The 144,179-nt window shown below is 36.6% G+C and overlaps 9 protein-coding genes across 22 annotated transcripts; 6 read left to right on the top strand and 3 right to left on the bottom strand.

Moving 5' to 3' along the window:
- On the top strand, positions 101-1,934 carry LOC18766967 (probable aspartyl protease At4g16563). The gene has a single exon (XM_007200084.2). It carries the CDS (start codon positions 237-239, stop codon positions 1,617-1,619), a length of 1,383 nt encoding a protein of 460 aa, XP_007200146.1. The 5' UTR covers positions 101-236; the 3' UTR covers positions 1,620-1,934.
- On the top strand, positions 25,252-28,031 carry LOC18766416 (transcription factor GTE9). 2 transcript variants are annotated; one of them, XR_002273021.1, is made up of 3 exons: positions 25,252-26,927; positions 27,527-27,746; positions 27,851-28,031. XR_002273021.1 is itself a non-coding variant. In XM_007199588.2 (2 exons), exon 1 carries the CDS (start codon positions 25,301-25,303, stop codon positions 26,918-26,920), a length of 1,620 nt encoding a protein of 539 aa, XP_007199650.1. In that variant the 5' UTR covers positions 25,252-25,300; the 3' UTR covers positions 26,921-26,927; positions 27,527-28,031. The 2 variants fall into 2 exon arrangements, 1 of the variants encoding a protein (XP_007199650.1); XM_007199588.2 differs by having other exon boundaries at positions 27,527-28,031.
- LOC18767790 (GDSL esterase/lipase At1g29670) lies at positions 33,689-37,768 on the bottom strand. Of its 2 annotated transcripts, XM_020569712.1 has the most exons (5): positions 37,329-37,768; positions 36,226-36,459; positions 35,056-35,103; positions 34,650-34,902; positions 33,780-34,214 (listed from the first exon to the last, which is right to left on the bottom strand). In XM_020569712.1, exons 1-5 carry the CDS (start codon positions 37,734-37,736, stop codon positions 33,976-33,978), a joined length of 1,182 nt encoding a protein of 393 aa, XP_020425301.1. In that variant the 5' UTR covers positions 37,737-37,768; the 3' UTR covers positions 33,780-33,975. The 2 variants fall into 2 exon arrangements, with proteins under 2 accessions (XP_007201511.1, XP_020425301.1); XM_007201449.2 differs by lacking the exon at positions 35,056-35,103 and having other exon boundaries at positions 33,689-34,214.
- Positions 59,580-64,841, top strand: LOC18767797. The gene is made up of 4 exons (XM_020569682.1): positions 59,580-59,684; positions 59,773-59,876; positions 61,295-61,386; positions 64,267-64,841. Exon 4 carries the CDS (start codon positions 64,309-64,311, stop codon positions 64,606-64,608), a length of 300 nt encoding a protein of 99 aa, XP_020425271.1. The 5' UTR covers positions 59,580-59,684; positions 59,773-59,876; positions 61,295-61,386; positions 64,267-64,308; the 3' UTR covers positions 64,609-64,841.
- On the top strand, positions 72,476-79,811 carry LOC18768427 (bromodomain-containing factor 1). 4 transcript variants are annotated; one of them, XM_020569673.1, is made up of 4 exons: positions 72,476-74,264; positions 74,877-75,442; positions 75,608-75,684; positions 76,410-79,811. In XM_020569673.1, the coding sequence occupies exons 1-2, from the start codon at positions 72,695-72,697 to the stop codon at positions 74,885-74,887; spliced, it is 1,581 nt and encodes a 526-aa protein (XP_020425262.1). In that variant the 5' UTR covers positions 72,476-72,694; the 3' UTR covers positions 74,888-75,442; positions 75,608-75,684; positions 76,410-79,811. The 4 variants fall into 4 exon arrangements, with proteins under 4 accessions (XP_020425262.1, XP_020425259.1, XP_020425258.1 ...); XM_020569670.1 differs by having other exon boundaries at positions 72,476-75,282; positions 76,740-79,811; XM_020569669.1 differs by having other exon boundaries at positions 72,476-75,282.
- On the top strand, positions 107,399-113,317 carry LOC18767477 (ankyrin repeat, bromo and BTB domain-containing protein DDB_G0293800). Of its 9 annotated transcripts, none has more exons than XM_020569679.1 (5): positions 107,399-108,995; positions 109,551-109,770; positions 109,874-109,956; positions 110,283-110,359; positions 111,082-113,317. In XM_020569679.1, the coding sequence occupies exon 1, from the start codon at positions 107,564-107,566 to the stop codon at positions 108,986-108,988; it is 1,425 nt and encodes a 474-aa protein (XP_020425268.1). In that variant the 5' UTR covers positions 107,399-107,563; the 3' UTR covers positions 108,989-108,995; positions 109,551-109,770; positions 109,874-109,956; positions 110,283-110,359; positions 111,082-113,317. The 9 variants fall into 9 exon arrangements, with proteins under 9 accessions (XP_020425268.1, XP_020425269.1, XP_020425265.1 ...); XM_020569680.1 differs by having other exon boundaries at positions 109,866-109,956; XM_020569676.1 differs by having other exon boundaries at positions 109,551-109,956; positions 111,082-111,160; positions 111,412-113,317.
- LOC18766298 (probable arabinosyltransferase ARAD2) lies at positions 125,946-128,578 on the top strand. The gene is made up of 3 exons (XM_007200925.2): positions 125,946-126,660; positions 127,231-127,484; positions 127,904-128,578. Exons 1-3 carry the CDS (start codon positions 126,006-126,008, stop codon positions 128,453-128,455), a joined length of 1,461 nt encoding a protein of 486 aa, XP_007200987.1. The 5' UTR covers positions 125,946-126,005; the 3' UTR covers positions 128,456-128,578.
- Positions 128,781-129,648, bottom strand: LOC18766830. The gene has a single exon (XM_007198960.2). It carries the CDS (start codon positions 129,609-129,611, stop codon positions 128,964-128,966), a length of 648 nt encoding a protein of 215 aa, XP_007199022.1. The 5' UTR covers positions 129,612-129,648; the 3' UTR covers positions 128,781-128,963.
- LOC18767912 (putative 1-phosphatidylinositol-3-phosphate 5-kinase FAB1D) lies at positions 130,403-140,391 on the bottom strand. Its single transcript, XM_007201707.2, has 13 exons — positions 140,142-140,391; positions 138,792-139,025; positions 138,652-138,682; positions 137,854-138,558; positions 137,128-137,272; positions 136,715-137,053; positions 135,418-136,278; positions 134,783-135,114; positions 134,251-134,377; positions 133,947-134,102; positions 131,813-133,291; positions 131,468-131,734; positions 130,403-131,120 (listed from the first exon to the last, which is right to left on the bottom strand). The coding sequence occupies exons 2-13, from the start codon at positions 138,850-138,852 to the stop codon at positions 130,821-130,823; spliced, it is 4,803 nt and encodes a 1,600-aa protein (XP_007201769.1). The 5' UTR covers positions 138,853-139,025; positions 140,142-140,391; the 3' UTR covers positions 130,403-130,820.

Raw genomic sequence — 144,179 nt, 5'->3', positions numbered from 1 at the left:
CTGCCAAACAAAATTGTTGTTTTGCAGAGGTCAAGTAGAAACCAAAACTCATCTATCCTTTTGGTTTGGACATGTAAGCCTTTCTTTCTATGCTCAAACACATGCACAAAGACACCTGTTTGGTATCAAACATTGAACCTTGCAAAATTCATCATCCAACCTAACTAGCACTGACATTTTCTATCCTTAAGAACCACAATAAAAATTAAGCTTCCTCTATCCAATCTATCAAAACCATGGCTTCTTCGTCATCATCATCTTCATCTTCTTTGCTGCTCTTTCTCTCTCTACTTCTCCATCTACCTTATATAACTTCTTCCAATATTATCACCATACCCATCTCACATTTACCTAAAAACCCACATCCAGATCCTTACCAGCACCTCAGCTACTTAGCAAATTCCTCTTTAAAAAGAGCCCACCACCTCAAAAATCCCCAAACTACCCCTCCCCATACCAACACCAAAACCCCACTCTTCTCCAACAGCTATGGAGGCTACTCTATACCCCTGAGCTTTGGCACCCCTCCCCAAACCCTCCCCTTCATCATGGACACTGGCAGTGATTTAATTTGGTTCCCTTGCAGCAAAAACTACCAGTGCATCAATTGCTCCACTTACTACAACACCGCCAAAATCAAATCTTTTATTCCCAACTTCTCCTCATCTTCCAAACTCCTTGCCTGCTTGAACCCCAAATGCGCTCTGCTTCACCAAAAAATTCAGTGCCCAGATTGCAAACTTGGTTCGAAAAACTGTACCCGGGGCTGCCCTTTGTACAAAATCGTCTACGGCTCTGGCACAACAATTGGAATTCCACTCTCTGAAACGCTGCACCTCCCGACCCGACGCGTACCTGATTTCCTTGTGGGCTGCTCCATTCGCTCTACCCACCAACCCGCCGCTGGCATTGCTGGGTTGGGCCGCGGCCCAACTTCTCTCTCTTCCCAATTAGCCGTCAAAAAATTCTCCTACTGCCTTCTCTCTCGCCTCTTCGACGACACTAACAAAAGCAGCTCATTGGTCCTCGTCGGCGGCAAAGACTCCGTCAAGAAAACTAAAGGCGTCAGCTACACGCCGTTTGTGAAAAACCCAGAAGTCCCCAAGAAGCCTTTCTCCACCTATTACTACGTCGGCCTCCGCCGCATCAATGTGGGAGGGCGGCGCGTGAAGATTCCGTACAGATACCTGAGGCCTGACAAGAACGGCTCCGGCGGGACCATGGTCGATTCCGGGACCACATTCACGCTGATGGCGCATGAAGTGTTCGAGCGCGTGACGGGAGAGTTGGAGAAGCAGATGAAGGGCTACAAGAGGGCGGAGGAAGCGGAGACTTTGACTACGTTAAGGCCGTGCTATAATTTTTCTGGGATCGAAACGCCGGAGTTTCCAAGCGTGACGTTTCACTTCAAGGGAAGGGCTGAGATGGTGCTGCCGTTGGAGAATTATGTGGCCCCGGTCGGTGGGAAGGTGCTGTGCTTCACGATTCTGAGTGATAATGGGCCTATAATCTCGTCTGGGCCTTCTATTGTTCTGGGGAGTTTCCAAATGCAGAATTATCATGTGGAGTATGATTTGCAGAATGAGAGGTTTGGGTTCAAGCAACAGGAATGCAACTGATGTCTTTTCTTCTTTCTTTTTTTTTTTCATTTTTTTTTTCTATCAAAGAATAAATCTGTGCAAAATGAGAGAATCAAACCTCTGGGTGAAAGCATGGAGGGAAGATAGAATATCACTGCTGTTGCCGTATGATATCATCAACATCTGGGTGAAAGTTTGGAGGGATATTCCATTCATGTGAAGATAAAAGTTGTCAAACTCCATGTGGTTTGACTTTGGTATGCTCATCTCTCTCTACCATACCTTTCACAAATTTAGCTCTAAATATTTGCATATGTTGGCACCAATATAGCCGTAATTACATTTAGTTTTTTACATACACAACCAATAAACATGGCTCTTAATTTCTTGCAGGAGCTAAAAAAAAATTGAGACCCACATTTGCTACGTAAGAATTAACAGATTTATTAATGATTTGAGTAACGGAGAGTCTCATTTGTAGAGTTTCTATAAATTTGGGTACCAATTGAACGAGTCTTTAAATTGAATAAGAGTTTGTAATAACCCCGTCATTTGGGGAATTTACTATAGTTGATATAATAAATGCTAACGGAAATGTTGCTCCTTCTATAACTTATATGTTATTGGTTACATAGTAGAAGTACTACTTGTTTGTATATGAAAGATGAACGGAGCTAAATTAAATGCATCAAGTATTACATCTAATTAAATCTGTTTACATTATCGCACTCCCAATAAATCTAATTAAATATGTGGTTATCCAAGTCTGAGTGGGTGTTGACCAGCTTATTGAAAAAATGCGTAAGTGAAAACGACTTGGAAAATTTGTAACCCAACAAACAAGAACCCCAAATCCACTGGAACAAAGCCTTAAAATTGGTAAAACATAAAACTAAAAAATCCCCAATAACGAACTCCACTGCTCGCACTTCGCACTCATCGAACCCAAACTCCCATCCAAGGGAACAACAACCACACATTAGATGAAACCGAATGTGGGTAAAATGAGACTGATTCCACAGCTAAATCTGACATATAAAAAGGTAGTTCGATCTGTCTGATGTGCGGAATAGGGGTACTTTAAATGAAACAAAAAATCGGATTTGGCAAAGCACCGAGTCGAAACTCTACCAATCTTCCGATTAGAATTAAGATGCGAACACGCGTGTTGAGGATGAATAGCTGCAAGCTTGGATTGAGGTTAGAATTATTGAGGAAGGAGAAGAGAGGAGTAAAGCAAGTGATATGGGCGAGAGTGGTGGGAATCTGGGGTATGAGGACCATGGAGGTGAAAAAGGATGAAAAACCAATATAAGGCCCCATTTGGTTCTTGAGAAATGAGACTTGGGAATGGGAATTCAATTGCTTTCCCATGTTTGGTAAGTACAAGCATGAGAAATGGTTGCCTGGCACATGGGAAAGTAGGGGGGAAAGTGAAACCCTCCTCTCAACTTGGGTTTTGTTTTCCCTCCTCATGGGAAAGTTTGGGAAAATGAGCCAACATTCAATGCACAATTTTCATGACTATTTTGTCCCCATGAACAATTTAGAATTACAATATATCATTAAATGCATTCTTTTTTTATTTAATTTAACATGGGTATAATTGGAAAATTATACAAAATTTGTTTTCCATTCCTACTCAAAACAAATATGGGAAAGGAAACAAAATGAAATCTCCCGGTTTCTTTCCCGACATTATCAAACGTAGGAAAGGAATCTTTCATTCCCATTCTTTAGGAAATGACATGAGAATTGATTTCCCCTGAAATCCATTCCGTGAACCAAATGGGGCCTAAAGGTTGGAGATTTCTGTGAAATCCAGGGCTAAAAGGGGTTGGAGAGGAAAGAGAAAACAAAAACAACATAAATGAAATGGCATAAAGCCCTGCACTACTGAGATAGAGCTCAGAGAAACACCCACTATGGGTGGAAAATTGCCACCGACTCTCAAAACTGGGAGAGCGACAGAGCACATGGGATCGTCTAATCATCCGTCAAGTGGTTCCGCCATTAATGCCAAATTGGAGGTAGGATTTCAATCATTCCCACCAACTCCAACAACACAAAAGTAGCTTAGAAGTGATTGAAAGCTTTTGCACCTGAGCTTAGCTTCTAGCTCTGGTAATGTCACCTCCTCAAAGTCTCAGATTTGCTGATTCAAATTGATAACATTTCCATAAAATATTAACTAGCTTAATGCTCATTGATTAACATATAATCAATGAGTAGCAATATAGAAATACATCTACTGCTTTTTCAAGATATATCGATTAAGCATGCATTTTAATGAATCTTATATAAATTCCCCTTCCCTTCCTAAGTACAAATTCTAAGCATCATACATGAAAAAGATTATTTAACTATAAAGGATCAAAGAAATTTGTATACTAGTAATACAAAACGATGAATGCATTAATAGATTAACTTAAATTCTTAACTACCACAAATACATTATAGAAGTGGTGAAAATAAAATTAACCTATTGATCATGTGAAGTGGAAATTATATACATTGAAGAATATAATAGTTGAGAATTGAAAGATAAAACCTAGAACTTTATTTCATAATGGTGTTTCCTCCTCAACATAATTTAACTAGACATAAATAAAATAGCAAACTAAATAAAAGATAAGAACGAAAAATAAAGAGGAGAATGAAAAATTGCATCATCAACCCCTTAGTTCCTTGCCTCACGGCTCCCAAGGTTCTCTCCAATTATATTGCCATTTTTCCTCCCTCTACAAACTAGATAAAACTAATGACAACATGAAAACTAAAAGAAGAAAAACTAAAATGGAAAGTGCCCCTGGATCCTTGCCTCTCGGCTCCCCAGGGTCTTTTCTCTACTGGTCTATACCTACTTTATTTGGTGCCCAAGAATTGCAGTCTTTCTCCCTTTGCGTTGCTCTCTATTTATCAAGGCTGAAGTCCTTTGCTGAAGCTCTTAATTCCTCACACCCCATGGCTTCTGGTGTGCATTCCCACGCCTAATTCTTTAAACCAATTCAGACAAAAAAAAAAAAATTTATTTAAACCAATTGTCCATTGCTTTTCAGTCCTTGTTGCTGGAGATTCAAGCGGGTTTTCTTTAATTCCTGCAGCTGCAGCCACTTCTTTTGCTCATCACGTGCACGCCCATATGCACACGCAACTTGCCACGCAAGAAGGTCAAAACGAACCCGTAAAACGTACTGGCTCTATGAACCCACGCTTACTGACCTGTTAAGTGCCATCTAGCCCAGCCATAGCCTATTATAACGCAGTAGAACTCAAGCATAAGCACGCCAAATAAGCATGCAACGCCAAGCGAAACACCGCTATTTTGATACCAAGCAATGCTACAAACTTAAGTATGCCCAAGCCACGCGAAAGCCTGGGCCTTGCTGAGCAGGTTGTGGTATAGATGGTTACAAGTATTCACGAGGCCTATTGAGGGTTCAAGGGATGGAAGTTTTGGGCTACTTCGGAGCACCAAAACTCAAGCCCGTTTCTTGAAGCCCAAACACATGGGTAAGCAAGAGAGAGAGAAAAGTGGCCCAATGCCTTAGGAGAATATCCAATGGTCTGCAACACTTAGAAAAGTCCCACATCAGCTAAGACATCCAACACCTTGTCAAAAAACAAAGCAAATAAGCTACTTCCAGCAGCTTGCCAAGGCAAGCTCGTAGGCCACTGGAAATAAAATGCCTATGACCCAATACCTTAGGAAAAAGCCCAGCCCAGCACCTTATAAGATATCTAGTATCATATTTAGCATTGTTGTCAAAAGTCACAGAACCAAGTCAAATGGTTAGCCACTACAAAAACCAAAGGAAATTCACAAGTGCAGGAGGAATACCCATCAGATTAACGCCCCTGCCCATTTTTATTTATTTTGCAAGATCAAATAGGAAAACTAGGAAGAAAAGTGGTTGGCGCCTCACCCACATGAAGAAGTCCAGCTTTGTTAAGATCTTGGAACTCCAAAAAGCTCCGTGCCTATGAGCTCGGGCTAGGAAAGTTTCACCAAATAAGGTCGAATGGAAGAAAATGAAGGAAAATGGGAGAGGGAGACTGATAAAATTGAGGGTTTCAGTGCCTATAAAAGGAGGCACCTTCAACCAAGCAAACACACGATATAGGAGTGCAACCAAGCTTTTGTCAAGCAACTAAAAATTTACTCAAGACACCCCATTCTATATTTCCATCTCTCCCTCTCTTCCTTAGTCAAAATCCCCCCTAAATCTCTCTCTCCCCTTGGTCTAAACTTTCATTTCCATAAGAAATTCAATCTCTTTCTCTCTGCTGCTAAACTCGTAAAAGCTTAGCTCTCATGCCACAAGCTTCTCAAGCCAAGCCATATTGCTAATCCGTCACAATCTTTTGATTTATTGGTTACAAAGTGTTTTCTAAAGCTCCACGAACCTTTCAAAACACTCTTGGGGCATGGTTCCCAAACTCGGGCGCGGGGGCAACTTTATCTGTCTTTTCTTTATGGCAGCCCAAGCCCATTCGTCAGATGCTGGAACAAAAAGACCCCTATATAATTGGCGACTTCACTGGGGACCAGGCTGCTATCTTCACTAATGCCTCCAAGAAAAAAGACCAAAAGCAATACCATGGCATCCCAAGATGAGCCGGACCATGGTGACTTGGAATCAAGGCAAAATGCCTAACATAGAGAGGAAGAACATGTAAGTGCGGGAGCTTTCACCCTCATAGACCTCATTGCAGCCATCTATGCTATAGGGGAAACCCAGAGGGAGACAGTGGACACAATCAAGGAATTGAAAAGTTTAGTCTCCAAGCCAAGCAAAGAACACGAAGGACCTCCCCAAGAGGAGTCTGTTGCTGCCGGAAAGGGCTCTGAACAAAAGGGGTCAACTTTTGTCACTCAGGAAGATGTCATTGCCATGTTGGGAAAAGAACTAAGCTGAAACTAGGAAGATTGGAAGTATGTCCCTTAGCCACCATATCCGTCAAGCCTACATCAGCAGCCGTACCCCAAAGGCTATTAGGCCCCAGGCTTTGTCCTGTTCGACAGAAGGAAAGGAACCCTGAAAGAGCATATCAACTGCTTCATTGACGCTTTAGGACCACATGCCGGTGATCATAACCTTCATCTCTGGGAGTTTTCGAAAAGCCTCACTGATCGTGCTTATACGTGGTACACAACACTGGCACCAAGCTCTATTCGCTCCTGGGAGGATTTGGTAGGCAGGTTATGTAAGAGCACCTCCACTGCTAGACCCAAATCCTTGCAATAGGCCCCCCAAGCCAGGTTCCCCCTTTCCAGCGTGCAGCCTAAAGCCTGGGCAAGCCCTGGGGCCTACCAGCCTTGGCACCCAAGGGCAATTCTTGACTGGGCTCTAGCCCAAAGTTGTTAGCGTGATGTCACACATGACGTCAGCGCTGATAGCTCCTAATGGGAAGATGCCACATGCCGCTTTTTAGACGCTCTAATATTTTTTACTCTTCGCTCATATTTTTCCACTATTTTCCATTTGTATCAAAAAACAAATGGCCTCTTCTATCGAAGCTGGAGGCGCATGGACAACTGAGGAAGATATTGTGTTGTGTGAGTGTTGGGTGAAAGTTAGGGCTCGTTTGGGAGTGCTTCTTCCCAAAGCGCTTATGTCAGTAGCGCTTATGACATAAGCGCTTCTACAAAGAAGTAGTTTGTCATTTGGATGTCACATTTAAAAGTGCTTTTACACTACATAAAAGCACTTTTGAAATTTTGTTGAGTGTTTGGCTGACATAATAAAAGTGCTTTTAAAAGTACTTTAAAAAAAAATTAGAACGAGATCTCTCATGGTGCAACTTCAAAATTTTGAAAAAGCCAATAAACAAATGATTGCAGCACATTTACATGCTCAATCTGCTGATTGCAGCAAATCAATTTAGGCAAAGATAAGAAGCTACAAACTTAAGGAGATAAGGGATATTGAGACTCTAAACTTTAAACACTTTTGGAGGCAGCCCAGTTGTCCTATCTTCTACACAACATCGTTAACCATATGATTGTGAATGCCGACAAGGTAAGAGAGGTTGACCGCACCAGCCGCACTTGTAACTAATTGGTACCTCTTCCTATTTATAACAAGGCGTTCAATGCTAATCGGGTTCATAGTTGAATCTCCGATGATGGGCAAGGATTTAAAGGAAGAGGAAGTCTGAGAAAAGAGGAGAGGATAATATATATTGGAATTTGGAATATGGGTAGCTGATCAAGCAATGCTCATCCAAATCTGGAAAAAAAAATAAATAATAAAAAATAAAGAAAGAAAGAAAGGGTATTTTGGCATTTAAAAAAAATTAAATATGGGTATTTTTGGCATTTTAAAAGTTTCATTAAAGGGAGCCAAGTGCTTCACGTGTTTTTGTCCTGCAGCGCTTTTAAGAAGAAGCACCTCTCAAGTGCTTCTTCCAAAACCACTCCAAGTGCTTTTGGATCTCACCCAAAGCACTTTTGCAATTTTTGCCAAACACCATTTTTAAAAGACAAAAGCGCTTTCACCCATTTAGAAGCGCTTTTGGCTGCTCCAAAAGCACTCCCAAATGAGCCCTTAGTCATTGCCCAGTCACGGGCAATGAGATGAAGTTCTGTCATATGAAAGAGTTTAAATCCTCCTTCAAATAATCTGGGTAGTTCAAATCCTCCTTCGAATAATCTGTCTAGTTCCAACCCTTCTTCAAATAATCTGGCTAGTTTCAACCCTCCTTCAAATAATCTGGCTAGTTCCAACCCTCTTTCAAATAATCCGGCTAGTTCCAACCCTCTTTCAAATAATCCGGCTAGTTCCAACCCTCTTTCAAATAATCCGGCTAGTTCAAATCAACCTTCAAATATTCCGCCTACTTCACATCCTCCCTTGAATAATTCGGGTAGTCCAAAACGATCGGAGGTCACTAAGTTGGATGAGATATTGTCTAATCTTCCTGCGGACCCTGGACTTAGACCTCCAATGACTTATTATAATCCCAATTTTCGAGAACAAATCCGAAGAGCCTATCTGCAAAGGGGTCCTTGTCAGCCTAAAAGCCAAAACGACATGCCTCATACACTTATGGGGGAGAGTAATCGACGTTTTCTTGTGAAATGGTTTGATTCATTTGTTTGGTTGGAGTATAGTAAAGAGAAAGATGCTGCATTTTGTCTTCATTGTTATCTTTTTAAATGCGACTTTGATAAACAAGGAAAGGCTGGAAGCGATGTCTTCACTAAGAAAGGGTTTAAAAATTGGAGGAAGGGACTTGAGAATTTTAGGGACCATGTTGGACAAGTTGGAAGTCTTCACAATAAAGCTACACAACATTGTATAGATTTAATGAATCAGAAGCAACACGTTGAAACCATTGTGATCAAGCAGACAGACCAAGCTTGTATTAATTATCGTATTCTATTAACTGCCGCACTTGATTGCACTAGATATTTATTGCGACAAGGTCTTCCTTTTCGTGGCTATGATGAAAGCGAAACATCTAGCAATAAGGGTAATTATGTGGAGCTTTTGCAATTTCTTGCCGAACATGATGAGAAAGTTCGTGCTGTTGTGTTAGAGAATGCTCCAGGGAATCTCAATTATATTGCTCCTAAAATTCAAAAAGATCTTGTCAATTCTTGTGCCGCTGAAACCATTGATGCAATTATTAGTGATATAGATGATGCATTGTTTTCTATATTGGTAGATGAATCACATGATGTTTCAATAAGAGAGCAAATGACGGTGGTATTGCGTTATGTGAACAAAAAAGGGCAAGTTATTGAAAGATTTGTGGGTGTCCAATATGTCTCTGATACGACTAGTAGCAAATTGAAAGAGGCAATTGAGTAGTTGATTTCTTCAACAAATTTAAGCATGTCTAGGCTACGAGGACAGGGGTATGATGGTACTAGTAATATGAGAGGTAAGCTCAATGGTCTTAAAACACAAATTTTGAGAGAATATCATCAAGCATATTATGTCCATTGTTTTGCACATCAACTACAACTAGTTCTTGTAGCTGTGGCAAAGGGAAATGAAAACATTTCTACTTTCTTCACAACGGCTAGTAGTATCGTTAACATTATCAGAGCATCATGCAAGCGTCGTGATGCACTTAGAGAGCAACAACAAAAAGAAATTTTGAAGCTCTTGAAATTGATGATCTTGAAACAGAGCAAGGGTTAAATCAAAAGACTACTCTCAAACGTCCGTGTGATACACGTTAGAACTCACATTATGATACTTTACTTAGTATTAATACTATGTTTCATCCCGTGGTGAAGGTGCTTGAATGGATTGTTGATGATGTCAACCAAGATAATTTAGGTGAAACAAATAGGTTATTGAAAGAAATACAAACTTTTGACTTTGTGTTTCACCTATATTTGATTAGATTTATATTGGGAATCACAAATGATTTGTCAAAGGCATTACAAAAGAAAGATCAAGATATTGTGAATGCAATGATGTTGGTCCAAATATGTAAGCAAAAGCTACAATCCGTGAGGGATGATGACTTTGATGATCTGCTTGGCAAAGTATCAATATTTTGTGGCAACAGTGATATTGACTTTCCTAACATGGATGATTTGTTTGTACCACAAGGGAGATCACAAGGTAAAGCTCAGAAAATCATAAACCACCATTATTATCGTGTGGACCTATTTCTTACTATCATTGATAAGCAACTAGTGGAATTGAATAATCGCTTCACTGAGGTAAATACTGAATTGCTTCTTTTTATGGCATGTTTGAGTCTAATTTTACAACTTTTGACAAACAAAAAATACTTCGTTTTGCTCAATTTTACCGTCAAGAATTTAATGACCGAGACCTCATGAAGCTTGAAGATCAACTTGGGCTTTATATTGTTGATATGCAGAGCAGCATTGAGTTTTCATCATTGAACGGAATTACTGATCTGGTGGAAAAATTGGTGAATACAGGAAGGAGTAGAATATACAACTATGTATATTTACTTCTTACATTGGCTTTAGTTTTACCCGTTGCAACAGCTTCGGTTGAGAGAGCTTTTCAGCTATGAATATTGTGAAAACACCATTGCGTAACAAAATAGGGAATCAATGGTTAAGTGATAGCTTGGTTGTTTACATTGAGAAAGATGTTTTTTCTTGTAATAGTAATATAAATATAATGCAACTTTTTCAAGATATGAAACCTCGTCGGCAACAATTGCAGGTTAATTGTAATGTTATTTTTTTAATTTATTATGAATAACATTAGTATTGTTTAAATTATAAGGATGTTTAGTTGTCTCTTTTTTTTTTTTTTTTTTTTGGGAGCTCTTAGCTTTTGAAAATTGTACATCTGCTAAAAAATTCCTGAGTCCGTAGCTGGGGTCCATGGTTCCTTCTCCATAGCAATGGCAACCATTTCCGGCAGCTCTCCCAGAAATTCTTTGGAGAGAGTGGACTCCTCTGCTTCAGGAAATAGGGCTATCATATCGATCATAGCTTGTCCCTTGTTAGCTCTAGGAGTTATGCATGTGATATCAAACTCGGATAGTTGTAGCAACCAATGTGCGAGGCATCCTAACAACACCAGTTTGGTGAGCAAATACCTTACGTATGAGCTGCAGCTTGTAAGCATGGAAGTAATGTCGCTGTGCAGCATAGACAAGGACAAGGCATAAGAGCTCGATTTTCGGGTACCTCATTTCAGCTCCCTTTAACTATTTACTCACATAATAATAGGGTTTTCTTCCCTGTCTTGGTTATCTTGGGCAAGCAAAGCCCCAACCGCGACATTTGTTGTAGCCAAAGAAAGCTTGAGTGGAAGTCCCGGAATGGGTGCCCTCATGGTGGGTAGCTTGGTGATCAATTGTTGCACTTGCTGATAGGCTTCTTGGCACTCATTGCTCCACACATACGGCTTGCCCTTCTTGAGTAAAAAAGTGAAGACACTCATTGTGGCAGCAAGGCCTGGGATGAAGAGTCGAATGTATGACAGTCTTTCCATGAAACTTTTCAATTCCTTCGGATTCCTAGGTGGTGCGAGAGAATTTATGGCTCTGGTTTTTTTTTTTTTTTTTTTTTTAAGGATTCACATCTATGCCGTGTTGGTGTACTTGGAACCCCAAGAATTTGCCGGATGAAACTCCGAACGCGCAATTTTTTGGGTTCATTTTCAATCCGTGCAGCCGACACCTTTGCAACACCCTCCTTAGAACTTCTTAATGGCCTTCTCTAGTTTTTGATTTCACTAAAAGATCATCCGCGTAGTCTTCCACCTCTTTTCCCGTCATATCATGGAATACAGCTGTCATAGGCCTTTGGTGGGTAGCTCCAGCATTTTTAAGACCAAATGGCATGACCGTGTAGTAGAAATTCTCGTATGGTGTTCCAAAAGCTGTCTTATCGACATCCTTGATAGACATTTTTATTTGATTGTAGCTACTAAATCCATCCATGAATGACAGTAAACCTTGCCTCGAGGTCGAGCGATCAAAATATCCATGTTGGGCAATGAGAATTCATCTTTTGGGCAGGCTCTATTGAGGTCTTAATAATCAGTGCATATTCTTATCAAGCCGGTCTTTTTCTTTACTGGGACTATATTTGCTAGTCAGGTTGGATGCATGATCGGTTTGATGAATCCAACGGCTAAAAGCTTCTCAATTTCCACTTTGATCTGCATTTCAACTTCAGGATGGAAATTCCTTCTTAGTTGCACAACAGGTTTCGTACCTAGCTCAATATTCAAAGTGTGACTCACTAAGTTTGGATCCAAACCAAACATTTCTTCGTAGCTCCAAGCAAACACATCTTTGAACTCCTTTAATAGACAAGTCAAATCTTCCTTTTCTTTGCCTGTCAAGTGAACGCTGATGGAGATGGGCCTTTGGGTAGAGGGGTCATCACTTAAGTCGATCGTTTCCAGTTGCTCCGCTACTACCGTTGAACGATTTTGCATATGCCTAGGTGCCCTCATAGCCTCTTGGAAAGCACAAGGCGTGGTTCTTGTCATCTGCACTTTCATGGTTGTCAGCTTGCATTACTTCTCCTCCGTACTCACGGCTTTCCCGTAAAACACGGTTGGGCCCCTAAACCCTTCATAAGCGGTACACCGTACGTCCGTCAGGTAGCGTAACCTTTGATCATTAGGGTTGGGCGTAGGCATGGTTGTTGACCTATGAGTGCCTCTTCCTTTCTCGATCAACAATTGTTATGAGTTCTGCATTGCTAAGGTCACAAATTTCGATTCAGGAAGGTAGATATGCTCCAAAGCTCTTGGAAGGGTTACTTCCAGCACCTATGCATTCGGTGTAAAGTTCCGCCTTCGAATAATGGGCCTCGTTTTGATTGAAAGGCTCTTGATTTCCTGGTATACAAATTGGCCTCAGCCCAATCCTTCCTTTCACTTATTGGTGGTAGGTGGAGACTACAAGCTTGTGCTTGTTAAGCATGGTAGGCTACGTCTACATCTACCACGTAGAATTTAGTAAGCGACCGGATTGGCCCCATTTTCAAGTTTATCTGGATGTAGCCGACTGTAACCTCGCTTTTATTCCCGAAACCGCTGATGCTTGTTTGAGACTACACTATCTTAGATAACAGGATGCTAGCTGCCGTGAGTACAGATAGAGGCAGTATGTTGACAGAAGAGCCCATGTCTACCAAAGCTTTCCTTATGAATATATCATTAATTTGACCCTCCAAATAAAGTGGCTTTCTGTGATCTGGATACAAAACTTCTAAATCTTCGTCAGTGAAGACAATAGCATTATCATTTTCCAAGAACGACCTTTGTGGTTGAGCCATGAAGCAATGAGGACTAGACTCTGCTGAGATGTTCATAAGGGCTACAGTAGCTGCTTCTCTTGCTTGTGGTCCAAAGCCATGTTGATCAAAGAGTGACTTGAACTTTGGATTCCTTTGGAGGACCTGCGAGGCAGTAGGCCCTTGTTTCAGAACTAGGTAACACTCCATCACAATCATTTTGGCTTCTAAGAGATTATGAAATGTTACGACGACTGTTTCTTGCTGGCCAAACAAAGTCCCCAAGTGACGTTCTTCCAACATGTCTAACGCGAATACTTCTCTGTTTGAACCATCCTCTCATCCATTAACAAGTGGCCACGAGGTGTTATAGCTTGAAGATTTTGAATATTTACACCAGTAGGCCTTCTCCATGTTTCCGCAAAGTTCCCAAATAGCCTATGGCAGCTTCTGGTCATTCTTCCATAGGTGACACAATTCATCATCGTTAAGCAAGTTATCAGGGCATGTGATAACAGTGGCTATCTCTTTTCCCCTTCGCTTTGGCAAAAGGTCCTCATCAATAGCTTGCTTCCTGGAAGGCCGCTTAAGAATTCCTTCATGTATCTTGTCATGCAAGATTCTCCTCAAAGTTTAACAAGTAGTGGTTGGATGCCCCACAAACTGATGATAACAATAGTACCTAGGATCGCCCTTTTCCTCTATGGTAGGGACTTTGTAAGGCCTGAGAGGTTTGATTACGCCATCGGCAAACATTGTGTTAAGAATGGCGTGGAACTCTTAATCTTTACACGACAGTGGAGGATACATTTCCCTGTCCTTCCGTTTGCGTGAATTATAATCACCAGATGACTTGTCATCCACAACTAACTCTTGGTGTGCTTCATTCTTCTCACTCCTACATGTTCTCTGTCACGTTGGTTTGACTAACATACTTGTCTTCCTTACTGCTTCTAGCAGCCGGAAAAATTGGTTGATACCAATATTTTTCAGATAGACTTTGTAGTCTACCACAGTGTTACTTATGCAGATCTTTACAAGCACTTCCTCATCTTTCTCATCTTAATAGTCTAGAGCCAGGTCTCGGAATCAGCGCACAAAGTCCACAGGGTCCTCCCCGTGCTTTTGACGGGTGTTGTTGAGCTGAGTCGTAGTGACTCTTTCCTCATACTGGAAATACTTCTTAGAGCACCTCTACCCCAAAAGGCAAGAGCAAGGCAAAGGCAAGGCAATGTTTGACACTATTCATGTGAATAGTGGTAGCTTTGCCTTTTTTGGTTCCATCCGAAAGGGCAAGGGGAAGGGCAAACACTATTCACTTTACTTTATTTTCTATTTTTTTTACTTAACCATTAATTTTGATAATCTTTTCAGATAATATTTTCAGTTGCCATGTGTCACTATTTATTATAAAATTCTCACCTAAAATTTTAGATAACATTTTCGAATAAAATTCTAAATCCCTCTATAAAACTACACCCTCAACTCATACCTCTCACACCATATCTTCTCTATTCTTTCATTTCTCAGATTTTACAAAACACATTCTACTCTCAATGTCTAACCTGAGGAGGCCGTTGGAGAGGCAAGAGCAAGAAAAGGAAGAAATCAGGTGCAGACGTGCTGAAGAAGATCGTGAGGCCGATGAAAAGGAGGAAGAAATGGTTGTAGCGGTGTGTATGCTCAATGAATCAAGGAAACACCACCATCGTCGTGCCCCGAATGTGGATAGACATAGGCAGTCTCGGGATAAGAATCTCTTGGAAGATTACTTTATCCCAAATTCATTATATACTGTTTCTTATTTTCAAGAGAGATATAGAATGCAGCGTTATTTGTTCTAAAAAATTATGCATGATATTTGTAATTACGACACATACTTCATTCAGAAGTATGATGTTGTTGGGATTTTGGGTCTTCTTCCGGAGTAAAAATTTACAACTGCTTTGCGAATGCTTGCTTATGAGGCATCTGCAAAGCAAATGGATGAGATTGCGCGGATAGGAAAATCAACTTTACTAGAGTGCTTGGTGAGATTCTGTGATGCAGTAGAAAATCTCTACAAGAGGGAGTACCTTCGCAAACCTACGGCTAGGGACCTCCGAAGGCTTGTACAAAAAGCTGAGGCTCGAGGTTTCCCAGGACTGATTGGAAGCATTGATTGCATGCACTGGCAGTAGAAGAATTGCCCAATTGCTTGGCAAGGAGATTATGGGAATCAAAGGGGCCAAGAAAATATAATTCTGAAGGCCGTAGCTTCATTCGACACTTGGGTTTGGCATGCCTTCTTCAAAGTTGCCGGATCTCAGAATGACCTCAATGTGCTTGGTCAATCCCTGGTGTTCAACGATGTATTGCGAGGTCATTCCCCATAGATCACGTACCGAATCAACAATACCGTATATTCGGGTGTGTACTACCTCGCCGACGGAATTTATCCTTGGTGGACCACATTCTTGAAAACAATTCCGAATCCCCAATCTGAGAAGGAAAAAGCTTTGTTGCCTATCAAGAAGGTTATAGGAAAGACGTGGAAAGGTGTTTCGGTATCTTGCATGCTCGTTGGACAATTATTAGGGGTACTGCTCGGATGCTTGATGAGGAGGTACTGCAAAGCATTATAATGACTTTCATCATCCTTCATAACATGATTGTGGAGGATGAGTATGATTATGATGCTCTAAAGGTGTTCGAACCCGATCCCATGAACATGGCGTTGACAAGAATTTATGAAAGGCCGATGGGACCAAATGGACAACCAATGGAGCACGAACCGTTAATTTGGGATGGTCGATACAACAATCCCATGATTGATCGTTATTAGGAAATGCAATCTTCCTATGTTCACGAGAAACGTCAAGTTAACTTGATCGAGCACTTGTGGGAGATGAAAGACAATCACAGTGGATGAAGTCAAGATTAATGCTTTGTTTGGAATTATGCTTTGTTTTTAATTATGCTTTATTTTGTGTTGGGGGTGTTTGGAATTATGCTTTGTTTTGTGTGTTGTTTGTAATAAATTAAGGATTGTTTTTAATTAAAATTTGTTTTGATGTGCAAATATTTTTAATAAATAGTCATATTATTTAATGCTTTCTTTATTGAATAAAAGGGAAACAATACAACAAATTAATACATATGGCAAATCTTTCAATACAATCTAATAGTTTTGATCATTTAACCAATCTGTATTGCTAGGTTCGTCGTTGTGGAAAAGTTTTCTTCTCATCACTTCCCTTAGTTTTAGCTTCCAATAGCACTTTGTTTCAGGAGACTTATGGCTTGTATCCATGGCCATGATTTTCATCTCTCTATCCTCCATGTCTTGTTCTTGTGCCTACTGCCTTTGAATTGCAAATGCTTCATGTCGTGCCTTGTCTGCTTTTTCTCTTTTCAAGTCTCTCGAGAATTTGCTGAAAGATTGGGTTCTTCTCGGACGGAAATGGCCTTGGCTAGTCGGTGGAAAATTTTGAATAAAGAGTTAGGGAAATGGAGAGATGCCTTGGCAAAAGCGAGGGACACCATTCGAAGTGTTCAAAATCTTGTCGATGTGGTAAAATATTTATAATTGTCGTTTTATTCAATTTAATGTAACTTTTTTTGTTCTTGCATATTTAATTTTTTTCTTGCATTTCCAATTTATTTATATTTTGTTGCATAATCTTTTTTTTTTCTTGCATTTCCAAATTGTTTATATTTTCTTCCATATTCATTTTTTTTCTTGCATTTCCAATTTGTTTTTATTTTCTTGTATAATCATTTTATTCTCTTACATTTCCAAATTGTTTATATTTTCTTCCATATTCATTTTTTTTCCTTGCATTTCCAATTTGTTCATATTTTCTTGCATATTCAATTTTTTTTTCTTGCATTTCCAATTATTTATTTTTAATAGATCCTACAAGTACAAATGTGGTTCGGTGCCATGGCCCATGGGGTAAGGCAAAAAAAGTTTCCTAAGTCACCAGTATTGGGAAGTTGTGAAGAATTGTTCGAGATTCAAAATTATTTTCAGTGGTCGGCCGGTTGTGTTGAATGAGACGCTGCTCCACGATTTGCCGGCAACCGATTCACCATTGGACTCCCCAATGGATCAAGACTCACCACTCCCACGTGTGCCGAGACCTATTGGGAGAAAGGTGGCAAAGGCTAAGAGAGGGAGCACTTCGACTATAATTTATCAATTAAATAAATAAATCAATATCAAATTATCAATTAAATAAACAAATAAAAATTAATTATACCTCGAATAACATGTCACGTAGCCTCTTCCTCCTCCAGTTTGCTACTGATCTTACTAATACAGAGAGAGCTAAATAAGAAAAAAAAAATTATTAAAAAAAGATTAAATAAAATTGGAGTTTGCTCAAGAAAAAAAAAAAATGCATTCGACTTACTTTGGATTGACGTACTCAAGAAGGAAAAACAAATACGCAGGATTCTTGTGATGCACACACACTTTGATGAAATTGGGTGATGTTATTGGTCTTTTATAAAGAGGATTCCCAATTCTACTTAATTAAGGAATTCCCAAAACCCAATTGAATAAAAAGAACTCCCAATTAAAACCCAATTAAGTAAGGAAATAGAATCCCCTTTGAAAAGCTCACGTGATACAGCAGCAGTTTCCCTTTTTTTTATTTTTTATTTTTTAATTAAAAAACTCTGGTCCAAAACGACGTCATTTTGGCCAGGTTTTAAAATAAAAAAATTAAAAAAAAAAAAGCAACTTATTTTAAAAAGCCTGGTCCAAAACGACGTTGTTTTGGCCAAGCTTCGTTAAAAAAAAAAAAAAAAAAAAAGCACAGCGCACACCAGCAGCTGCGCAGCGCCCAGTGGTTTGCGCATTTCATCGAACACATTATGTGCATCGCTGGTCTGAAGCAGAGGTGCAACTCCAATATCTGTAATGGAGATTTCCGGCGACCGGAGGTGCAGGCGCACCTCCTTGCGCCTGCGCAAGTCCGCCACTAATGGACCCTCTACTTTGATGGTTCTTATACATCGAATAGTGGAGGAGCAGGTGTGGTACTCATTAATCCCAAGGGGTAAGCCACGACCCTCTCGTTCAAGCTAAATTTTCCATGTACGAATAATCTGGCGAAGTACGAAGCTTTTGTTATTGGATTGTCTCTAGCAAAGGAGATAGGCATAGAAAAGATTAAGATCATTGGTGATTCAAACTTAGTGCTAAGTCAATTTGCAAGGGAGCTTTGCTGTGAAATACGCAACCTTGGCCCCATATCGTACAGCTGCCGAAAAGCTTATTAGTTCTTTCATGCAAATTGTGCTGGAGCACATTTCAGGGATCACTAATAGATATGCTGATGCTTTGGCTACATTGGGGTCAAAGCTCTCATTTGTCAAAGACCAACCCAATATTACTGTAATAAAGAAAGACATGCCAGGAGGTATTTTGACCTATTGCATAGGGATAACAGAAGCACAAAGAAGGCTGCAAGAGGTGCATGAGGCCACTTGCAACTTGGAGCCAGTAATAAACTTGTATCAGCGCCTGCAACACAAAGGTTACTATTAGCCAGAAATGATGAAACAAGCAGCTGGAATTCAAGCGAATTGCCCCAAGTGTTCTATGATACCCTCCACCGAAGAATATTTCACTATCTCTTTCGCAGAAGATTGGAGAGCTCCATTCTTAACATTCTTCATCAAAGGAACTCTACAACTAACTCCAAACACGCTCACAAGCTTAAGAAGACAATAAAAAGGTACTTCATAGATGGATCGCCTCTCTACCGTAAAGGGTTTAATGGTGAGCCGTTAAAGTGCTTGAGAGAATTAGACGCACATCAAGTCATGCAAGAAATACATACTGGAGAATGCGATGAGCACAAGGGAATAAAGAGGCTTCACCAGCAGCTGCTGAGTTTTGGGTACTACTGGCCTACCATGAAGAATGACGCACACAACTTTGTGAAGAAGTGCCACACATGCCAAATCCACGCAAATCTAAGCCACAAGCCTCCCACACTATTGCAAGACATGCGCACTTCTTGGCCTTTTTATACCTGGGGACTTGACTTAATTGGGACTATACATCCACCTTCTGACGGCTATATATGGATCCTCTCCGCCACTGAGTATTTCACAAAATGGGTCGAGGTAGTTCTGATTCGAAAGGCCACAGGGGCTGCTATCTCAAATTTCATTCATGAATACATCGTGTGTAGGTTTGGAATCTCATACAAAATTGTCACTGACAATGGCACGCCTTTTGTTAACAAGCAAGTGAACTCGACACTTAGTGGCTACAGTATCAAGCATCGTCGCTCCATGCCTCATTATCCACAAGGAAATGATCAAGTGGAGGCCACCAACAAGACTTTACTGCGAATTCTAAGCAAAATGGTGTATGAGTATGAAGTGGGTTGGAGTGTTCATCTGCCAGATGCCTTATGGGCTTACCGCACTTCCCCAAGAAGTGTCAAGCTTTTCATCTTATTCACTCATATACAGGTCCGACGCCATCTCACCTGTTGAGATCACCATCGCCACTATTAGAGTATCAACCGTTAACGACCTTAAATGGAATATGAGGTCATGCTCGAGCTGGCGCTTGTTGGACCTCAAAGCCTTAGATGAAAAAAGAGCAGAAGCTGAAAGGAGGACGGCACGACACTTTACCACAAAACTATTGCCCAAGTTTATAATAGGACAGTCAAGCCTAGAACCTTTAATCAAGGAGATCTCGTGCTAAAAGTTGCTGAGCACATGAGAAGGCAAGTGTCAGGACCCTCCAAGTTTACCCTCGTAATGGGAAGGCCCGTTTGCAGTCAAAGAAATTTACAGCGGTGGCTACTATCGCTTGGTCTTTATCAAGGAAGGCACACTAACGAATCCCATCAACGGGAAGTGGCGCAAGACTTACTACTGCTAAGTTAACCCTGTGTGTCACCCTTTTGTTATTGCATTTCTTTCCGTTTTAGATATGAACTCCTTCTATATTCTTACCTTATGTTTTTAGAAAAACTTTTGTAAAATGCACCATTATGGTAGCATGGACTTTGCAATAAAAATGAAGGAGTATTTTGACAAAAAAATCTACCCTTGGAGTTGTTCCTTTCTATATTTCAAAATCCCATTTGCGCTATAAAAAAAAAAAAAGCAACACAAGTACATGCGGGTATGCATATAAAATTTAAAAGAAAGAAAAACACTACTTAGCAGTAAGCATGCCAAGCAAAGTAACTTGGATATGATCCCGAACTGTTAACAAGCACCATGCCTAACCAAAATTACGTAGGGTGTGCAAAGCCAAGCCACGTGCAATAGAATGTGTCTATCATGAAGCGCTGGAATAACGGGGCCATTGGTTCCTATTAATAGCTAAGATGACTAGGATGCCCATGAACCTTTTCAAAAATCATACACATATTGGTTTGACCCCCTTTAAGGCATGACAAGAGGGTGCACTTTAGGCTAAACAACTAGACAAGCCATGCAAATATATATATATATTTGTTAAAGCAATATATAGAGGATTTTGTGTTAAGATCCTGCCAAAATTTCGGCAGCATATACCTTGATTTAAGGCTACCTAACTAGTCAGAAAATTTCAAACAGTTCACAAGGATAAAACCCGCCAGCCAAGCAACATATATATATATGAGGCAAGTGGGATTACAACATGTCTCTAGTATTCCAAAAATTAATACAAGTTCCAGCAGTTTAGACATAACAGCACCACATTACAGATTCATGACAGTATGAGTTTTAGGGTATCCAAAAAGAAATACAGCCGGAGCAAAATAAAGTTACACATGCCAAAGGTGAATATGCCTTTCAGTTTCAAAAAAATTTACTACATGCCAAGCCAATTAGCCCCTCACACCAAGCAAATGCAACCTACAAGGCGAATAAGAATAAGTGTTAGAACGGACTGACATTGGAAGATGTTACCTCCCAAGAAAAAGAAAAAAGTAAAATGGGAAAGAATGAAGAGTCACAAACCTCAAGACCACAAGGTGTAAGCATTGTGAGATGACCTAGCTGCTTTCACCACGCATTCGGCACCACTGGCAGAAGCCCCTTTGGCCAAAAGAAGAGCATGCAATTCAAGGCAATAATCCTCTAATTCTCATTGCTTGAGGCTCAAAGTATCAACTGCAGCCTTTATCCCATCAAAACCAATCAACAACTTCATATTATGGACGGCCCTAGCCCCGAAAACAGTACATGCTAAATCCTTCAGCAAGTTAAGAAGAAAATCCGCTCGAAATCCCAAAGGCACGGCTTCGCAGATCACATCCCACCAGCAAAGGAGTTTATAATCTGTAATGTCCAAGAGATGCATTGTATCCATGCCATAATGCACCAAGTCGAGAGCCCAAAAGGCAGCACTCCTTGAGAAAGCAGGGAGAGTACACCTACTCTCCATACTCATACCTGTCAAAGAATCTGCTCAAAGCTTCAATTGTTTTCGGATACACAAAGGCACCCCAAAATGTCGCATAACCTTCGAACCTATGGAAAAACGGAAGAAGTTCAGCAATAGACATGAGAACCTTGACGTTACCATTGAAAAAGGCCTTGAATGCAGCAAAAGAATCCTCCCAATCTGGCCAAGACATGCTGGACGGACACTCTACAGAAATATTTCTGGCAGAAGTATCACCAACCTGACCATCATCATCAATAACTCTGCCACATTATGAAATTGCTGGAAGGGATGCTATGGTGCAAGGCTCCAAGCTTCTCCGAAGAAGTAAGAGAATGTGGGGCCGAAGAGGCAACATCCCTTGCAATATGAGGGTCTCGATTCGGAGAGTTGTTGGAAGATATGGTGAAATGGAAAGCTCAAGGCTCCTTTAAAGAAGGCAGCAAATGATAAGTAGGAGAGGAGATGTCCCTTTAGATGTAAACGTCTCATCCCAGAGGGTTGCTAGCGCTACAGGTTGAGGTGGCACAGCAAGGGCCATCTCAGCTAGTGTGTTGGGTGTTTCGAAAAAGAGAGGTACAGCGAGCATGATCTCCACGCCTTGTGCGACACGCCCAATCTATAAATATATATATATATACATGTACGAAATGATTAACAAGCTGCAATGAAAAGCGTGTTCAAAGACAAGTTAATAAATAAATAAAAAATTTAACTAGGCGGACGCAAGCAAAAACAAGAGGACTTGTCGTACGTGCTTGTACAAGTTGTGGGCCACATGCCACACCAAGCGCACACTTAACCTGCCACACAGAAAGGTTAAAACGAGCCCATAAAACGTATTGGCTCTATGAACCCAAGCTTACTGACCTGTTAAGTGTCATCTAGCCCAGCCATAGCCTATTACAACGTGGTAGAACTCAAGCATAAGCATGCCAAATAAGCACGCAACGCTAAGCGAAAGACCTTTATTTGACACCAAGTCACGTTACAAGCTTAAATTGACCCAAGCCATGTGAATACCTGGGGCTTGCTGAGCAGGTTGTGGTATGGATGGTTACGAGTATTCACGAGACCCATTGAGGGTTCAAAGGATGGAAGTCTTGGGCTACTTGGGAGCACAAAAACTCAAGCCCATTTATTGAAGCCCAAACACATGGGTAAACAAGAAAGAGAGAAAGAGAGAGAGAAGTGGCCCAATGCCTTAGGAGAATATCCAATGGTTTGCAACACTTAGAAAAGTCTCACATCAGCTAAGACATACAACACCTTGTCAAAAAATAAAGCAAATAAGCTACTTCAGCAGCTTGACGAAACCAGGGCAAGCTCGTAGGCCGCTGGAAATAAAATGCCCATATCCCAATACCTTATGAAAAAGCCCAGCCCAGCACCTTATAAAATATCTAGCATCGTATTTAGCGTTGTCAAAAGTCTTAGAACCAAGTGCAATGGTAAGCCACTGCAAAAACCAAAGGAAATTCACATGTGCAGGAGGAATACCCATTAGATTGACGCCCTTACCCATTTTTATTTCTTTTGCAGGATCAAATAAGAAAACCAAGAAGAAAAGTGGGTGGCACCTCACCCACATGAAAAAGTCCAGCTACGTGAAGATCTTGGAACTCAAAAAGCTTTGTGCATATGCACACGAGCTGGGAAAGTTTCACCAAATAAGGTTGAATGGAAGAAAGTGAAGGAAAAGGGGAGAGGGAGACTTGATAAAATTGAGGGTTCCAGTGCCTATAAAAGGAGGCACCTTCAACCCAGCAAACACACGATCCAAGAGTGCGACCAAGCTTTTGTCAGCAATTGGAAATTTACTCAAGACACCCCATTCTCTATTTCCATCTCTCCCTCTCTTCCTTAGTCAAAGGCCCCCCTATATCTCTCTCTCCCCCTTGCTCTAAACCTTCGTTTCCATAAGAAATTCAAGCTCTTTCTCTCTATTGCTAGACTCTTTAAGGCTTAGCTCATATGCCATAAGCTTCTCAAGCCAAGCCATATTGCTAATCCTTCACAACCGTTTGATATATTGGTGAAAGGAATCCAAAGTGTTTTCTAAGGCTCCACGAATCTTTCAAAACACTCTTGCGGCCTGGTTCTTAAACTCAGGCACATGGGCAACTTTATTTGTCTTTTCTTTACGGCAGCCCAAGCCCATTCGTTAGGCTGTTGGGACAAAAAAAAACCCTACATAAATTAACAAGCATAAGTTAATTATTAATAATATTCCAATGTTAGATGAGGTTTCAAGGTCGAATCTCCCCTCATTATTGAAAAAAAAAAAAGTATCATGTCATTGAAAAAAATATCACAATTTTATACTAGAATGGACATGATTCGATTTAATTCGTTCTAGACATTAACCTAATTATATCATTGAATAAAACCAATTCATTTAGTGACTGGTTTGGTTCAGTTATTTTCTGGTTATAGTTGAGAAAAAAATTTCCCTTTGAAAATTGTGAAATTTTGCGAGATATAACACCAAATTTGAATGACGTTGAGATTTTATTTTTGCTACTAAATGGTTGATATCAATGTATGACATGAAACATAAAAGTGAAATATTATAAACCAATTAATTGCATTTTGGTTCATTTCAAATCGAAAGTACACATTTTTGTGTGTGTGTAAAAATTGAACTAGACCGTAGTTTTGGTTCAAAATTAAAAATTTTACACACAAAATGAATATTGTCATGTTGATTCTATTTTTATTTACTTATCTTTCAATAATTCATAAAAATCAAAAATAAAATTAACCCCATGTCTCTGCGTGTGAAAATATTTTTCTATTGTAGGTAGTGTAAATCAAATTCTTTCATTTTGTGTCTTCTTATTTTACCTTTTAACCAATAGGAAATGAAAGGAAAGGAAAGGAAAGGAAAGGAAATGAAAAATATTTAGAGTGAGTTGAGACAAATTAATTTGACAATAGGAAAGGAAAGGAAAAATATTTTTTTTTAAACTTTGCATCATGGGTAAAATATATTTATTCATTTGTATACATCTGAAATTTATTTAGTACTTGAGTAACTGAGTTATGCATTTACTTAAAAGTAAATTTAGGTTTTAGCCACAAAAAAACTTTTATTTTTAGAAAAAGCCAAAGCTTTTTTAAAAAAGACAGAAAAATCTCTGAACTTTCAAATTAAAGACATACAAATGTAAATGATTCCTTAGGAAATCCAAAAATAAATAAGGGCAATTTTGTCTATTTTGACTTCTTTTAAAAAATTTATCTCTCTTTTGGATTTTTTCAAAATTTCCTCTGTTTAAGCTGGTGTTTCTGCGTGTTTTTTACTTTTTATTTTTTGCTTTTTTACGCGCAACAACTCAGCAACTGAGTCACCGAGTTATCACACCGACCTTTCATTTTACGTTTTGAAAACCAAAATAGCGCCACAACAATACATTCCCTCTTCTTTTCGTCTGTCTGTCTGTCTCTCTATCTCTCTGTTTCTCTTCAACAAGTAAGCGAAAGCGATCGAGTGAGAGTATTGAGTTCAACGATTGAGCGAGTGATTTTCTCTGCAACGATTGAGCGAGTGATTTTCTGGGTTTTCTCTCTGTAACGACTGTGTGAATTTTTGGGTTTCTGAAATAAAAAATGGCGTGGTCTGCTATAAAGCGCAGACAATTGGAGGATGGTTTTGGTTCCTTTGAGTTTCAGTTTCAGACCCAGAAGAGGATAAGGTCTTCTAGGGTTTCTGAGACCCAACGGAATGTAGCCGTTGAGGAAAAGTCGACCGTTGGTCTTCCTCTGCGCAAGGGTTTGGCTTCGTCTGCTACAAAAAATGCTGACCCAGAATCAGAAGATCTGGGTTTTGATGAAATCTGTCAGAACCAGAAGAGGAAGAGGTCTTCTAGGGTCTCTGAGACCCAACGGAATGTAGCCGTTGAAAAAAAGTCGACTGTTGGTCTTCCTCTGTGCATGGGTTTGGCTTCGTCTGCTACAAAAAATGCCAACCCGGAATCAGAAGAGGGTTTTGATGAAATCTGTCTAACCCAGAAGAGGAAGAGGTCTTCTGGGGTTTCTGAGACCCAACGGAATGTGGCCGTTGAGGAAAAGTCGACTGTTGGTCTTCCGCTGTGCAAGGGCTTGGCTTCGTCTGCTACAAAAAATGCCAACCCGGAATCAGAAGAGGGTTTTGATGAAATCTGTCAAACTCAGAAGAGGAAGAGGTCTTCTAGGGTTTCTAAGACCCAACGGAAGGAAAAGTCGACTGTTTGTCTTCCTCTGCTCAAAGTCAAAGGTTTGGCTTCGTCTGCTTCAAAAGAGACGTTGGATTGTTCTAAGGTATTGGATTCTCTGATGAACCTCGGCCATGCGAGCTACTTCAACAAGCCTGTTGTTGATCCTGTGGCTGAGAATCTGCCGGGTTATTTCGACGAAATCTGGAGGCCGATGGATTTGGGTACTGTGAAATCGAAATTGGAGAGGGGTGTCTACTCCAGCGCTGATGACTTTGCTGCTGATATCAGGCTTATCTTCTCAAACGCTTTCAGATATTTCCCCCTTGGGAGTAGAAATCGTGCAGCAGCCAAGCATCTCAGTGGGGTTTTTGAGACCCAATGGAAAGAAGCCGAGGAGAAAATGTCAAATGCTTGTCCTCCTCCTACTCCTCCTCTGCCCAAACGGAGACCAAATGGCAAGAGCTCTTCTGCTTGTAGGGTTCTTATGCAAAGTCAAGGGGTTGTTGGGGTTTCTGATTCTCACTCAGTTAAGTCAACCAAAGATGATGATTCTCACTCAGTTAAGTCAACCAAAGATGATGACTTGGGCACCCTTGTTCATCATGCCATGTATCAGGCCACAGACAATCTTTCTCCATGTAAGGCTAGGCGAATTCAGTCGCTCAAGATGCGATTTTCAGGTACAATACGGAAAGCAAACAAGATACTTAAGGGTCTACCTGATTCTCCACCAAGGAGAAAATTGATGCATCGGATGGAGCAAAGGCAATCGGCTCGCCTTGCTATTTTGAACATGGAGAAGTCAGTCCAATTTGAGGACCCTTTAAAGGATCTCAAACAACTTGAGATTCTGTGTGGCTGTGGCAGTGAAAAGGTCTACCTTGGATTGCCCCTTAAGCATTTGGGTTTGTACCTCAAGGAAGATGACGAGTTGCAGGGTCAGGACGAGGAGGCGTTTCTGAATGGAGATTGGGAGGAAGGCGAGATCTGCTGGCAGAAAGGCGATTGGGAGGAAGGTGAGATCCGCTCATGAAGTACAGGTTAGAGTTTACACGGAAAATGAGGCGTAGGTTACAAGCCACCTTGCCTCTGTTATTTGTTGTATATCGTAGTTGATTATATATTATAGTAATTCTGATTTTTTATTGTTGAGATGCCAGATTTGGAATATAACCCACTGCTCGACAAGATAGATGACTTAGAATCTTGCTATTAGGGAATCTCTTTAAGTTTTACTTTCTAATTTGTTATAGATAAGGTTTCCAATGTGGATATAGTTGTATCTGCCTGATGCAATCCTACACATCCAGATATCTTGGAAACAGTAGCAAAGTATGCACTGTTATGATGCATATAAGATAACATGTGTGTATGTTCCACAATATAATTTGTTATAGATGAGGTTTCCAATGTGGATATCGTTTCTAAAATGTTTTACTTCATGGAACTTTTTCCAGGATACAAAAGAAGATAAAGTGTGTATGTTCTGTTGTGTGTGTTTGTGTATACTATCCATGTTCATTGACCATATACATTATACATATCATATCATACATTGTACATGTCAGATGAAGTGGACCATTGTGCTCTCTCTCTCTACTTTTTGTATTGTTTATTTTTTTTATTTTTTTTGTGCCAGTTTTTGTGTGATTGCTATTTGATGGCTAATGCAACTGAGAGCGAATGGTTTGGGCATGAGGGACAAAAGCATGTAAGTTTGCAATAAAACTGAAATCAAATTCCACGGAAGCTTATCAAGAACTTGGAGACAATCCCCCATCTTCGCAGGTGCATCAGCTGCAGCTTTTCTGTCCCTATGAACGTAAACCATAGAAAAATTCCAAACTCCAGCTAATCAGGTTTCTGCATCTTTAAGTCTGTTTTGATTTATTAAAGGAATGAAATGATGAATAAGTGTTTCGCATCTGTACAAATAAAATGATTTCTTGTATAAGCTGTTCAGTTGCAAAGGTTGTTGCTATGGAGTGTGTGCCCCACTCATCTAATCCCAGCATTGGCATTTGCTTTAGTAACCCTGATAATCAGGTACCCCATCTCCGTTTCACCTCTAAATTTATGCTTTAAAGATGAATGACATTTCATGCAACAATTTACAGAGCTGCTACTGTTTAGGAAATCTATGCTACCAATTTGTGCTCGTTGTTTGATCTTGTCAGGTGTTTATGCCTTGTTTAGGAAATCTAGGTAAATAAAATTTGTGTTTGTTAATACACACTTTGTGCCCTGTGGAGTTTTCAGTTTGCTATTCCCTGCACTTATCCAAATTTCGTTTGAGCTAGTACAGAAGCTTGGGATTGCTCCTTATAATGGTTTTTTCTTTCAATTTCTTTTGGCTTGGTGGCTGCTACAGTGTGCAGTTTGCATTGCTGTTGGAGTTGTGTTTCCTTCATCATCTCTTCAATAAGGGTTATATCATGGCTATTTCAGGTAAAATTGCTAAAGATTTTATATTACAGATACTATTTGTTTTTGTTAAATTGAAAAGGAAAATGGAGTGTGAAAATTCCATTATTGATTGTTCTAATAGGTTTTCTTGTGACCTTCCATACAGTAAATGATTTGTTATCTTTTCTTTAGGCTTAGCTAACATTGTTCTTAAGAAAAAGCTAATTTCAATAACATAATGTATCACAATCATTTCTAAAGGTGCTATAAAAAGGTTTGTGCAGTGATCTTTTTGCAATAGCTTCTATAGTGATGTCTTGATGCTATAATCCTTTTTTGTTTTTTTGTTTTCAAATACTTCCTACTTGGCTTAGAGGGATCTATATATGCCACTCGAAGACGATGAGATCTTTGAGCATGTGCATGGGAGGTGACGATAAGTTAAATTTCTTGGCTATAGACCATGGGTTGATAAGTTAGTACTTTTATAATGCTGTGAAGATACAAAGGACCCATTGGCTTAGATTCACATTTTAAGATCAATAGGAACCTTTGAGAAGGTTGGTGTGCAAGGGCCTCAGTTGCATTCTTTTAAATGAGAGATCTCAAAGTGTTTGTGGAATTCATATCCCACAAATTGATGCTTTCATTGAGAGCCACCTCAACAGGATTTTCTAATTTGTTATAGATAACTTAGAATCTTGCTATTATTAGGGAATCTTATTGAAGTTTTACTTTCTAATTTGTTATAGATGAGGTTTCCAATGTGGATATAGTTGTCTCTGCCTGATGCAATCCTAGACATCCAGATATCTTGGAAACATTAGCGAAGTATATGCTTGTTCATAAAGTTTTTTTTTTTCTTTGTTCCGAGTACATTGCTTTCTGAGTTTATCATTGTGCTAGTTTTTCTTTCTTCTTCTTGGTTTAATAAAGAATGATAATGATGCAAGCCAGAATATTTAGCATCTTGAGCAACAAATTATTCCTTGTAAAAGAATGTTTCTGCATCTTTATGTTGATTTTGATTTAATAAGGATTTCTTGTCAAAGATGTTCAGTTGCAACGGTTGTTGGCTGGTCAGGTCCCCCCAATTTTTTTTTCACTCTTGTACTGTCTCTTCACGTCAATAATGCCATAATATGAAGGAAAACTATGGAGTGTGCCCCCTTCTTTTAAACCCTGCAGTGGCATTTGCGTCAGCGACTCTGATAATCAGGTACACCATCTTCATTTCTCCCCAATATTTATGAAATAACCCAATCAGTGTTTTCTTTGTTTTTCTTTTGTGGCTTAGATTTCTCCCTCCTTTTTTGTTTCTTTTTCTGGGGTCTCATTTATGTTGCTGTCACCATGGTTATGTTTTAAAGATCAATGACATTTCATGCGACAATTTGCAGAGCTGCTACTGTTTAGGAAATCTATGCTACCAATTTGTGTTCTTTGGTTTCGTCTTATCAGATGTTTTGAGCCTTGTTTAGGAAATCTATGGTAAATAAAATTTAGGTTTGTTTCATACTAGTATGATTTTCACTGAGAACTTGGGTTGATGAAGAAGAAAGGTCGGAAGTAAGTTTTAAAGTATACTATCTGCATTATGATATCTTGAGGTAGTTTGAGCATTATATATAGATTAGAATGCCCAGCAAGCAGTAGTGAACCTTTTCAAACATTTTCTGTCAATGTACATGAGCACAAATTAAGTCCACTCAAATTTTCTTTTATCAATGACTGAAAATCAAATAAACAGAAACCTTAGAAGTGCCACGTTTTAAACAATTGCCAGAGCTGATGAGGGCACTCCAAATAATAAAAATAGGAAACCATTTTTATTTGGACATGTTAAACAGGATCCTTGGTTCTCATCATTTACAAAAAAAAACATGGTACTTTCTGATGTGCCTAAGCCTGCAGTGGGGCAGAGTTTCTAATGGGGAGCATAAGCAGTTTCTCTTACTGTTTGGTCTCTAATTATACTATCCCTGCTCTATAGTTTCTAACTGTTATGTGTATCAGAGTGGAATAACTAGTAAGGTTGGCTTGGCGCACCATAAATTTGACTTGTTTTACCCTTCTACAGTTTAAAAACGTATACATTAAGCTTATTTTTGAAAATGTATGGACTTTTGGGTTGTGTGTAGATTGTTCTGATATTAGCGTTGTGGTAATCAATTATGGTCAGTATATGTCCTGGGCCCTTTTTCAGGTGACAGAAGCAAGTGAGGCATTTTAAGAGCTTCTTTTTCTGTAGCCTTTAATAGAATTTTCTTTTGTTAACTACTGCTGTCAACTCTTTGGGTTCTGATTTTCTGATTGTCATTGTAAGTCTTCTAATTGAGCATGATATTGACTTTGTGGTATGATTTTCTGTGTTTACTCTATCTTCTTTTCTTTTTACTATATCTTTTGTGCCTTAAACATATCTTGCTCTCTTTTCCTCGTTGTTGGGTTAGTTTGCGACCTAGGTTTGTTTTCACAAGTATTATGTATAAGATCATTTAAAAATTTGTTTAAAGATATCTTTGGTTCCAATTCTTCATTGCTTGTTTGTCTTGTTTGATGTTTGAGCTTTATTTTCGGGTACTTAGATGTTTGAGCCGTATTTTCGGGTACTGAGATGTTTGAGCTTTATTTTCGAGTACTAAGATGTTTGAGCCTTATTTTCGGGTACTGAGATGTTTGAGCCTTATTTTCATGTGTTGAGATGTTTGAGATTTATTTTCAGGTACTATGATGTTTGAACAATATATTAAGGTTACCATCCAAATGTTTGCGTTTTCCTGAAATATACTCTTGAAGAAATCTTTGGTCCCAATTCTTCATTGCTTGTTTTATCTTGTATGATGGTGGCCTTATTTTCAGGTGCAAGGATGTTTGAGCTCCCAGGTTTTCTTTTTCAATTTTTTGTTTTTGCATGATTTAAATATTGGTCGTATTAAAATAAAAGAATTGATATATTGGCAGAAAATATGGGGATAAATGGACAGATGTTCTGAAAATTTACAGATGTCATTTTCTTTTTCCTGACCAATTCTATAATAATCTTGATATGTTTCCGTTTCCTGACGTTCTTCAGGGAAATTGAAGTATTTCTCATAATATGTCCCTCTAACTCTGTTCTCCCTCCCCCGCCGCCCGCGCCCCCCCCCCCCCTTTTTTTTTCTTTTGAGGTCTCATATATGTTGTTGTCACTATGGTTATGTTTAAAGACGAATGACATTTCATGCAACAATTTTCGGAGTTGTTACCTGTTTTAGGAAATCTATGCTACCAATTTGTGTTCGATGGTTTCATCTTGTCAGGTGTTTGAGCTTTGTTTAGGAAATCCGTGTTAAATAAAATTTGTGTTTGTTAATACGGACTTTGTGCTTTGTTGTCGAGTCTTATCCAAATTTTATGCTAGTATGATTTTCACTGAGAACTTGGGTTGATGAAGAAGACAGGTTATAATTTTTGAAGTATACTATCTGCATCTTATGAGATCTTGAGGTAATGTGAGCATTATATGTAAGATTGGAAAGCCCAACAGGCAGCAGCTCTGGTTAGAGTTGATTTAGTATTGTATTTGTTCACCCCAAAAAGTATGGCTTTGTATTTATTTATTATTTTTTTGATACAAACGATATTATACTTTAATCTAATCTAAATTTTATGAATGATTTTAAATATTCAAAGCCCGTTAGTGGTCTGGTATATGTTTTGTATGATGTGCATGCACAAGCATGTTGCTATTAATATTGTTAAGCCCAATAGAAAGAGGTAATTCAGATAAAATTGTAATAGAAATCTTGCGCGTTATGAAATCTTACTTCTTTTCATGCCCAGACTGATTAAGGACTTTAAAATTCCACTTGCATGATGTGAGAACTCAATGAACAAATTGCTGAAATTGTAAAGGACCGAAAAAACTTTTATTAAAGGAGATAGAAATGTGTCCGAATGGACAATACAAATTAAAGAAATTGATAAAGAGCCCAATCGACCAGAATACAAGTGAGAAAAGATGACAAGGGAATTAAAATATCTCCAAATTGGACAAACTTAATTAGGAATGCACTGGTACTTAAATCATCACAGTTTGATTCAGACATCAATTTGATATCATTTTATCTTAGGAAGGAAACATAGCAAAATAAAGAGTTTCAACATGGTTTTTTTAGCCTCCATCGGTTATAAGGGTCTTGGTTTACCCTTGATGAATATGCAAAAATTTTCCTAATTTGGATGAAACCAAACATCTTTAGGAATGCATTGTGCATAAAAAATTTGAACTATCAAAATATTTTAGTACGACAAGCAAGTTAACTCATCAAAACCAGCATTAATTCTTTCTCATGATCCTTCAACTTTACTACCCTAGTCTCGACAACTACTTTCCATGCGTAGTTAGTCTAACCTGGACCACCTAGACATTACTTTGGACGGAATTATCTTAACACTTGTATTCGAAGTCAAATCCAACAACCTCAGATTGGCCAAGTTTCCTATTTGCTTTTGGTATTTCCTCAAAAGAATATTTTTCATGCTAAAAATCTCAACTTTCGTTAGTTCTCTGAGCGCAGAGATGTTCTTTCATCTAGTTGCAATGTTTAGATGAAGTTGAATTGTTCATGAAAGTTAATACAATTATGTCTAGTATAACATAGCTAAATTTTGAAGCATTCAAACTCGTATAGCCTTATCTAACTCTCACACACTGAAGCATGCTCGGAGAAAACATTAATGGGTGTGTTGCTGACCACTTTTATTGGTTTTGGGGAGCGTACCAAAGGAGAGAAAGCGAGTGGTAGCATGGTGAGGTTGACTGAGACTGACTTGTACATGAGAAATGGGATTCAGAGGTGTGGCGTGCTCCACACCATTTGTTCCTCACTCAAAATTTAATAGGCAGGTTCTTGTGCAGCAGCGTCCAATCATCAAACAAAGTGGACTCTCAACCAAAACAAAAATATTCTGATTTGATAAACACATCGCTTTCCTTTGGGATTTCCAGTTGGTAACTCATGACAAAGTTCTTTATTTTTCTTGCTCTGCCACACATTTTGCTGGTATGATCTCCTGTTGACGAGCAATCTCTCAACTGTGATTCTTGTTGTTCGATCTGAGTTCAAGTTACCTGAATCAAGAAATCTTCATCACTTTATCTACTGTTTATTTATTTTTTAGCTCTTTGTTTGTTCAAGCTTGGTTTGGTTTCTACCTTTTGTACTAGAGAAATATTGAAGTCCTTATTCTACTTGAGGAAAAAAACTTACCTATAACGGGAATAACACTGTTTTGCTATCCTCGATCAATAACACAATGACACGTGGAAAAGTTATCCTACATGTCACTGCGTTATTGGTTGGAGATAGCAAAAAGTGTTATCCCCGTTACATGAGAGTTTCTCTCCTACTTGAGGCATAGAAAAGAACTCGTATTGGGTCAGTTCCCCACTCAATTTCGGTTGTTTGATTATTAGTCAGTTCTTGGCCCACGCGCACTATAATCTAAAATATAGCCAACCTTACAAACGCATGATCGATACATTTTTATTGCAAACATACCAGAAAACAACCTACACAAGTACACATTACAAAGCCATTGGACTCATCAGTTCTAACTAAGTTCCGAAGCCAACTTGATAGACTATATTTTAGAGTTCAAACCTAAGTGTAGCAAACAGAGGTCATACCAAGAACCCTAGATTTTGGATTTGGTCATTCGTGCAATATTAGTGGGATAAACTTCGGTTTTAAGAGAAGAGACATAGGCCTTTGTTGCTATTTGAACGTTTACAGCTTCCGTTGGATGCAAGCCATCGAAGTACACATGACTGCTTCTGTTTGCACACACTTCACCTCCCCTCTTGCATAAAATTCCATTTCCACCTTCAGATATTGATGCCACTTCACAACAGGTAGTGCTAGAATCATTGAATCCTGTAACCCATGGAATTTTCAATTATAATTTACACGCTTTCGATTCACAAGGCATATATGCTTTTGCACTGAATTGGAATCTTCATGTGTTTGTGTATGTGCACTAATATATTTGACATGAAAACTTACATTGTCACACGAACGTTGTTAAATTTATAATTATCTAGACAATTTGGTAAGAGAACACTATAATTAATGAAGATTTGCAATCATGCAGCCCAAAAAAGCAACCACCTCAGCCCGGGTGACGGAGCCATGCCTAGGCCATAAGTGGGCCCCCCTATGGCCCCGGTGAAATGTACTTTATATATGCATGCAAAACTATATTTTGGACCACCCTATTATTCGGGGATACACTGTTAAAGTAGATAATTAAGAATTCTCTTCTTCTTTATTGTTTAATGTGAAGGGGCCAAGAGAGATCTGCATATATACCTTTGGAGATAGGGTTTTTTATAATGTCCCTGATGATCTTGTAGGAGTTGACAAATACAAGAGCAGAGCCAGGCATCTCTGCCCTAATCACATCCACCAAAGACTTCAAGTGAGAATTGAAAAGGTGAGCTGCCCAGTTCATATTTTGTACACAGCCATTGTGTGTTGGTCTGTTCATCCTCACCACTGGACTGCACCCAAGTGGATTTACTGACATCACAACAAATTTTCGAGCTCCCAAACTGTGCAACTTCTGTATCATCATAAATTTTAAATGAATTAATTAAGATTGGCACTTAACTTAAGTGACTTGAGCCACACACAGAGAAAAAGGATTAAAATTATTTTATTCTTTTTTAATACAAGTGATAGTCTAATTTAGAAGAGGAGGAGCCGGGTTTCTCACACACGCACTAATATGATGCCACGGAGATTCGAACTTGAGTCTTCTAATCTGCAAATCAATACTATTTTTCATTGAACTAGATCCCATTAGCACATGTCATGCTTTTAATTTGTCAAATATATGGTCAAATCTTTTCTTTCCAAAAGATCTTGCATATATTATGTCGGATTTCTAATCAGGAACGTTAGTTAGGTCAAATCTTTTATTCAATTCCTGTTTCTGATGTTCTATGTGTATTTTGCATAAAAGACTTTGTCCTGTAATCAACCTTTATTACATGTGTGTGGAGTGGGATGGGTTCATTACTGAATTTTATGTATGTCTGCATATCTACCAACAGCTATTAATTGTTTCGAACTGTAGCTCTATCTGAGCCGTCCATTTGGCAGGCCATGGACACGTATGACCTAAAGCAGTGGCATGTCAGCCTCGTCATAAATGAACATGTCTTTCTACCATCAAAGGAAAAGTCGTAAAACATTTACATTAATTTACATGGAACCATGTTCGTCCAGCAGGTTCAGGTTGTATTTTATATTCATACAAAACTCAAGCAAATCGTTGAAAGATTTAATTTGTGTGGTGTGTGTTGTTTGCTCTTGTTGACTCAGTCGTTGTTCCCGGCATTGGAACAGACATATGATAATAAATACCACCATTTACTGATCAAATCATTTACTACCTTCTGAACAGGGAGTCCATACACAAAATGATATACTCGAGTTATAAATATAAGTAGATGGCATAGTTGACGAGAGTTATATCACACAGTACTATATTACAATTACCTATATTCTACATGCATATTCTTTTTCGTATTTAGCATGTTATATTGTTATATTATTTTTTTAAATAAATATCATGAGGTGTTCGGGTCAACTTATGCACACCTTGACTAATCTCCACTCGTAGAACTGAGTCTGTCGCTAGCCACCAGGTATTGCAACTGCTGAGACTCGAATTAGGGAGCAAACCCAGCTAAACCCCAGAGTCTTACCCAAATGACAGACAAACCACTGAGCCACTCTTGGTGGTTTATATTGTCATATTATTATTTTCAATTATATTTTACTTAATTTTCTTGCATAATTGAATTTGTGTGAAATTTTTTTTATTATAAAAAAATACAGCAATTTTATGAAAATCACTTGGGATGTTGAAAATACAAACCTTTAGTTGTCTGGACAAAGAGGCAGTTAGATTGGCAGTAAACACTTCCAGACTGACATTTTGGTTGGAGCTCCTCAGAAAGTAGTTGAATGAGTAATCGTTTCCACCAGTTCCCACCACAAACAAGTAGTTGGGAAGTGACTGAGGGCTTCTGCACCCCAGTTGGGTTTCTAACTCTGGCAACGTTATCTCCTCAAAGTTTCTAATTTGCTGGTTCATATTGATCACATGGCCCTGAAAATTGCAAACCCCATTTCAACAAATTGAATTTAGACATGGCTAGCTTACACATGGTCAGATCAGATGTTAGCCATCAGTTTCTGCTTACTTTGGGTTCATGAAAACATAATATATTAAAAAATATATAACAACTAGAATTCAAATCCCCTGCTGCTTTTTTAAAATAATAATAATATCATAATTAAAAAATACATATATTGTCAGACTGTAAATCTACCGATAAATCTAGAACTTTGAACATTATTAACCCATGTATAAAATTTAAAATAGTATTATGCATGTAAAAGGTTGGCTCATAGAGTATATAGGATCCCTAGCTTTTGTGATACAACACTTGCATATCCAACAACTACGACCAAAAAAATGTAGCTTTCACATATCACTTTCGAAGGAATAAGTAACCCAAAAATTAAGCTTCACAGCTGGAATAGAGATCATTATTGTCATTAACTCAGTCACATCACTTTTTATTTTCTAAGGAAGATGTCTGTGTTTTTGTTTTTTCCTTTTGCTAATATAGAATGTTTCTGGGTTAATAATAGCAAAATTTGGCCGGTTATTGCTAAAGAGGGTTTTTTTCTCCTAGTGGATCCGGTTTACATTGTATTTCACTCAAATTCGAAATTATTTAACTATTTAAATAAGCATTTCTCGTTTTAGTGTTTTCTTAAAGCACTATTTTATTAATAATAATTACATGTTCTAATCTAGATTTTTCGGACTGTTGAAATATAATATATATAACGGTCATCATGAACTCAAGGTGATATGTGTAGTCCAAGAGGAAGAAGTAGAAACTAATAATAATAAAAAAAAAGAGAAGAAGATGATGATAATGATAAAGATGAAGTAAATTGGCATACCGCCAAGGAGCCAGTATCATCCAGTATACCAGAAGCACCAGAAGCGAAGTTGACACCATGAACAATCTTGCTTCCTCTAGTTTTGGGGTCAGCAAAAGCTGGGATCAAGGAAGGTAGCTTAAGATGGCCACCAAGAAGGTCAATAACATTTCTGCCATTTGTGAACCTTCCAGAAGGCCCAAGAGGAAAATCAATTCCATAGGGAAAGTAATCAGCTCTGGCCAGAGAGTTTGGCAAGAAGTTATTGTTGCCATTGTCAACCAAGGAACTTCCAAACACAAACATCCCTTTCATCATCCCACCCTCTGCATTTTTATTACTTACACTGCAATGGCAACTGCAGAAGGGAAAACAAGCAAGGAGGGAGAGGGCTAAGAAGAAAAGTCTGGAAGATGAGGTTGCAGCCATTTCAGTTTTGGTAGTATGGGCTTGTTGGTTGATACATTTATATTCAGCTATAATAAATAATGGATTTTATTTAACCTAAATACAGCGGTTTTAATGTGTAGTCATTTTTGGTGAAAAATGGGCCCCCATCACCAATCGTAAATAGAAACGAGTATATGTGGAACTTGTTTTACATAAAAACCTTAAATTTATTATTAATACTTTTTTTAGTACAAGTAATAGTCTAAATTAGAGGAGATGAGAGTTTCTCACACACACACAATCAAGTTACTATGACATTTGAACTTGAGACCTCTGATATGTAAGTCAAGGGCCTTTTTGGTGTATTTGAAGACTCTATAAACTATAGACAAAGTCATCATAAGTAGTAAGCTCATCCGTAGAATGATCACTGGGAAAAATTGAGTATTTCTTAGGAGAATACTTACGTGCAATCTTGTCCATCCAATGTGATTAATGAATCTGTGCGATACACATGTCATGATCGAAACACTTAATTTGATTTATTTTTTGTTTATTTTGCAGATATAATCATTTAGATTATGATGTAGGAAATAAATAATTATGATTCTCATGTGTGTGAAGAAAATTTGTTAACCACAATGGGGTGAACAAGTTGAATGCACCTAAGTATTGCACCTAAGAGCACCTCCAGTGCAAATCCAAACCGGGCCAAATGGTAGCCCTAGGCCCCAAACCCTCCCTCCAGTGCGCAATGTCCAGTTCGGGCAGGGATAGGACCCACCAACTCGAACAAGCTCACGTGCAAGAATTGATTGGACTGTTGTCCAAAGGCTGGTGATGTCAGCATGACGTCACGCTGACGTCAACTGCTGATTTTCAAAACAAAAACAAAAATTACTGTTGGCGTGTGGAATACAGGCGCCAACAGTAAAAAAAAATTTGAAAATTAGCGGCTAACGTCAGCGCTCATCTGCTAGAAACCAACGGCTACAAGCCACGTGGCTTCTCATGGAGCCTCTGATCCAAAAATCTTATCCAATCCAACGGCTCTCCAATTTTTGACTAAAAAAAATCGAAAATGTTTGTAAAAAATATCAAAAAAATTCTGAATTTTTTTTCTATAAATGCCTACCAATATTATTCACTTTTCACACTAAATCTTTATACGAATTCATCTCCTTCCAAAAAATTTCACTTTTCACCCCAAATATTCTACTACAAAATTTCATTTGTGCAAAAATACAAATGGCTTCTTCCATCAAGCGGAAAGGTCATGGACAAACATTCAAAGAGGTCAAAATCTTGGCAAGAAGGTAAAAAAAAAAAAAAAAAAATTCCCTTTTATTCAATTTAATGTCTTTTTTTAAATTTATATATTTATTGCATTTCCACTTTTATTTTTTTAATAGATTATTCAAGGCAAAACAAAACAGAGGAAAACCATTACCCATGGCTCCTCAAGTGAACAATGCCCGCAGTCAGTTCCAGTGGTGCGTTCCATGTCTGAAATAATGGCACTATTACGTCCTCCGAAGGAAAATACTCCCCCAATCGTGATCCAATGGAACCACCTCAGCCAATGATTGAGTCGTCCTTGTACTCGATTGTGTCGGACTATGAGAACCGGGAGTATTTCAATTGTATGATGAGTGAGTAGGTATTTCAATTGTATGATGAGTGTGATTACAAATATGGACATGTGGCAACTGAAAATCTTATCCTAAAATTTTATCCGAAAATCTTGTTTGAAGTTTGAGATGAGAATTTTATCATAAATAGTGAGACATGCCAACCAAAAATTTTATCCGAAAATCTTACCAAAATTAATGGTTTAAGTTAGGGGTGGCAATTTCGAACACTACTCGAAACCTGCACGAGAAATTAGCGGGTTCAACCCGCATGATAAAAAAACAGGTCAATTTCGGGTCAACCCGTTCTAACCCGTTTAATAAAGGGGTGGGTTTCAGGTCAACCCGTCAACCCGCTATAATACTTGTCTAACTCGTTTATTAAACGGGTCGTGTCAACCTACATCAAACCCGTTAACCCGTTTTATTTGCAAACTCTAGGGTCGTTTGGTACACAGGCTTGGCTTGGACTGGCTTGGATTAAATTTAGTACCACGTTTGTTTCATTTAATTCTAGTCTTAGATGGGATTGCTAATACCGGGCCCACCAAAAACACCTCCTTAGGAGGGGACTACTAATCCCATGTAAAAAGTGAGGATTAGCTAGTCCTATGTTTACCAATGTATGAGATGCATATATTATATTGTAATACTAATAACATATATTACTATTATTATTATTATTACATACACATATACTATAATATACATATATACATGTATATACACATATACAAGTATATATATACACATATATACATATATAATATATATAAATACATATAGATATATACACATATATTATTATTATAATATACTCATATACACATACATAGTAATATTATAATAATAGCATACATGTATACATGTATATATGTAATATATATTATATTATATATTAATGTACATATATACACGTATATACATGTATATATAAACACATATATATACATATATAATATATAAATACATATAGATATATACACGTATATTATTATTATAATATACCCATATACACATGCATATTAATATTATAATAATAGCATACATGTATATATGTAATATATATTATTATAATACATATATATATAAGTATATATACATATATGTGTATATATTATACCCATGTATGTATTATAATATACATATACACACGTATATAGACATATACATTATATATTTATACTATATGTATATATATTATAATATACATATATACACGTATATACATGTATATTATTATTATAACATACCCATATATATTATCTATTATAATATACATATGTATATGTATATGTATTATACCCATGTATATATTATAATATATAGATACACCTATATACACATATATTATATACATGTATATACGTATATATATACGTATATTATAATATATAATATATATACATATATTATATATACATATGTATTTTGTAATATATATATAATATATATGTATATATACATACATATATAATATACATATATACACATATATACATGTATATTATTATTATTATTATTATTATAACATACCCATATATATATTATATATTATAATATACATACATATATATAAATATATGTATATATGTATTATACCCATGTATATTATAATATACATATATACACCTATATACACTTATATATATGTATGTACGTTTATATTATTTAAAATATATAATATTATTATAATATACTTATATACATGTATATACATATATATATTATATATATTATAAAATACATATATACATATATATATATATTTTTGAAAAAATAAAAAAATTATAGTCCTAGTCCAAGCATACACCAAACGCAGGATAAGTGTTATCCAACTTAGACCAAGCCAAGCCAAGCCAAGTCAGTCCCTAAGCATAGTCCATGCCAAGACAGTCCTGTGTACCAAACGAGCCCTAAAAGACTAAAACCCAAGCAGAATACATATAAATAATTTAATACCCTCTTTTTAAAAAAAAAATATTAACACGCATATATATGCATAAGTTCATAACCTTAGCCTCTCACTTATACGCTCTGATACAAATGACCTTTTCACACAGCCACCTAGCCTCAGTCTGTTCAGTGCTCACCAAACCAGTTCTCTCCTCTCCAAGTCCAATCCAAGCCTCATCTCTTTACTCCCTCTGCTTTGGTCTCATTTCCTTATACCTCTCGACTCTCTCTCGTCCACCTCTCAACAAATAACCAGAGGGTTGGTCTCGATACCCAAATCAGATTCAAAGGTTGGTTCTTTTTCCTGTGCTTAGTTTGCATTTGACGGAATTCCTTTTCCAGTTTTCGTTTATTCTATTGGTTTCTGATTATTTTGTTTGCGTTGTCTTAGAATCTTAGATTGGTGGTGGTTTTCTGAATTTTTTTTTTTTTTTGGGTTGTTAAAGAGAAACTAATTATTATAATATTAGATTGTGAATGTGATGATAGTGGTGAAATAAAGCCAGTGAAACCCATCAATAATGTACTGGCAGACAACAGCATCAAGATTAATAGTGTTGTTTTGTTGTTGTTCTATTTCTAATTTATTTATGGTATTGGACTTTTTTTTTTTTTATTTCATTTCAGGTTGATTGGAGGTGTTGGAATTTATAATTTTGTAAGTGTTTTTTTTGTTAAATTCATTGTTGTTTTATTGCACAGATTCTGCTTGATTTTTTTTTTTAAATATAAAATTATTATGTTTCATATAGGTGGATCGTGGAATGGATGCTTTTGAAGGTGCATCCGAAAGTGCTAAAGGTGGAGTTGGAGAAGTTAGAAACAATGTGGTTGATTCATATCCATCAAACAACAACAATGCAGTTGTAACTCAGAATGGTAAGCAGTGTAGAAAACTCACATCAGTGGTATGGACTCAATTCCTATAGATGAAAATAATGAGCAAAGAGCAAAGTGTTTGAAAGGTGGTCAAAAATATTTGTGTGATAGTAGATATGGTACTGGGAATTTGAAGCGTCATATTGAATCTTGAGTGAAAACTGATACTCGTGATTTAGGCCAGTTATTATTATCTAAATCTGATGGAGCTATCTTAACAAGGTCTTCCAAGTTTGATCCTATCAAGTTTCGTGAATTATTAGTGATGGCAATTATCATGCATGACCTACCCTTTCAGTTTGTTGAGTATGCTGGAATTAGGCAAACTGTTTAATTATGTTTGTGCTGATATTAAGTTGGTATCTCGTAATACTGCAAAGGCTGATGTGTTGAGTCTTTATGATAGAGAAATAGCTAAGCTTAAGGAAATTTTGGATTCAGTTCCTGGAAGAGTTTGTTTGACATCTGATTTATAGACATCTATAACCACAGATGGTTATCTTTGTCTCACTGTCTATTTTATTGATGTTAATTGGAAATTGCAGAAAAGAATATTAAATTTTAGTTTTATGCCTCCTCTTCATACTGGCGTTGCTTTGTGTGAGAAAATTTATAGGTTGTTGACTAATTGGGGGGTGGAAAAGAAACTTTTTTCATTGACTTTAGACAATGCATCTTCAAATGATACTTTTGTTGAGTTACTGAAGGGGCAACTTAATTTAAAGGATGCATTATTAATGAATGGAAAGTTTTTTCATGTTCGATGTTGTGCTCACATTCTTAACTTAATAGTGCAAGATGGGTTGAAACACATTGATGATTATGTAGGGAAAATTAGGGAAAGCATTAAGTATGTTAGAGGTTCACAAGGGACGAAACAAAAATTCCTAGATTGTGCTGCACAAGTTTCTTTAGAATGTAAAAGGGGATTGCGTCAAGATGTACCCACTAGATGGAACTCCACGTTTCTTATGATTAACAGTGCACTTTATTATCAACGTGCGTTTCTGCATTTACAATTGAGTGATTCTAATTACAAACATTCTCTTTCTCAAGATGAATGGGGAAAATTGGAAAAACTTAGCAAGTTTCTTAAGGTGTTTTATGATGTGACTTGTTTGTTTTTTGGAACTAAATACCCAACAGCAAATCTGTATTTTCCTCAAGTTTTTGTGGTGGAAGATACGTTGAAAAAGGCGAAGGTTGATTCAGATAGTTTCATGAAATCTATGGCAACTCAAATGATGGAAAAGTTCGAAGTATTGGAAAGAGTATAGTTTGATCCTTGCAATTGCTGTAATATTGGATCCTAGATACAAAATTCAGTTTGTGAAATTTTGTTATAAAAGGTTGTATGGTTACAACTCCAAAGAAATGACTAAAGTTCGTGATATGTTGTTTTCTCTCTTTGATTTATATGTTCGGATATATACTTCTTCTGAATCTGTTTCTGGTACTTCAAGTGTCTCAATTGGTGCTCGTTCTCATGTTGATGACATGGTTTCTAAAGAATGCTTGGATGTTATGAAGGTAAATAACTATTTATTTTCATAGGAATACATAAAAGTTTAATATACATTTGACTGTTTGTGCTCATATTAATGTTATAATTTTTTTTTTTATAGGAATTTGATAACTTTGAAAGTGAGGAGTTTACACTTCTGCCCAAAAGACTCAGTTACAATTGTATTTGGATGAGCCCAAAATTGATAGGAAGACAAAGTTGAATTTTCTTGATTTCTGAAAAGTGAACCAATTTCGATATCCTGAACTATCAATTTTGGTACGTGATTTACTATCTATTCCAATATCCACAGTTGCATCTGAGTCAGCATTTAGTGTTGGTGGTAGAATGCTTGATCAGTATCGTAGTGCTCTTAAGCCTAAAAATGTTGAGGTACTAGTTTGTACGCGTGATTGGATATTTGGCAAAGGTATATTTGCTCAAACTTTGATTCTTATTTCTTGTATCTGTTTCTTTTCGACATCAGCTTAATCCTTATTATTTGATTTGTAGAAAATTATACTTTAGCACCCAACCTAGAAGAATTGACTGAGGATATTAGCAAGATGGAAATAAATGCTACAGATTCTGCAGAGGGCTCTAATACAGTCACTGTTGGTGGACAAAGTTGATGTGGTTGAATGAAAGATGAAGACTGATTGTTATTAAGTTGGTTTTTATTTGTATTTTGTGTTGTAATTATTTCACTTTTGTAACTTGATTTGAACTTTTCTGTTCAATTTGGAGTTGAACTTGAACTTTTCTATTCAATTTGGAGTTGAACTTGAACTGATGAATATGTATTTGTATTTAATTATTTACTTAGGTTGTATTTGGGGGAAGTTTTATCAAACTATTAAAATTATTGATTTAGTTATTAAAAAAAAATGAAAAGGTGACGCGTTACATGGGTTGGGTCGTGTCAACCCGTTTATAAACGGGTTGTGTTCGGGTTGATAATTTCTGACCCGTTTATTAAACGGGTCGTGTTCAGGTTGATCATTTCTAACTTATTTAAAATCTCGACACGACACGAACCCAACACGACATGACCCATTGCCAGGCCTAGTTTAAGTATAAAAAATAGAAAATAAATTAAAGTGAATAGTGTTGGCCCTTGCCCTTACTCTTTGGGGTAAAGGTGCTCTAAGAGCATTTCCACCCATTTACCATGGCAAAGGCTAAGGGAAAGCAAGGGTTGTTACTATTCATGTGAATAGTGCCATCCCTTGCAAAAGGCAAGTTGTGTTTCCACTCATTGCCATGGAAAAGGGCAATTACTATTCACTTATATATATATATATATATATATATACTTAAATGATTAATTTGGTTAAGATTTTCAGTTGCCACATGTCGATATTTATTATAAAATTCACATATGATATTTCGGATAAAATTTTCGAATAAGATTTTCGATTGTCACATGTCCATATTTATTATAAAATTGACATTTCAAATTCAGATAAGATTCTCAGTTGTCACGTGTCGATATTTATTATAAAATACAAATCTCATATTTCAGATAAAATTTTCACCCTCTAAAATTGCACCACGTGTCATCTCTATCTTCTAAATCCCTCTATAAAATCACAGCCTCAACTCAGACCTCTCACATCATATCCTCTTTATCCTTTCATTTATCATATTTTAGAAAACACATTATACTCTCAATGTCTTACACAAGGAGGTTGTTGGAGAGGCAAGAGTGAGAAAATGAAGAAAGAATGCGCAAACGAGCTAAAGAAGAAAGGGAGAAGGAAGAAGGAAGAAGATTATGATCAAGTTGCCATGGCATGCTCCATTAATCAAGGCAAGGCCACAGTGGTTCACAAGTCTGTTGTGGCCCAAATATGGACAGACATAGGCATTCTCGGGAGTAAGAATCTCTTGGAAGATTACTTTATCCCAAATTGATTATACTCTAATTTTGATTTTCGAGAGTAATATAGAATGCAACCCCATTTATTCAATAAAATCATGCATGATGTTTGCAATTACGATGCATACTTTGTTCAGAAGTATAATGCTACTAGGGTTTTGGGTATTCTTCTGGAGCAAAAACTTACAGCTTCTTTATGGATGTTGGCATTTGGCACATTTGCAGACCAAGTAAATGAGATTGCTAGAATGGGGAAATCCATTATCCTAGAGAGCTTGATCAGATTCTGTGATGCAATTGAAACTTTCTACTCCAGGGATTATCTCCGTAAACCTACGCCTAGGGACCCCTAAAGGCTTCTACAAAAATCCAAGGCTCGGGGTTTTCCAAGCATGATTGGAAGCATCGACTATATGTATTGGCAATAGAAGAATTGTCCAACTGCCGTACGAGCCGAACCTGATCTTCCACAAAATTCGGCATGAATTTTTCTCCATATATGAGAGAACTTCATCTCATTGCCCGTGATCGGACAATGACCAACTTGGACCCAACAATCACGCAACAAAACATCTTCCGTGGTTGTCCACGACCCTCCGACTTTGATAGAAGAGGTCATTTGTATTTTTACACAAATGAAATTAAGTAATAGAAATTTTAGTGTGGAAATGAATAATATTGGAAGGAGAAGAATTTGTATGAAGATTTGGTGTGAAAAGTGAAGAATATTGATAGATATTTATAGAAGAAAAAAAAAATCAGAATTTTTTGGTTTTTTTTTTATAAATGTTCGAATTTTTTTTACACAAAAATTGGCAGTCTTTGGATTAGAGGAGAAATTAGGATCGAACACACCAGGACGTGCCATGTGGCTTGTAGCTGTTGGCGGAAAGCAGGGCTGTTCAAACCCTTGCGCTAACGTCATTAGCCTTTGGGCACGAGCTCGGGCTCAATCTGCCTTTGGGCTTGCCCGATTTGGTGGCCCCCACCATTTGCCTAGGCTGTGAAAGCCCCCTGGAATCGCGCAAAGGGCCTCAGGCCCTCTCTTACCCGGGCTAGCCTGCTGCGCTAGAGTTTCTCTAAGCATACCCTTTTTTTACCAACCTACCTTGTATCTTTAAGTTGTACCATCTAGTTTAAGCTTTACAGTGGAGACCCATCTATGCACCTACAGTTTGAAAAAATCAAACGACTCGGACCGCTAATTTAGTTTGGATGGTCCGATCGGGTTTCCAGTCCAAATGCCCAGTTCTAGTGGAGACCCATCTAAGCCTTACAGTTTGTTTGCCTCTTTCGAACATAGACAAGTTCTCATGTAGCATTATTACGGAACGCTTGCATTTCTTCATTTATTGCATTCTTCCACTTGTGACAATTTTTAAAATTTTCCCATTTGTAAAATGGTGTAGAAATGAAGGAGGTTTGCCTATTTACAAGTTGAAGTGTGCAATCGAATAATTAAAATTGTGTTACGTGTGAATCGAATAAACAAGTATGATGGCAACACATGAGTCAGGCAAACAGATCGAGACGTGAGTAAAAGTTCGAGGTCCGACATGTGTTGCCATTATTGTGTTGACATTGTTGAGATGATGACCACGTGTTAAGATCACACAATGTAAACAACATATATATCGTTCCAGCAATGCAAATGCCCGAATTTTTCTTTTCGTGGATCTCACAACTTGGCAGGTTAGGGTAAGTGTTCAACTTGGGTGTCTAGACACAGATTTTGGGTGCAAGTATGAAATTCATGATGGTGAAACAACAATTAATATTACACTAATAATGTAATTCAACAATTAATTTAAACAGTAAACAAAATCGCGAAATTAAATAAAACAGTAAAACAAAACTGACTGGTTTTCCGGATAGAGGCTTGCAAATCGCAATGTCCTTGAAACAGAATTTCACCCCTACTCAGTGCTTGTAGTTGTGCAGGCATCTACTCCACCAAGATACAACTATCTTGAAACAAAGTCCTAGCACTAGGGCTTTGATTTCTGGCGAATTTTGTATGTTTATCTCTCAAGCTACAGACTTAGAATGAACTCTGCATTTTTTATGTATTTTAAACAGAGCCCGAGGCCCATCTTTTGACTAATTAAATATATATTATTTATATATACTAATTAACCATTGACCCAACTAATTGGGCATTGACCCAAAGGCCAAACCCAACAAGCCACTCAATTGGGCCACTTGTATAGCCCAATCCTAACTATTCTATTTCCAAGAGTAGATCTTATAAAGACCTTCAAGGAACTATAGTTTTCCAACTCAAAACATATCTGCAATGCCTTGCAAAAACCAACAATACCCCACATTTGAGTTGAAATTTGTATTCAAACACCTAACATGCCCCACATTTGAATGGAAATTTAAATGCAAATGATGCCTGGATCACATGAGAGGTAGTAGAAATTATATGCATCAGGAGAAGTGTCTTTCAGACTTGAACTTACCCTAGTGAAAATATATTGGGCCTACCGGATGACGTAATGGATATAATGAACTTGAACTGTTCACTCCTATTAGTAAACCAAGATAATATATCTCACACATATCAAATCAAACACACGTCAATTCATACGTTTATGTTTATTTTGGTCCTGAACAAATTCCGGTATTCCTAGGAGCTTTAGAGAGTTTGAGCCATATTAACTCTCAAAAATACGACCCCACATTTACTCCTATATAGGTGAAATTAATAAAGAATAGTCTGTCATATTCCTCTTGATCACAAGATATTAATGTCATTAATGCATAAGCATACCCTCAATCATCAACAGACAACACACACATATCATAGAAATGAGCATTTTGTGTGTTCAATACTTTGAATCATCCCCAACTAGTTCTCCTATTAAACCTAGACCATTGGATCTCCAATCAACTAGGTTAGGTTTCTGCCCGGTTTGATTCATTGAACTGGCTTTAGACCCATTCCCCTCAATGCATATAGAGTTTGCTCTCTTGGTAGGCCTTTTGTCAAAGGATCTGCTATATTTTCCTTGGACATTACATAATCAATGAAAATGACTGCATTTGAGAGCAACTGTCTAATCGTATTGTCTCTTCGCCTTATATGTCTAGACTTTCCACTGTAGACACTATTTTTGGCTCTTGCTTGGGCAGCCATACTATCACAGTGTATGCAAATGGCAGTCACAAGCTTGGACTATATTGGAATATCCTCAAGGAAGTTTCTAAGCCATTCAGCTTCTTCAGCTGCTTTATCCAAGGCTACAAACTCTGATTCCATTGTTAAACGTGCTATACACGTATGTTTAGAGGATTTCTAAGATACTGCTGCACTTCCTAATGTGAAAACATATCCACTAGTTGACTTGGTTTCTATATTGTCAGAAATCCAATTTGCTTCACTGTATCCTTCTAAAACATGTGGTTATCTCGTATAATGCAATCCATAACTCATGGTGTTCTTTAAGTATCGTAACACCCTTATCAAAGCATTCCAATGCTCATGTCCTGGATTGCTTGTATATCTACTAAGCCTACTTATCGAGTAAGCTATGTCAGGTCTAGTAGAGTTCATCACATACATCAGACTGTCAATCACTTGGGAGTATTCCAATTGTGAAATGGCATCACCAACATGGTTTTTTAATTTACAATTGGCATCAAATGGAGTTGCAGCAGGTTTACTGTCGAAATGTCTAAATTTTCGGAGGATCTTTTCGACATAATGAGATTGTGTAAGGATATAACCATCATTGTTCCTTTTAATTTCAATTCCAAGTATGACATCTGCTTGACCAAAGTCCTTCATGTCAAAACTTGAGTTCAACATTGCCTTAGTGTTTGGGCCAAAACTCTGCACGACAGCCCATTTTTGTCGAGAGGCCCATGAACAAAACATTTGGACTTTCATCTACAGGAATCAGAAGTAAAAAAACCAAGATACTGAAAATGCCCAAACCTTTTTGAATAGATTACAAATATAGCCATGATCTGAAGAGAAAAAAAATACCATTATTGACAATTAAAAAACTGACACACACAAATTTGGATAAAAGCCCAGCTTTTGAAAAATTCACATCATTTGATCTTTACCCCAAAAAAGGCAAGTCAGCATATCTTTTTCTCAAGAGAGGCCCCACATGACTTTTTAACTTTGGAAAAGTCAAAAGTTTCAACTATCACAGAGGAATTGATAGGGAGTTAATGAAGGCATGTCTTATAGGAGGACTTCCCCATTTTTGCAGCCAAAGAAAGAAGATCAAATCCCCTTTTTATATACAGAGAAACTCTGCACCAAAGCAGATGGCCTTTCTAAGAGATAAGCAGACTACGTTTTCAAGAGATAAGTAGGGAGCAAGGAGGTTGCTCACTAGAAAAAGCAAGTTGACTATCATCACAGACTGTGTTCTTTTTTACAAAAAAAAAAAAAAACAAACAAACAAACAAACAAACAAACAAACAGGAAACAAAGAGAGTTGGTTTTCTTTCAGAAAAAGCAAGGAAAAGACCTCCATGAAAGCTGATTGTTGATGGTTCTCTTCTGCCGAAATAATATCTTCCTTCTTTTATGACATTGAAAAAAGAAAAAAAAATCTTTTTAAAGATCTGCCGCCCATTATTAATGATTAAAAACACCACTCCGGCATTTTCTATAAATATGAGAGGAGGTGAATAGATCAAAGGATAGCCAAAAATCAATCAAGACAAAAACTCTCAAAAGTCACAACTGACAAACTCAAAAAGATCAACTGATCTCAAAAGCTTCCAAACCCTAAAGCAACCAAAGCTCTTTGATCCACAAGAAACAAATCAGCTAGAATTCAAATCTCTGGTTTCAGTTCAGTTTAGAAAAATAATTTTACAAAGCAAGATTCTTTCGTTACAAATTTGGTTCAGCACAAAGCCAAGTCAAGCAGAGTCCGAGTTTTTACAAATATGAAAACCTCAACAAATTTAAAGAAAGCCTTGGTCAAGCAGAACAGGCAACATAGCGCAGCTCCAGCTCAGTAACCATCAATCCAGCCACTTCTGTCCTCTCCAGACTAAAGAGGCCTCAATTCTACCTGTTCAACAAGCCTTTCATGGCTCGAAATAAATTGAAGCTCTGCCAAACTCAAACGTTAGTATCGATTTCCAGCTGAAACTCATCAGTTGAAGGTGTTGACGATTCAATCCAGCATAGAGACATCCAATCTAGCCTAGTTCAGAGGCAGCTACCCAGGTAGAAATCGAAATCCAACATTTTGTTGTCTTTTTCGGAGTTGCCATTTCGCTTTTTGAGTCCTGTAATAGGCAGTTATGCCTAAACAGTTTGTTTGTTTTTATCTATTTTAGCCAGAACTACCAATTTTGTACTGTGAAAAATTGTGAAGTCCTCACCAGTCAGATGCAAGAAAAGAACTTACTTGGGAGATATTCCTCACCCAAATTCACAATTGCTTGTTAAGAATCAGTAACTTGGGGCGCAAGTTATCTATCTTTTAGAAGTCTGCTAGGGTTTTAAACTGCTAACAGTGGCACGCTCACGCAAAAAAGAAAGTTGACTTGTTGACCACCAATGTTTGTCAAGCCAATGGGGAAGTTTACCGTACCATCACAGGATTAAAATCAAAACGAGTGAACACTTAGTATTATTGATAACATCCTTACTTGTTCCCATTATCAACGTATCATCAACATACAAGCACACAATGACACAAGTATTACCATTGCTTTTAATGTAGACACATTTATCACACTCCTTGATTTTGAAACCATGTGTCAACATTGTACGATCAAACTTTTCATGCCATTGTTTTGGTACTTGTTTAAGTCCATATAATGACTTCTCAAGTTTACACACCTTCTTCTCTTGTCCTTGAATCACAAACCCCTCAAGTTGTTCCATATATATTTCTTCTTCTAAATCTACATTCAAAAAAGCAGTTTTTACATCCATTTGGTGTATATCCAATTTGTAAACATATGCAATTGCTATTAACATCCTAATAGATGTAATACGCAAAACTGGAGAATAAGTGTCGAAATAATCCAACCCCTCCTTTTGGCGATATCCTTTGGCAACTAAACTTGCCTTATACTTATCAATGGTGCCATCAGCTTTGAGCTTCTTTTTGAAAATCCATTTGTGTCCAATTGGTTTATTACGAGAAGGTAAATCAACCAATTCCCATGTATTATTTTGCATAATGGACTCTACTTCACTTTCAGACAAGAAAGTAAGAAAATATGGTCCAAAGTTCTTTGGTACTATTGTTCTTGTTCCTCTTCTTGGCTCAGAATCTATTTCTTGAACTCTTGAGGAAGAACCTTCATCATGACTTTGATCATGTGACCGCTTTCTAGTTGAACCATATTTATTTTCTTTGTAAGGATATATTTCCTCAAAGAATTCTGCATTAACTGATTCAATGATAGTGTTAACAAGTATATTTGGAATTTCAGATTTCATTACTAGAAATCTATACGCAGCACTATTGTTTGCATATCCAATTGATGGGTTTCCCTCGTTAGTGGAGGAGAGAAAAAGAAGGAAAATAAATATTAAAATAAAATAAAATAAAGGACGGGAAAATTTGAAGAAAACGAACGGCAGAGAAAATGAGAAAAACTCTCTCGCATGCAAGGCCACCAATTTGTCAGGAACATTGGCTATAAAAGCAGCTGCCTTCCTTCAGTTCAAATCATCCTTTAGAAAACCAAAACATAGAGAGTTTTGAGAGATAAGAAAACCTCACTTGTGTGAGAGAGAAAATCCTCTTGAGAGAAAAACCAAGAGAGAGTTTAGCCACCGGTGTTTGGTGAGATTATTTTTGTATTCCCATTATTTTTCTTAGTGGAAGATAGAGTGTTAATTTTGTCCATTTTATTTACACAAGGCTGGGAGAAGTCAGATCCTGGGAGTACCATATTTATTTATTGGCTCTTTATTTTTTCGCAATCTTTCCCAACAAGTGGTATCAGAGCTTTGGCCCAAAAAATTATATTCTTGTGTAATTTAAGATGGAGGAGTCATCGTCATCATCATCAGCAACAATGTTAAAATTAACTGCATCCAATTACTCCATTTGGAATCCAAGAATGGAGGACATCCTTTACTGCAAGGATTTGTATGAGCCCCTTCAATTGCTGGGACAAAAACCAGCAGGGAAGTCAGACGATGCATGGAGCATTCTGAATAGAAAAGTTGTCGGACAAATCCGACAATGGGTGGATCAAAGTGTGTTCCACCATGTGGCACAAGAGACGGATGCATACAAATTATAGACAAAATTGTCGTCCATGTACGAGCGGAAGACCGCTCAAAATAAAGCATCGGTTATCCGACGGTTGGTAAACCTTAAGTACAGAGATGGTCGAAGTGTTACCGAGCATCTCAGTGACTTCCAAGGTTTGATCAACCTGTTGACGAATATGAAGATGGTGATTGATGATGAGTTACAAGCACTAATGTTACTCAGCTATTTGCCTGATAGCTGGGATACACTAATAGTATCCTTAAGCAATTCAGCTCCTCAAGGCGTTCTTACATTGGACATAGTTAAAGATAGCATGTTCAATGAAGAAGCAAGGAGGAAAGAACAAGGTGTAGTAGCCGAGTCAAAAGCCCTCGTCTCAGAGTATCGTGGAAGAACTAACAATAGAAAATTCCACAAGCGAGACAAGTCAAAGGGCAGGACAAGAGATGGCTCGAGAGGAAGGTTCAAGACAAGAAAGGACCTAGAATGTTACCATTGTGGCGGGATAGGCCACATGAAGAGAGAGTGCAGGTTGTTTAAACGAGAGCAAGATAGAGGTAACGAAAAGAGTGATGCTAGGCACACGACCGCAACTACCTCTGGTGGAAATGAGGTAATTATTCTATGTGGTGATGGCTTCGTTAATTTGTCCTCTCAAGATACATGGTGGATAGTGGACTCTGGTGCATCATTTCATGTCACCTCATGGAGGGACTTCTTTACATCTTACACCAATGGAGATTTTGGTAATGTGAGGATGGGAAATGACAAATTGTCCAAGATCGTGGGAAGAGGAGATATTTCCCTTGAAACCAACACAAGTTGTCACTTGGTCCTCAAGGATGTGAGACATGTTCCAGACATGCGTCTCAATCTAATCTCCACTGGATTACTTGACGATGAAGGATACACCAATGTCTTTGCTAAAGGGAAATAGAAACTCAGCAAGAACTCTCTTGTCCTAGCACGAAGAAAGAAGGAGAACACCCTATACATGACACATGCAAAAGTTTGTAATGGGTACGTAAATGCTCTCGCAGAAGAATCAATCGAGCTATGGCATAAACGGCTCGGTCACATTAGCGAGGAAGGGCTGCAAATTCTAGCCAAAAGGGAGGCACTGACTGGGATGAAGAAAGGCATGCCTCTAAAATCATGCACGCATTGCTTGGCTGGAAAGCAGCATAGAGCTTCGTTTCAACATGGTCATGCACAAAGAAAACCCAATATATTGGATGTTGTGTACTTTGGTGTTTGTGGTCCTATGACCACTAGTACTCTTGGTGGTGCAAGATATTTTGTTACCTTCATTGACGATCATTCCAGGAAGGTATGGACTTCCGCACTTAGAACAAAAGATCAAGTGTATGAAGTTTTCAAGCAGTTTCATGCTAGCGTTGAACGAAAGACTGGTAGAAGCTTCAAATGTATTCGCACCGATAACATACGAGAATATATATGGGCGTTTAGAAACTACTGTAGAAGTAACGGAATCAGGCATGAAAGATCTGTTCCGAAGACTCCTCAACATAATGGCATAGCTGAGAGAATGAACAGAACAATTGTTGAAAGAATAAGAACAATGTTATCTCATGCCAAGCTGGCCAAAAGTTTTTTGGGTGAAGCCTTGATGACTGCGGTTGATCTAATCAACCTTTCTCCTTTAGCACCTTTGAATGGTGATGTCCCGAACAAGTTCTGGTCGGGAAAAGACGTTTCCTACAATCATCTAAAAGTTTTTGGTTGTAGATCTTTTGTTCATATTCCTAAAGACGAGAGATCCAAGCTCGACCCAAAGTCAAAAGAATGTATCTTCGTGGGATATGGGAATGAAGAATTCGGTTATAGGTTATGGGATCCTGTAGCTAGAAAGATTATTAGAAGTAGAGATGTTGTCTTCTTTGAAGATCAGAACATTGAAGACATTCGAAGAGGTGATAAACCTAATAATCCTAGAGAATATCCAGCTAACTTAGATCCAGTTCCTTCCCCATTGGACACAATAACGAGCGAGATGAATCCAATGATACTGATGATCTAGCTAGTGATCCTATTATAAATGAACCAGTTGATGGTGACATGAGTGATGGTCATACAACTGATGGTATAATAGATGATGCAGCGGATGAAGGGCTAGAAGCACAAGCCGATGAAGAGCCAGAGGCCGAATTCCAACCAAGAAGATCGACCAGGGTACGGAGACCTCCGAGTAGGTATTCTCCAGATGATTACGTTCTCCTAACAGACGGGGAAGAACTAGAATTCTATAAAGAAGCATTGACTCATGATCAACAAGATGAGTGGTTGAAAGCTATGCATGAAGAGATGCAATCTCTGCATGAGAACCACACATATGATCTAGTGAACCTACCAAAAGGTAGAAGAACACTTAAGAACAAATGGGTGTATCGACTGAAGACGGAAGAAAACAACTCTAAGCCCAGGTTTAAGGCAAGGCTAGTTGTGAAAGGTTTCAGTCAGAAGAAAGGAATTGACTTTGAAGAGATTTTCTCACCCGTAGTGAAGATGTCATCCATGCGGGTTGTTCTCGGTTTAGCTGTAACCCTGAATCTCAAGATCGAACAGCTAGATGTGAAGACAGCTTTTCTTCACGGAGATCTTGAAGAAGAAATCTACATGGAGCAGCCAGAAGGATTCAAGTCAAAGGAAAAGAAGATTTGGTATGTCGGCTGAAGAAGAGCTTATATGAACTCAAGCAGACGCCTCGACAATGGTACAAGAAGTTTGATTCCTTCATGATTGAACACAGATATAGAAGGACTACTTCAGACCATTGTGTATTTGTGAAAAGATTTGATGATGGTGAATTCATCATACTTCTTCTCTATGTCAATGACATGTTGATCGTAGTACAAAACAGTGACAAGATTAGCAAGCTGAAGAAAGAGTTGAGCAAGTCTTTTGCTATGAAAGACTTAGGACCCGCAAAACGAATCCTCGGTATGAGTATATCCCGTGATAGAAAAAATCGGAAGTTGAGGTTATCACAAGAAAGTTATATCGAGAAGGTACTAAAGCGGTTTAACATGGATAAAGCAAAACCAGTTTCTACTCCATTTCCTAGTCACTTCAAGCTTAGTTCAAAATAGAGTCCTACATGTGAGAAATAAAAAGAAAACATGGCTATGGTGCCATATTCCTCAGCTGTTGGTAGTCTGATGTATGCAATGATTTGCACGAGGCCAGACATAACGCACGCAGTTGGCGTTGTAAGCAGATTCCTGTCTAAACCAGGCAGAGAGCATTGGAATGCTGTGAAGTGGATTCTCAGATATCTCAGGGGTACTTCCAAAATGAGTTTGTGCTTTGGAGGTGGAAAACCTGAATTGATTGGCTACACAGATGCAGACATGACAGGAGATCTTGATTCCAGAAAATCTACGTCAGGATACCTGATTACATTTTCAGGGGGAGCAGTTTCATGGCAATCAAAGTTACAAAAATGTGTTGCTCTATCAACTACAGAGGCAGAGTTTATTGCAGCTATTGAAGCATGCAAAGAAATGCTCTGGATGAAGCGATTCCTACAAGAATTAGGGCAAGAGCAGCACAAATACATTTTGCATTGCGATAGTCAGAGTGCGATCCACTTGAGCAAGAATCCGAGTTTTCACTCGAGGTCGAAGCACATTGAGGTGCGATATCACTGGATACGTGATGTGTTGGAGTCAAATCAATTACAGCTTGAGAAAATCCATACTGATAACAATAGTTCAGATATGATGACCAAGTCCTTACCTAAGGACAAGTACGAATTTTGTAGAAGAGCAGCTGGACTGCTGGAGCCCTCCACCTAAGTTGGGAGGGGGAGATTGATGAGTTTCCCTCGTTAGTGGAGGAGAGAAAAAGAAGAAAAATAAATATTAAAATAAAATAAAATAAAAGACAGGAAAATTTGAAGAAAACGAACGGAAGAGAAAATGAGGAAAATTCTCTCGCATGCAAGGCCACCAATTTGTCAGGAACATTGGCTATAAAAGCAGCTGCCTTCCTTCAGTTCAAATCATCCTTTAGAAAACCAAAACATAGAGAGTTTTGAGAGATAAGAAAACCTCACTTGTGTGAGAGAGAAAATCCTCTTGAGAGAAAAACCAAGAGAGAGTTTAGCCACCGGTGTTTGATGAGATTATTTTTGTATTCCCATTATTTTTCTTAGTGGAAGATAGAGTGTTAATTTTGTCCATTTTATTTACACAAGGCTGGGAGAAGTCAGATCCTGGGAGCGCCATATTTATTTATTGGCTCTTTGTTTTTTCGCAATCTTTCCCAACACCAATGAATACACAATCAATAGTCTTTGGTCCAAGTTTAGTTCGCTTTGGTAAAGGAACTTGTACTTTTATTAGACAACCCGACACTTTTAATGTTTTATAAGGGTATTATTTCTTTCCATATTTCATAAGGAGACTTATTAGTCTACTTATGTGGAATTTTATTTAAAATTCTACTTGCAGTAAGTAATGCTTCATCCCACATGTTGTGTGAAGGCCCTGAGCTATTTAACATGGAATTAATCATATCTTTAAAAGTTCTATTTTTTTCCTTTCTGCAACACCATTTTCTTGTGGTGTGTAAGGAGCTGTTGTTTGATGTACAATTCCATGTGTAGTACAAAAATCAGAGAAGGCTTGAGATTCATACTCCCCACCTCTAATTGATCTAAGTACCTTGATTTTTCTCTCAAGTTGATTCTCTACTTCAGCCTTATATGTCTTAAACATATTCAAAGCCTCATCTTTGCTATGAATCAAGTAAACATAGCAAAACTTACTGCAATCATCAATGAAGGAGATGTAATAATTCTTCCCTCCACAAGTTGGTGTAGACTTAAAGTCACAAAGATCACTATGAATTAATCCAAGTAATTCATTTGATTTCCCAAAACTGACTTAAAAGTTTGTCTAGCAAATTTGGATTCAGTACATGTTTGGCACTTATTATTGAAATCAATATTAAATTTTGATAATAATCCTAAATTACACGTTCTATGTAAGGAATGAAAATTAACATTTCCTAATCTAGCATGCCATAAATTAGATGACTCAACAATATAAGTAGAAGCCTTATTTATTTCATTTATAGCATCAAAAGCCAATACATTGAGTTTGAAAATACCATCAGCCAAGTAGCCTTTTCCTACAAACTTTCCCCCCTCAGTTAGGACAAACTTGTCATACTCAAATACAAGTTTAAATCCCTTGTTACTCAATAATGAGCTTGACACAAGGTTTTTCCTAATTTCTGGAACTTGCAGCACATTCTGCAGGGTCAGGTTCTTTCCAGAAGTCAATGTCAGCACCACTTTGCCTTTTCCTTGAATTATAGAAGTAGAGGCATTGCCCATATACAGCTTTTCTTCACCACAAATCTGATGGTAATTAGAAAACATGTTTCTGTCACCACAGATATGCTTGGTAGGACATGTATCAATCCACCAATCTTTGTCATTTGAAACCATATTGGTTTATGAAACAACAGCAACAAAATCCTCAGTCACATTGGTCTGGTTGTTTCGCCTATGATTTTTGCCTTGATTTGCAGGATTATGGTCCCTTCGGTGGCGGCATTCTTGTGCTTTGTGGTCTGGTTTTCCACAAACCCAGCAAGAGCCCTCAATCTTCTTGAAATCCTTTGTTTTTGGTGCATGGGCAGCATCTTGCTTGTTAAAATTCTTGCCCTTATTCTTCTTGGATTGACCCTTTGGCTTGAAGGTTTTTCCCTCAATGATATTGGCATTGGCTTCTAAGGCAGACACATCATTTTTATCACCCTTCCTATGTTCTTCTTCCACTTGTAGCATGAGAATGAGATTTTCCATATTCATCTCTATGCGCTTATGCTTGAGGTATATCTTGAAATCATTCCAAGATGGTGGTAATTTCTCAATTATTGCACCAACTTGAAAGTGTTCATTAATTGAACATCCCTCAACATGAAGTTCAGAGATTAACTTCTGGAGTTCTTCAACTTGTGCGATGACAGACCTGGAATCCACCATAACTGAATTTTAGAAATTTGCCAATGACAAACTTCTTAGAACCAGCATCTTCAATTTTATATTTTTTTCTCCAGTGATTACCATAATTCCTTGGTTGTTTTACAAGCTAAATAAAATCATAAAGATTATCATCCACACTATTCAAGATATAGTTCCTGCAACAAAATTCAGAATGCTTCCAAGCATCTATGGCACTTGGAGTTTCCTTTGGAATATGATTCTCTTTTGCTACCATTGCTTTTCAGAATTAGGATTCTTAGCCCCATTGACGCCATTAGCATACACTGATTGTTGATCCATAAATTTGTTCTTAAGATTGTTGGTGAAACAACAATCAGTATTACACTAATAATGTAATTTAACAATTAATTTAAACAGTAAACAAAATCATGAAATTAAATAAGACAGTAAAATAAAACTGACTAGTTTTCCAGATAGAGGCTTGCAGATTGCAATGTCTTTGAAACAGAATTTCGCCCATACTCAGTGCTTTAATTAAATAATTAACTCAAAATTAATTTAATTAATTGGGTTTAATTTTAAATCACATAGCCCAAGAGCCCCAATGTCCATCTTTTGACTAATTAAATACATATTTATATATATTAATTAGCCATTGACCCAACTAATTGGGCATTGACCCAAATGCCAAACCCAACAAGCCACTCAATTGAACCACTTGCATAGTTCAATCCTAATTATTCTATTTCCTAAAGCAGGTATTATAAAGATCTCAAGGAACCATAATTTTTCAATATAAAACTAATTTCAACTCAAACATATTTGCAATTCCTCGCAAAAACCAACAATTCCTCAAATTGGTTGGAGGCTGGTGTTACAAAGATTTTAGGCGGACCACAACTCCAATAGTCACAAAAGCTCGTCCTGGCATTGTAGAATCTGATCCTCTCTCTCCTTTACCAATTAGCACGTATAAATACGACAAAGTCTACTCTCTCACTGTCTCTCGCTCTCTTGCAGTCAGCAGATCCTACTTTTCAGCCTCCCCAGAATCAACGCCACCGTCAACACCACCTTGACATTGCAATACCACCCACGCAGAAACCCGAGCAGAGAACACAGAGGTACCTCTCTCAGATCTCAGCTCCTCTGTCTTCACTTGCTCTTCTTAATTCCAGTATTAGATCCTTTGTTTCTGTTCAATTATTCCTTGATTGGATCTTAAAGAAGCTTTTCTCATTTGCATGCGTTTATCTTTTTCTGTATTTGTCTGTTTAAGTTTTGGTTCACTGGTTTCTGGGTGTTCTTTAATGTAAGTGCCTTAACTCCCCAACTTTCTCAGAATTCATTTTTATTCAATTCCCTGTGGGAGGATCAAATAACGGTTTTCTTTGCTTTTTTTTTTTTTTTTTCTGTAATGGGTTCTTCTTTTTAGAAGATCTGGGGAAAAAGAATTGTTAGCCGCTAGGAGGATTGTGGGGTTGGGTTTTCTTCCACACTGTTTAACTAGGAATATGATTAAGTGTTATAATTTTTTCTTTTTCTTTCTTTATTTGTTTAGAAGTAAATTTGCATTCAATTGTCTTAATGTGCATGTAGAACTGGCAATGTGAAGTTAGATGCATCCCTTAAGAGTAAGCATATTAAGTAAATGAAGCCTTCTTTCCATTCAGAAGAGGTCCACATTATGTTCTTGGGTGAGAAACCTGTATATTGTTTGGGGTTTACGAAATTTGTACAAAAATAAATAGCTGAGCTTTAACTTGGTATCATCCTTAAGCAATACAAAAATCTCTAACTAGTAGTGATATTCGTCTTCCAATGAATTGATAGTTTTGGGCCGATTCAAGTTGCCAAACTGTTTTAAAATTTTATCCTATTTCTTAAGGAGCAAGAGCGTTCTACAATTATTACATTCTGAACCAATTGCTAATTCTACTCTATTGTGGCATTTTTTCATAACGAATTTGTTAAATATTTTATGACGGTGGATTATTTATTCCATAATGGGGAACATTATTATGTTAAATGAGTTTTAAATGCTTCTTACTATTATGCTAAATAAGTTGTATATATTGATTGTGCACTATTATAATGAAACTCAAGCTCAATGCATCAATTCCTCTGCTTATAACTTTTTTCTTGGGTTGTCATTTGTTAATTCATCAATTTTTCTTTTTCGTGTTTAAATCAATTTTCTGATAAGGAAAAAACAATTGAAATAAAGGTTTGCTTTACACGAATGTTACCCAACAAAGTTGCAAATTCAACATGTATTGTTTTGCCCCTCGAAAGTTCAATGCAATTAACACTGGAATTAAGAAGGGCATTTTCACATTAATTAGAAGAAAGAAAAAAAAGCTAATCTAAAGGGAAATCTTGAAACATTTAATATAACTCAACATTCATCATACATTCTCCATAAGCGTAGAGTAACATCAATGAATTGTAGAATCTGATCCTCTCTTTCTCCTTTACCAATTACCGCGTATAAATACAACAAAGTCTACTCTCTCACTCTCTCTCTCTCTCTCTCTTGCAGGCAGCAGATCCTTCTTTTCAGCCTCCCCTGAATCAACACCACCTTGACATTGCAATACCGCCCACGCAGACACCTGAGCATAGAACACAGAGGTATGTTTCTCAGATCTCAGCTCCTCTGTCTTCACTTTCTTTTGTTGATTCCAGTATTAGATCCTTTGTTTCTGTTCATTTATTCCTTGATTGGATCTTAAATGAGCGTTTCTCATTTGCATGCATCTTTTTCTGTATTTGTCTTTTTAAGTTTTGGTTTACTGGTTTCTGGGTGCTCTTTAATGTAAGTGCCTTAGCTCCCAACTTTCTTAGAAATTCATTTTTATTCAATTGCCCGTGGGAGGATCAAATACCGGTTTTCTTTGCTTTTTCTTTAATGGATTCCTTTTCTTTAAAAGATCTGGGGATAAATAATTTTTTTTGCTGCTAGGATGATTGTGGGGTTGGGTTTTCATGCACATTGTTTAACTAGGAACATGATTAAGTGTTGTAAGTTGTTCTTTTTCTTTCTTTATTTGTTTAGAAGTAAACTTGCATTCAATTTTCTGGGGTAGAAAGTAGAACCGGCTATGTGAAGTTAGATGCATCCCTTAAGAGTAAGCTTATTAAGTAAATGAAGTGTTCTTTCTATTCAGAACAGGTCCGCATCATGTTCGTAGGTGAATAGGGTGTGTGTTGTGTGTATTGTCTATGTGTGTTGCTCTTCACCAAAAAGGAATAGATAATTATAGGAACTACTTAAACTACTTTATGAATTCAAATTTTTATCATCCGAACTTGCAGTAATCATAGGAAACGCCCACCTTGTGTTGTCATGCATCACCAATCTCACAGTTGTCCACACCATAAATCGAGTTCCTTCCTGTGACATGTAAAACTTCCACCTATGAGGTTATATGTTGGAATTTGATTGGAGTACTGTCAATGTCCAAGTGTTTGGGTGTGTATGTCTTGCTCTCCAACCTTCTAAACACAACTTATAATCTCTTGCTCAGCAGTCAGCACTACTACAAATGATAAGCACTAGTTCTGCTAGCCAGGTCCAATGGAACACAAGAGTTCCGCAATTCATTGATTTCATGGTGTGTAAACAATGAATTACAGTTGTGAACTTGTGATTATGCTTAAACCGTGATAGGATGGGAAACATCTAATTCCATTGAATGTGTGGAGTGCATTCTAATGTTGGTTCACTAAGTTGGCATCTGGTCTTTTCTTTTACTATTCGAGAGATGGAATTAATTTCATTATGGAAGATAATATTTGGTTTGGTGCGAGAATTGCTTATGGAAGATAATATTTGAGTCTATGTGACAAGCTTTGGGGTCTTTTCTTATAAACCAATGTTTTCAAAGAATAAAGCAAAATGTGAGGCGTTTGAGTACTTGCAATGTGAAACTTGAATTTTATAGTTGAGAATATAAAAGGCCCCCATTGCATTTTCTTCATGACAACCCTGCTGTATTGTTGATTACAGTTAGTATAGAATTGCAGAGATAAAAAGGAAAACAAATGCAGGGGTTAGAGCTGGAACTGCTTATGGTACTTGAGGTGTTTTTACAGGGGGTACAGGCTTAGAGCTACTAGTGATGGACAGAGATAATATGGCTGGGTTTTGGATTTGGAACTCCCAAACGGCAGAGATGATATGGGGATTTTCTTAGGTCTTTTGTTTCTATAAGAAGCTGATAGAGCAGTTTTTCATGTTGTTTAGCAAAAAAAACCACATAAGTCTTATGCACTTCGTTCCCAGAGGAATACACCTTTGGGGAATTTCACAAACAAGAGAAATGCCTTGAACACGTTGTTCTGAACCCGTGAACGTTTCTGTCTTTCTTATGACAGACGGCTCAGGGGGGCAAGGGCGGTAGTCTCATACTGGCACTTGTTGTATTTAATTTTCTTTATTTCTTTCACTTATAAATTTTTGTTTTTCTTCTTCGGGTACTCTTCTGTTACACATGACAGTGACACCTGTGTTTAAACCTATTGGCATTTTGTACTAGCGCATGTATATTGCATGTTGGGCACAGCATCCTCTCTAGTTAAATGGTCATCATTGGCTTCGGATCTTGTTTCAAGGCTCCCGGCTTTTTTTATACACAACCTTTGCCATAGAGAAAGGTTGAGAAATTAAAGAAAATATATATGTGTCTCTGTATGACTGAAGTTGAATCTAGTGTTAAACATTCTATTGTGAACTTGATCGATTCTGGGTTAACCATTGGATGAGGTCTGACAACATTATGGATTACATGTTTGTAGCTATGGAGTGAATATACGGATGTATTTGACTGACCGAACCTTCAGAATAGTTTCGAACAAAAAAAAACCTAAAGTTCTTAACTCACTTTTCTTTGTGCGTGCTCACACATACAAAAGCATTATGCAGAATCAATGTGCAGTTTTCTCACTCTGTTCTAACATTTGTTAGATCATGATGATGTTTTTATTATTATCTCTAGAACATGAGAATAATACTCTGTTCAAAAGAGAAAAGAACACGAGAATAATACTCACTGTTCAAAAGAGAATAGAACACGAGAATAATGCTCTGATATAGTTTATACAACATGGCATAGTGTGCAGTCCCCAGTTTTAATGTTTCAGTTACCTGGTCCATTGCGTTCCTTGGATAAGGAAATTACTAGTTGTCTATGATTACCAGTAGAAACAGTTGAAAAATGCTCAGTTTCCAGTTCCTAAGAGTTTGCTTGATCCTTCACTCCAGTCACATGTAATTTATATGGCACACAAAGAAAGAAGAAAAAAAGAGTTTGCCCTGCCATCTTTTCCTAATAGATTTTTTCTCTTTTTCACTTATGTTAATTTAGGTTGCCAATTAATTATCTCATAATTTAGTTTATTCCGGTGTTCGTTGCAGCACATCTGTATTTTTCTCTTACGGTGCTGTATTATTTTTTACTGTCATATCTGAACGTAAAATTCTAACTATATGTTTCTTGGCATTAATTGCAGCAAGGAACTCTGCAGTAGGTGACAGCTTTTGTAAGTCCAAATATGAGTCTGGCATGCCTGGTGTGCCATAGTGTAGAAAGTCCATCGCACTCTTTTAGGAGTTACTCTGTTTCAAGTGCAGAAAATGAGGGAAGATGTTCTGCCATTGCCAACTGCTTAGCGAGGAGGCCATCTTTTCCACTACCAACACATTCCAACATTGCATCATCCAAAGTAACCCCACAACCAACTCTTCCAAACAGCGGTTCCATGTCAGGTGCTCCACGGCTAGTTCGAAGCCGGGCTGTGAGAAGGGACATCGTGCAAGACTGGAACTTTGATGAGGTTGTGATGGGGCGTTAGATTTTTTAAATATGACTCCAGAGTAGAAGGCTCTTTCCATGGTATAGTGCTAGGAGACAATAATCTTGCCATCTATTTTTGTTAGTTATGGCTGCAATTGAACTCACTTTTCCTCTGGAAGAGTTTGTGCATTTGTAACCATCTGAGAAAATCGTCGCGTTGTTTATAATTTTACCCTTTTGGTAGTCTTTTGCAGATCAATCTTATTTCTCTAACTTGCTTTTCTTTTTTCATTCTAGGGGTGTTGTGTTTTGTCTCGATCTTTTTACGGCTACTTTGCTTCAAAACAAATAGGGAAGGCAATTTGAGAAATCAGTCAACTTGAAAACCACTTAATTATTAAACTTTAAATAAATAAACAAATGCTGCCTTTTAAGTTTTTTTTTTTGGGTCAATATACTGCCTTTTAAGTTAAACATTGAAATGTCGGTGATGAAAATCAAATGGTGAAGCGATTTCTGTTTTGGCCAACTCACAATCCTTAAAAAGATACCTGTAAAACGAAAAGTTTACAGAGATTTTTTTTTCTATTGTTATTTTTTTTGTTTAATTCATTTAAAAAAAACAATTGGATATATAGAGGTAGGCTCCACATATTGCCACGTGCCCATCTCACATTAGGGGAAAAAAGCTAGTTTGGACGAAAAGACTATTATCCCTGCCACGTCATCATTTTTTGGCGAAGTTTGGAACGGAATTGACAGCATTGAGCTAAGTGAAGCACGAAGCCATGGTTAAAAGGGCAATATGGATCACTTTCAATTTTAGGAAGCAAAGTGAGATTTGACCAAAGTTTCAATGAGCATTTTAACTAATAAGCCTTATTATATACCCCATATATATATTAAGAGTGAGTTGAGTCAAATTAAGTCCAATTTGGCAATAGGAAGGGCAAGGAATAATATTTTCTTAAAATTTTGCATGATGGGTAAAATATATTTATTCATTTATCTACATTTGAAATTTATTTCAATTATAGATAAGTTAAATCAAACTATATTCTTTTAAATTTTGTGTGCAGTTTTAAATGAGTTCAATAATATGCATTTAATTAAAACAGCTGGACATGATTGTTTGTCTTGGTGTTTCAGGTTTTATAATCTCTTTGTTTCGCTTCTGACATTAACCTAATTATATAATTGAATAAGATCAATTCATTTAGTGATTGGTGTAGTTTAGTTATTTTGTCGTTATAGTTGAGAAAACTTTCGACCGTTGTAAATTGTGAAATTTTGGAAGAGATGAGACCAAATTTAAATGACCTGGAGATTTTAGTTTTTGCTAGTAAATGTTTGATATCAATGTATGGGTTGGAACATATAAGTAAAATGTCATAAACCAACTAATTGCAATTTTGTTCATTTCAAATTGAAATGATGCATTTTTAGTGTAAAAATCAAACTAGATGGTAGGTATAGGTTTAACTTTGGATGGTTTGAAATGTTCTGGTGATTTTTGCCACATTCCTAATTCATACTTTTTTTTTAATACAAGCAATAGATTAAACTATAAAATAAAAAAAAGGGTTTCTCACACACACACAATCAAGGTGCAATGAGACTATTGGCCTTATTTATACAAACATACAATATCTTGTAGTAAACACTCTGATGGATTATATAAGGTTTAATTATTCTAGTGCCCATTGAAAGATGTCCCAAATTTTGCATGATGGGTAAAGTATATTTATTCATTTATATATGTCTGAAATTCATTTCAATTATAGACAAGTTAAATAAAGAAATTCATTTTTAGCTATAGAATCATAGAAATACCCTACATGAAATTGACTTCATAAACACACCCTACCTTACATTAAACAGACTTTATAAACACACCCTACTATTGCCAGCTGTTCTTTTTTTTTTTTTTAGTTTACTTAATATACAGATTTCCTGATTTACCCTTTAGTGTGAAATTCATATATAAAAAACTCAAAACGGGATTATTACTCACCTGATTTACCCTTTAGTGTGTTTAAGACCCTAGACCTTCGTGTCCGGGTTCAAATCTTTGGGCTCCGTATGGATTTACAAGGTTTTGTATAGACAGGCATGCCATGCATATTATGCAGCTTAGATTCCCAGCTTTTTGGATTGTATACTATAATCACTAGCTGGTTGAAGATTAAATCAAATTGATAAGGGCAGAAAATCACACTCCATGTTCTGTCAATATCTTAAGTATCGGGTATATATATATATATATATATATATATATATATATATATATCTCTCTCTCTCTCTGTGGTTATTACTCAATTGTAGCCAGATATGGGGAAGCCAAATGTATAATCCACGCCAACGCAGTGAGAGAGAAGAAGCCTCACGAAGCTCTCTGTTGCAGACGCCGACATATTTCATTGAAAGGCACAAAGCAACACAGCGTCAGAAGTAGCAGCCTCAATCTGATGAGTTGTTGCAGATGACAATGGATTTCTCTGTACAAATTGAAATGGGCGAATTTTCATTTCCCATTGTTTATGCTTAATTTATTTTTCGATTAATTAAGCAGCATTAATCGTATTTTATTTTTGTAATTTTTTGGGGTTGAGCAGAGATCGAGTACTTTATCATTGGGCAAGTGGATCTGTGTGGCATTTATACTGTTTGGTTAAGAGGATTGGTTATTGACGAGATATAAATATGTTGAACTTCTTAAAGGCTCTTTTTTGGTTTAAATAATTATGTGATTGTAAATTTGATAATAGATCAATGAAGGCCTTTCTTCTTCATGCAGATTGTTGATTCTTTCTCTCTCTCTTTTTTTTTTCCCTACAACAATCACAGTGCATTTTCCCTCTCATAAGATCTTTTTATGTACCATTTGCCAATTATCCTCACCGTTTGCCAGTTATCCTTCTCATAAGATCTCTCTCTGTAGTTGTCTAAGTTTGGATGTTGTTTTACTCATGACATCTTTTATGACATAGTATTAACAGTGTACTTTTATGACATAGTAGAGGTATTTCCTTTTGCCTTTGTGATTATATGTGGTGAAACTATGGATAATTGGAGATGGTTTCTGCAAAAATATATATGATGTTTTATTGGGCTTTTTTGGGTTTTTTTTTAATTTTTTGTATGAAATGGTATTAACAATGTACTTCTATGATATGATATTAATAATGTACTTCTATAAAATGGTATTAACAATGTACATCTATGAAGGGTCGTAAGGACAGCTCCTTGATTTTCGTATTTATTTATTTTTTTTTCAAGTTTGGGTTTTGAAAAAAAAAATTGGGCTGGGCTTGTTTTGGGTCTTTTTTGAGTTTTTTGTGTTGGATTTGTTTTAAGATAATTAATGGTAAAGATGTAATTTATAGGAATTTCAACACTCATTTCTTATGTATTAAATAGTTTTTGAGTATGTTTCTAAAGTGCATTCTATGTGAGGTTTTTTTATTTACAATTTCAGCCCCTATTTTAAGTATATCACTAAAGCTCCCTTAAGAGCAGGTCCAGCGGAAGGGCCCAGCCCAAGGCGAGGGGGAAAAAAAAAAATGGCGTTCCACCGCGCAGCCCAGGTCTGGGGGGGTGTGGGACCCACCAACTTGGGCCAGCTCGAAGGCGAGACGAGCCCGAGCTCCAGCCCGCGGTCACTGACGTCAGCCCTCGCGTCACGCTGACGTCAGCTAGCGCGTTTCAAATTTTTTTACCGCACGCGCCAACGGTAAAAAAATTTGAACCAGCGCGCGCTGACGTCAGCGCGACACCAGCTCCAACAGGAATAAGCCACGTGTCGCCTCCCCAGCCCTCCGATCAGCATCTCCGAATCCATCCTACGGTTGAGGCTTTTTTGGGCAATAAAAATATGAAAAAAAATCGTAAATTTTTTTTAAAAATTCTAAAAAATTCTGATATTTTGTTTCTATAAATACCTATCAATACCCTTCACTTTCAACACCAATCCTCATACATTTCATTATACTTCTACTATTATTTACTCTTTACTCAACATTTTCCTCTTTTTCATCCAGTATTTTGATTTCATATTTTTATAGCTTCTTCTATCGAAACCGGAGGGGCTTGGAGCACCATGGAATATGTTTCCTTGTGTGAGGCTTGGCTCCAAATTTATCATTGTCCCGTGTCCGGTAATGAGATGAAATTTTTTTATATGTGGACAAAAATTCATGCCGAATTTTGTGAAAAAATTCCGGGGTCTACTCGTACGGAGATGACATTATCCAGTAGGTGGAAAATTCTCAACAAAGAGTTGGGAAAATGGAGAGCTGCCCTAGCAAAAGCGATGGACAACTATAGAAGCGGGGAAAATCATACTAACGAGGTAAGTATTTTATAATTTTTATTTTATTAAGTTTAATCTCCTAATATATATATTTTGTTAATATTGCTTGCATTTTCAATATTCTGTTAATATTTCTTGCATTTTAAATATTTTGTTCATATTTCTTGCATTATCAATATTCAATTTAAATATTTTGTTCATATTTCTTGTATTTTCAATATTTTGTTAATATTTCTTGCATTTTCAATATGTTGTTAATATTTCTTGCATTTCCACTTGTTTCTTAATTTTCTTGCACTTCTAATTTATTTGTAAGCTTAATTGCATTTCCATTTTTTTTTTGTTACTTGCATATCCAATATATTTTAAATATTTATTGCATTTCCATTTTTTTGTTAAATAGATGATACAAGCACAAATGTGGTTCGGTGCAACCGGGGGTGGCAAAAAAAGTTTCAACCATCATGAATGTTGGGAGGTTGTGAAATATTGCAAACGCTTCATAATTATTCCGATGGGTCCCGCCGTTGTGTTAAACGAGACGCCACTCCGTGATTCAATGACATCGGATTCACCTCTTGATTCTCCTATGAGTCAAGACTCATCCATGGAAAAGGAGCCGAGGCCCATTGGCTGAAAGGCCGCGAAGGCAAAGAAAGTGGGTAATTCAAGCAATAATAATTCAAAGTTTTTGGAGGAAATTACAAGGCAAAACGGCCTAAGAATTGAAATGGAGCAGAAACGCCAAGATAACGAATTGACCCTTCAAGCTGAGTATGCACGAGAAAGGGAGTATTTGCGCAAAAAAGATATGGACAAGACGGATCGGGAAACCATGGCCATGGATACAAGTCATATGTCCCCTGAAACAAAATAATTTTGGAAGCTAGAACGAAGGGATGTTATGAGAAGAAGACTTTTCCGGGATGATGGGCCTAGCAACACGGATTGGTTAAATGATGGAAACCATTAAATTAGTTAGCCTACCTTTTATGTATTTGTATTTTTCATGTTTTCTATTAAAGTTGTTGTAATTCATGTATTTTATTTTAGTAGTAGTAATTCGTAATGACTTGTATTAGATTTCGTTATTTAATAAACAAAGCTTTCAATAAATTACCTTTTTATTCAACATATTCCATACTTCAAACAAAACAAAAAAAAAAAAAAAAAAAACTACAAACAAGGCACAATAATAATAACAAACCACAACCAAAGCATAATAAATAAAAATATAACACAACCAAACCATAACTCAATAAGACATAACCAAAGCATCTATGCTCCATCATTCTTCTTCATTGCCTTTCACCACCCATAGATGCTCCATCAAGTGAACTTGACTCATTTCATGAATATACGAAGATTGGATCTCTGTATATCGATCTATCATTCGGGTCATCAAATGACCATCCCTCAGCAACGGTTCCGGCTCAAATGGTTCTCCACTTGGCCCCATGGGCCTTTCATAAATCCGTGTCAAGGCCATGTTCATTGGATCCGGTTTGTAGACCTCTAAAGCATCATAATTATACTCATCCTCCACAATCATATTATGGAGGATGATGCAAGTCATCATAATGCTTCTGAGGATCTCCTCATCAAACATACAGGACGCACCTCAAATAATCAACCATTGAGCTTGAAGGATGCTAAAACACCTTTCGACATCTTTCCTGTATCCCTCTTGATAGGTAGCAAATAATTTTTGCTTCTGGGATCGGGGATTCGGAATGGATTTGACAAAAGTGGTCCACCTCGGGTAGATGCCGTCAGCTAGATAATATCCCGTCTGGTATACTGTATCAGCAACTTGATAGGTGACGTTGGGGCCCTGGCCTCTTAATACATCGTTGAAGACGGGGGATTGACCCAGCACGTTGAGGTCATTTTATAATCCTGCAACTCCAAAGAAGGCATGCCAAACCCATGTGTCGAAGCCAGCAACGGCTTCAAGGATGATACTTTTTTGGTCTTTTCTATTTCCATAATCACCTTGCCAGACAGTTGGGCAATTCTTCCATTGCCAGTACATGCAGTCGATGCTACCAATCATTCCTGGGAATCCTCGAGCTTCGGCTTTTTGTAGAAGCTGTTGGAGGTCCCTGGGAGTAAATCTACGCAGGTAGTCCCTAGTGTACAGAGTTTCAACAAATCTTACCAAAGCCTCCAACATAGTGGACTACCAAAGCCTCCAACATAGTGGACTTCCCCATCCGGGCAATCTCATCCACTTGATCAGCAGATGCTCCATACACCAACATTCGTATAACAGCTGTAAGTTTTTGCTCCCGAAGAAGCCCCAAAACCCCAGTAGCATCACACTTTTGAACAAAGTATGCATCATAATTGCAAATATCATGCATGACTTTATTGAACAAATGAGGTTGCATTCTAAATCGCCTTCGAAAATCAACATCATAGTACAAAGAAGTTGGGATAAAATAATCTTCCAAAAGATTCTTACCCCGAGAATGCCTATGTCTTTCCACATTCCGGCAGCGGCCGACTTGTGAATCACGGCGGCGACCTTGGTTCTCTTCATCTTGCAAAGCCACTGTTATGAGAACTTGCTCATTGACTTGTCTCTGCAACTCATTGATTTCATCTGCTCTACGGTTTCTCTCATTTGTTTCTCGCTCTTGCCTCTCCAAGCATCTCCTAAATTCTTCCATTGAGAATGAATGAAGTATGAATTCTAAACTCTGATAAATGAAAATATAGAAAGATGTGGTATGAGAGGTATGAGCTGAGCCTCTGGTTTTATAGAAAAATTTGGCAAGATAGACATGCCACGTGGCTTGATTTTATTGGATGAAAATCTTATCTGAAATTTAAAATTCATCCGAAATTTGAACCCTAATTTGTATGAAATTTGAATTTTGAAATTCATCCGAAATTTGAACCCAAATTTATCTGAAATTTGAATTTTGAAATTCATTCGAAATTTGAACCCAAAAATTTATCTGAAATTTGAATTTTGAAATTCATCCGAAATTTGAATCCAAAAATCTTATCCGGAAATTTTATCTGATTATGAATAGTCTTGACACGTAGGAATCCGGAAATCTTATCTGAAAATATTATTCAAATTAATTATTTTCATTAAAAAATAAGAGAAAAAAACAAAAAAATGAATTGTAATTGCCCTTAGCCATGACAATGAGTGGAAACACAAAATACTATTTGCAAGGGCAACCACTATTCACGTGAATAGTGGCTGCCCTATCTCCACCCTTGCCATTGCTAAGGGCAAATGGGTGGAGTTGCTCTAAATCAAACTATCTTCTTTTAAATTTTGTGTTGGTTTAAATGGGTTTAATGATATGCATTTAATTAAAACAGCTGGTGTTTTCGCGTGTTTTTTACTTTTTACGTGAATAGTGGCTGCCCTAACTCCACCCTTGCCATTGCTAAGGGCAAATGGGTGGAGTTGCTCTAAATCAAACTATCTTCTTTTAAATTTTGTGTTGATTTAAATGGGTTTAATGATATGCATTTAATTAAAACAGCTGGTGTTTCCGCGTGTTTTTTACTTTTTACTTTTTTACGCGCAACAACTCAGCAACTGAGTGACCGAGTTATCACACCGACCTTTCATTTTACATTTTGAAAACCAAAATAGCGCCACAACAATACATTCCCTCTTCTTTTCGTCTGTCTGTGTCTCTCTCTTTCTCTGTTTCTCTGCAACAAGTAAGCGAAAGCGATCGAGTGAGAGTATTGAGTTCAACGATTGAGCGAGTGATTTTCTCTGCAACGATTGAGCGAGTGATTTTCTGGGTTCTCTCTCTGTAACGACTGTGTGAAATTTTGGGTTCTGAAATCAAGAATGGCGTGGTCTGCTATAAAGCGCAGACAATTGGAGGATGGTTTTGGTTCCTTTGAGTTTCAGTTTCAGACCCAGAAGAGGATAAGGTCTTCTAGGGTTTCTGAGACCCAACGGAATGTAGCCGTTGAGGAAAAGTCGACCGTTGGTCTTCCTCTGCGCAAGGGTTTGGCTTCGTCTGCTACAAAAAATGCCAACCCAGAATCAGAAGATCTGGGTTTTGATGAAATCTGTCAGACCCAGAAGAGGAAGAGGTCTTCTAGGGTTTCTGAGACCCAACGGAATGTAGCCGTTGAGGAAAACTCGACTGTTGGTCTTCCTCTGTGCATGGGTTTGGCTTCGTCTGCTACAAAAAATGCCAACCCGGAATCAGAAGAGGGTTTTGATAAAATCTGTCAAACCCAGAAGAGGAAAAGGTCTTCTGGGGTTTCTGAGACCCAACGGAATGTAGCCGTTGAGGAAAAGTCGACCGTTGGTCTTCCTCTGCGCAAGGGTTTGGCTTCGTCTGCTAAAAAAAATGCCAACCCGGAATCAGAAGAGGGTTTTGATGAAATCTGTCAAACCCAGAAGAGGAAGAGGTCTTCTAGGGTTTCTAAGACCCAACGGAAGGAAAAGTCGACTGTTGGTCTTCCTCTGCGCAGAATCAAAGGTTTGGCTTCGTCTGCTTCAAAAGAGACGTTGGATTGTTCTAAGGTCTTGGATTCTCTGATGAACCTCGGCCATGCGAGCTACTTCAACAAGCCTGTTGTTGATCCTGTGGCTGAGAATCTGCCGGGTTATTTCGACGAAATCTGGAGGCCGATGGATTTGGGTACTGTGAAATCGAAATTGGAGAGGGGTGTCTACTCCAGCGCTGCTGACTTTGCTGCTGATATCAGGCTTATCTTCTCAAACGCTTTCAGATATTTCCCCCTTGGGAGTAGAAATCGTGCAGCAGCCAAGCATCTCAGTGGGGTTTTTGAGACCCAATGGAAAGAAGCCGAGGAGAAAATGTCAAATGCTTGTCCTCCTCCTACTCCTCCTCTGCCCGAACGGAGACCAAATGGCAAGAGCTCTTCTGCTTGTACGGTTCTTATGCAAAGTCAAGGGGTTGTTGGGGTTTCTGATTCTCACTCAGTTAAGTCAACCAAAGATGACGACTTGGGCACCCTTGTTCATCAAGCCATGTATCAGGCCACAGACAATCTTTCTCCATGTAAGGCTAGGCGAATTCAGTCGCTCAAGATGCGATTTTCAGGTACAATACGGAAAGCAAACAAGATACTAAAGGGTCTACCTGATTCTCCACCAAGGAGAAAATTGATGCATCGGATGGAGCAAAGGGAAACGGCTCGCCTTGCTATTTTGAACATGGAGAAGTCAGTCCAATTTGAGGACCCTTTAAAGGATCTCAAACAACTTGAGATTCTGTGTGGCTGTGGCAGTGAAAAGGTCTACCTTGGATTGCCTCTTAAGCATTTGGGTTTGTACCTCAAGGAAGATGACGAGTTGCAGGGTCAGGACGAGGAGGCGTTTCTGAATGGAGATTGGGAGGAAGGCGAGATCTGCTGGCAGGAAGGCGATTGGGAGGAAGGTGAGATCCGCTCATGAAGTACAGGTTAGAGTTTACAAGGAAAATGAGGCATAGGTTACAAGCCACCTTGCCTCTGTTATTTGTTGTATATCGTAGTTGATTATATACTACAGTAATTCTGATTTTTTATTGTTGAGATGCCAGATTTGGAATATAACCCACTGCTCGACAAGATAGATGACTTAGAAGCTTGCTATTAGGGAATCTCTTTAAGTTTTACTTTCTAATTTGTTATAGATGAGGTTTCCAATGTGGATATAGTTGTATCTGCCTGATGCAATCCTACACATCCAGATATCTTGGAAAAATTAGCAAAGTATGCACTGTTATGGTGCATATAAGATAACATGTGCGTATGTTCCAGGATATAATTTGTTATAGATGAGGTTTCCAATGTGGATATCGTTTCTAAAATGTTTTACTTCTTGGAACTTTTTCCAGGATACAATAGAAGATAAAGTGTGTATGTTCTGTTGTGTGTGTTTGTGTGTACTATCCATGTTCATTGGCCATATACATTATACATATCATTGTACGTGTCAGATGAAGTGGACCATTGTGCTCTCTCTCTCTACTCTTTGTATTGTTTATTTCGTTTTTTTTTGGTGCCAGTTTTTGTGTGATTGCTATTTGATGGCTAATGCAACTGAGAGCGAATGGTTTGGGCATGAGGGACAAAAGTACGTAAGTTTGCAATAAAACTGAAATCAAATCACACGGAAGCTTGTCAAGAACTTGGAGACAATTCCCCATCTTCGCAGGTGCATCAGCAGCAGCTTTTCTTTCCCTATGAACGTAAACCATAGAGAAATTCCAAACTCCAGCTAATCAGGTTTCTGCATCTTTAATCTGTTTTGATTTATTAAAGGAATGAAATGATGAATAAGTGTTTCGCATCTGTACAAATAAAATGATTTCTTGTATAAGCTGTTCAGTTGCGAAAGTTGTTGCTATAGAGTGTGTGCCCCACCCGTCTAACCCCAGCATTGGCATTTGCTTCAGTAACCCTGATAATCAGGTACCCCAGCTCCGTTTCACCTCTAAATTTATGCTTTAAAGATGAATGACATTTCATGCAACAATTTACAGAGCTGCTACTGTTTAGGAAATCTATGCTACCAATTTGTGTTCGTTGGTTTCATCTTGTCAGGTGTTTATGCCTTGTTTAGGAAAGCTAGGTAAATAAAATTTGTGTTTGTTAATACACACTTTGTGCCCTGTAGGGTTTTCAGTTCGCTATTCCCTGCACTTATCCAAATTTCATTTGAGCTAGTTAGAAGCTTGAGATTGCTTCTTATAATGGTTTTTTCTTTCAATTTCTTTTGGCTTGGTGGCTGGTACAGTTTGCAGTTCGCATTGCTGTTGGAGTTGTGTGGCCTTCATCATCTCTTCAATAAGGGTTATATCATGGCTATTTCAGGTAAAATTGCTAAAGATTTTATATTATAGATAGTATTTGTTTTTCTTAACTTGAAAAGGAAAATGGAGTGAAAATTCCATTATTGATTGTTCTAATAGGTTTTCTTGTGACCTTCCATACAATAAATGATTCACTATCTTTGCTTTATGCTTAGCTAACATTGTTCTTAAGAAACTGCTACTTTCATTAACATAATGTATCACAATCATTTATAAAAGTGCTATAAAAAGGTCTGTGCGGTGATCTTTTTGTAATAGCTTCTATAATGATGTCTTGGATGCTATAATCCATTTTTGTTTTTTTTTTCTTTCAAATACTTCCTACTTGGCTTAGAGGGATCTGTATATGCCTCTCAAAGATGATGAGATCTTTGAGCATGTACATGGGAGGTGACGATAAGTTAAATTTCTTGGCTATAGACCATGGGTTGATAAGTTAGTACTTTTATAATGCGGTGAAGATCATCACGTGTAGATACAAAGGAGCTATTGGCTTAGATTCACATTTTAAGATCAATAGGAACGGTTGAGAAGGTTGGTGTGCAAGGGACTCAGTTGCATTCTTTTAATTGAGACATCTCAAAGTGTTTGTGGAATTCACATCCCACAAATTGATGCTTTCATTGAGAGCCACCTCAACAGGATTTTCTATTTTGTTATAGATAACTTAGAACCTTGCTATTATTAGGGAATCTCTTTTACATTTTACTTTCTAATTTGTTATAGATGAGATTTCCAATGTGGATATAGTTGTCTCTGCCTGATGCAATCCCTGACATCCAGATATCTTGGAAACATTAGCAAAGTATGTGCTTGTTCATAAAGTTTATTTTTCTTTGTTCTGAGTACATTGCTTTCTGAGCTTATCATTGTGCTAGTTTTTCTTTCTTCCTTTTGGTTTAATAAAGAATGATAATGATGCAAGCCAGAATATTTAGCATCTTGAGCAACCAATTATTCCTTGTAAAAGAATGTTATTGCATCTTTATGTTGGTTTTGATTTAATAAGGATTTCTTGTCAAAGATGTTCAGTTGCAAAGGTTATTGGCTGGTCAGGTCCCCACAATTTTTTTTCCCTCTTGTACTGTCTCTTCACGTCAATAATGCCATAATATGAAGGAAAACTATGGAGTCTGGCCCCTTTTTTTAAACTCTGCAGTGGCATTTGCTTCAGTGACTCTGATAATCAGGTACACCATCTTCATTTCTCCTTTATATTTATGAAATAACCCAATCAGTGTTTTCTTTGTTTTTTCTTTTGTGGCTTAGATTTCTCCCTCCTTTTTTGTTTCTTTTTCTGGGGTCTCATTTATGTTGCTGTCACTATGGTTATGTTTTAAAGATTAATGACATTTCATGCAACAATTTACAGAGTGGCTACTGTTTAGGAAATCTATGCTACCAATTTGTGTTCTTTGGTTTCATCTTATCAGATGTTTTGAGCCTTGTTTCGGAAATCTGTGGTAAATAAAATTTAGGTTTGTTTCATACTAGTATGATTTTCACTGAGAACTTGGGTTGATGAAGAAGAAAGGTTGTAAGTGAGTTTTAAAGTATACTAACTACATCTTATGAGATCTTGATGTAGTTTGAGCATTATATATAGATTAGAATGCCCAGCAAACAGCAGTGAATTTTTTTATATAAGATGCCATATCTGGTAAATAAAATTGTATACAGCTCTTGTTAGAGTTCATTTGGTATTGTAATATTTCACCTTTTCAAACGTTTTCTGTCAATGTACATGAGCACAAATTTAAGTCCACTCAAATTTTCTTTTATTATCATCAATGACTGAAAATCAAATAAACAGAAACCTTAGAAGTTCCACGTTTTAAACAATCGCCAGAGCTGATGAGGGCACTCCAAACAATAAAAATAGGAAACCATTTTTATTTGGACATGTTAAACAGATCCTTGGTTGGTTCTCATCATTTACAAAAAAAAAAAAACCATGTACTTTCTGAAGTGCCTAAGCCTGCAGTGGGGCAGATTTCTAATGGGGAGCAGACGCAGTTTCTGTTACTGTTTGATCTCTAATTATACTATCCCTGCTCTATAGTTTCTAACTGTTATGTGTATCAGAGTAGAATAACTAGTAAGGTTGGCTTGGCACACCATAAATTTGACTTGGTTTACCCTTCCTACAGTCTAAAAACTTGTACATTAAGCTTATTTTTTAAAATGTATGGACTTTTGGGTTGTGTGTAGATTGTTCTGATTTTAGCATTGTGTTAATTGATTTTGATTCAATTATGCTCAGTATATGTCCTGGGCCCTTTTTCAGGTGATAGAAGCAAGTCAGGCATTTTAAGAGCTTCTTTTTCTTTAACTTTTAATAGAATTTTCTTTTCTTAACTACTGCTGTCAACTCTTTGGGTTCTGATTTTCTGATTGTCATTGTAAGTCTTCTAATTGAGCATGATATTGTCTTTGTGTTTTGATTTTCTGATGGGTATCGTGTTTACTCTGTCTTCTTTTGTTTTTACTATATCTTTTGTGCCTAAATATATCTTGCTCTTTTTCCTCGTTGTTGGGTTAGTTTGTGACCTAGGTTTGTTTTCACTAGTATTATGTATAAGATCGTTTAAAAATGTGTTTAAACACATCTTTGGTTCCTATTCTTCATTGCTTGTTTATCTTGTTTGATGCTTGAGCTTTATTTTCGGGTACTAAGATGTTTGAGCCTTATTTTTGGGTACTGAGATGTTTGAACAATATATTAAGGTTACCATCCAAATGTTTATGTTTTCCTGAAATATACTCTTGAAGAAATCTTTGGTCCCAATTCTTCATTGCTTGTTTTATCTTGTATGATGGTGAACCTTATTTTCAGGTGCAAAGATGTTTGAACTCCAAGTTTTTCTTCTTCAATTTTTGTTTTTGCATGATTTCAATATTGGTCGTATTAAAATAAAAGAATTGACATATTGGCAGAAAATATGGGGATAAATGGACCTCATAAGGAAAGAAACAAAGATAATAGATTTACCTATTCCATTGTCTAATTGAGAATCGAGTGTCCCATAATGGACACTCAATTTAATCCTGTTTTTCTTTTTGGTTTTGGTCAAAATCTTGTTGCATACGGTTGGCCAATGTTGAACCTTGTAAGTCCAAATCAGACATTGTGAAGTGGAGAATTTTCTGTTTTCTGTTTCATGCACTTACCTTACCCCATACTAATATAATTTTCATAGGATTGTGTGCACTACATGAGATCTTGAGGTAATTGTGTGAGTACGTAAATACAATCCGAACAGAAACAGATTAGTAATTGAGTTGTAGTATTTAGTTCTCTACTAGCTAGTTGTTACATTAGTAGTGGATCATAAATGGTCAGTTCTCTTCAATAGTCTGGGGAATATAAGATTCAATTTTATTAAGTATTGTATTGTTTCACATGTTCTGAAAATTTACAGATGCCATTTTCTTTTGAAAAAAGTTCTCTATATATGTTATGAGTTGGTGCTATAATGTTGATATGTTTCTGTTTCCTGACGGTTCATCAGGGAAATTGAAGTATTTCTCATAATATGTCCCTCTTGTGCTATACCCCTTCGCGTCAATAATTTCATAATATGATGAAAACTATGGACTGTGTGCCCCATCGTCACTGTCATTTGATTCACTATGTTTTCTTTGTTGTCTTTTGTGCCTTGGATTACTCTCTTCCCCCGCCCCTCTTTTAAAGATGAATGACATTTCATGCAACAATTTACAGAGTGGTTAACTGTTTTAGGAAATCTATGCTACCAATTTGTGTTTGATGGTTTCATCTTGTCAGGTGTTTGAGCCTTGTTTAGGAAATCTGTGGTAAATAAAATTTGTGTTTGTTAATACAGACTTTGTGCCTTGTAGAGTCTTATCCAAATTGTATACTAGTATGATTTTCACTGAGAACTTGGGTTGATGAAGAAGACAGGTTATAATTTTTGAAGTATACTATCTGCATCTTATGAGATCTTGAGGTAGTGTGAGCATTATATTTAAGATTAGAATGCCCAACAGACAGCAGCTCTGGTTAGAGTTGATTTAGTATTGTATTTGTTCACCCCAAAAAGGGTGGCTTTGTATATATTTATTGTTTTTGATACAAACGATATTCTACTTTAATCTAATTTAAACTACGTGAATGATTTTTTAAATATTCAAAGCCCTTTAGCGGGCTGGTGTATATTTTGCATGATGGTTTGCACAAGCGTGCCGCTATTAGTATTGTTAAGCCCAATAGAAAGAGGTAATTCAGATAAAACTGGAATAAAGTCTTACGCGTTATGAAATCTCAACGCATTTTCAATCCATTGCGTTCTAAATAGAGAACTGGTTGTGATTGATTCTTTTTTATGCCTAGATTGATTCTTTTTTTTAAATATCTCCATTTTGGACAAACTTAATCAGGAATGCACTAGTATTTAAATCATCACAGTTTGAGTTAGACATCAATTGGAAATCATACCAGCTAAGGAAGAAAGCATGGCAAAATAAAGAGTTTCAACATGAGTTGTCAACTAGAAACCCCGAAATGAAAGCAAGTTGAGAAGTTGATATTATTTCAGAGATAGTCTGTCCATGTGCCCTTGAATTCTGGTAATATAACCCCTCTCAATTGCATCGTGACGGCTAGCCAAGTAGCCCAAAGACGGGGAACAACTTTTCCTAAATTACTGCTGAAATTAAGTAGCCTTGGAAATTGGGGATTGGAATTCCTGGGTTTAATTTTCTTCAAAGTAATCGTCATTTCACACTTTCTATTAAACATCTCATTGTGATTTTTGTTATTTATAAAACTTGATATACATAAATTCAAATATTGAAATTATTAATTGTAAGAAACTTAAATGATGGTGGAGATCTAAATTATTAAGTGAAAGAGTGAGTGAGTGTTTTCTTCAAGTGATAGTGAACACCACAAACGTTTTCAAGCCTTGGGTGTGCGAAGAGTCCTCCACAGCGTCTTCAACTTCTTCAGGGACTCCCGAAAGGGAAAGAAAGTATAGGAGAGTTAAGCCATTACCTAGACGTCCGGAGGTCGTAGCCATAAGTACCAAGAGGGGAAAAGGTAGGAAATAGACTAAAATGATGATTTGGGTACTTTTTGTACTCATTATTCAAGGTTTATGCATTATTACAGTCTTTATAATTATATATCTGGTAATAAATTTTGGAGAAAATATCCGACGTAAGAAAAAGAAAATACTTAGTGGAGGAGTTAAAGTATCAAAGAAAAAGAATTTATCAGTAAAAGGATTAGATAGCAAAATAGAAGGATCTCTATATAGGATAGAACGTAGTCTTGAAAAATTAGAACCTCTAAATACCAATGTAGATAGTTTAAAGAGTCAATTAACTCAGGTTGAAATAAAGTTAAGATTAGAATTAGATAAACAATTAGATAGCAAATTAGAAGACCTAAGGTTTAAATTAGTGGGAAGGTAGATGGTTAATTTTTTTTTAAAAGTACCTATATACACTACTACAAAAAAGCAAAAAGACGACGGTAAATCACCGTCGTGTATTCGGTTTTTCAATGGTCGTGGAATCCACCGTCATCTTTTCCCTCATAAACCACGACGCTAAATCACCGTCGTTGTTACAATATACAACGTCATCAACAAATACAAAACGACGTCTTTGTACTGCAAAAAGATCTAAAAAAGCAGTCGAGGATGAGAATAGACGACCAACTCTCTAAAAAAACCGTCGTTAAAAAGGAAAAATATAACACATATTAACAGAACAAGGCCGCAAGATATACATACAACGACGAAAATTAAAATAAGACGCCGTTAAATATCATTTTCACGACAATAAAAAATATAACGTCTTTAAATACATTAGAAGACGACGTTATTGATACCTACTACGTCGCCTATATAAAAAGAGCCGTCGTAAAATAAATTTTTCACTTCGATTTTTCTATAAAAGATGACGTGGAAATAGTTGTCAGTGTCATTATTTACGACGTATGTATTTATAGAGTAGACGTTGAACAACGAAATAACGTCGGTTACAAATATATGAGAGTCGTATTACAAAATTTATATGTCCTATTTTCAGAAACAAACAACGACGATAAATATTAGACGTTGTTAAATAAAACAACGTCGAAAACAAATAAAAACAGACGTGTTTAGTCTGCTAAAGTTCTAAAAAATAGTCGAGGATGAGAATAGACGACCAACTCAAACAAATCACCGTCGTTAAAAAGGAAAAATATGACACATATTAAAAGAACAAGGCCGCAAGATAGACATACAACGACGACAACTAAAACACTACGCCGTCAAATATAATTTTCACGACAAGAAAAAATATGACGTCTTTAAATACATGAGAAGACGACGTTATTGAAATCTACTACGTCTCTTATTTACAAACAACCGTCGTGAAATAAATTTTCCACTTCGATTTTTCTAAAAAAGACGACGTGGAAATAGTTGTCAGTGTCATTATTTACGACGTATGTATTTATATAGTTGACGTTGAATGCGAAACAACGTCGGTGGCATTTATGTAGTCGACGTTGTATTTATATGTATTCATTACTCACGACGCACTTATTAATATAGACGACGTTGAACTTCTAAACAACGTCGGTTCCAAATAAATGAGAGCCGTATTACAGAACATATAGACGGCGTTGATTATGATGAGAGCCGTATTACAAATAACGTCGTTTAATTGATATTAGACGGCGGTTATAATGAATTACCGTCGGAATTCATTTCGTTCCTCTTCGTTTATAAAAGAACTTGCGACGTGGAAAATGTATGATGACGTCGTATTTTTTAACGTTCAGATTATATATCTCGTTTTTTAGACGTCGGTATTATGGGATTGGAGTCGTGTTATTTTGAATTACATGGCGGTTCTTAATCCTTCCCCGACGTGATATCCTGAATAATTGCTTCACAATAGCGTCGTGGTTCTTCATTGTTACATTGCTTTAAGACGTCGGTAAATATGCTGAATAACTGGTTCACAATAACGTCGTGTTTTATTTGAACGTAGAAAGTGAAGAAATCACATTACAATATATTACAAAATTAATGTCATACACTGCCAATTACATAAGCATCATTCAATCCATATATCTTCACACCCATCTCAAATATTTTGACCGCCTAACTCACCCACCAGTTCATCAAATGTGTCAACATTTGGCATCCCTCTAGTAAATGGCTCACACTCAATTATCACATCACCTAAGACTTCATCACCAATAACATCATTATATTCTCTATTAGGCATTGATAACACTACCGACCAACCACGATGCATCGGGTCGTCAACAAAAAATATTTGTTTGACTTGAGAAGCCAAAACAAATTGGTCATTCCTATGTCCAATTTTACTCAAATCTACAAGGGTAAATCCAAGTTCGTCGACTACAAGACCAGAACTATCTATCCAATCACACCTAAAGACTGGGATTGTAAACTTTTGGTAGTCAAGGTCCCAAATTTCTTGAATGACACCATAGAAACCCATATTTGAGAGAATTGGGTTTTTATCCTTGGCACTAGCAACTTGCATGGTATGTGCAAGTAAATAAACTCCACTATTTTGAGTTGTCCGCACATCATCTTGTGCCTTGATATTGAATTTAATACCTTTAATAAGATAGCTCCTATATAATGGCACTGCCATGTTTGGATCAGCTGCTAGCCACCTTAAATTTTCTGATACGCCATGATTGTCTTCCTCAAGTTCACTTTGAACTTGCAAATTAATCATATATCTTAATTCAATCTAACATAGAAATAAGAAGAAAATTAAAAGAGAAATATGTTATTCAACAACATATACCTTGAAGCGTAGCCATTGAATGAAAGTGCTATTGTGCTTATCCTGCAGCCACTTTGTTCTCTTTCTAAATTTTGGATAAGCAGTCTTGATGTGGATCATATGTTGCCTACATGACACGAAAAATTCAAGCATTACGGTCCCAAATATAGAAGATAAACATAAGAAATAATTTAAAATCAATAAGTTAAAGAATAAAACTCATACGTACTCGATATAAGGTAGGACTTCCTCTGTATTCTCCAAGACATATAGATGTGCTTGATTCAACAGGTCCTGATCAACTACGCTCACTGTGCAACCTGATAATGGCTTTGAAAGTCCCATCTTTTGGCTTGAAGGCACTCCAACTGTACTAACATCAGATAAATGCTGAGTACAAAACTCTACCGCTTCTTCAGCTATATACCGCTCAGCAATGCAACCTTCGGGACGAGTACGATTCTGAACATACCCCTTCAGCACTTTCATATATCTTTCAAACGGATACATCCACCTAAAATATACTGGCCCACATAGACGAACTTCTCTGACAAGATGTACTACTAGATGAACCATGATATCAAAGAATGAAGGGGGAAAGTACTTCTCAAGCAAACACAGAGTAACTACTACATCTTCTTCCAACTTATCTAGCTTGGAAACATCAACAGTCTTTGCACATATAGCATTGAAGAAGAAGTACAAACGAGTTATTGCATACCTTGCAGACTTCTCCAAAATAGAACGAATTGCCACAGGGAGCAATTGTTGCATTAAGGTATGACAATCATGTGATTTAAGGCCAAGAAGTCTTGAATTTTGTAAAGATACAAGATTTTTAATATTTGAAGAATAACCTTCAGGGACCTTCATACCATAGAAAGAATTGCAAACCTCTCTCTTCCTGCTCTTGACAAATTCCAAGGCCCAGGAGGCAAACGAGTACGTCTTTCTCCATACTCGGGTTGCAAATCAGTTTTGACCCCCATGTTCAATAAATCTAATCGAGCAGCAATCCCATCTTTATTTTTTCCAGGGATCTCCAGCAATGTACCAATAATACTATCGCAAACATTCTTCTCAATGTGCATAACATCTAGGGCATGCCTCACAGGAAGGTATTTCCAATACTCGAGATCAAAGAATATTGATTTCTTCTTCCAACAAACTCTGTCACCATTTTCAACCATATGCAGCACTTCTTCTCCGGTTAATGGCTCGGGAGGTATGCCATATTCAGGTTTCCCATTAAAAGCTGCACGTTGCCTCCTATATGGATGATTGATTGGTAACCATTTTCTATGCCCAATGTAACAAATTTTGTGGCCATTTTTCAACCTGTGACTAGGTGTATCATCGCCGCATATTGGACAAGCTTTATATCCTTCAACAACACAACCAGATAAGTTTCCATAGGCAGGGAAATCATTAATTGTCCACATTAATGCAGCTCTGAGTGTAAAGTATTCTCCATTATGTGCATCATACACTCCCCTAATCCCATCCCACAAAGATTTTAAATCATCAATCAAAGGCTCCAAGTAGACGTCTATATCATTTCCGGGTTGTTTAGGACCGGAAATCAATAAGGTTAACATCATGAACTTTCGTTTCATGCACAGCCATAGAGGGAGATTATATGTAACTAAGATAACCGGCCAACAACTATATCTGCTACTTAGAGAACTGTGGGGATTGAATCCATCAGATGAAAGAGCCAATCTCAAGTTTCTCGCCTTATTACCAAACTCAGGCCATTTATCATCAAGAAGTTTCCAAGACGGGGAATCCGCCGGATGAGACATCTGACCGTCAATTGATTTTCTAGCAGCATGCCAAGTCGAACTCTTAGCTGTCTCATGTGATCGAAACATCCTTTTAAACCTTGAAATTGGAGGAAAATACCACACCACCTTCGCTGGCACACCCTCTTTCAAGATTGAATCTTTGCCTTCCTTCCACCTTGAGATACCACAAGTAGGACAATTAGTTGAATCCTCATACTCCTTCCTATACAAGATGCAATCATTGGGGCATGCGTGCATTTTCTCATAACTCAGCCCCAATGCACACAAAGTATTTTTAGCCTCATACATAGAGGTTGGTATTGTATTTCCTTCTGGAAGCAAATCGCCTTGAAGTATCAATAATTCTATAAAACAGACATCACTCATCCCATGTTTTGCCTTCAAATTATACAACTTCACTAATGCCGATAACTTCGTGTACTTTCTACAACCAGGGTACACTGGTTGATCTCCATCCCCAATCACATTGGCAAACTCATACGGATCGGAACTAAAATCACCAAAATCATTATCATCCATATCAATTTCTTCAGACACAAAACTGTACCTACTATGGCCATCATCTTCTTCAACATTTCTACTAGCATTAGTAGTTGCTTCCCAAGGTTCTCCGTGAAATGTCCAATTCTTATAGCTTTGGTCAATTCCATTAAAGTATAAGTGATCCCTTATAATTCCAACCCCAAACAACTTCAAATTAACACATTTAACACATGGACAACGGATATGTGTTGTAGTTAGAAGATTTTCTACAGCAAAGTTCAAAAATGCTTCCACCCCAAACTCATATGCCTTCGATCTTCTATCCGAGTGCATCCATGACTTATCCATCTCCGACACTATAACCTATTATCTATAATAAAGTGAAAATACAGGCAATGACCATCACTATAGCAGATTATACAAAGATCTAATAGCAAGTAATACACAACAGAGACGACGGGTTTTAAACAAAAACAGACGTATTTGGCATATATAGACGACGGATTTTCAACAGACGTCGTCTAATATAAGTAATACAAACGACGGTTTATGAAAAAAGCGTCGTGTATAAGTAATACAACGACGGTTTTTTCATAAACCGTCGTGTAATCGTCGTCGTATGCCTAAAAAGGCGTCGTGTCTCAGTTTATTTTCAAGAACCCAAAACCCATGAAGAACACAACATATATATGAAACCAAGCAAGAAACCAACATATACATGAAACCAAGCATGAAAACAATAAATCCATTCCCAATTCAACATAACATAGGGTGATTAAAAGATCCGACAAAATTAAATCCATTACCAATTCAACATAACAGATAATGTAATCCATGAACCCATTAAACAGAAAATCCATGAACCCATTAAATAGAAAATCCATGAACCCATACCTATAAGCACATTATTAACAGATCGCAAAGCATATACCTAAAACCCTTTAACAAAACAACCTAATATCATTCAATGAATTTACAAGGGGAAGATAGGGTTTGTACTTACAGGTTGGACGAGCTCACAGATTCGACGGAGCCTGGAGAGTGCAACTTTTAATTAGAGCAGAAGTGAGAGAGCGAATGTTATGTTGCGCGAAATCTGAAAATTTTAGGGTTCAGGGTTAGAAGTATAAGAATAAGAGCCAAATATAAAAAAATTTAGGGCGCGCGCTCTTTAAAACGTCGAAAGAAAAACCATGGCGAAAGTTCTACAAGAACCGACGTAAATGTAATATTCCACGACGGAAACACTGAACGTAACGCCGTTTATTTTGACGCTTCATTTTTCGGATTAATTTTAAATTTATTTTGAATATTTTGATATAAAGACGACTGAAAAACCACGTCGAAGTTAAGAAATTGAAAACGTTGTAAATTATAATAGACGACTTACATATTAAAATGACGTCGTTTAAAGTGGAAACCATGTCGGATATTTTACTGCACGACGTAACATATGTATTCCACGACTCAACCAACGTCGTTAACAATTAATACCCTAAACCCTTAAAACTAAATTATATAATTTTAAAAATTAAGTTTATAAAAGGGTTTATGGTTTTACAGCCTAATATATACCCTAGACTACCCAAAAATTACACTTTAAAAATAAACCCCAATAAATAACAATCCTAATCTCTAAACCCTAGACTCTAAACCCTAAACCATAAAACTAGAAGTGATTTTATGACTCATCAAAATAATTTTGTTTTGGATGATCATTTTAAATTTTTGTTATTCAAAATGAATTTTTTCAAGGTTTAGGGGGAAGAAAATATATCAATGACTTCATAGGAGTTGACTTTGCATTTTTCTGATTTATTTTAAATTTATTTTGAATATTTTGATATAAAAATAATAAAATATTCTTATCACAACAACAAACCACGTCGGTGTTAATAAATTGTAGACGTTGTAAATTGTAATAGACGACTAAGTTGTTAAAATGATGTCGTTTAAATGAGAAACCATGGCGGATATTTAACTATCTGACGTAAAATATATATTCCACGACTTAACCGCTGTCGTTACAAAGTACTACCCTGAACCCTTAAGAAATTGAAGACGTTGTAAACCATAAACGACTCAATTATTCAAAGAACGTCGTCTAAATATCCTTTTACGTCGGATTTGTTTAAAACGAAACAACAAAAAACGACGGCTTTTGACTTTATTACGTCGTTGGAAAAGTATTACACGTCGGTTACGCAATTTGTATGTTTGTTTTTTTTTAATTTAAGAAAACCTCAACAAATTTTTACATTATATATTATAGACAAAATTTGTACATTATACATAAATATCAAGTGTTCAATAATTCCCCTATTCCAGGTGAAGGCAAACAAACTCTGCCCATTCATTCCGGACTTCATCAATTGCTTCTTGGGGGTATGGCGCTTCCTGTTTTCCCTTGGCATACTGCATAAACAATGACTATTAGGGTTTATAAATAAAAAGAAATTCAATCACAGACGACGATATTTTTTATAACCGACGTACTATATCTATTCAACGACGGTAATTTTACATGACCGTCGTTGATAATACAAAAAACGACGTAAAATGTATTAAGGTAATTTCTTCTTACCTTCTTCTCAAACCCCAAGGAGGGATCCATGATGATGTCCATCATGAAGCGCATCACATAATACCCGCATTCGACACTGCTGGGTTGCTTTGGTGTGCCTGACAGAGTTTTCCAAATGACTGCCTTACGGCCTGGTCTGGCTATGTGAGAATTATAAATTTTTATAGCACTGTTCACAATGTTTTTGGCCTCTTCATCGACCACACGATTTCCTGGCAGAGGATCCAGAAAATAGACGGTTTCTCTCTTTGCTCTTACAATCAGCAAGATCCAATGACGGCTGCACAAAATTAATATAAAAACGACGGTTATTTACAAAAACAACGTATTATAATATTTCACACGACGAAATAAAGTAGCAATCGACGACATTATACATTTATCACGACGATAAATAACTACCGACGTGGTTAGTAGTTTCAAACGACTCAATAAAATAAAACACCGACGTGGTTAGTTTATACGCTGTCATTTATTGAAAATCATAAAAACAAAATCCTGTTAAGGAGACTAACCCTGGATTGTAAGGCATCAGAAAAATCTGTTCACCGTCAGTCCTCTGAAGTCGAGCTGCTAGTAGGCATGATCTGTCAGCTATTGTGCCAGAGCTGGCACTAACTGTAGCAGGGTCGATAAAGCCAACCATGCTGCACATATTTGCTCGTTTCAAAACATCGTGTAAGTACCTAAATATATAAAATAATATAAACAAGTCAGCACAAAAAAACACATGACGATTATGTATAACAAAACGACGTATTATAAAATTTCACACGACGTACTGAAATAGACAACGACGTTATAATATATTTATCACGACGGTACATACTAACGACGTGGTTAGTTAGTTAAGACGACGCAATAAATAAACCAACGACGTATTATTTTAGAATGACAAACCTCATATATACAAAAAAACACACGACGGTTATGTATAACAAAACGACGTATTATAAAATTTCACACGACGTACTGAAATAGACAACGACGTTATAATATATTTATCACGACGGTACATACTAACGACGTGGTTAGTTGGTTAAGACGACGCAATAAATAAACCAACGACGTATTATTTTAGAATGACAAACCTCATATATACAGCAATGACAGTGGCTCCTATTTCTTCCATGCCTGCAAATTGTGTAATATCTTCAAGCAGGAGGAAGGTATCGCGCTCTAGACCAAACACCTCCTTATCAATTGTAAAGTGCAGGGTCTTATCCTGAGGCACAAGTGTCGTTTCCACATAACGACAAAGGGATTTTAAAGAAGATGGCGCCTCCATATTTGAATAATCAACAACTTTAATAACCTGTTTAAAGAAATAAAAAAAATGACGTGGTAATTCAATAAAAACGACGGTTTAAGGAATAAAACGTCGTCTGAAAAGAATTTAAACGACGGTGAAGAAACCGTCGTGGTGAATAATTTATTACGTCTTAGAAAAAAATTCCGCCGTCTAAGTTGTAAACAAACGACGGTTTAAAGAAAAATATCGACGTCTGGAATTTTGAAAAACACAAAGTTTTAAAAATAACGACGTTTAATGGCGTGTAAAACAAGTAAACTAAATACGACGTGGTATTGAAATACAAACGACGGTTTATTTTTAAAATCGTCATGGTATGTATTTCAAACGACGGTTTTATTAATAATAACGACGTCTAATGGTTTTTAAAAAAACAGAGAATTCAAAGTTCAGATATGTTACCTTTTCTTCCTGATGTTTCCCATTTTTGGCAGTATCATCCTCAAAATGCTGGGATCTCACATCACCTCCAGAGCAGCTTGCTTTGTCAGACATTGGATTTTTGGGACTTTGGCTAATTCTGGGTTTAAGCATGCTTGGATCAAAATTGGGAATTAATTGGGAAAGCTGACTCAGGAAATGCTCCCTCTCAGCCTCTACCAATTGTTTCGTTCTAGCCTCCATCCATAAAGCCTCTTCCCTTGCCTTAGCTTCCATCTTTTTAGTATCTTCTTGAAGGAGAACTCTTAAACTGTCCTTCAAACGGTCGTCAAAGCTCACTCTCTGTGGTTTGGGTAAATTGAAATATTGCCTTGGTGAGATCCCAGCACCTACTCCTCTCACTCTGCCTGGATGCTCGGGGCCCAAAGCCATGGTCAGCACATCATTGCTGCCAGAAACAGTGACTTTGCCTTCCGAGACTTGTTTTTGCAATTCATCCTAAAACAAAGATATATAAAAAAGTAAGAACAAAAACGCACGACGGTTATTTATATACAAACGACGTATTATATAATTTCACACGACGCAATAACATATAAATCGACGTTATTATAATTTATCACGACGGTAGTTATACCGACGTGGTTAGTTTTTAAAACGACGAAATGAATAAACCACCGACGTCTTATGCTTTATTTACAGATAACAGAGGGATGATTCAATATTCACACCTTTAACGACCTTGTTTAAAACATTTCGACGTAGTAATTCAATACAAACGACGCGAAAATGAACCACCGACATCTTATGCTATAATTACAGAAAACAGAGTAGTGATTCCTGATTTAGACCTTTAACGACGTTTTTTAAAAAATTTCGACGTGGTAATATCATTCACACGACGCAAAATATAACATAAGACGTAATAAGAATTATTCACAGTTTAATAAAAATTTAAAACAGAGTGAGTAGGCTTACAATTAATTTTGCTTTCTCTGCCACCTTTGGATCCTGGATGTTACCATGTTTGTCCTGTCTAGCTCTCTTCCATAAGGTAGATCGATCAATTTCTACCCCAGGCATGGTTTCCTCCAATTGATCCTCCAAACCAGCATATCCTTTTCGAGACAATCGATGATTGTACTCAAGTTTCTCCCTAATCTGTGCATGTTGAGAATGCACAGACTCAAAATCTTTGGATAACCTTGAAGCTACAAAGGCATCCCATTGTGCTTTCTCTATGAATTTATATGTTTCAGGGGGTTGGCTTAATCTCTCCCTGTCATTGGTGTATGGAAGGATATAATGCCTCGTTAGTGTAGACTTGAAATCCTTCCATTTCTTGGCAGCAGAAGCTAACATAGAGCTCTTGCCCCCTTGACCTACCACAAAAGCAATGTCAACTGCTTCCCAAATCTGCTCCTTTATATCCTTGGGGATTTGAGCCCATTTCATGTCCACAAGTGGAACTCTGGAGCGTGCCAACACACCAATGTAGGACTGCATCTCACTATGTGCTTGGCCAATTCCTTTCCCCCTTTTATTGTACTCAACAATTAGCCTCAGTTTCTGAAGTTTTCTCTTCACAACACGAGGCATTGTGCTCATACCTCGACCAGACTTTGAATCATCAGAGATTGTTGTCGTGCTGGTTGGTTCTGTCTCAGCAGATGATGAAGCAAACTTCATCTTCTTCGAAGGCTTCACTTGAGGAGGTACCATTCCAAGCTCCTTACCTCCATTTTTCTTGGAGCCAGAATCCTTACTTTGGTCTTGGTGAGAAACCATTTTTACAGACAAAACTGCAAGTGAAAATATTTCAGGAAAAGATTAAGAACACAAACGACGGTTATTAATAAAATACGACGTATGATATGATTTTAAACGACGCAATGAAATAATCTCAGACGTAATAAATGTTTAAAACCAAGGTAATTAAACAACGACGAAATAATTAACTATAAACGACGTGATAATTAACCATAAACGACGAAATATTTATATAACGTCGTGGTATTGATGTTCACACGACGTCAGTAGTAATATACCGTCGTCTATATAAGGATCCAAAACCCTTTTTTCTTTCTCTGTGAATGTTTGATTGCAGATTTGATTTTTCTGAACCATGGTTTTTGTTTTCTAATTTGATAAAATACAAGGCCAAGAAAGAAAGTTTTGGAATCTTATATAGACGACGGTATTTTAATATGACGTCGTGGTATTAACATTCACACGACGTAAAACAATAAGATACTGTCGTCTATATTAGATACCAACCCTACTTTCTTTTTCTTTATATTTTATCAAGTTAGGGAAAAACAAAAACCATTGTTCAGAGAAATCAAACCCGCAATTAAACAAGCAAATAAAAAAAAGACTATAATTTTAAAAACAACTTTGTCAATTTTCAGACGACGCTAGAACGACTGACGAACCGTCGTGGTCTACATATTTAACCACGTAAATAAGAAGCTACCGTCGTCTTATTTAGTTGAGGTAGTTGTCTTCAAAGTTGGAAACTTTCCCTCTTTGTCTGTATATTTTATCGAACTTGGAAAGAAGTAAAATGATTTTGGCCAGAAAAAAGGTAAAAAGATTTTTCAAACAAAAAACGTATGAGCATGCAAAACAGCAACCAAAATAGTGAAAATGAAAGCTTACCTTTTGCGTGCAATGAAAGCAAGAGGAAGATTATGTTTAAGTTCAGAGACGACGAAGAAGACGAGAGGAAGACGATGAGATACTCTGATAGTGCTCTGACAAGGAAAAAAGTCTAAAAGTTTTCTCTGGGAGATTGAAATTTTTAATCGGGTTTGGAAACAGCGCATGTGTATGTCAGGTAGACGAAAAGTTGCTTACATATAAAACCATTTCAAAAAAATAATACGGCGGTTACATATAACTACGACGTATGAATTACAAAATACGACGGTACATTTAACTTCGGACGTGGTAAATAAATACGACAGTAGTGTTGTAGGTACCGTCGTAGTAAACTCAAAAATTAAAGTACATAAGTAATAACTCGCGTCATGGTAGATTATTTAACACGTCGTTTTTATTAATGTACCGACGTGGATTTCTGTAATATACGTCGATCATACCGACGTTGATTTTACAATTTAAACGGCGGTTTTTTTGTAAGGACCGCCGTTGGTTTTAAAAATGTATTCTATAAATTTGTCGCTTTCATTCATTTTCGGTTTACATTTAGGGTTCCAAGTTCTTCCTCTCTCAGTCTCTCACATCTCAAAGACAATAATTTGGATGTCTTTCTCAAAGATAAATTGAGCTTACTCGCGTCAAATATATGTCCACAAGAAGAAGCTTGTCAACTAGCCTTCTCACTTCCTTGATCAAGCCTGATAGGACACTTAGTGCTTCTGAATACTCCTTGCTTTCCATCAAAAGAGATGCAAGCCTGGCCTCCACTCGCTGTCGAAGGAAAGTTCGCTTCTCAGGGAAATCTGCTCGATTTTCTTGGCTAAGAAGATCCGTCAGATTTGTGATAGCCTCTTCCTTTATCCGTAGAGCTTCAGAAGAAGAAGATGGGTTTCAAGAATGCGATAAAGAATAGAAATGGCTTCAGATGGCCTCTAAAGCATGAGCAATCGAATCAGTAGTTGCTGGGAGATATGATGAAGACATTGTCAATGCTTTGAACTATACAAGTCCTGCAGAAAGATAAAGGACCAAACTGTTAAAGAAACTGAAACAACGGCGGTTTTCTGTTCTACCGTCGTCTTTTCTCGTCGTCTATATTAAGGTAAGATGGCGGTAGATTTATAATTACCGACGTAGATTATTTTGTTAAACGTCGTTAAGTGTACTACAACCGACGTGGATTTTATTTTTAAATTATAAATAGAGTTTTTTTTTCCGAATTCTTTCAGTTTTAGTTTTCAATTACAAAGCGTGATAAATAGATTTTTCTTTCCCGAGGAAATTTAAAATGAAGGAAATTAATGTTCTGGAATATGTAAAGTTTCTTTTTTGGAGGACAGATTTAAATAAAATAAGAATATAAAAACAACGACTGTTTTTTTATTACTGTCGTCGTTTTTCATCGTCTTAAGTAAGACTAAGACGATGTAATATATTTGTTTAGCGACGTTGATTTGTTTTTTAAACGTCGTTAGGTATAATATAACCGTCGTTGAAAATTGTCTCTCTGATTGCAAATTTGCAACGACGTTAGGTATAATATTTGTAGATACACAAACGCACACACATCATCAACTTCCAAAAAATTGTCTCTCTGATTGCAAATCTGTGTCATCTGTTAAGATTATGATGTGGAACAGAGTTCCATCTGGTAAGATTTCGTAACCCTTGGGATCTCAGACAAATCTGATTATGTCGGCGGTTTTCTATATAAACCGTCGTAGTTATTTCAATTCTTGTCATTAAGTAGATCTACCGACGTAGGATAAGAAAATCAAAGAAAAAAATTGTTAACAAAAATTCTTATTAAGACGACGGTTAAAATTAAAGGTACGACGTATAAAATGAATAAATACGACGTTAAATTTTATTGTACGATTTAAAGATAACGTCGTAGAACTATACGAGAATGACGTCCATATATTTATATTTTCCGTCGTTGTACATTAATTTAATACGGCGATATTTTGTATTTTAAAGCCGTGGATTTGTTTGTAATTATACGGTGTCTTATACGAAAACCTCGTCGTGTTATTTTATGAGTAAAAACGGCGGTTTTTATTGAAATCGTCGTCTTTACTTTCTACGTCGGTCGATTCATAACTTCTGCCGTTCTTTGTTGGCATTGATTTTACACTGCGAAAATCTGTTTCAAATAGACGTCAGTTGTTTAATTATGTACGTCGTTGTTTTTGAACAGCCATTTGAATCTCCATTTTTTAGTTGTCTAAGGTTGTATTACACGACGGTGTTTTTAGAACCGTCGTCTTTTTAAAAACCACGGCGGTTTTCACTTAGACCGTCGTTGTTTTCTGGTCGTCTTTTTCACTTTTTGTAGTAGTGTAGCAGAAGTCGCTGAAGAAGTAGGATACGACTGTACTACTCTTTCGAAAATTCTGCGGTGCCTCATCTATACCGGTGCAGCCAGTTATCCAAGGGCCAGTATTGCATTTTAAAAATGAAGGGCTGAGATTGAATGACCTGAAGACTTGTTGAGCCCTTTGTTATTGATACATCTGGCATATCACCACATGCTCTCCATTTGTTTGCTGAAATATCACACTCATGTTGGGTATGCAATGGTGGTACTGCACTTCTTGATTTTGATCTTGGCTACCATATGGGCATTCGAGACAATGGTGGTGGTGAGTTTCTCACGAGTTGCTTCATTGGAGGTTTGATGACAGAGCTTCGCCAGGACTTGTACTTGCTTCGTTTTTTTTCTGTTCAAGAAGCCTCTACGCTAGTGGAGAGAATTGTGCAGCAGAGTTTTGCTCATTTATTTCTTTTTGTATTTGCAATAGTCATGTTAATTGTATCAAGGTTTCTTCTTTCTGTTGTTTATTGTGTGTTATTCATAGTTTTATACCAGTTATCGCACATCATTGGTCATGAATCTTTGCAACCTTTGAGTTGGATTTCTCTGATTACGTCAAGTGCTTATTCAAAAAATGGCAATTGTCCTTTACACAAAGAATCCGACTGGAAAGAAGCTGGATATTATGACCACGGAGTGAGACTCCATTTTCAGGCCACTTTTTTGGTGTTACACTCCAAATAACACTGTGCTTCCAGTTTTGGATTGTGTACTGACATTGAGAGGGACAAGTTATGTGCCATTCATAGATGACATTTTGAATGTCGAGTAGTATTTTTGCTTTTCGAGTGTTGTATTAATTTGTTTGAGTTTTAGATAACATGTTATTTGTGTTAGATTTAATGTGTCAATTTCTGTTACAGAATTCTGAATCGTGCATTTTTTTTTTCCATGTAAGAGTACTGGGATGGATGCTTGGGCATTCTTCTCATTCTCTTTTCCACTGCAGATTATAAGCTTAGATGGGTCTGCTTCAAGAAGCTTTGTTATATTCATAATCAGCAGTTCATTTTAGTTGCTTGCAGTTTTTCGGTGCTCTCCTCTTCATCTCTGCTTTTCTCATTAATTCATTTATTTAGAGTTGTGTCCAGATTAGGCTTTGATTTTTGTTCTTCTTTTGTTTTCTCCGGGGATTCTTTTGGCAGAGGAGTTGAAGGGTTAGAAGCAGCTAGGTGAAGAAAATGCTTTCTTTGAGTTACTTCTATTTCAACTTTCTGTGAAATTCCTTTTTCTTTTGACTGAAAACGCTCTGACCTTCTAATGCAGATCTTCTAAGAAAGAAACAAATTGGATGATATTTAATCCAAGTTATATCATCTTTATATGTTGAATAAATTGTTTTAGTATTTGAACCCAAAGATTGATTCTTTGTGTGACTATGCCTTTGTTTGTTTGTTTAAACTTATTTATCTGTTTTGCAGATCAATAGCTTCATTTTGGTTTATTACCAAGCATCCATTTGGTATGTGATTTGGCACTCCAAACAATAAAAATAGGAAACCATTTTTATTTGGACATGTTAAACAGGATCCTTGGTTCTCATCATTTACACACACACACACACAAACATGTACTTTCTGATGTGCCTAAGCCTGCAGTGGGGCAGAGTTTCTAATGGGGAGCAGACGCAGTTTCTGTTACTGATTGATCTCTAATTATACTATCCCTGCTCTATAGTTTCTAACTGTTATGTGTATCAGAGTAGAATAACTAAGGTTGGCTTGGCACACCATAAATTTGACTTGGTTTACGCTTCTACAGTTTAAAAACTTGTACATTAACCTTATTTTTAAAAATGTATGGACTTTTGGGTTGCGTGTAGATTGTTCCGATTTTAGCATCGTGTTAATTGATTTTGATTCAATTATGGTCAGTATATGTCCTGGGCCCTTTTTCAGGTGATTGAAGCAAGTCAGGCATTTTAAGAGCTTCTTTTTCTTTAACTTTTAATAGAATTTTCTTTTCTTAACTGCTGCTGTCAACTCTTTGGGTTCTGATTTTCTGATTATCATTGTAAGTCCTCTAATTGGGCATGATACTGTCTTTGTGTTTTGATTTTCTGATGGGTATCATGTTTACTCTATCTTCTTTTGTTTCTACTATATCTTTTGTGCCTAAACATATCTTGCTCTCTTTCCTCGTTGTTGGGTTAGTTTGCGACGTAGGTTTGTTTTCACTAGTATTATGTATAAGATCGTTTAAAAATTTGTTTAAACACATCTTTGGTTCCAATTCTTCATTGCTTGTTTATCTTGTTTGATGCTTGAGCTTTATTTTCGGGTACTAAGATGTTTGAGCCGTATTTTCGGGTACTGAGATGTTTGAGTTTTATTTTCGTGTACTGAGATGTTGGAGATTTATTCGGGTACTGAGATGTTTGAACAATATATATTTTAAGAGAACAATATATTAAGGTTACCATCCAAATGTTTGCGTTTTCCTGAAATATACTCTTGAAGAAATCTTTGGTCCCAATTCTTCACTGCTTGTTTTATCTTGTATGATGGTGAACCTTATTTTCAGGTGCAAATATGTTTGAACTCCAAGGTTTTCTTTTTCAATTTTTTGTTTTTGCATGATTTCAATATTGCTCGCATTAAAATAAAAAAATTGACATATTGGCAGAAAATATGGGGATAAATGGACCTCATAAGGAAAGAAACAAAGATAATAGATTTACCTATTCCATTGCGTGATTGATAATCGAGTGTCCCATAATGGACACTCAATTTAATCCTGTTCTTCTTTTTGGTTTTGGTCAAAATCTTGTTGCATACGGTTGGTCAATGTCAAACTTTGTGGGGTCGTTTGGCACGGCGTACTGTCATGGACTGCATTAAATTTTGGGACTGTCTAGGATTAGCTCGGATTGGCCTAAGCTGGATTAAGTACTGACCTACGTTTGGTGTTGCGTCGGAGTAAGAAGCTGGATTGTAAAAATAGTGAAGACCTATGTTTGGTACTGTGTTGGACTAAAAAATAATTATTTTAAAATTTTAAAAATAATCAAATGTAAGTTGTTTTTTTTGTTATTATAATTACCAAATTCACCAGTCCTGATCTTTTGGACAACAGGAGTCCAAGAAATTGTGGTCACTCACCGTTGGATATTAATCTAATGGTTCAAAAAAGTTTCTTAAAAGGAGTTCAAGATTGAGTGAACCGTTGAATTTACATCCAACGGTGAGTGACCACAAATCTCTTGGACTCCTGTGGTCCAAGAGATCGGGACTGCCAAATTCACATGTACATTTCTTTTCCTCCAAACCAAAGACTTTTTGTTTGTTATTAAGGTTATAAATTCCATCAAGTTTATGAATAATTAAGTCTTTACTTGTATGCAAACACAAAGAATTTGATTAATATATTAGTAACAACCACCGACCACCACTCAATTGTCTTATGAGTATTGTTGTTATTTTAAATTTTAAATTTTATTTGTTTGTGCAAAAATTGAGGTTGTTATGAACAATATCAAGTAGTGGTGCCCATTGCACATTAAAAATCATATATAAATTTAAATACATCCATACATCAATTATATATCCAACACTTCCATAAATCACAAATTTTCCAACCCCACATATGATCCATACTTGTCTTTAAGCAACATACTAGCAACAAAAATACATTTAAAATGAAGGGAGAATGCTTATTTCAAACAAAAAGCCACTCTAATATATGACTTGCTCATTCATCTTGAACTTTGTCCAATAGCGTTTTGGTGTAGGTGTTCTTCCGTTTCATAAGTCTCACATACTGAAATAAACATGAAAAGAGCATATAAAATGGAAACATAAACAACAGGAATATGAACATAAGATTAAAAAGTGTAAGGTACTAAATTTGCATAAGATATCACTTCAAATCGCCCAATATACATATTTGCAAAATCATATTGGCGAGCAGTTTATACTCAAGATAAATTTGAGATTTCATTGTATAACTCAACCAACACAAGAATTTTCCAAAATCCATATATGAAAAATCATATTCTTGAGCAGTTCATTAACAAAAATCAGATTTCATATTATAACACAACCATCCAGACACTAATTGCCCAATAATCTTTTCAGTCATACTCCAAATCAATTGTAGATTAGAGATCAATAATTCAGTTTAATATTATAACACAATTTGCATAACCGTACCTGCAATCGCTCAACTGACAAGCAAGTTCTCAACAAGGCATTGCAATAATATCCGCATTCCATAATCGGATTACAAAAAAAAAAAAGGAAACAACTCCAAAAATAAAATTATTATAGGGTCAATGAGGTAAATTTTCAACCCTACGAATAACAAAACAAAATCTTTGAATCTAAACAGAACAATGTTATTAACAGAACAAGATTCTTAGCCCATGTGTAATCAGACAATAGTGATAGCTACCACTCACCATCCACAATATGCCTCTGATGACATCCTTACAATAGGTGTGCCTCCAACAAGTCCTGTTTGAATACCATGATCCAACTTCATTTTATTTATATATAAAAAAAAATAGAACTTTTATATCAGGAAAAGCAAAAAATACAGAAGAACAAAAACAAGAGTGGCCAAGAAGTTCACAGGAACACCAGAAAAATAAAACACCATGATCTGCAGACTAGTGTTAGGCATGACTAGTAATTAGTGAGCCAAATATAGAGCTAGGTAGGTTTTTGAGTAAGTGATTTTACTATGCCAACTAGAGCAATGGAGAAACTAAAATTTCACTAACCAACTTGGCCTTCAAGCCCATTCAATGATTCAAGCAGTGACAACAAAACACCTCTACAACCAAGCATAAATAGCTTCACTGTAATAATCCAATATGATCCAAAAACTGCAATATAACAGAGGAAACAAGTACTTGGCTGACTGATCCAAACAATGGAAACAATTGAAACATTTAAACCCACACAGATCCAAACAAGCCAATATGCCCTGCTAAACAAAAGTTTAACTTAAAAAAATCAGGATACAACTCTAATTTCTAAAATGGATGTCCATTTTTAGAAATAGTATAGTTTTTGAATTGCAATCCAAAACAAGGAAATTTCTCACAGAAATACTACAGCAAAAGTGAAGCAAAACATAGAAATACGACAGCAAAAGTGAAGCAAAGTGAAGGAAATTTCTCACAGAAATAGTACAGCAGAAATACACAGATCCACATTCAAACCCTAATGTACTATTTGGTTGCTCAGAAATTGAATCTAAAATGACACATGCAGCTAAATTTTTTAATTCTATTTCCATTATCCGCTTAACTTAAGTGAAGCCACTAATTATTATATAATCTATAACAGCATAAAACACAAAAATGAAAGATTTTCCCTTTTTCTTGCCTAAAATTCCCAGCAACCAAACAGAGGATAGATAGAAAATAACAACCCAACAAACAACCTAACAATGAAATTGATAGAAAATAACAACCCAACAAACAACCTAACAATGAAATTTCTCAATAACTCCCAAAGAAAAAGCAATACCCAAGAAAAATTACCTTTGAAAAATGTTGCAGAGAGAGAGAGAGCATATGAGAAAGAGAGCTGGAGTCGCGAACAAGAGAGCCGGAGTCGCGAACGAGAACGAGAGAGAGAGCCAGAGTCGCGAACGAGAGAGAGAGAGAGAGAGAGAGAGAGAGAGAGAGAGAGAGCCAGAGTCGCGTGTTCTTAATTCAGCGAAGGGCTTATTTTGAGAATCGAATTTTAGTCCCTTGCCATGGCAAGGGGAGCCCTAGGGCAGCTACTATTCACGTGAATAATGGCTGCCCTAGCCCCCCTTAGCAAAGTGTGTTTCCAGCAGTTTAGGCTTGCCATGGCAAATACTATTCATTTTTTTGTTATTTTCACAACTTTGTTTACTTAAACAATTAATTTGGATAATATTTTCGGATAAGATTTTTGGGTTCCTACGTGTGAATACTATTCATATCGGATAAGATTTTAGGTTTCAAATTTCAGATAAATTTCAAATTTCAGATACATTTCAAAATTCAAATTTCAGATACATTTCAAAATTCAAATTTCAGATAAATTTCAAATTTCAAATTTCATTTGAATTTAAAATTTCAGATAAGATTTTCACCCTCTAAGATTGTGCCGCATGTCATATCTATATGTCTAAATTTTTCTATAAAACCAGAAGTTCAGCTCATACCTCCCATACCAGTTCTTCTCTACATTTCCATTTCTCATATTTTAGATTTCATTCTCCATTCTCAATGGCAGACATGCAAGAGGTTTGGGAGAGGCAAGAGCGAGAAACTAGAGAAAGGATGCGTAGACGAGCTGCAAGCAAAAGGGCGCAGAGAAAACTAGATGAGTAACTTGGCATAGCAGTTGCTTTGCTGGAGGAAGAAAACCAGAGTCGCCGCGGTTCACGAGAAGGCCGTGGCCCGAATGTGGACAAACATAGACATTCTCGGGTAAGAATCTTCTGGAAGATTATTTTATCCCACAGTCTCTGTACTCTTATGTTTATTTCCGAGGGAGATATAGAATGCAACCCCATTTGTTCAATAAAGTCATGCATGATATTTGCAATTATGATGAATATTTTGTTCAAAAGAAAAATTGTGCTGGAAATTTGGGACTTCTTCCAGAGCAAAAGTTCACAGCTGTGATACAAATGTTGGTGTATGGGTCATCTGCTGATCAGGTGGATGAGATTGCCCGGATGGGGAAGTCCACTATTTTGGAGAGCTTGGTGCGATTTTGTGATGCAGTGGAAACTCTGTACACCAGATACTACCTACGCAGACTACGCCCAGGGACCTGCAACGGCTTCTCCAAAAAGTTGAGTTTCGAGGATTTCCTTGCATGATTGGTAGCATTGACTGCATGCACTGGCAGTGGAAAAATTGTCCAACTGCTTGGCAAGGGGATTACGGAAATAGAAAAGGGCATAAAAGTATCATCTTGGAAGCAGTTGCTGGTTTTGATGTCCTGGGTCAATCCTTTGGAGTTGCCGGATCTCAAAACGATTTGAATGTCCTGGGTCAATCCTCGGTGTTCAATGATGTTTTGAGAGGTGAAGCCCTAAATATCACATATGAAATCAACAGTACCGTCTACCAGAACGGGTATTATCTAGCTAATGGCATCTACCCGAGGTGGACAACATTTGTGAAAACAATTCCACATCCCCGATCTCATAAGCAAAAAATTTTTGCTTGCTATCAAGAGGGGTACAGAAAAGATGTTGAGAGGTGCTTTGGTATCCTTCAAGCCTCGTGGGCTATTATCAGGGGCGCGGCGCGTCTATTTGACGAGGAGGTGCTTAGGAGTATAATGATGACTTGTATCATCCTCCATAACATGATTGTGGAAGATGAATATGATTACGATGCTGCTAAAGTGTATGAACCAAATCCCATGGACACGACCCTAACACGAATTTATGAAAAACCAGTGGGGCCAAATGGAGAACCAATGCAGCATGAACCGTTGGTTAGAGACGGTAGTTTCATGCCCCTTATGATTGATCGCTACACGGAGATGCAATCGTCGTATATTCATGAACGCCGTCAAGTTGACTTGATGGAGCATTTATGGGCGGTGAAAGGCAATGAAGGTGAATGAAGTGAAGTGAAGATTTTTTTTTTAAATTTATTATGTTTATTTTGTATTTTTAGTTATGCTTTGTTTTTTTTATGCTTTAGTTGTGGCTTGTTTATTTTTTATGCTTTGGTTGTGGTTTGTTTATTTTTTATGCTTTGGTTGTGGTTTGTTTATTTTTTAAGCTTTGGTTGTGGTTTGCTTTTTATGTCTGGAATGTTTTGAATAGAAAGGAATTTTGTTGAATATTGAAGCAATACAACTAATAACATAAAATATATGAATTAAACAAAACAAAAAATACAATGAAATCAAAGGCAAGTAAACTAAGACATGAAAGGCAAGCAAACAATTTTAATGGTTTTCATCATTTAACCAATCCGTGTTGCTAGGTCCATATCGTCACGAAAAAGTCTTCGTCTCATAACATCCCTTCGTTCTAACTTCCAAAATTATTTTCTTTCAGGGGACATATGGCTTGTATCCATGGCCATGGTTTCCCGAACTTTTTTTTCAATGTTTTGTTTGCGTACATACTCCCTTTCTTTGCGTACATACTCCCTTTCTTTTGCATATTCTAGTTGAATAGCCATATCGTGCTCTTGTTGTTTCAAGTCCATTTCAATTCTCATGGCTTGGTGCTTTGAAAGTTCCTCCAAAAATTTAGATGTATTCTTGCTAGAATTACTCCATCTCTTCGCCTTCGCCGCCTTCCTCCCAATAGGCCTTGGCTCCTTTTCGATGGGTGAGTCTTGACTCATCGGGAAATCCATAGGTGAATCTGATGCCCGCGTCTCATGGAGTGACGTCTCGTTCAACACTACTGTCGGACCTGTTGGAATAATTTGGAATCTCTTATAATTCTTCACCACCTCCCAACAATGGGTATGGTTGAAACTTTTTTCCCCTTGCCCAGTAGCACCAAACCACATTTGTGCTTGCATAATCTATAAAAAAAATTAAATGGAAATGCATGAAACTTTAAAAAATATTGGCAATGCAACATGTAAAAAAAACCTAATGCAAATGCAATAAATTTAAAAAAAAATGCAACATGTATAAAAAAAATACAATAAATATTAACAAAATATATAAATTGCAAGAAACATTTAAATAAAAATTAATATGACATAGAAATTAATAGAACGAAAATGACAAATAATTTACCTCACTGCTAAGGTTTTCTCCGCTTCTATGGTTGTCCATCGCTTTTGCCAAGGCATTTCTCCATTTCGCCAACTCTTTATTAAGAATTTTTCACCTACTAGATAATGTCATTTCTGTACGTGTCGAACCAATTGCCCTTTCACAAAATGCCTGATGAATTTTTTTCCACATATGAGAAAATTTAATCTCATTGCCTATTATGGGACAATGACTAACTTGGACCCAAGCCTCACACAAGCTAACATCTTCCATCATGCTCCATGCCCCTCCATTTTCATTAGAAGAACCCATAATATGATAGAGAAAAATACAACTTGAAAGTGAAAAAAATATTGAGTAGAAAGTGAATAATAGTAGAAGGAGAAGAAAATGTAAGAGGATTTGGTGTTAAAAGTGAAGAGTATTGGTTGGTATTTATACAAAAAAATTCAGTATTTTTTGTGTATTTTTTAAAAAAAAATTCAATTTTTTTTCATTTTTTTATTGCAGAAAAATTGGCTGCCGTTGGATTGAAGGAAAAAATTGAATCGGAGAGCCAATAGGGCGACACGTGTAAGGTAGCCGTTGGCTGCTACTGTAGCGCGTCGTTTCAAATTTTTTTTAACGTAAAAAAAATTTGAAAGCTGAAGGGTTGACGCCAGCCTGGCGTCAGCCATGACGTCACCGCCCTCGGGCTCTTGCTCGGGCCAAACTCCACCTTGGGCCAGCCCAGTCTCGTGGCCCCCACCTCTTGCCCGGGCTGCCTTTTATTGTTGGAAACCCATTTTTCTCCCAAACCCCCCTAGTCCGAGTCCAGCAGGCTGGACTTGCTCTAAGGCGAGCGAGTGAGGAGTTTTTTTACTGTTGGACTCCACAATCCCATTTAACTTAGTCACTTGTCTTACCAAACATGGACTTCAAGTCCTATTTAGCACAGTTCAAGGGAGTGAGGCCTACCAAACATGCCCTGTAAGTCCAAATCAGACATTGTGAATTGGAGAATTTTTTGTTTTTTGTTTTCTGCACTTACCTTACCCCATACTAATATAATTTTCATAGGATTATGTGCACTACATGAGATCTTGAGGTAGTTGTGTGAGTACGTACATACAATCCGAACAGAAACAGATAAGTAATTGAGTTGTAGTATTTAGTTCTCTACTAGCTAATTGTTACATTAGTAGTGGATCATAAATGGTCAGTTCTCTTCAATAGTCTGGGGAATATAAGATTCAATTTTATTAAGTATTGTATTGTTTTTCACATGTTCTGAAAATTTACATATGTCATTTTCTTTTGAAAAAAGTTCTCAATATATGTTATTAGTTGGTGCTATAATCTTGATATGTTTCTGTTTCCTGACAGTTCTTCAGGGAAATTGAAGTATTTCTCATAATATGTCCCTCTTGTGCTACCCCTTCGCGTCAATAATTTCATAATATGATGAAAACTATGGATTGTGTGGCCCCATCGTCAATGTGTTTTCTTTGTTGTCTTTTGTGCCTCAGATTTCTCTCTTACCCCTCATCTTTTAAAGATGAATGACATTTCATGCAACAATTTACGGAGTGGTTAACTGTTTTAGAAAATCTATGCTACCAATTTGTGTTCGATGGTTTCATCTTGTCTGGTGTTTGAGCCTTGTTTAGGAAATCTGTGGTAAATAAAATTTGTGTTTGTTAATACAGACTTTGTGCCTTGTAGAGTCTTATCCAAATTGTATACTAGTATGATTTTCATTGAGAACTTGTGTTGATGAAGAAGACAGGTTATAATTTTTGAAGTATACTATCTGCATCTTATGAGATCTTGATTATATATAGTATTAACAGTATATGTAGAGGTATTTCCTTTTGCCTTTGCGATTATATGTGGTGAAACTATGGATAATTGGAGGTGATTTTTGCAAAAAGATATATGATGTCTTACTGGGCTTTTTTGGGTTTTTTATAAATTTTTTGTATGAAATGGTATTAACAATGTACATCTATGACATGGTATTAATAGTGTACTTCTATTACATGGTATTAACAATGTACTTCTATTAAATGATATTAACAATGTACTTTTATGACATGGTATTAATAGTGTACGGAGGTTCAGTGGAGAAGGGTCGTAAGGACAGCTCCTTAATTTTTGTATATATATATATATATAAAGTTTGGGTTTTTAAAAAAAAAATTGGGCTGGGCTTGTTTTAAGATAATTAATGGTAGAGATGTAATTTATAGGAACTTCAACACTCATTTATTATGTATTAAATAGTTTTTGGGTATGTTTCTAAAGTGCATTTCATGTGAGGTTTTTTTTTATAATTTCAGCCCTTATTTTGAGTATATTACTAAAGCTCCCTAAAATCAAACTATCTTCTTTTAAATTTTGTGTTGGTTTAAATGGGTTTAATGATATGCATTTAATTAAATGGCTCTTTAGTTTTAACCCATAAAAAACTTAACTAATTTGGAAGAAAGATAATTAATTTTGCTTAATTAATATAAAACCAAAGCCACCTAATTTTACCAAAAGGAAATCCAACAACCCTAAAATTACTACATGTGCCATTGTGCTTAACTGTCAAATACAGTTTATTTAATTATAAACCAAAACTTAAAACTGTCAAAACGACATAACATTCCCACAAAACACAACACAAAACGACACTACTCAAATTTAATCACTTCAAAAACTGGTTTCGCGTGACCTTTCATATCCCACTGCAAACCTACAAACTATTCTCCAAAAACGAAGCCGATGAGCAGCAACGGGGACGACCAAAAACGAAGACGACGAGCAACGACGACGAGCATCGACCATCCTCATGAAAATTACTACCAGTTAGACCAGCAAGACTTAATCTGGCAGTTGATCCATAAAATTCAACCATCTCCTTTGACAAGAAAACCTTTTCAAGTAGACTCAATACCTCTTCCTTGAGAGAATCTGTTCCCCAAGTCAAGATCTCCAATGTAGGCTTTATGGCATCAGCCTCATGCAAGACATTGGCTCCTCTTTGAGGAGAGGCTTCAAGAACCAATGTGGAGAGAGTTTGAATTGCTTCGATGGCAGTTTCGTAAACCTCCCCGGATAAGAGCCTTACCAAGTCAGGCAAAGTTTTTGCTTCCAATACACAAAATGTGGAATTGACACTGCAGGTGCCACCATGTGCTTGGCAAACAGGAGCACCCGATGGCTTGAAACACCAGCAGCCGGTTCGTTTGGACACAACAGCGAGCTTTTGACTGTTTGAAATTTGATTTTAAAACAAAAGGGTAAAATTGTATTTTACCTTTATAATTTAAATAGGCCTAACGAATATGGGCCTCCTCTTTGGCCTAATCCAAAATAACAATTCTTTTCTAGGTATTAAAACCCAAACAAAAATGCCAAATGTCTCAAATACTAATTAATAGAGTTAATTATGTCTAATACCTAATTTTTCTTTAATTAAAACAGCTGGTGTTTCAGCGTGTTTTTCACTTTTTACTTTTTTACGCGCAACAACTCAGCAACTGAGTCACCGAGTTATCACACCGACCTTTCATTTTAGATTTTGAAAACCAAAATAGCGCCACAACAGTACATTCCCTCTTCTTTTCGTCTGTCTGTCTGTCTGTCTGTCTGTCTGTCTCTCTCTCTCTCTCTCTGCAACAAGTAAGCGAAAGCGATCGAGTGAGAGTATTGAGTTCAACGATTGAGCGAGTGATTTTCTCTGCAACGATTGAGCGAGTGATTTTCTGGGTTCTCTCTCTGTAAGGACTGTGTGAAATTTTGGGTTCTGAAATCAAGAATGGCGTGGTCTGCTATAAAGCGCAGACAATTGGAGGATGGTTTTGGTTCCTTTGAGTTTGAGTTTCAGACCCAGAAGAGGATAAGGTCTTCTAGGGTTTCTGAGACCCAACGGAGTGTAGCCGTTGAGGAAAAGTCGACCGTTGGTCTTCCTCTGCGCAAGGGTTTGGCTTCGTCTGCTACAAAAAATGCCAACCCAGAATCAGAAGATCTGGGTCTTGATGAAATCTGTCAGACCCAGAAGAGGAAGAGGTCTTCTAGGGTTTCTGAGACCCAACGGAATGTAGCCGTTGAGGAAAAGTCGACTGTTGGTCTTCCTCTGTGCATGGGTTTGGCTTCGTCTGCTACAAAAAATGCCAACCCGGAATCAGAAGAGGGTTTTGATGAAATCTGTCAAACCCAGAAGAGGAAGAGGTCTTCTAGGGTTTCTAAGACCCAACGGAAGGAAAAGTCGACTGTTGGTCTTCCTCTGCGCAAAATCAAAGGTTTGGCTTCGTCTGCTTCAAAAGAGACGTTGGATTGTTCTAAGGTCTTGGATTCTCTGATGAATCTCGGCCATGCGAGCTACTTCAACAAGCCCGTTGTTGATCCTGTGGCTGAGAATCTGCCGGGTTATTTCGACGAAATCTGGAGGCCGATGGATTTGGGTACTGTGAAATCGAAATTGGAGAGGGGTGTCTACTCCAGCGCTGCTGACTTTGCTGCTGATATCAGGCTTATCTTCTCAAACGCTTTCAGATATTTCCCCCTTGGGAGTAGAAATCGTGCAGCAGCCAAGCATCTCAGTGGGGTTTTTGAGACCCAATGGAAAGAAGCCGAGGAGAAAATGTCAAATGCTTGTCCTCCTCCTACTCCTCCTCTGCCCGAACGGAGACCAAATGGCAAGAGCTCTTCTGCTTGTACGGTTCTTATGCAAAATCAAGGGGTTGTTGGGGTTTCTGATTCTCACTCAGTTAAGTCAACCAAAGATGACGACTTGGGCACCCTTGTTCATCAAGCCATGTATCAGGCCACAGACAATCTTTCTCCATGTAAGGCTAGGCGAATTCAGTCGCTCAAGATGCGATTTTCAGGTACAATACGGAAAGCAAACAAGATACTAAAGGGTCTACCTGATTCTCCACCAAGGAGAAAATTGATGCATCGGATGGAGCAAAGGGAAACGGCTCGCCTTGCTATTTTGAACATGGAGAAGTCAGTCCAATTTGAGGACCCTTTAAAGGATCTCAAACAACTTGAGATTCTGTGTGGCTGTGGCAGTGAAAAGGTCTACCTTGGATTGCCTCTTAAGCATTTGGGTTTGTACCTCAAGGAAGATGACGAGTTGCAGGGTCAGGACGAGGAGGCGTTTCTGAATGGAGATTGGGAGGAAGGCGAGATCTGCTGGCAGGAAGGCGATTGGGAGGAAGGTGAGATCCGCTCATGAAGTACAGGTTAGAGTTTACAAGGGAAAATGAGGCATAGGTACAAGCCACCTTGCCTCTGTTATTTGTGTATATCGTTTATGTTGAGATGCCAGATTTGGAATATAACCCACTGCTCGACAAGATAGATGATGTAGAAGCGTGCTATTAGGGAATCTCTTTAAGTTTTACTTTCTAATTTGTTATAGATGAGGTTTCCAATGTGGATATAGTTGTATCTGCCTGATGCAATCCTACACATCCAGATATCTTGGAAAAATTAGCAAAGTATGCACTGTTATGGTGCATATAAGATAACATGTGCGTATGTTCCAGGATATAATTTGTTATAGATGAGGTTTCCAATGTGGATATCGTTTCTAAAATGTTTTACTTCTTGGAACTTTTTCCAGGATACAATAGAAGATAAAGTGTGTATGTTCTGTTGTGTGTGTTTGTGTGTACTATCCATGTTCATTGGCCATATACATTATACATATCATTGTACGTGTCAGATGAAGTGGACCATTGTGCTCTCTCTCTCTACTCTTTGTATTGTTTATTTCGTTTTTTTTTTTGTGCCAGTTTTTGTGTGATTGCTATTTGATGGCTAATGCAACTGAGAGCGAATGGTTTGGGCATGAGGGACAAAAGTACGTAAGTTTGCAAAAAAACTGAAATCAAATCACACGGAAGCTTATCAAGAACTTGGAGACAATTCCCCATCTTCGCAGGTGCATCAGCAGCAGCTTTTCTTTCCCTATGAACGTAAACCATAGAGAAATTCCAAACTCCAGCTAATCAGGTTTCTGCATCTTTAATCTGTTTTGATTTATTAAAGGAATGAAATGATGAATAAGTGTTTCGCATCTGTACAAATAAAATGATTTCTTGTATAAGCTGTTCAGTTGCGAAGGTTGTTGCTATAGAGTGTGTGCCCCACCCGTCTAACCCCAGCATTGGCATTTGCTTCAGTAACCCTGATAATCAGGTACCCCAGCTCCGTTTCACCTCTAAATTTATGCTTTAAAGATGAATGACATTTCATGCAACAATTTACAGAGCTGCTACTGTTTAGGAAATCTATGCTACCAATTTGTGTTCGTTGGTTTCATCTTGTCAGGTGTTTATGCCTTGTTTAGGAAAGCTAGGTAAATAAAATTTGTGTTTGTTAATACACACTTTGTGCCCTGTAGAGTTTTCAGTTCGCTATTCCCTGCACTTATCCAAATTTCGTTTGAGCTAGTATAGAAGCTTGAGATTGCTTCTTATAATGGTTTTTTCTTTCAATTTCTTTTGGCTTGGTGGCTGGTACAGTTTGCAGTTTGCATTGCTGTTGGAGTTGTGTGGCCTTCATCATCTCTTCAATAAGGGTTATATCATGGCTATTTCAGGTAAAATTGCTAAAGATTTTATATTATAGATAATATTTGTTTTTGTTAACTTGAAAAGGAAAATGGAGTGAAAATTCCATTATTGATTGTTCTAATAGGTTTTCTTGTGACCTTCCATACAATAAATGATTCGTTATCTTTGCTTTATGCTTAGCTAACATTGTTCTTAAGAAACTGCTACTTTCATTAACATAATGTATCACAATCATTTATAAAAGTGCTATAAAAAGGTCTGTGCAGTGATCTTTTTGTAATAGCTTCTATAATGATGTCTTGGATGCTATAATCCATTTTTGTTTTTTTGTTTCAAATACTTCCTACTTGGCTTAGAGGGATCTGTATATGCCTCTCAAAGACGATGAGATCTTTGAGCATGTACATGGGAGGTGACGATAAGTTAAATTTCTTGGCTATAGACCATGGGTTGATAAGTTAGTACTTTTATAATGCGGTGAAGATCATCACGTGTAGATACAAAGGAGCTATTGGCTTAGATTCACATTTTAAGATCAATAGGAACGGTTGAGAAGGTTGGTGTGCAAGGGACTCAGTTGCATTCTTTTAATTGAGACATCTCAAAGTGTTTGTGGAATTCACATCCCACAAATTGATGCTTTCATTGAGAGCCACCTCAACAGGATTTTCTATTTTGTTATAGATAACTTAGAACCTTGCTGTTATTAGGGAATCTCTTTTACATTTTACTTTCTAATTTGTTATAGATGAGATTTCCAATGTGGATATAGTTGTCTCTGCCTGATGCACTCCCAGACATCCAGATATCTTTGAAACATTAGCAAAGTATGTGCTTGTTCAGAAAGTTTATTTTTCTTTGTTCCGAGTACATTGCTTTCTGAGCTTATCATTGTGCTAGTTTTTCTTTCTTCCTTTTGGTTTAATAAAGAATGATAATGATGCAAGCCAGAATATTTAGCATCTTGAGCAACCAATTATTCCTTGTAAAAGAATGTTATTGCATCTTTATGTTGGTTTTGATTTAATAAGGATTTCTTGTCAAAGATGTTCAGTTGCAAAGGTTATTGGCTGTTCAGGTCCCCACAATTTTTTTTCCCTCTTGTACTGTCTCTTCACGTCAATAATGCCATAATATGAAGGAAAACTATGGAGTCTGGCCCCTTTTTTTAAACTCTGCAGTGGCATTTGCTTCAGTGACTCTGATAATCAGGTACACCATCTTCATTTCTCCTTTATATTTATGAAATAACCCAATCAGTGTTTTCTTTGTTTTTTCTTTTGTGGCTTAGATTTCTCCCTCCTTTTTTGTTTCTTTTTCTGGGGTCTCATTTATGTTGCTGTCACTATGGTTATGTTTTAAAGATTAATGACATTTCATGCAACAATTTACAGAGCGGCTACTGTTTAGGAAATCTATGCTACCAATTTGTGTTCTTTGGTTTCATTTTATCAGATGTTTTGAGCCTTGTTTCGGAAATCTGTGGTAAATAAAATTTAGGTTTGTTTCATACTAGTATGATTTTCACTGAGAACTGGGTTGATGAAGAAGAAAGGTTGTAAGTGAGTTTTAAAGTATACTAACTACATCTTATGAGATCTTGAGGTAGTTTGAGCATTATATATAGATTAGAATGCCCAGCAAGCAGCAGTGAATTTTTTTTATATAAGATGCCGTATCTGGTAAATAAAATTGTATACAGCTCTGGTTAGAGTTCATTTGGCATTGTAATATTTCACCTTTTCAAACGTTTTCTGTCAATGTACATGAGCACAAATTTAAGTCCACTCAAATTTTCTTTTATTATCATCAATGACTGAAAATCAAATAAACAGAAACCTTAGAAGTTCCACGTTTTAAACAATCGCCAGAGCTGATGAGGGCACTCCAAACAATAAAAATAGGAAACCATTTTTATTTGGACATGTTAAACAGATCCTTGGTTGGTTCTCATCATTTACAAAAAAAAAAACCATGTACTTTCTGAAGTGCCTAAGCCTGCAGTGGGGCAGATTTCTAATGGGGAGCAGACGCAGTTTCTGTTACTGTTTGATCTCTAATTATACTATCCCTGCTCTATAGTTTCTAACTGTTATGTGTATCAGAGTAGAATAACTAGTAAGGTTGGCTTGGCACACCATAAATTTGACTTGGTTTACCCTTCCTACAGTCTAAAAACTTGTACATTAAGCTTATTTTTTAAAATGTATGGACTTTTGGGTTGTGTGTAGATTGTTCTGATTTTAGCATTGTGTTAATTGATTTTGATTCAATTATGGTGAGTATATGTCCTGGGCCCTTTTTCAGGTGATAGAAGCAAGTCAGGCATTTTAAAAGCTTCTTTTTCTTTAACTTTTAATAGAATTTTCTTTTCTTAACTACTGCTGTCAACTCTTTGGGTTCTGATTTTCTGATTGTCATTGTAAGTCTTCTAATTGAGCATGATATTGTCTTTGTGTTTTGATTTTCTGATGGGTATCGTGTTTACTCTGTCTTCTTTTGTTTTTACTATATCTTTTGTGCCTAAACATATCTTGCTCTTTTTCCTCGTTGTTGGGTTAGTTTGTGACCTAGGTTTGTTTTCACTAGTATTATGTATAAGATCGTTTAAAAATGTGTTTAAACACATCTTTAGTTCCTATTCTTCATTGCTTGTTTATCTTGTTTGATGCTTGAGCTTTATTTTCGGGTACTAAGATGTTTGAGCCTTATTTTTGGGTACTGAGATGTTTGAACAATATATTAAGGTTACCATCCAAATGTTTATGTTTTCCTGAAATATACTCTTGAAGAAATCTTTGGTCCCAATTCTTCATTGCTTGTTTTATCTTGTATGATGGTGAACCTTATTTTCAGGTGCAAAGATGTTTGAACTCCAAGTTTTTCTTCTTCAATTTTTTGTTTTTGCATGATTTCAATATTGGTCGTATTAAAATAAAAGAATTGACATATTGGCAGAAAATATGGGTATAAATGGACCTCATAAGGAAAGAAACAAAGATAATAGATTTACCTATTCCATTGTCTAATTGAGAATCGAGTGTCCCATAATGGACACTCAATTTAATCCTGTTTTTCTTTTTGGTTTTGGTCAAAATCTTGTTGCATACGGTTGGCCAATGTTGAACCTTGTAAGTCCAAATCAGACATTGTGAAGTGGAGAATTTTCTGTTTTCTGTTTCATGCACTTACCTTACCCCATACTAATATAATTTTCATAGGATTGTGTGCACTACATGAGATCTTGAGGTAATTGTGTGAGTACGTAAATACAATCCGAACAGAAACAGATTAGTAATTGAGTTGTAGTATTTAGTTCTCTACTAGCTAGTTGTTACATTAGTAGTGGATCATAAATGGTCAGTTCTCTTCAATAGTCTGGGGAATATAAGATTCAATTTTATTAAGTATTGTATTGTTTCACATGTTCTGAAAATTTACAGATGCCATTTTCTTTTGAAAAAAGTTCTCTATATATGTTATGAGTTGGTGCTATAATGTTGATATGTTTCTGTTTCCTGACGGTTCATCAGGGAAATTGAAGTATTTCTCATAATATGTCCCTCTTGTGCTATACCCCTTCGCGTCAATAATTTCATAATATGATGAAAACTATGGACTGTGTGCCCCATCGTCACTGTCATTTGATTCACTATGTTTTCTTTGTTGTCTTTTGTGCCTTGGATTACTCTCTTCCCCCGCCCCTCTTTTAAAGATGAATGACATTTCATGCAACAATTTACAGAGTGGTTAACTGTTTTAGGAAATCTATGCTACCAATTTGTGTTTGATGGTTTCATCTTGTCAGGTGTTTGAGCCTTGTTTAGGAAATCTGTGGTAAATAAAATTTGTGTTTGTTAATACAGACTTTGTGCCTTGTAGAGTCTTATCCAAATTGTATACTAGTATGATTTTCACTGAGAACTTGGGTTGATGAAGAAGACAGGTTATAATTTTTGAAGTATACTATCTGCATCTTATGAGATCTTGAGGTAGTGTGAGCATTATATTTAAGATTAGAATGCCCAACAGACAGCAGCTCTGGTTAGAGTTGATTTAGTATTGTATTTGTTCACCCCAAAAAGGGTGGCTTTGTATATATTTATTGTTTTTGATACAAACGATATTCTACTTTAATCTAATTTAAACTACGTGAATGATTTTTTAAATATTCAAAGCCCTTTAGTGGGCTGGTGTATATTTTGCATGATGGTTTGCACAAGCGTGCCGCTATTAGTATTGTTAAGCCCAATAGAAAGAGGTAATTCAGATAAAACTGGAATAAAGTCTTACGCGTTATGAAATCTCAACGCATTTTCAATCCATTGCGTTCTAAATAGAGAAATGGTTGTGATTGATTCTTTTTTATGCCTAGATTGATTCTTTTTTTTAAATATCTCCATTTTGGACAAACTTAATCAGGAATGCACTAGTATTTAAATCATCACAGTTTGAGTTAGACATCAATTGGAAATCATACCAGCTAAGGAAGAAAGCATGGCAAAATAAAGAGTTTCAACATGAGTTGTCAACTAGAAACCCCGAAATGAAAGCAAGTTGAGAAGAAGTTGATATTATTTCAGATATAGATAGTCTGTCCATGTGGCTTCGAATTCTGGTAATATAACTCCTCTCAATTGCATCGTGGGCAAGCCAAGTAGCCCAAAGACTAGGGAACAACTTTCCCTGAATTACTGTTGAAATTAAGTAGCCATGGAAATTAGGGATCGGGATTTCCCAGTTTAATTTTCGCCAAAAGAATCGTCATTTCACAATTTCCATTAAGCATGAATTCTTTCTCATTGTGATTTTTGTTATTTACAAAATTTGGCGTACATAAATCAAAATATTGAAATTATTAATTGCATGAAATTTAAACGATGGAGATCTAAATTCTGTCATTTAAAAATTCTTTGTAATTTTCCATTACTTCATCAAAATAGAGGGTTAGGGCATCTCCAGTCATAAAGCTAAATGTAGTACAGGGCTAAAAACTTAGCCTTCCAAAATATTAATTTTTTAAAGAATAATGCATGACTAAATTTTTCCATCTCCAGCCATGCATGGCTATATTTTAGGGTCCTTATTTTATTATTTTGAGAAAAACTATGGTATAACACTCATACATTCCACAACTATGTATTATTTAATTTAATTTAACTACTATTTAGAGTTAATATTCTATATATGACAATATTTCTAATAAGATTTTGTGTTCACGTGACATGTCTTATCCTGAAGGAATCTTAATAATTTTTCGAGCTATGATTTTTGAGTGACATGTGTTGAATTTTTTATAATTTTTTCTTACATAACACGAATTGAAACATTTAAAACATAAGTATGTGTGAAAACGTGAATTGAACATATTTTAAACATTTTAAAACGTTGAAAGCATAATTTTTCAGGCTCCAACAATCATGACCAGTAATTTTTTATAATTTTTTTTTCTTAAATAACACAAATTGAAAACATTTAAATAGGCTTATATATATATCTTTCCAGCTGACATCATCGATGACGTAAGCATTTTTAATGTTGGCTATTGGATATGTATTTGCACGAGATGATTCGTGCTCTTGCCCACACTTGATAATTTATCCTTTTCAAAAGCACATGCATGGGGCTCACAAAACATTTGGCCTAGGCTAAAGCTAGGCTACATGTGGCCCGGTGGCCCTCCAAATTTGGCCAAAATTTTGTTTAGCCCATGACTGGAGATGAGTTTTCCAATATTTTAGGGCTATATTTGGGATATAACCCATGACTGGAGATGGCCTTATGATTCTTATAAGCATTCATCCCAACATACAAAATACGACATGCTTAATGGCACTTCTATAATTGTAGGGAGTTTTTCAATATTTTCATTGTGTATAATTGTTTTTAAGAGTTTTACACTTTTTAAGTTGTTTTGTTTTGACTCGGGTTGGTTAAGGTTTGGTTTATCCCTCGATTTGGAAGCAAAACCCAAACTGACACAAGATCTAGTTCGGTTTAGTTTTAATAAAACATTTGTGGTTTGGAAGAAGAGAAAAAGAGGATGATGTGAAGAAGAGAGAAATGAGAAGAATAGTTAAATAGAAAGAAGAATGAAATAGGAAAACGATAAAATATACAATAGAGAACGAGGTGAAGAGATAATGGGCAAGAGAGAGGAAAAGGAAGAAGTGAAAAAGAGACACAACAAGAAATGAGTATGATTCACTTAAAGAAAATGTAGTGCTAGAGTTGTTATTTAGTTGGGTATTAATTGGGCTAAAGTATCGACATATTACTTTGGGTTACCAATATGATATGAATATTAATTTGTCTTACTAATAAATTTGGATATAAATGAATATGTACGCTTAACAAAACTGGTCTAATCCAATTTGAATCGGTTTTTTCAAGGCAAGAATTGGAACGGGAACCAATCCTGAACGGTTCGGTTGGTTTTTTTAGACTCCTCCATCAGGTATAAGGGTCTTGGTTTACCCTTGATAAATATGCAGAATTTTTCCCAATCGGATGGAACCAAACATCTTTAGGAATGCATTGCACATAAAAAATTTGAACTATCAAAACGTTTAAGTACGACAAGCAAGTTAACTCATCAACACCAATATTAATTCTTTCTCATGATCCTTCAACTTTACTCCCTAGTCTCTACAACTACTTTCCATCCTTAGTTCGTCTAACCTGGACCACCTAGACATTACTTTGGATGGAATTATCTTAATACTTGTATTCAAAGTCAAATCCAACAACCTCATTTTGGCCAAGTTTCCTATTGCTTTTGGTAATTCCTCAAAAGAAAATTTTTCATGCTAAGAATCTCAAAGTTTCTTTAATTCTCCAAGTGCGGAGATGTTCTTTAATGACCAATGGCATTCATCTAGATTCAATGTTTAGAGGTTTGTTAGGAGATTGAAAATGAAGGTACTAACGACATACAAGTTGTACTAAGGTCTAAGATACTTAATGCATTTAGACTTTGAAAAAAAGTTTATGATATCTCCTCTAGTGTACGAGTATGATCTAGAACTAATGTACGTACTTAATCTAAGATACAATTTATTTAGTCTATAATATGCAATACATAGTTTAATATTAATTTAAAAAAAATATATACAATTTCAATGGGTAGGCCAAGCCTAGCCAGGTCAAGCCCATGGAAGCATGATGTCCATAGACGGGTTTAGGGCGTTGAAACCCAACTAAGGCCCAACTCAACCCTAAATAATGATTATACCATAAATGAATTTCTATAAATACCATTCATTCCCTCCATTTCTCCTCACACCCAAACTCTCCAAAATAGATCTGGCAATATTGCACACGACCAGTTAACACGGCACAAATTCGCACAAAATAATCAGTATTTGGGTTGAGCTTAATGGGTTGGGTTGAAAACAGGTGAACCTGTTAGTCACATGTTAAGTTAACGGGTCTTGTCGGATCGAAAACGGGTGAACCCATTAACGTGGGTAATTTTTTTATTTTGCAAAATATTTTTTTTTTCCTTTTCTTCTTCACCTTTTCCTCTTTACTTTTCTTATTTCTTTTGTGTCCTTTTCTTCTTTCCTTTCTGTCTTTTTCTTCTCTTTTTTTTCTTCTTTTTTCCTTCTCTTCTTCTCTTCTTCTCTCCACTCAAAGAACTCAGCCAGCCCAACCACTAAAATCCACCGACGAGCCCAGCCATGGATCAAGGATGATGTATCTAGGTCGGGTTCCACAGAGGGTGGTTAGTTCTAGAGCTGTTTGCTCTGGTTCTCTCAATCAATTTTGAATTTTCTTTCTTTCTCAGTTTATGTTGTTGTTGGGTTTTTGGGTTTTAAGATATGTGTGAGAGAGATATATACTGTTTCGGGGGGGGGGGGGGAAGGGAGGGAAGGACACAGAAGGCGTGTTGGCTGGCTGGGTAAAGAAGTCGTACTGTGATAGTTTTTTTGTTCTTCTTCTGGTTTATGCTTAATAGGTCGTGTTTAGGTCTAGTATTTGTCACTTGTTAACTTAACGAGTCGTGTTGTGTTAATCGTTAACTTAACGGGTTGATACGAACACGACCCGTTTGCCAAGTCTACTCCAAAACCTTCCTCCCTCTCTTCCTCTCCTCCTCCACCATTAAAGTCACTATTCTGATATTCTTCGGGGTTACCATTTATCCCAGTTACTATTCATTCAAAACCACTATTTATACTCAAAATTGCTCGTTGCTCAAGGGAATATTGTGGGAATGGTGTTGTGTAGAGATTTCTAAAAACTCTACAACCAAACTTTGAGAGTATAAATCACCTAGCATGCCATATCTAGTATGAAATCAAAGTAAGAGCGGTAGCATTAAATAAAATAGGGATTCATGCAAATCTCATTTTTATAAGTCTATGAAAGTATGCACCAAAGACTCTCTAAATCCTATTTGAGAGAAAGATAAGATGTTCATACCCTTGGAGCGAATCTTGAAACCAAGAATGGTATTCAAGTAGAGGGAGTGGTCCATTTGTTGTTGGCTCTCCCTTTGATGTTGATTCTCCACCTTGTAGCTCGTACAAAGATATGCATCTCCCCGAATCTCTTCATCAAGGATTGAATGGGATGAGAGAATGAGTAGACAACAAGTGAAGGGTGGTGCTAGCACCCTCACTTGATGTGATAGATTCAAGGGGTTAGGGAAAGATAGTTTGATGTTTTCTCTCTTTCAATTTCACCAACTCGAAAAACCCTTGGATGATAGGATACCATAGCTACACACTTATAGGATCAAAAATATCACAAGAGTGACAAAAATACCCCCATGCCCTACTGTAGTCGCAAGACCACACCCCCCCCCCCCCCCCCCCCCCCCCCCCCCTCTTTTCTCCCTTTGTGTGTCATCTTTGTGCTATCTTGGTCCAACATATTAATCCTATAATGTGTCACATATGTGCCTAAGTCCATATGGTCAAATACCTTTTGAATTTCCAAGTCATATGGGATCTTTAATTAAAGTTTCATGACTATAATTGAATAATTAAATTAATCTAATTAATTTAATTACTCCAATGACTTGACTAATTCAATCACTCACTTGTCTATCGAGTGTTGGTCCCGGTCATCCTTAGTTGACCGTGTCAACTGTTAGGTTAATCGTTTGAACTTTGACCTTTGACTTTCACATTGACTTTGACCAAGTCACAAAATCATTCATTCTCTTCTTAATTTCCCAATTAATTCCTTTTCGGTGTGCGATCTTATAGGTTTTAATTAGCGAGGCAATGGATATGAATGATTCATTCTGAATCAAGCGTGAATTGTATCACTCCATACAATTCTCCCTATTAGTGAAGACTAATTGTAATTAGTCCTTACAAGGCTTCCACAAGCCATGAGTGACACGTAACAATATGTCATAGCTACCCAAGCTAAAAAGAATTCATTTAGAGAACCTAGTCAGTTTGTGATTACAATGCAATTCGATCCTTCTCTAATTCAATACTCTATGTCATATTCTCAGGATATGGTAAACTTGTGTCAAAATCTCTACTATGACATCTCTATATTATATGATTCAATTTGATGAAATCGCAAACGTTCTTGTTTCAATTTCCATCCGATACTTTGGCCAAAGATTCAAGAATCACATCTTTAGAGTATTCTCTCTTCTTACTAAGAGCAGAGATTTCTTATTGTACATTCACCTATCTTTGCGTATATGCTGAGAATCCTGAGGAACATCTTTAAGTCACATTATTTTGATACAACCATATGGTGCTCTCAAAGATAAACAACATATATACAAAACAACTGTGATGTCTCAAGTATAAGGATTAACTTGCATTATCACAAAATAGAATTCTTTATTTGACACTTGTGAGTAAGACTTCCATACAAGTATTTCAGAACTGATCGCGTTCAGTGGACTCCGTCTTCTATAGAGCACCTACACATATGTCTCAGGGTCTCTATACGAATGACTTGAGACTAATCATCCTCCCAATTGAGCAGACATAATGTGTACCAGTCTTTGCGGGTCACCATTGTCCAATTGGTGATCCTATGACTAGGAACATTTTTAGGATACGATATTTATATATATAAAAAGGTCTTGTGCATCTAACCTCTTTAGACCACTTTTCATTTATATCTTAATCCATGGACTTGTTACTTTGTGTACGTTATCTATATATATAAAGCAAAAGGCAGAGAATGGTGAAACATTCAAAATACCAGAAAATGCCCTTGGTTAATGCAAACATTAAGAATTCAAATTATTAATTAAATGAGGATAATATTGTAAATTCACACTTTTTCATATTTAAAAAAATTAAAAGAAAAAGAAAAATCAGATAATGGATCCTATTTTTATAGAACACAACTACCCATTATCTTTTTTAATTCTAAAAATAAAAAGAAAAACGAAAAAGAAAACCAATTGGCACATGCGTGAGCATGTGTCAAGGGGCTAGTGTATCTAAAGCAACATTCTTGCCCCTTTGATTATTATATATATATATATTATTTTCTTAGAATTATCCATTTTATATTGGCTTCTAGAGCATATATCTAACATTTGTATTTACTATTCATCATTTCGTGTCATCTTCATAAGGGGATACTATTTACTCGAGGTCACGATTCACTCAACTTACTATTCATCTCACTATTTTACCGAGGTAATTCCTATTCCTTATCTCGTATTTCACTCTTTTTAATTCCATATTCCTTTTTCTAAAGTGTTATCTTGCCCAATTTAAAATTGGTAAATTCAATTAATTCAATTTTCTTAAATTGGGTAATTTTCCAAGTTATTCCTAAAATTGGACCCTTATGCCGTTACTCTACCATTTTGAATTCTCATCAAAATATTCTGATGAGCCTATTTTTCCCATTTTCCTTGGACTATTATTATCGGAACTAATTATACCTATTTCTTCTGGTCTAGATGTATGAACAATATTAGATTATTTGGACTTTAACATTACTGTACTGTGAACTGGTCATTTTTGGACTAGGGATGGAACTTGAAGGACACTCTCGCTACCATATGAGGTAAGTTGGTTGTATTTTTATTTATGGTAAGTGTAGTTGGCCTACAGTAATCGGTCGTCAGACAAGTAGATTATGGGTACCTGAAAAACGTTTGTGAAAGTTGTGTGAGCATGCCAACTGTTTTGGATCTTATATTTATATTGAAATGGTTTGTGTTGTGCATATTCTTTTAATTATTTTTCTTAAACAGTATTATATTATTTTCACTATCTATTTTCAAACCTAGCCGGGAACCCCATATTGAACTGATGAACATATGTGATGCTCACCCCTACCTGTCCTTGTAGATTAAAATCCTTGAGCGTCACCTTCTTGTTATTTCCAAACCTGTCAATTGTTTGTTCATGTTCCATGTCCATATTCGACAGGTCGTGATTTCCTCTCCTTGGAGCAGACTGTGTTTGTGGTTCATGTCCCTCCTCTATCTATAAATAAAGGATGGGTTCGTGTGTATTTTAATTTCTAGTTTGTGAAATAACTTTTGAGGTTTCTGGCATTGTTCTCTTTAATAAAGTTTGTTTAATATTTTCATTTACCGATGCTATTAAAAGACTCTAATCCAATCCATTGTAATTAAATAAAGGTGTATTTTTGGAATCTTGGAGTATATCTCCAGGGATATGGATATTATATTTTCGGGATCTTTAAGGTACGTGCCGCTGTCATGTGTCCTGATTTTGGGGTGTGACAAGAGAGCTCCTAGGTTTTGTAGTTTTAGGTGTTCCTGTTATACGCTCATTTTAAATTTTATTGATAATCTTTTGTTCTTGCTATTAAAACCCTAGGGACGTTATGAACTGCAGTAGATTCAAGATAAAAACATACTTACATCGCTAAGATTCCTTAATTTTATATTTATTTTGAGAAGTTAATTTACCATCCTTAGAAATGTGCAGAAAAATAGTAAATATTTCATATATGTTTTTTTATTCAAATATTGGATATATGTTTAGGTTTGACATATCCTTTAGTTCTTAACAATTAACAAGCATAAGTTAATTATCAATAATATTCCAATGTTAGATGAGGTTTCAGGTTCGAATATCTCCTTATTATTGATAAAAAAAAAGTATCATGTTATTGAAAAAAAATATCACAAATTTATACTAGAGTGGACGTGATTCAATTTAATTCACTCTAGACATTAACCTAATTACATCAATGAATAAAACTAATCCATTTAGTGACTGGTCTGGTTTAGTTATTTTCTGGTTATAGTTGAGAAAAAAATTTCTCTTTGAGAATTGTGAAATTTTGAGAGATATGACACCAAAATTGAATGAGGTGCAGATTTTAATTTTTGCTACTAAATGGTTGATATCAATATATGAGATGAAACATATAAGTGAAATGTTATAAACCAACTAATTGCATTTTGGTTCATTTCAAATCGAAATTACACTCTTTTTGTGTGTGTAAAAATTGAACTAGACCTTGGTTTTGTTTCAAATATAAAATTTTTACACACAAAATGAATATTGTCATGTTGGTTCTATTTTTATTTACTTATCTTTTAATAATTCTTAAAATTTAAAAATAAAACCTTTATGTGGATGAAAATATTTTTCTATTGTAGATACTGTAAATCAAACTCTTTCATTTTATGTCTTCTGATTTTACCTTTTAACTAATCAACTAAGTTCTAACCCAATATATAGAGTGCGTTGAGTCAAATTAAGTCCAATTTGGTAATAGGAAAGCAAAAATATTTTCTTAAATTTTTGCATGATGATAGCCTAAAGTAAAAATAAAGAAATAAACTTTAAATTATAGCTTTCACACATCAAATTCTGATTGCTATATATATATATATATATATATATGCAAAATTCTCCTATGCACGTTACTTGCAAACGCCATGTGTATTACCCCTCCTTACTTTCCTGCCTGTTTATAATAGTATCCGCACGATACTAACTAACTAACTAACTAACTAACTATTTAACGAACTAACTAACTAACTATATATATATATATATACAGTTTTGCTCACATCACGATGACTTGATTTTAATTAAAATGTTGACACTAAAGGTGAAGCGGCAGATCAATCGAATGGTATTGTAGCTTTGATATGTTTTAATTGATAAAACTTAAAGCCATGCGCTACAGCTTTTTGGTGTTTTTTTTTTTTGTCATACGCAAGTGGCAGCCTCAACTTTATTGATTATTGAATTAATTTAATATTTTATTAAACTGAAAAGGCCGGCAGCTTAGGGCAGCCCAAGAGGTTTACTTTAATTAATTGTTCAACGCCTCCATCTTCTCTACATCTTTCTGACATTGACATCCCCATCACATCAGACCATAACCGCACAACTCAACTCATCCTTCTAAGTTCAAGTCAGTACTATTTTAATTTATTTTAGTTATTTTTTTACTCGTATTATAATATTTAATATCTTATTTTCGTTTCAAACCAAAAAATATCTTAATTGTGCTTGCTATTCCAAATTGCCTATCATAATTTCTTGACCAAAGTTTTTCATTATACAGGCAGGCAATTGTTCATTTATTTTCTTAGTTTTTTTTTCTTTGCTTCTTCTTTTAGAAACATTATTCTCTTATTTTTATGATTTTTTTAAAAAAAAATATTGTTTTCATTGTAATCGTTTCATGAAGATATGGATTACATGGCCCTAGAATTAGATGGCCATTTTGAAGGGGCTAGGCAATATAGACTAAATTCAGATTCAGATTCGCGTGACAAAATCTACATGCTGCAACTAAGAGATCACAAGCCAAAGTCAGGCCAAGGATTTGAGTTATTAGATGATGCTCATGAGTTCTACAATAATTATGCCAAGGAAGCTAGTAGGAAGAGTAAAGAAACTAATGAAATCCTATAAAAAGAGTATGTGTGTTCTAAAGAAGGAGAGACCGCTAAAGGAGTTGGTTAGAAAAAAAGGCGTAGAGGTATTACTCGTGAGGGTTGTAAGGCAAAGCTTGCTGCGGTGAAGTCGAAATTGGGAACCTATGTAGTCAGCCTATTTTTGGAGGGTCACAACCACCCATTAACAAGTCCTAAAAGAGTACACTTGTTAAGGTCTCATCGTACAGTTTCAAATTCTCATAATGTACAACCCAACTATTTTCAACAACAAATATGCCTACACATCAACAATTTAGCCTTCTTGAAATGAAAGTTGGGGGGATAGAAAATGTTGGATGTCTAGAGAAGGATATTTACAATAATGAAAGGAATTTGCGTAATGGGTTGAAGGGACATGATGTAGATATGTTGTATGAGCACTTCCAGCTAGAGCACGAAAAGAATCCGTCCTTCACTTTTAAGATTGAGGCCTGATGAAGAAGATAGAATTACTCATTGTTTTTGAGCTGACACAAAATCTAGGAAGGCGTACACACTTTTTGGCGATGTGGTTGTGTTTGATAGTACTTATAACACTAATCGGTATGGTATGATATTTGCACCATTTGTAGGGGCCAATAATCATGGTCAAAGTGTTTGCTTGTTTATTCCTAAGTGATGAGACAACTAATTCTTTTCTTTGGCTATTTGAGCATTTTAAGAAAGCCACACCTGGAGGTTCCCCTAAAATGATTATTACTGATCAAGATTCAACAATGACAAAAGCCAGTGTACAAGCTTTTCCAATATTGCATATGGCACTTTTTCTTAATAATAAGGTATTATTTGCTTAAAGTATTTTTTCTTACTAGAGCATGTCAATTATAAAGAAAACATAGGTATCAAACAAACATGGACAATTTGTTTCGAACAGAGAAAAATGACGGGAAAAAAAGAAGAAAGAAAAATTGAGAAAAAGCGAGACAAGGAAACAAGAAAAAAGAAAAGAGAATGAAACAATTGTAAGAGAAAAGTTTGAGAGTGAGAATGAAAAAATGAAACAGAAGAAAGAGAGAGAAACAATTATGTCCATATTCACCCCGAAAGTGAGAAAGAACGGACAAAAAAAGAAAAAAGAACGAATGAAAAGACAAAAAGGAGAAGAGGAATGCTATTCACAATCGCTCTAAAACGATTCTCACGATACTTGCCAGACACGTGAATATGCGTTCCCAATGTATCCACCCTTTTTATTTTTTTTATTCTTCTCTCTTTCGTTCTCTCGATTCCGAATGTATCCACCCTACGTGACCACGCCACTAATATAAGACCTACCAGTTAGCACTGGGGACTCTTAGCTCTGTTGGAGATGCAATATGGTATAATAATGCAGTTACTTTCTTTTTGTACAAGAAATATTGGGGAAGTATGCATTCAAAACAATAATTCTTCTTCATCACTCGAACTACAAATTTCTCCCTACGGTACTCTAAAAATATGTAATTATAATATCAATAAATAAATACACCTTTAATGGTAGACTGTACTGTATAGCGTTCGTGACCACCGACGGGGTAGCTTTCAGACAGAGAGGAAGCTTCGAAACAGTGTGATAATAATAATAAAATATTTGTGGGTCCCTACAAATCATGTAATTAGTGGTTATGAAGCTGTGCTTTGGTGGATTTGCGCACATAAAAAATTAAAACTAATAATTAAATAGAAAACTAATACAATGAACTAAATAAAATCGGTTTTACCAAACTACCCTTTGCTCCGTATACAGTTAGTTCCCAACTGCAAAAGTAACCAAACCAGTCGGCCATTTTCGCAGCAGAGGAAACAAAGGCATGGCACTGAAGAGCACCGCTACAGCCACAGCTTCATCTTCATCCTCTTCACTGTGCTCTGTTCCTACTCTCTTCTTCGCCTTCACTCTCCTCTGCACTCTCTCTTTTTCTCTCTTCTTCCTCTTCAATCCTCTTTCTTCTCCTTCTTCCTCATCCTCGATTTACCGAAACGCCTTTCACTCTCCCCAAAATTCTATCCAAGTCTTCGTCGCAGACCTCCCCAGATCCCTCAACTATGGCCTCCTCGACAAGTACTGGGCTTCCGGGCCCGATTCCCGGTTGGGTAGCGGTGCGGACCACGAAATCCCGAAGACCCAATTGCCCAAAAGCCTTGAATTTCCGCCATATCCTGAGAATCCATTGATCAAACAATACAGTGCCGAGTACTGGATTTTGGGGGACCTGATGACCCCGCAGGCTCAGAGAACTGCGTCGTTTGCCCAGAGGGTTTTCAGTGCTGCCGAAGCAGAGGTCGTTTTCGTGCCCTTTTTTGCGACTTTGAGCGCTGAATTGCAGCTGGCTACGGCTAAAGGAGCGTTCAGGAAGAAGGCTGGGAATGGGGACTATGAGAGGCAGAGGCAAGTAGTTGACTTTGTGAAGAACACCGAGGCTTGGAAAAGATCAGGTGGAAGAGACCATGTGTTTGTGCTCACTGGTATGTTGGTGTTTAAAAATTATTTTGGTTTTTGGTTGGGATTTGATATAGGATTGTGTTAATGGGTATTGAGTAATTTCTGGGATTGTTTGTTGGATTTAATGATCAGGTATTGGTTTTGATGTGATTGTTAATGTGGGATGCATGTTTCTTTTTTTTAAATGTAAATCATTTTGCAGTAACTTTGTTCTAGTATTTGCAATGAATATATCTGCATGATCCATTCCACCCTTGGAATTTCGAAAGTTTGATTCTTTTAAGTTGTAGGGATGGGCTTAATTTTTTTCAAAACTTATCTTCTTGGCTGTCATTTGATCAGTTTTAGGTAATTCGGAGTAAGACTAAAATGCTAATGTAAATGGTAAATGACTGGTTATGACATGTTATACCATATGATGTATTGTGTTCATATATTTGTTGCTATCATGTTACAGAGATATTTCGCTTTCCCTATTCCCAGAGGAGAAGATGGAGCAATTAAATGTTAAAAAGAAGTATAGTATATGCTATAGCAGCTTATGATTTAGTCTCTGGGTTGCCAGGTTGTGTAACTTGAAGCATTTTTGGCAGACCCAGTGGCAATGTGGCACGTTAGAGCAGAGATAGCCCCGGCAGTCCTCCTAGTTGTAGATTTTGGAGGGTGGTACAGGCTCGAATCCAAGTCATCGAATGGTAACTCGTCAGATGTGATTCAGCACGCACAAGTTTCACTGCTCAAAGATGTAATTGTGCCCTACACCCATCTACTTCCTAGATTGCAACTGACAGAAAACAAGAAGCGGCAGACTCTACTTTATTTCAAAGGAGCTAAACATAGACATCGGGTCAGTATGCAAGATTAGAATCTTATTTGTTGACTGGCAGTGCAATCTACTTTTGCATCTGAGATACTGTGAAATAATTTTCATTGACTTTTTATTTTTTTACTGTAACTCATCAATTTGTGAGTGGCACTTTCTTCCCTAGTTCGTCAGTGAACTAACATGGTTTAGCTGCAATTTATCTAAAAAATACCTTGTTATATATTGTCTTGTCTGTATCAGACCCTTGAAGTTCCACCTGACATGCTTTCTGTATGCCCTAATAAATTTTTACATCTCATCTTAATCATCTTGTGGGTTGTCGTAAAGCTTAACAATCATTAGACATGCTTTATCTAATAGCATGATCACTCTATTTTTTTATAAACCAAACTTGTTACATGTTATAATCCTTGTAACATAATTGAGTTTTCTGATAACAGGGAGGCTTAGTTCGAGAAAAATTGTGGGACCTGTTGGTTAATGAACCGGATGTTATTATGGAAGAAGGATTCCCTAACGCTACTGGGAGGGAGCAGTCCATAAAAGGGATGAGAACATCAAAGTTTTGCTTGCACCCAGCTGGGGACACTCCCACTTCATGCCGGCTTTTTGATGCCATTCAAAGTCTTTGTATACCTGTTATTGTCAGTGACAACATAGAGCTTCCTTTTGAAGGGATTGTAGATTATTCAGAATTTTCAGTTTTTGTGGCAGTTGATGATGCATTGAAACCAAACTGGGTTGTGAGCCATCTTAGAACCTTTCCTAAAGAGCAAAGAGATAGATTTCGTCGGAAAATGGCTCAGTTTCAGCCCTTGTTTGAGTATGACAATGGTCATCCTGGTGGCATCGGGCCAATTCCACCAGACGGTGCAGTGAACCACGTGTGGAAAAAGGTTTACCAGAAGCTGCCCATGATTAAGGAAGCAATCATTCGTGAAAGGAGAAAACCTCCTGGTGTATCAGTTCCACCACGCTGTCACTGTACTTGACTTTACTGTCCTATACTAATTCATGATTGTATTTTTTGTGTAATAGCATTTGTCACAAAATTTTATTTGTATTCATTGGTTCCATATTTATTCATACAAGTTATTCCCTCTGTTCCTGTTAAACTTCTCTCTCTTTCCTTTTTTGCCTATCTGTTTTGCTGATTAGTTGGTAGAATGCTGCCAGTTCTTACGTTTGTTTGAGAGCCCTGGTAGAACACCAACTACTAGTTTACAATGTGTCATTCTTGTGCATGACTTAATCATAATAGTCACTGCATCTTTCAATTCTGTAAAGGTATTAGTTTAGAGTGAACCACATCATTAATAAAGCTAGGACTTGCTTATAGAGATGTGATTTAAGTTTATTTTAAATATGTACATTCTTGGCGAAGCAGCTGTCCCTAGCAAATAAAAGACGCAATTTCTCATTGTATATGAATTATATAGCACAACAAATTCTTTCTTTTCTAAAAATTATCAGCTCACTTCAAAGGAAACACCATCCCTCTCAATATCTAGAGTACAAAGCATCCCTGAGCAGCAAGAAAGGATAACCAATCCCTCTTCTCTTAGAAGGAAACAACACAAACAAAACACTAACAACAAACCCAACAAGAAGAGGAAGGGTGTTGGTCAGCCTCCTCGGCATTGCTGGGTAATAGCAACCCATAACACCATAATGCGAAGCTGCAAATGTCAGAAACGCTATTAACGAAAGCAACGCATGGAAGAGATCAGCCCATCTCAGCCTATAATCAGACGGCACACACGGCATCTTCCGGGCACCATTGAAAGCCCATATGCCCCTAAACGTGGCCACTCCATAGTACAACCTGCCAGTTGCTGTTTTGAAGCTATCAGTGAATGTAAAGAAGATGCACGACGCTGATAAAAGAGCAATGAAGAAACCCATCATCCAGCGGTCGAAAGCCGTGCAGAAGCCATCATTAGTAAGGAGAGGAGCAAAAATGGTGAAGGAAAGAATGGTGGCCGTGGGCAAAAGAACATGGAGGCGGGCTGTGCCACTTAGTATTGCATTCAAAGCATACATGCAATATTGGGATTGGTCAGTGTCTTCGTCTTTGAAGCACAAGTAATCATCATCGTCATGTTCACTGCTGTCAATCAGGTCTTGGATGATGGGGTTGTTTTCCATTATTTCTCAAGGAGGCAATTGCTGAGTCAAGCCAAGTTTGGAAGAGGAAAGCAAGTTTATTAGAATGAAAAAGAGGGAGGATTCTTTGTTCATGTGAAGGGAGGATTCTTTGTCCAAGTGAGCAGGACAAGCAATTCTATTTTTGTCCTAGTATTTCATTTCATGTGGGAAGGCTTCCTTTGTCAATGACAGTTTGGCTTTTTACCCTCCCTTTGTACAAGGGAAAATAACTCGAAATGTAGCTAATAGGAGAAATTGACAATTCTCTTGTTTGGCAATTTAAGCCCGGAATTTATTAAATGACATGCAGAAAAAATCATAGAAATTGGGGCATCAAATTCCCGAGTTTAATTTCCAACAAAATAGGCTATTTCACAATTTCCATAATGCCATTTACAAAGTTCAACATATATAAATCGAAACACTGAAATCTTTCAATATCCAGAAATGAAATAATGGAAATCTAAATTTCATCATTTTAAAATTCTATGTAATTTTTAATTCCTTTATTCAAACAAGGGTCAATGAAATACCACATTTCCTTTTCTCACCCAACAAAAATATATCCATAATCACGGAGTTCTAGGTTTGGATATTGAGAATGTTACAATTTCTAATTTCCAATTTTAAGTGGTTCTACAACTCTTGGGGTTCGAACATGAGAAAATTATCACAATTTCGAGATTGAAAACTCAGTTCGATGCTGGTTTGCCCAACGTCTCAAGGTGTGCGCAGTGGCTAAGATTGATTGTTGAACGTGTGGGCAGAGTTGCAAAGTCAATTGCTGAGAATAAAACTGAAAAGACTAGGCATTGCATAAGATTTCATATAGCTTGTATTTATATGTGTACTTCCAGCACTAACATCCAGGACCAACATTTACACGTACAAGAAAGAATGCCATCCACAATAACAGCAACTTTTCGTTGATTCCGAAAGTTTTCGACCACCAAAACTCTATACTTCCTTAATAGGCTCTACAAAAGAATTTTACTTCTAGCTGCACATTGTGACCATTAGACCTGAAACTATCCCCAGAAATTTGCTAAAAATTGCAGAATAACAGGGCAGAACTGAGACGATGAATTATTTACAGTATTTAAACCTGTCAAAAGAAGCAACACTGACATTTGTAAAACAAAAGATGACGATACCGGTAAAAAGGACTTAGGAAGAAGAACTGTTTAGCCCGCCTTTCCTTCTAGTTTTTTATTCAGAAGAATCGTCCCTGACAGCACATTGATGACAAGGGTCAGCGGATTCTGGTGAGCACCAATCATCTGGGATGCTCAAGAAGTGTTTAGACATGAATTTTCTGAATCTCCTCTTGTACTCTTTTGGAGAGATGACAGTTGGCAAGACATTCTTTGGTACAAGTGAGGACTTCACCCATGTCTCTAGTTGCTTGTCCCAAGTATACTGTCTGAGATAATCAATAATGCCACATACAAGCTCCCGGCGTTCAGCATCCACTCCCACAAGCAATGAATAATCCATAACATTGATTGACTGCAAATACAAGAACAAAAACATATCAGCTCATAGATATTTGGCGGATATTAGACTATAACTGCAGCCAATATATATATATATATAGAAACGCCTTTTTCATCATAAATTTGATGAACAGACAATAAAATAAAACCAAGAATGGAAGACTAAAAAGAGAAGAATTAAAAGTATCATAGAACAGAAGATAACACTTCTAGAGAACTAAGGATCAGCAATGTCCTCTTGCCTTCTGTTAATAAAGGAATCTCAAACGATCAATCACAAACTATATGCATATGCCTGAGCCTGACTAAGACATGTTTCCAGAACTTTAATCATAATGCAGAAAATATGTACAAACTCACATTGAGGAAAGTTGTGTCATTCCACACAGCCCGTTCCAATATACGCTTTGCGTTGTTGCTAACATACAGTGGAGATGAGGTCATATCATTGACAAAGTTCTGATCCAAAAGAACATCTCCTGAACCATCAGCAGCAGAATTGAATCGAGCATGTAGAGCACCTTTAAGATCATACTGACGAACGATGTTCCGACCAAAGGTAAGATTTTCCATGACCATCAGATCATGCCTCATCTCTTTCCCACTTTTTGTCTGTTTCAGAACCACCTGCAAAAAATTAAACAAATTGAGTATAAAGAATTAAACAAGCCCATTGATGACAAGGAATACTCAAATGCAACAAACCTGATAAATCCCAAGAACTTTTGCAAGGCAAGTTTGATTTCCGTTATCAAATGACTCATTTACGTACTTGAAATAATCCTCAGCAAACTTAATAAATGACTCAAATTCTGTCTTCTTGATTTCTTTAATAATCAACCTGTCATCCAGTGTTTTAGCAAAAAAGGATTTGCTCTTCCCACCTTTAGCATCCCAGTTTCTACAACGGCTAAGGGAAGCAATATAATCAACTTCAGATTGGCAGCATCGATTCCTGAGATCACGAAATTGATTGGCATATGGACATATTACAGTATATTTATCCTTGCCAAGTGATTTTGAACCTCCTAGAGGGACTACTGGGTTCACAGTTCCTGGTGGAACCAGAGAATCCAACAAATTCAACCCATCAAAACTGGAGAAGCGTGACTCATCCAAAGAAATGCTTGCATTAGAATGGACTGAATCAGAATCTGAAGAACCATTAGAAGACCAATGCGAGGAAGAAATGGTGGGAATTCGAGTAAAACTCTGTAAATTCTCAAATTTTCTAGCAGCAATTCCACTGTCTCCCTTGCTAACGTCAGCAAGAACCTCTGTTTGAAGAGGTAGATCTTTCAATAATGCCAGTGCACAAGCAATCATACTGGACAGTTCTCCTTCATAATCTGACACAATATGATTATCAGTTCCTAGAGGAATGTGCAGCATTTGCCCTTCCTCTTTGATCAGTTGATGTGCTGTGGGTAAGTACTCTGCAGTATAACTACTAAGTGATTCAAACTTTGGCAAGTAAACTCTATGTAGATCCTTCATGCCTATTTGTCGAATTTCAGAGAAAGGTACCCAAAACCAGTCATTTGAATTTTCCAAGTTGGATGATAGTGAATGGTGAGAAGTACCCTTCACTGATAGATTTGAATTGACAACCGAGCTACAATCCCCATTTTCTGTCGAAATCGGAAAAGTTCTATCCACTTCTAGCTGATTATTCTCAGAATGACCCTTGGTGGAGCCATTGGTGCTCAGATTGGACCCCTGGCTAGACAATCTTTTTGGGCTTGAACCACCCACATTTGGTGTTTCAAAATCCTCAGCCATATTAGACACATCAAATGGATCAGCTCCTTTAGATTCTTGAACAGGACCTCCAACTAGAATGTCTTTGCTTGGAGATTCATCTGCTTCTGAAGCTGTATCTAACTTAACTTTTAAACTGGCACCACCATCAAAGCATTTCTCACCTTTTTCTACAATTCTTTTGGTCCCCACAATTCCACCACTAGCAATGCCATCAATATCTGAATTCACCTTTTCTTGCACTACCTTCTCAGAAGCTCCAGAATGTATCATCAACGAATCTGGTGACAGTAACGAATGCAAGCGCCGATCCCAAATGCACGATTCAAGGATTAGTTCCCAAAGTACTCGGTTCAAGCTAAGGAGTTTGTAGGCGGCCTGGTCCGAGTTCCCATTCTTGCTAACAGCATTCTGAATGCTTACCTGTTTTTATAATTATGATTCGGTCAAAAAGGATAAAAAACAAATTTCCTAATATTGAATACGATACAATTAATAAGCAAAATTCGTTCTCCTGAAAAGTAGGACATTGAAAGGAAAATCAAAGTCTAGGAGAAGAATGCCACGCTAGACAAATAGAAACATTTGAAAAGTCTATGAACTAAACATTTTTAAACAGTCTCATTTAAGTTCCCATCCTTGCTACCAGTATTATTGAATATTTCAAAAGAAAAAAATCTTTAAAATTCAGTTTTAAACAATGAAACAAATTGAAATTGATGCATCTGAAAAGTACAAAAGATTTGGAAAGGAAAACAAAAGTCTGCAACAAGAATGTCAAACTACACAAAACTATACTTTACAACAAAAAATAGTCCCTCAAATTGAGAAGATTTAAACCAAATAGCAGAGCTCAAACAAAGTAGGCAATTATTATGAAGCGATAAAATCTTTTCTCAGCTCATAAAGGCATTGTGGTTTAGTTCATAACAAGCATTGCATTACAAAAAGTTGGCAAGTATTGGAAATATATTGTAACAAATGCATTCACATTCAAGTGAAAACAACCAATCAAAATCCTTTCTGCAAAACATGCCATAAATTAACCCGCCCAAAAATATGTTCAGAGAAAAGTGACCTCAAATTCAGAACATTCTTGCTTTAGCATGTCTTCAATGTCAGAGAATTCTTTAAATGAGCCTCGAAGTTTCAAAGTCAAGCCATCAAATTGAGATCTAATCTTCTTTAGAGTGTTGGCAACCTCTGTGAACAATAGCATCACTTTCATGTACACCTAGATTGAAAAAAAACAGGGTCACATCCAGTGCAAGGATATAGGAAAGGGGAGGCAACAAACGCTAATGTATCTTCTACTAGGCAAAAGAAATATCAATGCATCATGAGAAATCAAAGAAGCAAGCAAAATCTGAAAAGAAACTTACATTCTGAGTTTCTTTCATAAGCCACCCTTGTCTAATTGAATTGCTGAACGGAAGCTTCAGAGGCGGCACAGACACAGTATAAGTTGTGACCAGGGAATATTTGAACATAGCAACCATAGGGCCTAACCTGCAGAGTGCCCAAAACAGCAGAATAAGGACATTTAAAAAAAAGTGTATAGCTTCTTCTTTCCAGAGTCGATAAAATAGAAGATACGCTGAAATAGACTAATAGCTTCAAGCTACAATAATGTGTAATCCTTTCCCATGATCATTATTTTTGGACAAAAAAAACTTAAAGAAGAAAAAAGGATAAATATTGATCATTCTAATGCCATGTCAAAATGCATCAAAATCTAGGAAATGGTTTCCCATGCCCAAGATTGCTGCAAAACCTACCTTCTCCCATATGCATACTATCCTAAGTAGTCCTATGGAAATCCTTTTATGAACTAGAAGATTGGAAAATACACTACTTGAATAAGCAAACCCTGATATATGCCACAAGTACCACTAGATGAGAGCTGAAAAATACCCAAAAAAGTAGAGAAAGTCCCTTTGCAACGAATGGCTGCAACTAGAAAACGTATTAGACAAAGAGGGGTTTGAAAAAATGAGCTCCAGGAAATTTCCAAATGACAGACCACGTGCAGCAGTGGAAATCAACACTCTTTTTGTACACTTTGAGACTCCATTCCTGGATTTACATTTACCACATCGACTCCACATCCAAAGTTTCCCTTCTGCTTCACCAGGCAAACGCTCTTCTCCAGGGAGCCGTTTAACTCGAATAGTAAGCTGCTTGTTATGATGTGCATAATAGTAGAAGTGAGCGTCTGGCAGGTCACCACAATTGCACTGGCTTCTCTGCAGTGCACAAGTTTTATTCAGTTCCAACTTCAAGAAAATGCAATTTAAAAAAAAAAAAAAATAGTTTGGAAAAAAAAAAAAATTTCAAATCCCTTCATGTAACAGAACTGAAAGTCAATAATTCAATGTCTGAAAATATTAGATGTATTCAATAAACAAGACCCAACAGAGGGCTGACACCAAAACATTCCTGAAAACAAATATATTAATCCCGATTCAACCTGACCCATTAAGGACATACCATACTAAGTGATAGGAGAATGAACAATATAATGCCCTAAAAATAGAGTTAGTAGAAACCTGAGTGAGTAAATTATCTTGTAGAAACTTTCCAATGGGAACATCAAAATTCTTGTAGAACATGATATGAGAAAAATGTCTCTGCTCACAAACAGTCCCTCTTAAAGCATTCTGGCTAGACATCAAAACCAAAATACTCTGAGAATCCAACACTGTGCTGATGTCCTTCTTACTTTGCATTTGATCTTCACTATTTCCACCATCTTCTTTCATCTCCGGAGAAGCTTCTGTGCATGTAAACGAAGTGTGGGTTTGTCCATTGAGGGACCTCTCTTCATCTGAACTACCTTTATCTTCAACATCACAAAGATCAATTGCCTCTGGAGATGTTGAAACAGAAACAGATCTTGTGATATCGCCATTCGATTCTCTTGCATTGAATCCAAAGTATGAAGAGAGGGACTGATAAGAAGATGCCAGAGGGAAACTCCCCCCTACAACTTTGCTTAGTGATGCTGAAAGGGACGAGAAGCCAGAAAATATGGCAGGATTGTATGGTTCATGAACTTCACATGTGCCTTCACATTCCAAGTTAAAATTGTGGGAATATCCTTTATGGAATCCATTGGAAATGAGAATATCAACTGCATCTGACCTAGTTTCAGCACTAGAGTCCTTGTGCTGAGAAACACATGAAGTAACAGGTCCTAAATTAAGGGAAGTTTTATCAGTGGGCAACCCATTTGCTACTTCAGTGGACAAGACATTTGCTGCACTGGAAAATGGAAGTGTAGAGAACATTGCTCTCTGGTCAACAAGAAAAGCAGTCTCAAGTTTTAAATGATACGCCAGAATAACCGCACACTGCACTACGCACTTGATCTTCTTCAATTCATCACTCTGTGCTCCTTTCAGCAAAATCTGTAGTCATTCAAGTAGAATTCATTATTTCACACAAGATTCTAAGCAACCTATAAAAGTTTTCATTTATTAAAGCATTAGCCAAATCCTTCTCAAAAAAAATTGAAGCATTTACCAAATTAAAGATACACACACACAATCTATAGTGTCAGAAAATAAAGCAAGTCCATGAAGCCCAGATGAAAAATGAATGGTCTTTGCACATTCGAAGTTCCAACCCAACAAAATTGATTGCAGAATAACCATAGGAATAGAATAAGCAACAGGGCTCTGAAAAATCTACATTAAAGAAGGCACATAAACTACATTTAAACAGAATATGAGATGAGATCATTATTATTTTAAAAAGAAGCTGCTCCTCCTTCGAACAATAGATTACTACAAGACAACCCAACCAAAGAATAACAGTCTAAGATGGGGAGGATAATTAACTAACCGTACAGCCCAGGCGTGTAGGACAGCCCTCAATAAACATCAATGTTTTGCTCGGCACCTTTCCTCCACCAAAACCAGCATGTTCCTCTGTAAATTTTTCAATGTGAAAAGAGTCGCACTGTTTTAGCTTTTTGCTTGTCATTGTATCTGATGATAAAATTGGTGATCCAGTACAACGAGCAACTCTTTCTAGGCGATGGAGCTTCATGTCAAACACCAGTGTCATTCCTTTTGCAAGAATAGACTCCTGAATATCACGAGAAACAGTTTTTTCCACTAAAACCACATTTGGATGGCACAAATCTAACATTTCGATGACAAACTTCAGATAGCCTTGTTCCTGTTTACAAGAAAATTGTGAGAACACGTAACTTTAATCTCTTGATATAAGGGCATACATTATGATCATGTTACCTGTTCCATTGAATCAAACGATGACAATCCACTTGAAGACTGACCAAGTACACCCTTGATTAGCAACAACCTTGGATTCTTGCACTTGGTCGGCATATGCTTGTGTGCAGCATGCTTTTTGAAGACCAAACCTTTTACTAGTTGACTGCAATGGCATACATTGATTCAGGTTTCCAACTTCCAAGATGAGAAAAGTAAATGATTTTCTCAGAATCTGCTAACTAGAATCATTATTGAGGTGATTAGCTCTGTTGAATTGAATCTGGCAAGTCTTATAAATTGGCATAATAAAGAAAATATAACTTTTATGTGGCGTTTCCATGAAACCAGGCAAGCATTAGCTTTATGTGCATCTAATGAGTTAAAAGAACAAAATCTAAATTATTTTTTAGGAAAATATCTATAATGGGAAGGTGAAATAAAAGATTATAAGTTGTTGATGACAATTCAAATAGCTGAATCCTCATGCAACCTTGAGGAGAAAAAGCTTGTGTTCCATTTGCAAAAACTTGCAACAACTATTCTCTGAAGAAACAAATCCAAACATGCTTTCAACATAAATAAGATATCAAGAAAAGTGTGTCAGAGTATTTTATTTATTTATTTTTGGAATCATCAAACATCAAATACCTATATTCAAAATATATATATAAATAAGTACAAGATGAAGAGAAAATTTTTAAAAATAAAAATAAGGAAGGGAAATCAGTGGCTTAATATTGTCACCTTTGGCTGCGAACACCGGTTGCAATGCACTTTACTTTCACGTAGCCATCTGGATCCATTGCTTTACCAACAACAGCATCAGGTTTCAAAAATGAAGCAGCTTCCCATGACAAAGAAGCAATGACGTCGACCCAACTTTCACCATCCTCCCCAGAAGAGGCCAGACCAACAGATTTAAGTAGCTGACAGACAAGGGCCTTAAACTTTCCATTAATTACTGCTTCCGTTGCTCTTTGTTTTTCCTCTTTAAACCTATAGCTTCCACTTCCTTCATCTCTAGAATTACTCAAAGAACTTGGTTTGCCCCATTTCATGCCATCACCACACTCCTCATCGTCATCGTCATTGAAAGCCACGCTACCCTCCATGTCATCCTCTGGATCATTAGGCTCAGGGAGTTCCCATATCTGGGCATCCGTCTCATCTTCTAGAGAATCTGAATTCTCAATTCCCTCACTAAATGAACTAGAGTTTGTAGCAACATTATCTTTTGCTTCTTGGTCATTACTCGTCTCTATAATCTCAACATCTCTTACTGTATACCCATCACTACAACTACTACTTTCCTTCAGGTTGTTTTCCATCACTTTTTGGGATCTATCAAGTCCATTTACTTGATGTTCAAAGCTTGAGTTTTGCAATCGCCCATTAGGTCGACAACTGAGATTCTCTTGGCAAACACTGGTATTTTCTTCTTGATTAGCCCTAACAGAAATTAAAGTAAAATGCAAAACATCAAGCAAAGTACCTAGAAAAAATTACTGTAACAGAAACAGATTTAAAAAGAAGGGTACATACCTATATGAGCTAACATCAACAGAGAACTCACCTAAAAGAGCAGAAGAAAAAACATATTATCAATACATAAGCATAGACTAAAATTTTGTTGATTCAAGATGGCAAACATGTATCATATAAAAAAAAGATGGGACACTTACTGCAGCTAGAGACACAACTGTCACTACTTGACAAGGAAGTCGTTGGACTGATCATTGTCATTGTATATAAAATCCCACTACCCTGCTTGATAGATTCTCGCTCCTGTTTCTCCACACAAAATTTGCAAGACTTAACGGGGCCTCCAGTGTCTAATTGTAATGATTTCAAATCCTCCTGCTTTTTTTTTTCTGCCCTTGGATTGTGTCAATTCTGCAACACAGTAGTGACACATACTACACATCCGGTTCCAAAAGACAAAACCCACAAAAGAGTTGTAATTTAGTTACCGATTTGGTTCAAACAAAATTAAGAAGCAAAATAAAATCAATGTACAAGGAAAAACAGGAAAACCGACCATCATCTTCGCTTGTTTGTAAACCTATTTTTAAATTAATCCCATACTGCCTCAACCAGCCTCACAGTCTAAACACTTTTGAACATTAAAAATTAAGAGGCCAGGGTTCCTTTTTGGTTATCTAATATTTATCAAAAGAATTACTTAATACAGTTATTATTAACTACCTTTCTAAAAATCCAAACCAATCTCACTCAAACTGAATTAAATATTAAAATATATGGATATATAAGAGACTCGACTGATAATTAGACTCCTAAGACAACAAAACAAGGTAGAGAACATAATAATTTGTCCAAAATAAGTTTAGATAGCAAGCAAACCAAGTCCCAAATACGCACGCGCATGCACACTCAGAAAGAAAAACTAGTAAAGGCGACCGTATCTCAAAAAAAGTTTCACGATGTAGAATCAAGAATAAAACTCGGTTATCAAATAACCCACATGCTACCAAAACCAAGGTCTAAGACAAGACATTCAAGCAAAATTTAAAACACAAATATCCCAAAAATAAAATATATGCAAAACGGAAAATGTACAATTTTTCATAATTTTTTTTACCTTTAACCGAAACTGAAAACTGGGTTTTGTTCTATACAATTTTACATATAGAGGAAAACCAAGAAACAGTAACAGGTGAAGATGAATACCCATTTCTTGAATTCTAGCCTTTACCAAGAGAAACACCTCAAATTGATTATCAACGAATCACAGGAAAGTTGATCAAAAAAAGAAGTCCCATACGAGAGAAAAACACCCAACCCCACAAAGTATTTAAAATGAAAAAAGTGATCCACTAATTCGGATAAATTCATCAATCAAAATCCCAAGTTTCCACAATAAATTCTTGAAGATATTTGCCAACTGGACCAAGATCACACATGGAAAGTAAAGAAACAAAATTTAAAAAAAAACCTGCCATTTTCAGCACTCAAACAAACACAGAGAAGAAACAAAGAAAAACAAATGGTAGGGAAAGAAATTGATAACTTACTGTTAAAGCAATCCAAAGGAACAAAGATGGCTGTCTGTGACCTCCAAATAAATCCCAAGCATACTGAAAAATTTGCAGTATAATATTTTGCGTGTATTTGAAAACTAAAATTTGAAGGTTTATGAAGAAAGCAAAGAATTTTCAAGTAAGTGAAGAAGTTGGTGGTGTCTGAGAGAGTCCACCGAAAGTCTCAGACACAAGAGGCGTAAGATTTGGAGAGGGAAAAGGGGGAGGCTGTCAAAGAATGAAGCTGAAAGAAAGAAAAAGAAACAATTGAATTTACAAGAAAGCTATTTCTTAAAGTGGGGCCCATCTAACAGTACTTCTCTAGCTGTAAAAACAATATTTGATTCTTTCCTCAAGTGTTTATTACAAAGGATACTGCATAGCATACCTAGAATGTATTTATTTATTCCTTTAAGATTTTGCAGTCATAACCCTATAAATTGCAAATATTTGTAGATTTTAATGTGTACTATTGTATTATTCATTTGAGTGTCTTATACTTTCTATTTTTTTGCTTTCTGATCCTTGTGGTCATTCAATTTGCATTTATTCATTTTTTTTAAAGCACTCTCTTATTATGGTAGATCTATGATTTTTCATAATAAAAAAAAAGCAGGTAGATCTATGATAGGTAACATCTCACTTATAAACCACATGTAAAAATTCTGTCTTTGTTTATAGGCTACATTCATGCACTAACTGTACTTTAAGAGGTGTAATAAAATGATGTGATCTGTATTTATTGGAATAAAATTAATACAAAGTGATCACAACATTGAATAATTATCATTAATAGCAATTTAAGACAGTAAATCTTGCCACTTTAATCATTCTAGGTGAATAAATTACATGTCTCCTTAATTAGAAAAATCTCCTTTTGTTGTTAGGTGGTATTATTATGTGACTAAACAGTCCAATTAAAATATGACAAGTGTTTCAGGAAAAAAAACACAAGATAAAATTTGAGTACATGTTATCTTTTAACTGGATTATCGTGTCATTTAATACTAGCACATGAAAATAAACCAAAATAAGTAGTGCATAACTGAATTTCCTAATAAAACCTAGAACTTTTATTTGTAAGTATAGCCGGAATAGATGAAAATATTGCAAAGGACTTGTAACTCAAGTGGTTAAGAGTATTTACCCACCTGAGATCCTAGTTCGATTCCCATTTCCCCTAATATCCTCTATGACGGACTTGTTTGGTTCACATAATGTGGTTTTAGGAAATGAAACTCTCACACCTGTTCGTGGGAGATAAAAATGAATGATTTTTTTTATTTAAGTGTTTGTGCTGGAAATGATAACCAAGAAAGGCCTTCCATATACATTTTCATGTTTTGTTTGTATAGTAATAGGAACAAAGTTGTATTAGTTTCTCAATAATACCCTTGTTAAATAAACAAGTGCCAAGGACTTTAAAGATAGAAATAGTAATTTCTAAATAAAAAAAGAGGGATTCACTATTATATCTAATATAGGGGTCAAATTATAAACAAATAAATAAAAAAACTCTATATGAAATGGACTTTAGAAACACACCAAAACTCATTTACAACATAACAAATAAGCTTTTAACTTCTTATAAATTACAAAACTGTCATCAATTTTTTAAAATAAGCCCAACTCCAAAACTTCATTTAAAAAAGAAGAGATATTTAGTCATACTCATTCTTAACACTAATAATATAGATACACCCGACACCATTTAATTTCTATGAACAAACCCAAAAAAATGATAGCTGACCCAATTGAATTTCATTTTGATTATTAAATTACTTTGATGCCCTATTGAGTGTTTTGGGTTTTTTTATGAGATTTTGGGGTTGAGTTTGTTTTAAGAAATCAATGACAGTTCTGTAATTTAAAAGAAGTTAAAAGCCTTTTTGTTATGTTGTAAATGGGCTTTGGATGTGTTTCTAAAGTCCATTTCATATAGGGTTTTTATAATAATTTGGGCTTTTATATTGGGTAACAGTCCCGATCTCTTAGACCACAGGAGTCCAAGAGATTTATGGTCACTCACCGTTGGATGTAAATTCAACGGTTCACTCAATCTTGCACTCCTTTTGAGGAACTTTTTTGAACCATTGGATTAATATCCAATGGTGGGTGACCACAATCTCTTGGACTCTTGTGGTCCAAGAGATCAGGATTGTTGGGTATAATAGTGAATCTCCTTTAAAAAAAAATTCCAAACACTCATAGGGCATCAAAATAATTTAATAATCAAAATTAAATTCAATAGGGTCAACTGTCATTTTTTTGTGTTTTTTTTTTTGTTTGTTTATAGAAATTAAATGGTGTAAGGTTATCTATATCATTAGTGCTAAGAATAGATATATGACTAAATATCTCTAAAAAAAATTGATGGAGTTAGTTTCGCCATAAAACAATGCAATGGATGTTTTCTTATGAAAACATGGGAAATCCATACTAGAGAGGTGCTATGGGTTTCATTTTCCCCCTACCATGCTTTTATTGAAACATGAAAATTAGAATTATTATGATTTCGAACTTTTCATGCGTTTATTAAAATATGGGTATTTAAATTATTCGTATTTTTGGTTTCCTCTACATTTAGTAACACATAAAAATCTAGAAGTATGCATGTTCTACGTTACAATTTGTAATTCAATATTTTAAAAATCATGCATTAGATTTATTATTAGGAGTAGTCGTCAATCCTATTCTCATTCATTCTCTCTACTATTGGTGATGTTGTCCATTTTAAATAAGTTATAAGAAATATTGCATTCCAAAAAATACAATTACAAAATATGAGAATGAAATTTTACTGTCCAATAACCAAACCTGCCCTATGGTAGTATAAAAATAATTATTAAAAAAAAAAACACTACTTTTTGGAAATAAAGAACGGGTGCTCAAAGGCTTTTCTAAGTTGCACACAAGTCGTGGTCAAATTGTGTCACTAATCTTGAAGCTTGACAGACTAAAGATGAAACTTATTTATATTAATTAAAGCATCAAATGCTAAAGTCAGGGCTGAGTTTGCACCAAAGCTTTGATTAGTGGATTCCACGCACCATTTATCATTTCAGTACACAAATTTTGTTTTTCTTGCTCACGGAACTAGTTGGTGTACGCATTTACTTTCTATGATATTTGCTTAGGTGTAAACTCTCTTCGGATCTTTTATGTCGATCAACTTGACTTTTATTCATTACATGCCAAAATTAGAAACGGTAAGGAGGTTTTCTCACTCACACACAGTACCAAGGTGTCATGAATATTCAAACTTGAGACCACTGGTCTGCAATTCAAGCCCTCACCACTAGGCTAGACCTATTAACAACAATTAAGAGTTGACACGTCACATTTATAAATAAAAAAAAGTAATTATCTCATACTTACAACAACAACAAAAAATTGCCTAAAGGTCCTAGGTTCGGAGCAAAGGACTCACTAGTGTAGCGGTTTTCCAGTCATAGCATATGTGCAATGTGTGTGAGTTTAATATTCTACCACCTCTCTCAATAAGAATGGTCTTTTAAAAAAAATGATACCTAAAGATCTTTCAATGTTTATGCATCACTTTCATTGTTTCTTTTTCTTTCAATGTTTATGCGTCATTTCATTGTTTCGTTTTCTTCCAATGAAGCATCTCCCTTTCCAAAATGTCTAGAGAGATGCATTTCTTTTCTCTCCTAACAATCTCTTTTCCATATCAAAATCAGTTCTTGCCAATTCCCCAAAGTCCAGCCCTCAAACTACGTACGGTACCACTTCAAAAGGATTTGCAAATCGTATATCAAAACCAATGCTTGCCAATTCCTTATCAAGACCAATTCATGCCAATCCGTGCAAATCCAATCCCCCAAAGTGCTGTTCCGCAACCAATTACCCATATCAATTATGGGCAAAACATATAAACCATATTACTCCCCAATATTGATCAAAATTGGTGGTGACACCACCAATTATATATTTTGTAATGATAAAAAAAAAAATTTGAAATTTGAAATTGGAAAGGAAAGAGTGATAATTGCAAATATATTAAAAAGAGGA

Source organism: Prunus persica, chromosome G8, assembly GCF_000346465.2.
Source record: "Prunus persica cultivar Lovell chromosome G8, Prunus_persica_NCBIv2, whole genome shotgun sequence".
Classification (NCBI taxonomy): domain Eukaryota; kingdom Viridiplantae; phylum Streptophyta; class Magnoliopsida; order Rosales; family Rosaceae; genus Prunus; species Prunus persica.
Note: the sequence above shows the minus strand (reverse complement) of the source record. Positions and strands in the feature narration are given on the sequence as shown.

Bases quoted from the DNA above. Each gene is read 5' to 3' on its own strand.
- LOC18766967 (XM_007200084.2), top strand. From the start codon at position 237: ATGGCTTCTTCGTCATCATCATCTTCATCTTCTTTGCTGCTCTTTCTC.
- LOC18766416 (XM_007199588.2), top strand. From the start codon at position 25,301: ATGGCGTGGTCTGCTATAAAGCGCAGACAATTGGAGGATGGTTTTGGT.
- LOC18767790 (XM_020569712.1), bottom strand. From the start codon at position 37,736: ATGGCTGCAACCTCATCTTCCAGACTTTTCTTCTTAGCCCTCTCCCTC. The intron at 35,104-36,225 runs GTTTGTATTTTC...ATTGATTTGCAG, and splicing joins CTTTGTCCAGACAACTAAAG to ATTAGAAGACTCAAGTTCGA. The intron at 34,215-34,649 runs GTATATATGCAG...CATGGGTTACAG, and splicing joins AAAAAACCCTATCTCCAAAG to GATTCAATGATTCTAGCACT.
- LOC18767797 (XM_020569682.1), top strand. From the start codon at position 64,309: ATGAGTCTGGCATGCCTGGTGTGCCATAGTGTAGAAAGTCCATCGCAC.
- LOC18768427 (XM_020569670.1), top strand. From the start codon at position 72,695: ATGGCGTGGTCTGCTATAAAGCGCAGACAATTGGAGGATGGTTTTGGT.
- LOC18767477 (XM_020569679.1), top strand. From the start codon at position 107,564: ATGGCGTGGTCTGCTATAAAGCGCAGACAATTGGAGGATGGTTTTGGT.
- LOC18766298 (XM_007200925.2), top strand. From the start codon at position 126,006: ATGGCACTGAAGAGCACCGCTACAGCCACAGCTTCATCTTCATCCTCT. The intron at 126,661-127,230 runs GTATGTTGGTGT...CATTTTTGGCAG, and splicing joins CCATGTGTTTGTGCTCACTG to ACCCAGTGGCAATGTGGCAC. The intron at 127,485-127,903 runs GTCAGTATGCAA...TTCTGATAACAG, and splicing joins GAGCTAAACATAGACATCGG to GGAGGCTTAGTTCGAGAAAA.
- LOC18766830 (XM_007198960.2), bottom strand. From the start codon at position 129,611: ATGGAAAACAACCCCATCATCCAAGACCTGATTGACAGCAGTGAACAT.
- LOC18767912 (XM_007201707.2), bottom strand. From the start codon at position 138,852: ATGACAATGATCAGTCCAACGACTTCCTTGTCAAGTAGTGACAGTTGT. The intron at 136,279-136,714 runs GTTAGTTAATTA...GAATGACTACAG, and splicing joins CTACACGCCTGGGCTGTACG to ATTTTGCTGAAAGGAGCACA. The intron at 134,378-134,782 runs GTATTTTTCAGC...GGCACTCTGCAG, and splicing joins GACTTTCTCTACTTTTTTGG to GTTAGGCCCTATGGTTGCTA.